We start from the raw sequence: 114,305 nt of genomic DNA on the forward strand, positions 1-114,305 counted from the left end.
GCAACACATATTCCATGCACATTTCAGCCTTTAAACAGCTCAGCGCAGGTCTTGCTGCATGGCACGGTGGAACCAATGACAGTTTTATGTCTGTAAAGAGGCATTAAATACATTGAGACCCAAACAGCCACAATTGTACTGCTTTCTAAACCCTTTGGAGAGAAATACAGAGCTTCTAGTGAGAAGAGTGTGTTCAAAGTTAGCAGTGATGTTTAAAGGCGCAAATTATTCATCAATGGACTCAAGCCATACTACAGTAAATTAGCTTTAAAAAAAAATATTGATGTGTAAATCACGCCACAGGGAACATCATATGGAAGTAGTCTTCAAATGAAGGGTATAGTAATACTGTAAGAATAATCAAAGGATTACTGCAAAAATGAGCAGTTAACTGTAAAATAAGTCTCTCCGCCCTGGCGGCGTGATTATACTTAAGCCCTGTAGTTAGATGTTTTGAATTTCCATATTCACACACACGTTCCGAGACAAAGGTAAAGGAAGAAGAGGAGGGTGACAGCATGGAGGTAGTAGCCAAAATGTCTGCCGCACCTTTTATTGAAGCGTATGAAAGGAGCTGAAGGAAACCCACACCCTGTTTTCATTAGCCTCATGTCAACCACAGAGAGAGAGAGAGAGAGAGAGAGAGAGAGAGAGAGAGAGAGAGAGAGAGAGAGAGAGAGAGAGAGAGAGAGAGAGAGAGAGAGAGAGAGAGAGAGAGAGAGAGAGAGAGAGAGAGAGAGAGAGAGAGAGAGAGAGAGGATGCATTTTCTTTCCTTTTTACCTATGCCTCATAATACTGCATGCATGGAACCAAAACTAGAAAGGACCTTTTTGTGTTTTGCTTTTTTTTTTCTTAAAAAAGAGGTTTTACTTAAAAAGGTTTTGGTAACACTTTGTTTATTATGGGGGAACACATATATTCACTATTAACTACAACTTTTGCCTCAAACTCTTAATTTACTGAATAGTTAGTAGGGTAGTTTTTGTAGCGTTCAAATTTTGGGATCGGGTAGGATTAAGGGATGTAGAAAAAGGTCATGCAGAATAAGGCATTAATATTTGCTTTATAAGTACCAAAAAACAGCCAATATCCTAGTAATATGCATGCAACTAGTTAATAGCGAGAATTGAACCCTAAAATAGTGTTACCAAGGTTTTAAAAGCTTGCAAATATATATATATATGAACCTACTTCTGGTTCAGATCCAAAATAAATAAATAAAATATTATACGGATTTTATAGGATTGCCAAATAGATGAAATGGATACAATTTTAGATTTAAATAAATAAATAATATTATTGCCAATTGCATAAATGTGAATGAAAAATTTTAACATAAAAAAAATTTAAATAATGAAAAAAAAAAAAGAACAATTATCTTATGCATCTCATCAGATCAAATTCGAGCACAAACTTTTTCCCGGGCCCTAATTAACAGTTAAGTCCTGATCTCCCCATTTCATCTGTTTTCACTCAACATATTTGCAAAACATCTCTAAATATGACTAAACAAAAGATAGTTTCTGAATTTGCGGTGCTTGTGAAAACAAAACCAGATGTTTCTGCGAGAAGGAGTGGAACGGAATAAAATTTACACATTTAAATAAAATATATATCATAGCACTTGAGTAGGTGTGCGTGTATATAAATATGGAAATGGAAGGATTGTGTCACTCGCTCAAGGCTGTTCCTTAAAGCTATTATATTATACAGTAAATTAACAACACAAATTCCTTCTTTGTAAATGCAGATGTTTTTCCACAAAATCATGGAGCATTAAGAATATAAAACTAAAAACACTAAAAAAGCAAATAAGCGTCACAAATTACAAATGACCATGTTCCTGGCAAGTGCCCTCATCAGTATGCAAACAGAATCAGCGGAGTAAAGATGAAGAGAATCGGAGCACAGGAAAAGTGCGTGTCGATCAAGCCGCTACGAGTAGCTGACTGACATTGTGTTTGTTAAAGCCCTGTGAGTGGTGAGAGCAAGCCTGGCTTATTACCATGTAGCATCCACGCTAAGTCTCGGCTTGGGGAAGTGCGCTCTAACAGGCACAAGACCCCCTCAGCCAAACATTTCGGCTTATACACATCACTGCCCCGAATGAGCATCAGCAAACCAATGACGCCTCTGCCTGCAAATTACATTCCTTAATGATCGTTTGACTGCGATTGTCACACGCATCACTCTGTGCTCATGCAAATGTGCACTCCTGACTGGCCAATGGCAGATGAAGTAATACTGCCCCATGCGTGATTAAAGATGATGGATCTCCCTGGATGATTACCACCACCACCACCACCAAAAAAAAAAAAAAAACAGAAAGACTGCCCACCGTAAATCTATTCGCCCTAAACGTCAGCCAACGTGACTCGCTCTCACTTATAAAAGGAGAATTAATGCAGGGAGATTAAGCTGAAGCAAATAACAGGGTAGCTTCTGTATATTACAATGGGCAGTCGGTGCCCCCCGAGAACTGAACGGAGGGCTAGAACAATACATCCCTCATCAGGAACGGCGCAGAATTACAAGCACATGGAATTACTACAGCAGCGCTCCAAACTCTGACACAGCAGTACCAACAGTAACCACCATTTAACCCAAATTACACGCATACTGCAAACCAACCACAGAGACAAGATAGTAAAACAACCACACGGCACGAGGGTTCATGCAATATTTTGGCAACTCGATGAGAAAGAGAGAGATGACATTCAAAAAAATATTTACCAGAATGTTTCCGTCCTCTGAACCGCCCTATTTGACTGTGTTTGAGAGAGTGTGTGCGAGCGTGCCTGTGTGTCTGGGGTTGAGCTAGCCTCTTCTTGGACCGGGGAAAAAGCAGACGGGGGATAAGACAGTGTGATGTGTGTATGAAGCCGTGGCCCCGAGACGCATGACCCACCGTGATGTTTCGGGAGCCAGTCAGTGACCTCCCGCTCTCTGTGTGATTAATTCCCTTCGCCCTGCGCTCGGCTGGCCCACAAAAAGGCGCACAAACCAAACTTGCTTCGATACAAACAATAAACAAACACATTCAAATGTGTACATGTGGACTGGATGTGCATTTATAGATGGGAGGGAAATTGAATTGAAAAATTCTAAAGGAAAACAAAGCAGCCAGTCAATCAAAATGGAGGTTTGCAGAAGGGAAGCCATAACCACAGCCATTACAAATAGTCTCTCTTTTTCCTCTCCGACCAGAGATTCTTCTCCCCTGCGCCGTGCTGATTCTCATTTTCTGACAGACTGAATTACTATTCATTCACTTTCTTTTCTGATTATGTGCTGGACAGAGAAATTTGGGGGGCTGCGAATGCAAATTTTTTTTCTTCCCCCCCTCTCGTCTAACACCATGACAGCAGTCTCTGCCGTCACAAGGGCAAAGTGGGGAGAGGAGCAATCTAGCATCCAGGGATATGAATTTCTGATCAGTGGCGGGTCAGCTGCTCCTACCGCAGGCTTACAGTAATCCCATTGGACAGCCGGCTCTGATGAAGACAGGGAGAGGGCCACACCACAATGGAGGTGGCTTACAGTCGCGAGAATCTCGCTGTAATTTAAAGTCACGCATTTTGAGCACTGCAGATCGCATCAGGAAGACCAACAAGGAGTGATTTAACCGCTGGAACCATTATGTAGATTATGCTAACCCGCTCTACACACACCCCTTTTTATACCGCTTCCATTGTTTATATTACCTCTCGGTCAAACGTGCGCGCCTGACACGCTGTTTAACAAACATTTTAACGCGCCCCCTCGGGCCCGCGCTGATTAATGAACTTGGATTTGAGTCCATTCACTAGGAACACTGGTATTCATTCATGTATAATGTGGGGAAGAGATGCAGGTTGGGTGGGGAATAATGAATTGTGAATCTTTTAATCAGTTTGGGTAAGGGTGTTCATGCATACATTGAGAAACACAGGTTTTGAGAGGGTTTTAGGGTGGAAATCCAGCCCTCTCTGGGAAGAGGCCACAAATAGCCCTGGGACTCGATGAGCAAACACGAGCGCAACAAAGTTGACCAAGACTATCAGCGACTGTTAGCCCGAGACAGACAGAGCACATTCTTATAAAGGTCATGAATCTGGGCTGTGTGGACACATGACCAAACGAACTTCGTAAATGTTATTGTACAGGATGACCCGTCCCGTGTGAGGTAAGGTGTGCCATAATCTGCCTTAGTGGACATAGAAGTCTGTGCCAAAACTGAATTACATTGTCCAATAGTCTTAGATAATTTAATTTAAACCTGGAAAAATGTCAAATGTTTAGCATTTTGAAGAATTTAAAACAAGGAAATAATTTTATATTATTCATTACTTCTAGGTCACTATTCAAGTAAGCAAATTTGACATTGACCAGGTCCATGTGACACTTGGGTCAGATGTTCTATTTAGGCACAACATGCTCTTTAGATCATCTCAAATCATGCTAGAGATCATTATCCACAGTTACACAAATGTATGTAGCTTGTCATGCTTGTACATTGTCATGTAGCTTGAGAGCTGCTGTCTTCAATATATTATATATATAATATCAATAGGAGAACAGAAAACGTGTTCTAAAATGATCTGATCTGTTCTCCTATTAATGAACTTTTTAATTTATATAAACTTGCAGGCATGGAAACTATGTTGTTTCATGGTTCTAAGGAGAGAGGACAGATTTCAGTAAAGCACTCATATTTTTTTGGAAAGATATTAATACTTTTATTCTGAAAGGACACATTCATTTGATTAAAAGTGACAGTAAAGACATTTATAATGTGGCAAAAGATTTCAATTTCAAATAAATGCTGTCCTTTTAAACTTTCTATTCATCAAAAATTCCTAAAATAAAAAGTATCATGGTTTCCACAAAAATATTAGGCAGCACAACTGTTTAACACTGATAATATTCATATTTTTCTTGAGCACCAAATTGTATTATATTGTATTTTAAATATAGTATTAATTAATAAATCAATTTAAGTTTGTAATTTCTTTGGTTATCATTTTAAAAAGAATGATTTCTGAAGGATCATGTGGCACTGAAGACTGGAGTAATGATGCTGAAAATTCAGCTTTGCATCACAGAAATAAATTACATTTTAAAATATATACATTGAAAACATCTATTATAAATTGTAATCATGTCACAATATTTCTTTTTTTTACTGTATTTATCATCAAATAAATGCAGCCTTGGTGAGCATAAGACTACTCTCAATTTAACCCCACTCTCAATTCAACCCCAAACTTGAGAGTATAGGGTATGTAATAACATTATATACAGGGCTTGAATTTCGGCGCGGGATTGCGGGTATTGCGCATATTTTTTATCATTCCCGCAGGTCTCCCATTTATAATGCGGGAAATTCCCGCAAACATTGATTCACTTTAGCATGTAGGTTGTATTAGTAAATGAATCCACACAGATTATAAAATCAAATCAGTCATTTTAAAACTGTCTGCGAGACGCAATTTCACAAACAGCGTGAGTGATTCAGCGGCGCTGCGTCTTATATCTCTCGTCTCTCAAAATGGGTTAACGTTACTGTGCGTTCACACCGCCGCCGACTTGAGCTTCCAAAGTTACCGGAAGTCATTCATTTTCAATGGAAGCTGGCTTCTCTCAGCTGCAAGGAGCGTCAAATTCCTCGGCGTCGCGTTTTGGGCGTTTTGAGCGTCAACATCTGAAAGTTGAGAGAAGCTCAACTTTATGGTAATGAGCTATGACGCGGTTCAGCGGCAAGCAGCGGCAAAACGCCAGCAACCAATCGGAATAGACGTCCTTCGCGCTGGCTGATTCCGGAGAAACATACGATGTAAACTTTCGTTCCTACCAAAACATTAGTTCCGAGAAAAAATTATTAATTGCAGAGTTTAACCATCATAGAGTGAAAGTGTATCATTTGCATGTGTTTTAAAGTCCTGTCAGCTTGACAGGGCATAAGAACGAGCAGAGAGAGAGAGAGTCCCGGCCGCGCGCGCGCTTACTCACCCGAGCGCTGTCTTGAATGCAGCTCTCTCTCTCCCTCGCGCATATTAATCAAAATCAATTGATACGATGGTGTCGAAAAAAAACTCTCCAGGGATGAAATGTTTTCTGTGCTGACAAATCTTGCGCGATATCCTAAATTGCCGAATGCATTGCTTGTTTTTTCTGTTTACATTTCATGGTGTGACACTTCTCTTCTCCCATAATCGAACACAGAATGCTGCTACGTCAGAGCGGCCAAAGCGTCAACAAGCTTCCTCGTACTTTTTGACAAGCGTCTTTGACTGGGCGGCCAGAGCTTCTTTGCAGCTCAAGTCGGCGGCGGTGTGAACGTACAGTTACACAAGGCAATCGTTAAGCGCGCAGCAGGCAGCGATACTCTCGCTTTTCGGGAGTCGGGATACACGGAATTGTCACTTGCATAATCGGGCCAGCATTGCATCACGAGTAACTAAAGTTTACCATTTGCACGTCTTTTTAAGTCTCACCAGTTTAATCATTCACGCGATTTTAAACTCTTCGGTAGCTACTTGCGCGCTGTCTGAGAGATGCTTTTTCTCTGCACACATACATAGAGTAAAACCGCCTCACACACAGCTCGCGGGTAACAAAAGTTATTTTTCGTGGATTACATCGCTTTAACAGTCAAAAACATAAGAAAATTATGTCAATTTCGGTCTTGAGTATCCTCTAAACACAGTCGGTTATGTCTTAAATAAGCATAAAGCGCACGTGACCGTATAATGAAAACAGGATCCGTGCACTAGCTCTTAAAGGGACAGCAGCCATATGTGTCTGTGATTAATTTGGTTTTCAAAACAACAAAACATAGCTTTCATTTTAAGGAATCAGGATTAATAGCCAATGTATTTAATTTAGTCAGGACTAAAATACTACCCAGTGTTATTTTACATTTGATTACTTTATTCAGTCTCTGTAGTATTTATGAATACTAGTTTTAGACCTAAGCAAAAACTTTTCTCTTTTTTTCTCTTTATTGGTATGTGCTACTTTTTTTCAATTTAATTCAAAGATTGAAATCAAGCTTCCTTGAGTTGTGTAAATTCTTTAGAACAAAATTACCCCATTGTAAAAATGCAATGAGTAATCATACATAGGCGAGATAAATGTAATTAAAAAAAAAAGTCTAAACTCCCCCCTCAAATTAAAAATCCCCCCCCCCCATAAGAATCACCTAAGGGGGGATTTCCCCCCCAATTTCCAAAATGAAATTCAGGCCCTGATATATATATATATATATATATATATATATATATATATATATATATATATATATATATATATAAATGGCTACAATGCAGTTTTAAACTTTGCTTTTCACTCGAAACTGACCAATTTGAGCAAACAATAAGAAAATATTTGAATGCCCCTGTCCAAAAAGTTAAATAACTCTGCTGGAGCACTATGGAATTGAAGCAAAATTACACCCATTAATACCCCATAGTTAAACCATCACACTGGCATTCAAAAACAATGAATCTTATCTGAAAATATTATCAGCAGTGAATTAATATTCATTTATCAGAACTAAAATACACCCATCTACTCTAACTCATGATGACACGGCGACAAAAGGCTGCTCCTCAACAGAATATGTGCTGACCCACAGAGTAAAAACACAAAACATGACAGCTTATCATTCCACCATAACTAAAAACCAGAGTCTTTGCCATTAAAAACTGCTTTTGTGGGAATTTTAATGACGGGGAAGTCATCCACAGAGAATGAATAATGAATGAAGCATTTGATTTTGGAGGCAGAGTCTGGGGTTCCTAGTATAAAGGATATTGTGGAGAGAGTGTGGCAGTTGAAAAGCATGAATACCCAGGCGGGGGCAGAGGGGGCAGCGGAATCAGCAGAGTTTGCTTGAGCGAATTAATTCACCTGAGTACTGTGAACGCGAGAAGCTCGGAATATTAACAGGGCTCTTATTGTAATTGCATGATTACGGTGCACCCGGACACCAAACAAAACCATTATTTTGGTATTTTTACACACATATTTGATTAAAGCCGGGTGACATGTTTATATATCTATGCACTTTTGGACACTTTCGAATCCACCGAGTTGATGGGACGAGATCGGAACGATGATGTCACTCCGACAGAGGGCAACGACCACCCAATCAGATGCTGCGATCCCCCCTGCAGCTCCTGCGAGCCTCTCCTCATAACCGGAGGAGCAGGTGATTTACAATATGGAAACGAATAGTTCTGGATCTTCATGATGCCTCTCGCAGAGGGGAACCAATTTTGAAGGAGGTTAAAGAAATGAGATTAAGGACCAGGCCCCATGCTGCACCGCCGTAAGATTGGGCCCGGGGATAGGCACATGCATTAGACTGATGAAAGTGAGGCCGCTGATCAGAGTTCTGAGATGAACACTTCTCAAAAAAAGAGGCTGATGGAAAAATAGAAAGAGAGAGAGTGAGAGAGAGAAAGAGATGACAACATCTGTGGGGTAATGAAAGCGCATTGTGTCGTGCTAGATTGTATGGAGGCGACTAATCAGATCTCAAAGGGTAGAAGGGTGCTGGTGTCATTCGCCCGGGTTCTTCTCGCTATTGTCGTGATGGACCGGCCTTCACTACGAGGCCTTCGCTAGATGATGAGTGTCTCACACATGAGGGGTTATGGGAAGTTCACGTGAACGAATGAAGTCCATTTCCGAGGTGTGCGATGAGAGAGCAACACAACCGGTGTTTTCAATTTACAGCTTGGGCCAAAGAAACGTACATCTACAGAAGAAAGACGAGGAAAAAAAAAGCCCCAAAAATGCTTCCCGCAGAGGTGGCCAGCACATACAGTGAAGAATGTGGTGGGATTTCTCCAGAATGTGCCAAGATGAATTGTGGGATCGGGATTGTGTTTTAAAAACATTAGTCAAATTATATGGCCAGGAACTTCAGCCGGTGAAACATCCGTACACATGTTGGGGCGCGGGGCCGTGAATTTGGAGATCTTGCTCGAGATGGGACTCGGAACTCAAATTACCTCAGGCGTCCATGCAGCGAAGTCTAAAATAACCAGCATCACCTCATTATGTGTGGGTGGGCAGAATTATGACTGGTGGCAAATTAAGTTGTTACATCTGCGCCGTGTTGAAATATGGAGTGCAAATAGATGCGGCGAGGCAAAGTCGCAGAAGCGCTTGACTTTATCAGGAGACATGCTGGGCACCAATCTCTCTCTGCCAGGCAGGTCATTTACCTCCAGAGCACACTCGGCAGTATTGAAGCAGTCAGGACTATCTGTCCCAGACACATGCCTGACAGAACACCGTGCTGAATGCACAAATGCATTTAAAATGCAGCTTGCATTTTTTCCCCAGACACACGCATGCACGTGGTTTCTAAAGGGGTGAAATTCAGCATGCATCTGAATATTGTATTAGCCTGACTGTGTTGCAGCTCAATGTCAATGAACAGACTATAAAAGAAAAACACCTGATGATGAGGCAAGCATAGTCTCACAGATTGAAAAAGAGGTGTAAAGGAAAGAAGAGTGGTAAAGCAAATCATTTAATAAAAAATCATATTGTCATGATACAACAGTCCTGATATCATAAGTCCTGATCTTGAATCCTCCAGCAGAATTCTCTACATTTTTCTATTTTCTTAGTGAGAAAAACAATTTTAACAGAACTGATATTCGAAAAACCTTTTTCAGAAAATAAAACAGGAAACAGGAAAGTAAAGTCAAATAGTCTAGAGAAGTCATAAAGTCTATAATAGTCAAAAAGTTTAGTAAAATATCTGATAATTTGACCTTTTTCTTACAACTTGCCAAAAATGTATTATATTTGTGGAAATTACATGTTACACTACCATTCAAAATTTGAGGGTTTTTTTTAATTAATAATAGTAGGATGCATTAAATTGGTTAAAAGTGAAAGTAAAGACTTTAAATTGTTTTAAAAAATAAATAAATTCTGTTTTTTAATATAAATGAAAGAATTCTAAACATGATTTGCAAAAAAATATTAAGCAGCACAACTGTAATCAACATTGATAATAACTAGGGATGCACAATATTATTGGCACGACATCAGAATCGGCCGATAAAGGCTTAAAATATAACAATCTGCTAGGCTATATGAAAAAATTATGCCGATATGCCTTGCCGATATGATAATGTGCAATAACTCAGGTGTGCAAGGAGTGCTTAGCGATAAGATGACGTCAGCAGTGTGGTCATTCTTGAAGAAATTTTTTGCATGTGTGGTAAGTGTGGTTATTATATTTACAGTTTTCTATTGCTGCCTTGAATTCGTGAATGCGAGCACAGAAGGACGCGTCCGTTGTGCGATACCCATCAACAGTTACTCTCTCACAGTCACTCACAGCCTCCTTCAGGCCCTAGTGCCCGGTCGGAAGAATGTTAGATTTATTTAGTGGAGGCGCTGTAATAAAAAAATCTGAAGTAGTATACACAAATAATTTGAAGTTACTTCCGTTTTTGAATAAATAAAGCAGTAATTGATGTCATAAATCACAATCATGACATAATTTTATCACAAATTAATAAACTGTATATAAAATGATCAAATGGATGATGAAAATGGCAAGTACATGCAAGGAGCTCTAAAATGACTGTAGAATTTTTCAACTGAAGACATGGCACCCACACTTCATGTGTTGACGACTCCATTGCTCTAGCTCATCTACAAATGTTAAATCCAACTTAAACTGCAACTATCTGGGAAGGAACAAATGTGACTGACTTTATTTTTGTAATTTTCAGAGCTTTTAATACTCTTATTATGAAAAGAACTTTATTAACATTTATTTATCTTTAACAAGTAATGTTTTGGTAAGGAGACCTCTGAAAACAAAATGAAAAAAACTGTTTTTGGTCAAATGAAATGAAAAATAATTAATTTATAACCCTTGCACAGGAGAGACGGAGTTTCCAAACAAAGGAAAAAAAAAATTATGTATATCGGTATCGGCCAAAATGAGTTGAAAAATATCGGCATATCGGATTTTGACAAAAATCGAATATCGCGCATCCCTAATAATAAACAAGAAATGTTTCTTGAGCACCAAATCAGCATTTGAGAATGATTTCTAAAGGATCATGTGACACTAAAGACTGGCTGCTAAAAATTCTGTTTTTTTCCATTACAGAAATAAATGTATTTTAATAAAATAAAGCATTGGTGAGCATTAGAGACTTTGTTCAATCAAAACCTTAAAACCCAAACATACCTTTTACAATACATAATGTACATTCAAGGCAAACATTATACTTTTTAATTGAGGGTTTCACCATGACTGAACTGAAACTTTTCTTGGAAATGACAGAAAACCTTTTTAGAACCATGTGAAACCAACATGAATAAAAAGAGCGCATTTCTGAGAACTTGGTGCTTAATGGTCAGTGACATAAGGGTCAACTATAAATCAAACAAACAAACCATAGGCTAACTGCTAAGTGCAGTAACCACATGAGTTAATGACACTATAAAGGCGATGAAAAGGAAATACAGAACACAATCTACGAGTTAGACCACGTCTCTGTTTGTTCCGGGAATCTCCTTGTTCACTAAGTAAATAATGAAGGGTGTATTATTCCGCATGGAATAATGCTAATAGAAATGTCCTCGTCAAATGTTGTCTATCAGAGATGTAATGAGAGTTGCATTATTCCAGCAGGGGTGGAAGCTAATGAACTTAAATTCATTTGCTATGACTATTCAAGGGAGAGAGGGGAAAGAAAAAAAAAAAACGCAAGGATGGCTATAATTTCAAGGTGTGCGGAACGATCGGCTATCCGTTTCCCTTATTTCCAGAAGACGCCTGTGGAGCAGTTTGCCACGGTGCCCCGCAGAGAGCAACACATCAGTCTAGACAGCAGGGAGTCATCATCATTTTCTTTTTGATTAACGACTCCACAACTAAATATGATAGAATACGATGGTAAGCACATTATTTAGAAATTAAATAACTCACAAAACTTTGGCTGCGTTTGAGTGTTGTCACTTAAGAGACAAGCATCAAGCAGAGAGTTTATTTTACAGTGTCAATTATTACTAGGAGTAAGTTCCAGATAACAATGGCCACATTTCATTTGCCACGCATTAAAATGAATTAGAAAAAGATAAACTCTAATTATTTTACTCATAAATTAGGCTTTGCTCCTTTACAAGTACAGAGAAAGCCATTGTGCCTGTGTAATTAATTTCTTATACTATTTGTGTGTACATTTCATAATTATTCAAATTTCCGAAAGGGCTGAAACACTTCCTTTGGTGGAGAGAGTGATTTTCTACACTTGACTTCCTGTTATAATCAAGGTCTTTCTAACCTGATAACTGAAGGTTACGCCTCGGTGAATAATTCAGTAAGGCACGAAAAACTCTGGCAGCATGGAGAGCACTAATCTTATATAGTCACAGTAAAGGATATTAGGGAACAATTGGCAAAAGTGACACATCTAATAGAGAAAGATTACTCTGCGCTACATCAATTTGATTTGAATTGAATACATTTCACGAGCATTTTCAGCTGTGCCGCACGGACAAAATGTAAGAATGCGAGGTGTCAGAGGAGGCCAGGAACAGTCGGCTATTCTCAGACTAAAGCCCACATTTATGAAACTACTCAAAGGGAGGGCGCTGCTCTGATGAGAGAAACTAGCATTTCAACCCTTTTTAAATGGCTTCACCACTTCCCTTTTCCAAAGCAATACTGCGGTTTAATCAGGATAGACGTTGAAAAAGGGTGGGAATCATTCAAGATGTGAATGCGTTCCTTGAATGTTGGGAGCCATAGGGTTTCAACACCTTCGCCTGCTTTTCAGCAAAAAAATTCAGTTGATCTAGAGGGGAATTATGGGTAAAATGTGCAGCTGAATAATGATGGGGCGCAATCTTTACCCTTAATCTCTCATTGAGTGGCAAGCCGTTCCCCAGCCTGACAGACACCATTAATTTTAAACTGTACTTACATTACCAAGTGTATGTGTGTGGTGGGTTTTTTCTCTCTCCTTTGCCTGAACCTTGATCCTGAAAAGGGTGCGATGTCAGCCTAGCCTGAATTCAAGCCCACCACAGCTAATAGACCACCATTCATTCATTCATTCATTTTAAATGGAGAGCAAGAGTTAATATAAAAAAATATTCCCTGATTGCACACAAAAAAGAACACGCTATCAACAGATGCTTTTTAAAATAACCCAGCATGGTACACTTAAGCTAAGAGTCTTCACGGCAGCTGCAATTCTGATCCACGTTTGCATACGTTATAAAATAAAAGATCAAGTGAGCTTTGTGGAGATACTTACTAGAAATTCCTCACAATGAGAACCATCACTACAGCGGCTCTATTTACAATGCGCCTCTAATGACACCTAGTGGCCAATTTTTGTCATTGAATTCATGGGAATCGGTAGATATCAATTAAGCACTGCCAACTATGTATTCAAGTTGTACAATTCATTTTTTCAAATTGTCATATGCAATGACTAGTCAAAATGTATTACTAGCAAAATACAAAAAAAATTAAGTTGCTACTAGAAAACTGGAATGATTCTAGATATGTAAATACCTCAAATGAATAAATAATAGTAAAACTGGAACCACAGATTCCCACAGGATTCATTTTTCCCCCAACAACTGAATAATTGGGAGAGTGACTTGTAGCTGCAAAATACTAGTAGGCCTATATTATAAATATTGAAAAGATCCATGTTACTAGTGGAATAAATATAAAAAAAAAGTTACATTTAAACTATTCTCTATTGGCTTTTTAATTCGAAATAAGCCTCTAGTAAGGAATAAGGAATACGTTTTAAAAGGGGTTGCTGTAGAAAAAAATATTATATCAGTTCAGACATGTTTGTTTACTAACGTAGAAAAAGTGTAAAGCAAACATAGTAAACACCACGACAGGATTCACAGCAAAAAGATAGAAAAAAACAGTAGGCTAGCTCACCTTCGCGGACTTTCCACAGTAAAGTCGAAGAAAGCTTCATTTTTGATAATCCCATCTTCTCATTACAAAATTTATCCGACTATCTTTTAGTTTGCATATCACAAACGTATCAAATGCTAATCAATAAACTTAACAGTTAACGGTTAAGGCCTCAGCATCAGCCTCCACTTCCGGCGCGAAATGTAATGGGATATGCCAGCGCAGATAATAAGAATAAAACATCTTTAATTTTTCATCAACTCCCAATTTTTAAATTATGTGTTTACCTTCTTTTTTTTTCTTTTTTTTATAAAATTAATTGCTTTAGTGATTATTTGGCCAAGCTGTCTGATAGACGTCTGATGCCCCTCTGAGGCCCCGCCCATAACTAACACCTGAGCAGCAAGAGGCAGTCTATGGCAAGAGGTCACCGTTTTTGTTTTTGTTTTTTTTTGTTTTTATTAAATGAAGGAAAAAAATAATGATAATTAATAAATACACTCAAACACTCAAAATATGAAAATGAATCATGCCAAAATGAAAATTTGCCTCATAACAGATTAAAACAGTTGGTGCACACACACAAAGAAAGCCAAAGCAGGGGTTTAAGTGCAGCACTGGAATAGAAGCAGTCTGGAAGTGTCATTATGCAAACAAATGATGTTTCTACACAAGAAAAGGGAGGAAAATTCCTCCTTTTCAGCTTGCCGGCAATGTGGATTACAATCACTTTGAGTATCCTCGCTGTCATGAATGTCAAGGTGTAGTGTGTGAGAGTTTCCTTCACCACAAAGGTGAAGAACAGATATGCTTATTCCATCCACTCCACGTTGCTCAGAGGAGGCTTACCGAGGCTTAATACCACACCGTCACACAAAGCTGAACGCCTCAGATGAGATGTGTGCCCTGAATACCAAGATAATGTTTTGTATACAAATAAGTGCATTCAGCCTTGTGCGCTTGTTCATTAAGGATCACTGGATGCTCAGCTTTCTCCCGTCAAGCTTGCCGTTTAACCCCACGCAAGCTGCCACTCTATTATGGAGTTGATTGGAGGGTTTGCATTGTTTATCTTAGCTTGCTCGGTCTCCATTTCCACTTCCTCCAAGCTCTCCCGCAGTATAATAGACAGCTGCTATTGACGGCATCATCTGCCCCCAGGCCTTGTGCACTTACACCTAGTGATATCAGATTGCTTTCTGGAAAACCATCCAAACAGGGCGCACTCCAAAACTTATTACGGTTTCCCATGAATGCTGAGGTATTGACAACACGGACTTCACCTGCACCAAACGCTGTTGTTTAGATGCAGAAAATAGCCTGATTTGATGTGTTTTCGAAAGAGCATTCGTTTCTTGCTCTTTCTCTGTCTGTCGCTCTTTCTGAGGCAATGAGGTGACAGAGATTCCACCGTTTCACCTGGCTCAGATGAGATGTTATGATCATCTGCTTTCTAGTCTCAGCTTCATCGTTTTGTTATAATTGTATAGGTTCCATGTATAGCTCACTGTGGCTTTTCACTCTCAGGGTTTGCTTCAGAAAACTGACAAAAGTTGCAAATTGGGACGTATAAGTAACATGTCCCAACTACCTCTTTTTTTTTCTTAATGCTTCATATTTATACAGCTGCCCTGTAGTGAAGGGTCCATTTACATTTTTCAGAATATATATTAGAATATATGTTTAGAATATACACTCACCTAAAGGATTATTAGGAACACCTGTTCAATTTCTCATTAATGCAATTATCTAATCAACCAATCACATGGCAGTTGCTTCAATGCATTTAGGGGTGTGGTCCTGGTCAAGACAATCTCCTGAACTCCAAACTGAATGTCAGAATGGGAAAGAAAGGTGATTTAAGCAATTTTGAGCGTGGTATGGTTGTTGGTGCCAGACGGGCCGGTCTGAGTATTTCACAATCTGCTCAGTTACTCGGATTTTCACGCACAACCATTTCTAGGGTTTACAAAGAATGGTGTGAAAAGGGAAAAACATCCAGTATGCGGCAGTCCTGTGGGCGAAAATGCCTTGTTGATGCTAGAGGTCAGAGGAGAATGGGCCGACTGATTCAAGCTGATAGAAGAGCAACTTTGACTGAAATAACCACTCGTTACAACCGAGGTATGCAGCAAAGCATTTGTGAAGCCACAATACGCACAACCTTGAGGCGGATGGGCTACAACAGCAGAAGACCCCACCGGGTACCACTCATCTCCACTACAAATAGGAAAAGAGGCGACAAATTGCACAAGCTCACCAAAATTGGACAGTTGAAGACTGGAAAAATGTTGCCTGGTCTGATGAGTCTCGATTTCTGTTGAGACATTCAGATGGTAGAGTCAGAATTTGGCATAAACAGAATGAGAACATGGATCCATCATGCCTTGTTACCACTGTGCAGGCTGGTGGTGGTGGTGTAATGGTGTGGGGGATGTTTTCTTGGCACACTTTAGGCCCCTTAGTGCCAATTGGGCATCGTTTAAATGCCACGGCCTACCTGAGCATTGTTTCTGACCATGTCCATCCCTTTATGACCACCATGTACCCATCCTCTGATGGCTACTTCCAGCAGGATAATGCACCATGTCACAAAGCTCGAATCATTTCAAATTGGTTTCTTGAACATGACAATGAGTTCACTGTACTAAAATGGCCCCCACAGTCACCAGATCTCAACCCAATAGAGCATCTTTGGGATGTGGTGGAACGGGAGCTTCGTGCCCTGGATGTGCATCCCACAAATCTCCATCAACTGCAAGATGCTATCCTATCAATATGGGCCAACATTTCTAAAGAATGCTTTCAGCACCTTGTTGAATCAATGCCACATAGAATTAAGGCAGTTCTGAAGGTGAAAGGGGGTCAAACACAGTATTAGTATAGTGTTCCAAATAATCCTTTAGGTGAGTGTATAGAGTGTATAGTATACTGATATTTCCCAAAAGTAGCTCTTTACAGCATGAGCTACATTTATCATGCAATATAGCCTATACAATTTCTAAAAAACAAAATTATTTTAAAATACAAATTAATCCATAAATAAAAAACAACTCAGCCCCAAAATGTATTTATTTATTGTTAAAGGACACATTTTAAAGCAAAAATTTACATTTCTTGAGTGTTGCATAGTATAATTTTTTTAATAAATTAAATCTCGACTTTTTAATAGTACAAAAACTGACAATAATTTGTTATTAATAAACATTGTCTACATTGACTAGTTTTCCAGCAGTAGACTGATAAGGAGAAACCAGGTCTGCCAACAATAAATCTTTCCAATATAATTATTTCAAATTGTGGTTTGACAATACATTTGGAATGTGTTTGTAAAGTTCTCTTTGGATCAGTTAAACATGTTGCGCTGGAGGAGGGGAAGGGTGTAACTCACACAATTTACACATATACAAACACACAGGGCCTGCGCTAGAGAGGAGGCTCATAGAGGAGGCTCAGGAGAGAGTCTGTTTGCCATGGGCTGTGGCGTTAGCAGGAGAGCCGGGCTGTCGGGGGGCTTGTAGGCCTCCTGGTTCTGTACTGAATTAGGAGATGGAATAGGGGTATCTGGGGATGCTGAAAAAAAAAAAACAGAAAAGCTATAAAACACACTTAAAGTAGCTTGGTATGTCATGAGCAAATTATTCAAATTCAAATATAAAAATAATATCAAGTAAAATAACACTGTTTCACTAATGTATGATGTCTGGTCACTGACACTGACTATATTTATGAAAGGATAAATAAAAGAAAAATGTTTACCCATCTGCTGTGAGAGTGCAGGTCCTGGTATGGAGCTAATGACTATAGTCTGTCCTGTTAATGGAGCCTGAGGGTGACCATTGTGATACAAGTGAGGTTGTTCTGTGCTTAAACCTGCAAAAATAAATGTAATTACTGAGTTACTATATAAAAAACAGTGTTCAAAAAGTAAGTAAGCCTACAAAACTCATATTTTGAGCGGTCAGCTCAAATTTGACAGAAAAATGTCAAGTTTAGCACATTCATCTGTGCCTGTTGCATCACATCCATATGTAAAGAAAAGAAGGTCTGGCTATATGGTGGCAGATATGCTACAGTACTTCTTTTAATCACAGATGGTGACAGAGATACCAAAGTTACATAGTGAACATTTGAAGTAATATCAGCCCTGTCCCAAATGGAACCCTAAGCCCACGCAATCTTCCTCCGTATCCACACTTTCGTGACATAATGTCGGGAAGAAGTCTGCTTTTGAGCTGACAACACAACTGTCTTATAAATGTTGTTTCTAAACACTCAAATCATGACAAAAAAAAATCATTTTTCAGGCCGGACCTGCCAATGCGCATGTGCAGTCATAAGCGCGCATCTCAGAACACTGACTGTTCTCCTAAAGGCAGCAGCAGTGACGCAATGACTTTTCTAATTAGCGATTGGCTCTTTTATTTTGAAGGCGGGACTTATTCTGCTATATGTCGCACTTTCATGAGTGCACCGTCTTTGTATGTCTAAAGTCTTTGGTAATATTACACCAGCATGACATTTTTTATTTCAATTCATATTTCAATTTCACTTTATGGTAACACTTTATTTTGATGATCCCCGTTCTGTTGACTAAAAGCAACTTGGCAACTTCATGTCAACTTACTTTAATTAGAGTATTAGTAGACTGTCTGCTTAATATCTGCTAACTCTTTATTGTGATGGTCCTCCTTCTATAAGTTAATAAGGACTCCTTAATAAGGACTATAAGTAACTTTGCAAGTATCTCAACTTATTTTAAAGGGGTCATATAATGGCACATGCACTTTTACAAGTTGATTGTACTGAAATGTGTGTTGGCAGTGCCTGTACACAACCATCATAAAATGATAAAAATCCATCCAGTGTTTTTTTTTTAATCTTCTTATATGTTTTCCCCTCTCTCAAATTAAGCCGTTCGACCATGTGACGTCACACGGTCGGACGCCCCTCCCACGATTGTTGATTGACAGCAGCATTTCAACACAACTGAAGCACTGTCTATGAGCAGAATGGCTTCTAAGCGATTGTGGTGTTCTGTTCTTGGATGTAATTACGAACATAGCAGTCATTTTGATGTTCCTAAATCCGAACCGCTGAAGACGCAGTGGCTGAGTTGGTTTTCGAAAGGAATATTCCCCACGATCAACGTCAATGCTCTCATGTGTGCGCGAATCATTTCACACACCAGACTGCTTTACAAAGGAGGGTCAGTAACGTTATAAAGCTGGTTTTGCTAAGAAGCTGCTCCTGAAAAAAGTATCGGTACCAACTATTCGTGTTCCTGTTGCACCTCCAGAAGAAGAAGTGAGTGTAACGTTTTATTAACCTTTATATTAATCTTTATATTAATCTTTGCAAATCGCTTGCTGCACGCTTCACGATGAATGCGGCTAAGGTTTACACTCAGGGTACATTACGGCATGTTTTCTATGTACGACGTTCTCAATAAAATTCATAATCCCACGTTTATAATGAACAACGCGTTATGGTTATTGTGTTATTATTACAAACGGTGTACGCACAGAACAGAGGGGTGGGGTGAGCAAAGCTCATTATCATTTAAAGACATATGCACTTAAACGGCGTGCTGAAAACAGAGCTGTTTTTGACCAGGTAAAATTAGTGTTTTCTTACAATACTAATGAGAATTTTTAATTAAAGTATATTACAAACTTTTAATTTAGACCCTAAAGAATCTTATTAGCTTGTACAAAAATGGCATTATATGACCCCTTTAACCCTAACTCTACCAGTCTACTAATACTCTAATGAGAGTTAGTAGACATGCAGGTAAAACGTTGCTTATAGTCAACAGAATGTGTTAAAGGGGCCATCAAAATAAAGTGAAATTATTTACTGTTGGAACTTCTTCCAAAAATTGTCTCACATCCAACAGCATTCACTGTCCCGCATCAATACAATACATTACAGTACTATAAACACCACTTGAAACAAATGACAATTCATAAATACATAAGTAAATAACTGGCTGCAATGCAACAAATTAATCCTTTCTATTTTTTCCTGAACCCTGAGGCCTACCTAGACCCCCAAAATGTAGGACGGGACTTGATTTTGTTCCTTTTGGAATTGGATTGTGGGATCGTTGTTGTTTGCCACTGCTGCGATCTCATGTGAGCGACAGGGCACATGAATTTTTTAAAAATAATGATGTGCATGAATAAACCATTTATAATGAATATTATCAAGTCACCAGAGAGTAGTCTGTCATTTACACGGGAAAGATTAAGATATTTTGATGACATTTTTTTTTTAGAAAATGAAACTTGAAGCAATATGCATGGATCTCAATAAGATCAATAACATTTAGAAAATAGCTATGGCGAATCCACATGATTTGACGTAGCATTCATGTCCGTAGCATAAATTATGTGCCAAAATGTTATACTTGATGTTAAGTGTTTGATCAAATCCATAATGCTAATTATGAGCAATAATAATAGTAATGTTTCCTTTACATGCTTTAGCTAGTCTAATGTCTTAATATGGTATACAGCACATACATTATTTTGCCTCATCATTTTACATTTTGCAGTGTAATATGCGGTATTATAAGAGAAACATCAAACACACTTGTTTCAGAATAAAGTACCTGCTTTCACCTAATTTAAAAAATGATCATGAAGCATTTTTCCGCTTCAAAAGCCCATGCAATTGAATGCTTCATCTCATACTCACCCCCAAGAAGCATCTCCTGCAGCAGGTTATCTATCTTGGCAAGACCAAAAAGCTTGATAAACTGTAGCTGCTCAATCATCTGCCAGGTGATGCTTTGCAGAGTAGGAAGCAGCAGCAAAAGCTCCCCGAATCGCCCACGCGAGTCATACTGCCGGTCATTAATGTAGTCTTCCAGACTCATTTGAACCTGACAGCGCATCGCCTTGATCTTAGAGGGGTCTCTTAAGCTTTTGGCGTCTAGAAGAAAAATAGTAACATGTATGGCTGTGTTTTAAGATAGATATTAAGTGTTAAATTAATATTCTGTTTTATTTGCATATACCTGGATCAAAGAACACAATGGCCTTTAGAGCTGCATATTCATTGTCATCAATTTGGATGTCCTGGAAGGGTAATACCAGTTCATCCAAGACTCGGTTAGATACGCGACCTATTTCCGGCTCAGGGCAGTTTCGATGGACAACACAGCCATTACCTGCAAGGAAAATAAGAAACAAAAGATCCGCTCGAGTTAGTGTGTGTGTGTGTGTGTGTGTGTGTGTGTGTGTGTGTGTGTGTGTGTGTGTGTGTGTGTGTGTGTGTGTGTGTGTGTGTGTGTGTGTGTGTGTGTGTGTGTGTGTGTGTGTGTGTGTGTGTGTGTGTGTGTGTGTGTGTGTGTGTGTGTGTGTGTGTGTGTGTGTCTACAATTATGTTGAAAGGTGAAAATGACTTTCTATTAGAAGTTACCTAGAAGCAAGATGTCTTTGTATGGCATTGACCTTTTGGCCACACCCAGCAGAAGGTGCTCGCCAGCATGAGCACGTAATAAACTAACCTGTAAAAAAAATTAGGCCTGGTTTAACAGTTTTCTGTAAACCAACTAAACCACAATGAAATGTAATGACAATATGCTATACTATAAGGAAATGCTAAAAAAAACACACACACACACACACACACACATACACTACTGTTCAAAAATGTTTGGTCAGTATGACTTGAGTTGAGCTTTTGAAAGGAGCCTCTTATGCTGAGCAAGGCTGCATTTATTTGATCAAAAATACAGTAAAAACTATTTCTATTTTAATATATTTTCATCAGCAATTACTCCAGTATTCAGTGTCACATGATCCGTCCGAAATCATTCTAATATGCTTAAGAAACATTTCTTATTATTATCAATGTTGAAAACAGCTGTGCTGCTTAAAGGGATAGTTCATGTTGAAATTAAATTTTGGTATGTTTTAGCTTACCTCAAGGGCATCCAAGATGTAGGTGTCTTTTTTTCCGCAGTAGTTTCAATTTTGATATTTTTAGGTCAAACCGTTTTTGTCTGTCAGTCATATAATGTAGGTCTATGGTCACTATCTCAAAGAGCATGCACAGAGTCCAAATTAAACAATTCCCCATCGTAAGTACACATTGATGGCCTAAGACACAAAACGAGCGGTTTGTGTGAGAAAACGAACAGTATTTATATCGTTTTTACCTCTTATAACACAGCCACGTCAAAGTGATCTGAGGGTGCGAGCGCATCCTGGTGTGTGACGTGTGCGCAGACTGGTGCATAGATATATACACTAGATGTCACCTTGTCTACGGCAGTTCATTTGAACGAATGTCTTTAAGGCGACATCTAGTGTATATGTCTATGCACCAGTCTGCGCACACGTCACACACCAGGATGCGCGCGCGCCCTCAGATCACTTGGACGTGGCTGTGTATAAGAGGTAAAAACTATATAAATACTGTTCGTTTTCTCACACAAACCGCTCGTTTCGTGTCTTAGGCCATCAATGTGTACTTACGATGGGGAATTGTTTAATTTGGACGATGGGGAATTGTTTTAATTTGGACTCTGTGCATGCTCTTTGAGACAGTGACCATAGACCTGCATTATATGACTGACAGACAAAAACGGTTTGACCTAAAAATATCAAAATTGAAACTACTGCGGAAAAAAAGACACCTACATCTTGGATGCCCTTGAGGTAAGCTAAAACATACCAAAATTTAATTTCAAAGTGAACTATCCCTTTAATATTGTTGTGGAAACTGTGATAGTTTTTTTCATTAGTATAGGAGATTCAAAAGAACAGCATTTATTTAAAATTTTAAAATTAAATTTTTAGGGTGAACTATCCATTTAAATAGAAATATTTTCGAATATTATAAATGTCTTTAATCATTATAGTATATATAAAAATGTATTTAGAATGGACTTGATTTTTAGAAACAAATAGTGTAATTATTATCTCTACCAGCAGAGGGCTAACTGGGCAATCCTAAAAACATTTGACAACTTGCCTACTACTTTAATGCATTAAAAACGGCTAAAATTAAGTACACTACCATACAGTAGACCTCAAAGCTAATATACATGAACTAAATGCCATTTTTATCCTTTAAGCTCATAGTTAAACATCGGAAGGTTCTGCATGTTCAATAAGAATAAACGCAATTCGGGGAAATCCGAAATTTAGAGCAACACAGACAGCATGCTAAATGGAGGCTAAACCAAGTCAGCCATGAGAATAGCAAATATTGAGCTTCGGTGAACGGCCCTGCAATTTAACCCAAGGGCCTCCCCAATTAGCACAGCCAGTGTTGCTTTCCAACGGCCATTACCTGGTCATCAAGTGGCAATTCGCCGAAGGCTGGGATGTACTTAGCCCACTCTACCAGAACAAGCAGCTGTTGCTTCATAGATTCACAGACGTCACTGATAGTGGCTGATTTTTTCTCTGAAACATCAGCAGGGTCCATTGGGCTGGCAGCGTTGATCTGCTGAGAGACAAAAGAAGAACTGAATTTACAGTGTCCTCTAAAAATGCTTTCGCACAGGCTGTTGCCTCTCTCGGAGTAAATTCACACAGGTACTCATGCAAATAATTAGAAATGTTGATGACACTGACTGACTGATGCTCAAAGAAAGCAACGCTCATGCAAATTACAGTTGTTATTTATCTCTCTTTGATATTATTAACTACTGAGCAGAGTAACTGTGATGAAACCTCTCTTCCTTCTTTAATCAGCCCTGTCGCTGGTTAATTTTTGTCTTTGGTGACTATTTATCTCTAGCAGAATGCATTAAACCCATACACCTTTGCTATAATTGACAATCATGCCAATGATTTATTGCTCAAAAGCAATAAATGTTACCGCCGCAGATACCGTAATATGCATGTTTTTCATTTTCCGTGTCTCTGCCCTTTTCTGCTGATATTCTTTCTCTTTCTTTTTGTGTGTGTGCGTGTGAGCGTTTCGATTAACCTTGATAGGACAGTTTACCTGCTGCGAGAGAGCTTCAGCATGAGCGAGGGCTGTGATTGGCGGCAGATCATGTGAGTCTTGCATGTTCCTCCTAGAGCTGATACGGTCCCGCTCATTCTGCACAGCTTAAAACAAGCACAAACAATTTTGCTGATTAGTGAGCTAATAACAGTTAGGAGTTATTACTGATTAGCCAAGATAATGGGTGTGTTTCTCACGCTTATTTGCAGAAAATCACACCGCCAAGAAATAACACACATGAACAGCCAAGAAATAAGGGGTTCACTGGCAGAATAAATCGTTCCTTCTAATGTATCTTAATGTCATTAAACATATAAAGAGTCAAAAATTACCTTTTCGCCACATAATGATGAAAGAATTGGGAAAATTTGCCAGCCATAAATATTTCCTACTGGCCATGTTACTGTATTTTGCATTACTTTACTTGCATTATATTTTTAAATCATTTTATAAATACTTTTCTCTATGCAAACATAATTATTTTGATGTTTTTTTGGATACTTTGTTTAAATTATATTGATTTCTACTGGCAATAGCAGCTGAAAATAAATATACTGTCCTTACAAAAAATGAAGAAATTCCTTCTCAGAAGAAATGAGAAATGATGGTGAGCAAATGAAAAAATAATGCATGACTGTCGTACAAAACCCTGCATAAGCTAGAGGTAAAACTTTAACTGACCACAGTCCTGAACAACGTGTACGCACGGAAAGTGAGGTGGAGAGCACATGATCGCCCATCATAAAAGTCTAAGCCAAGGTTATACATCCAATAAACTAAACATCCTTGTGTAATCAGGGCAAGTTTTATGGCATCATCTATTTTACTCACTTGAGTTCCCTCTTCCTTGTTACTCCATGAGATGTCTGTTCAAGACTGTGGGAAATGGGAGCATTTGTGGGAAAAATTGCATGCATATAAAATGTTTACCTTCTTTCTTCATTCCAGCTCGAAAGCATTTGTGAAGTCTGCAGAAACGGCACTGGTTCCGCTTATCTTTATCAACAACACATTGACGATTAAACCTGCCCAAAAGAAGAAGACTTTTTTTTCAGAAGAGCAAACACCATACTTTGTAAACACCTTGTTAACATTACAGCAATAAATTAGATGTATATATGATGTATATAAAAAATAGTCTTGGTGGTTCTGATTCCAATTTCACTGAACAATTCCAGTTCCTTAGTCATTCCTTAACGATTCTCTTTTCATTTCTGATATAGACATGACAGAAGTAACAACTTATGGTTCAGTGAATTGGTGTAATTCATTACACAGGTTCAGGACTGATTCGTGAGTCCATAGAACCAACTCATAAGGGGCACTCAGTTGTGAATCAGGTTATACTGTTATAATAGTATATACGCTTTATAATAGTAAAACAGTCGTTCCCATTAGTGCCCATTAACGCATTAACTAACAATATCTAAAAATAAGGTTACACTTTATTTTAAGGTGACATAGTTACATTGTTCTTATTAAATAAGTACTGAGTGTATTAATTAAATACATGTACTTACTATAGAGCAATGGTTAGTGTTAGGGTTTGATTTAGGGTTAGTTACATGTAATTATGCATAATTTACTGTTATTACTATAGTAAGTGCATGTAGCAAAGTGTAACTACGTCACCTTAAAATAAAGTGTTACCAAAAATAATCCAAACGTTTGTTACAGTAATTATTAACCTTTGTGAGTTCATAAAAATACAACTGTTCATTGTTAGTTCACGTTAGCTCAGGTTCATTAAAGAATATACAACATCTGATATTAATAATGCATTAGTAAAAATGCTGAAATTAACTGAGATTAACAAATGCTTCAGAAGTAGGCCTATTTTCATTGTTAGTAACTAATGTTAACAAATGGAACCTTATTGTAAAGTGTTACCATGGTAACCATTAACACAACAGAATGTCATTAAAAACTGTTTTCTTTAAAAATTATTTCATTTCTAAAGAATCAGCTCTCGATTCCCGTCTAATAAAGTTATTGTAAACGAAACTGCTTTAAAATGCTTAAACTCAAAAAACCTGACAACTAATTTAAATAAGTTTAAGTAGGCTACTAAAATTAGTCAAACTGAAATAAAAAAAATAATTATGTATAGTATATATATAGTAATGTAATATATACTATGTTATACTAAAATAACACTGAACACATTTTCTTTCCACCATAAAAATGATTTTCAATACACAATATTTATTTTACAGCGTACCTGCAGGAGTAGACATGACTCTTCCTGATGCTCCGGCGGAAGAAGCCTTTGCAGCCATCACAGCTAGACGCGCCATAATGTTTACCTGTGGCTTTGTCGCCACAGATTGCGCAGTTGGAGCTCACGCCATTTTCTCCTTGACTGATGCTGGGCTCTGTCGGCATGTTTTCTGTGAACAACAACACGGACAGTCAGGATTGAGATCACCACAAAACTGTTATTGCCACCTGAACACTTTGGTTTGAGTTGCAAAAACTGTTCATTCAGTCAAGTGAGGGCTCAATGATTCACTTGGTTGGCTTTTAGATATTTCATGTCTGTTGTACATCCAGAACACTAAACAGAGGAGATCTACTGCTGCTAAGCTTCTAGATGCTAAGCTAAGCATGCTAATTCAAGCTAGACTAACAAACACAGAGCCTAGTGAGTCTCATAAAGCTACAGCACAACACATCTATCAAATCTCAGCCTTTTTACTCGGTCTCTCGATCATAACTACTAATGAGGGGAATAAGGAAGAGTTCTGCATAAGTGAACAAAGGATGCTCATCCTAAAAGACCTTCTAATGCAACAGAGAGTGGCACCCTTCTGTTCATATAGACAAGGATGAGAAATCAATCATTCCTTTGTGCATCCAAAATCATAACATTTCAACAAAAGAAATTCAGCAGGGGACTTTAGCCTTTTATGCGCTGAGACTGATTGGAGCCTCCCGCTGTTGTAGGACAGACTTAATTAGGATTAGCCTCTGTTTTATAGCATAGACAGACACTCAATGGAGATTGACATCTCATAGATAAATGTTAATGTGGGTTGAAAGCAATCTCTTCTGATTTAGTTGATTCCCAAAGTGATTCCTTCTCATTTCAGAATAAAACATCATTTGAATGCAAAGGGCACGTGCGGTCTCGACTCGGAGAGAGGAAATTTCTTCCTGTCGGCTGTTTGAAGTATTTAGTTTCAGAGTAAGGTGTTGCAGAACTTAAAATTAAACAATGAGAAATGGGTTGGAAAACTATTTCACTGCATTCATGGCTAAAGAGACAGATGTCATCATTTACTCACCCTCGTGTTGGTCCAAACCTTGCTTTCTTCTGCAGAACACAAAAGAAGATACTTTGAAGAATATTGGTAGCCAAACATTTTGGTGACCATTGACTTCCATAATATGGATTTTTAAAAAAACATTTGAGACATTTTTCTAAATATATTCTTTTGTGTTTCACACAAGAAAGAGATTCATACAGTTTTGGAACGATATGAGAGTGAGTAAACGATGACAGAATTTTTATTTTTGGGTGAACTATCCATTTAAACACAGGATTGTTAAAAAAAAAGCTGAAAGAAGACCAGACATATATACAAATTAGCTGAATGCGGCAAACAATCCATCTCAAACTCTTTCCTACAATGTATTAAATGTATACTTTGCATGAAAACATCAACTCAAAATGTGAGTTTTGTTTCTTTGCGCAATTTAATATGGGAAATCAATTTAAATTTGTAAAACATTAGTTTATCTATTTAATCATTCATTCTTAAGTCAAGTTTCAGTTCCCAGCATGCTTTGCGTGGGAGTGGACTGGTTGAGGATGATTCAGTAGTGTTTTTTTTATTTTTATTTTATACAATCAGTTAATGTAGATTTTACCACATTAAACATTTTTTTTGTCAGTGCTTACACTAGTTAGCATTTATCTGCAACAGATTCAGTCAAGTTAGTATGACAGATCTATGTGTACTGATTGGTTTAATTTTAGGAAAATCTGAATTAAGTTAATTATTTGTCTAGCTGTCCATCAGAGAGTGTGTGTTTGCCTTTAAATAGTTTCTATTCCAGTTATTTTACGACCTTTCTCTATCTCTGTGTTTAGATGTACTGTAAAGAACTGTAAAGATAACTGGGAAATCTCTTCAGCAATTTTATTCCAGCATTAGGTTAATGGAGAACCGAACTGGATAAATCACATCAGATTGTGATGACGAAGTGGTTAAGATATGAACCATGGATAACCAAAAGGGCCTAAGTTAGAAGTGGCAACATTGAACCCTTGACAAAGAAATTTCCCATGATGACCCAGTCCCTTCAGTAAATGTTCTTTTATTTATTTTTTAATAAAAGTACAAAATAGGATCATTGGACAAACAACCTTTTACGCTTCAAAATGCCCCTCCTCTTTTAACTTCATTGTTGTTCCTGCTTTGAATTAAAAGGATAGTTCACCCAAAAATGAAAATTCTGTCATCATTTACTCACCCTCAAGTTGTTCCAAACCTGTACGAGTTTCTTTGTTCTACTGAACACAAAAGAAGATATTGTGAAGAATATGGGTAACCAAACAATTTATGGGCCAACAGGTTTGGAACAACTTAAGGCTGAGTAAATGATGACAGATTTTTTTTTATTTTTTTGGCCGAACTATTCCTTTAACATTGAAGTAGCAAAAAAATATCCTAAACTTACACTTAAATACAGTATATCCCGTTTTGTCTTTTTTTCCCAACCTATCAACCCATGGCGAACCCTGTCTCTAATCCTGAGACTCAGAACTCTTTTCTCAGGATTTGAGTGAAAGCCTCTGTTGAATTTTAAACTGAATGGAAAGACTTTCAAAATAGTTAACAAATAGTTATCTCCTTTAGGAGGTAAATGATTCTGCTGGGACAAATCATTCCTGACAGTTCAGACAGCTATTAAACCAGCCATGACATGGCGCCTGTCCCCTCCAGTCATACCAAGCCAAGTTAACACCCACCTCAGTTAGAATTGACATTAATTCAGTAACAACACTATTGCAAACAGAAAATTGGACCAGAATGATCATACTAGTCCAAGCAGCATCAACCCCATCTGCTTCAAAAGTACTTCAAAACGTATTTTTGGACAAAACGCACAGCACTCACCACCACAATAAAGCACCTCTGCATTCTCAAAGCCCAGTGTGCTATAGGTCGGGTCTAGGCCCTCGCAGTAATTGGCTACATCCATGTCCAACAAGGATTTAGGGAGAGGACTTGGTGAAAACTTCATCCCTTCCTTGCTCCAGTATCTCTCAGTCGTCCTGGGACAGTGTCTCTAGGAGAGAGCAGCCTTAGGTTGACCATCTCTTCAGAATGCTGATTTGTCGTCTTCTAAGACAAGGGAGGAGCCTTGGCCAAGACTCCTCACCTCCTTGCACAGAACTTATCTTCTCCCCTTATCCTATACTTATCAGAAGGATGAAGAGATAATAGTTTTCCCCATTTGTTCCAGAGTGAAACCAGAGGTTTTATTGGTGCAGCCCAAACAACAGGCCCTGTTCTCAGGCAAAATAACAGTCTTACAAAGTAATGCAACATCCCTTAACCAAAATATGGCAAAGACTGCAGGACAATAAATTTATAAATGCACATTATGAGAACTAGGAGCTTCCTTTTGTAAACGAGATGTTGTAAATCGATGGGGTTTTCTCAGCTTGGGATGAAGTTGCATAAATGTTATGCTTATTATAGGTTAATGCTTAATTAAATGTACACAATATTTAATAAACTAGATATCTCAGTTACAGCAGCTCTGTTGTAATTATATGATTATTATAGACGACTCAAATTCTGTTTTGCATGTTATTTAAACTATAAGAGAATCATTTGAATGCCATTTTTTCTTAAATGCATAGTTCACGCAAAAATGAAATTCTGTCATCATTTACTCACCCTCATGCCCTTCCAAGAACACAAAAGAATATATATTTTGGAGAGAAAAAAGTATTTATTTGTACAATGAAAGTCAATGGGGTCCAATGTTATTTTGAACCGCAGTGGTTATTTTGAACCGCATCTAATTTTGTGTTCTGCGGAAGAACGAAACGTATACAGGTTTGGAATGAAATGGCAGCCGATTAGGCAAACTGTCTGTCTACCTGACAAAAAAAAAAAAAAACTTTCTGACAAAATTAGAATAAAACATCACAAAAAAAGGACATCAGTGCAGCACGACAGCCCTATACAATGCATGTGCAAAGCCGTAAAGGAAACCAAACAAGTGTCTCTGGTCAAAATATAGTTTTAAAAACATTAAACTTCAATGAAATACTTTGCCATTTGGATCCCAAACAGTTTATTTAATTTTAGAATATCTATAAGTGTGAGAACGGTGTTTTTCTGTCGACTAAACTGCCTTACTTTACTAAAATCTACTATAGAGAGTCAAACAGAATAGCACCATTACTGTACAAACAGAGCCTACAACAAAAACAGAAAGACAACAAAATATGAAATAAATCAGACTTTAAATATTTGACATTAGATTCAGTAAGCACATGGATACTCTGAGGAAACACTGCACAGGTTACATTTTAACTTCAACAAACAATGTTTAAATGAGGAAGTGCTCAAATGTTCACGTGATAAGAGTTTTGCTATGAGGGCATCTATTTCATGCCCTCTATTTTCAATACATTACATTACACACTAACAAATCCAATGCAGAGAGGGGAATACTTTACTTAAAACCATACTGCAATGTACTCTACATTAGTTGATCTATGGTACAATTTCAAAAGAAAAATAAATTCAAGGTCAAACTAGAACTGTTTAGAAGTAGAATATCACCCCAGGACTGGGGAGAAACTCGCAGTATCCATGTAGTTGGCTACGTTCAGTTTTGTATTTAAAAAGCCTTCTTATAATAAATATAATACGTTTAATACACTTTTACGTATAATAATAGTAGTAAGGCATATTTGAATGAAAAATGCAAAGTAATTATTTATAAAGCAAAGATAGCCTAACTGAGAACGTAAATGTGCTTAGATTGGATGTAGCATATTTTAAACCTTTTTTTATAGACTAGCTATAAAAAATAAAATAGTAATAATTACGAAAAATAATTGTAAATATAACCACTGCTTATTTGTGCTCACAAATTAAAATCATTTACATTTTTGTTAACAAGAAAAAATAAAAAAGACGCGAACGTCGACGTCACAACCTGACGATATTTTCTTTTCCCATGTAACGTTAGGTTAGTAGTAAGGAACTCTTTAAATTCCTACATTCCCAGGTAAAATATAGAAACAAACGGTCTAACGAATATTTTTTTCTTTAAATGACCCACAATTCAATGACCGCAACTCAAAACTAGGCTATCAGGTCTTACCTTCTCCACGTCCAACTACGATTTGCATTAATCCACCAAAACCCAAACCAACATGGGTCAAACTTTTATGCTACTAAATATGATGTTTCGATGTTGGCAAATTCGAGTACATGAAGTGTTTAACATGTCATTGGATAATACGTTTGGTGGTGTTGGGGGAGCCTCTCATTAGATCGATTTACTAAACAAACTGAAAGTTGGGTGGAGATGTTAAACAGTAACTAGCCCCAATAAAACAGAAGACATGAATCGTGTTGCCTTTGCGTGGGTTCACGACGTCAAGAACACGGACATACAGTAACGTTAGGCTACGAAGCCTGTACACTAGTAAAAGAATTTGAATTTAGCCTTTAATGTTTAGCCTAATACGAATACATATCCTATGTAACAGAGATTTTTGTATTTTTCATCAAATACATTTAAAAACAACTTGCTTATAAACAATTTGGCTGAATAGCCGAAATCATTGTTTTACAGAATTATAATTTTACCTTTCAACTAGCCAACCTCCGAATGGGTCTTTGACGTTCTCCAAGTTTACCAGAAGAGGGCGCCAAATCTCTATTTTTCTGTTTTTCAATGAGAGGTCGAGCACCGGTTGGTCATTGTTTTATAGGCTATAATTGAACACAAGTCCACGTTTTTAAACTCATACATACACGACTTCTACATAAGTCTAAATCATCCCAAGAAATTAAACCAATTGACGCGGTATCACTCGCGAATTGTAGTAGCGGCTCAAGCTGGTTAAGTTATAGGCCTAAATAACTGGAAAAAATTCTTTGAGGTATTTTAAAGTGACAGTTCACCCAAAATTTTAAACTCTGTCATCATTTACTCTCCGTCAAGTTGTTCCAAGCCTGTATAAATTTATTTTTCCTCCTGAACACAAAAGAAGATATTTTGAATGTGGGTAACCAAACAGTTGATTGGATCCATTGACTTCCATTGTATTTTTTTTTTCTCCATACTATGGGCCCATCAACTGTTTGGTCACCCATATTTAAAAAAAAAATCTAAATATCTTATTTTGTGTTCTGCAGAAAAAAAATCCATACAGGTTTGGAACAACTTGAGGGAAAGTAAATGATGACAGAATTTCCATTTTGGGTGAACTATCCCTAGGCCTATTTAAAATTTAAATTGACATTTATGGTAATAGTAGCCTACTTTTTGTAAGCTTCCGTCTTTCTTTCCATTTATTTTTATCACAGCTACCACAGTTAATAATTAGTAGCCTATAGTAATTTCCTTTCTAGCCCTATTATGACACAATTGTGAAACATTTTAGTTGAAGTTTTTTTTTTTTAAAAATGTTACTAGTTTCACAACGTTCAGGGAACATAATGTTTCCAACATTATGCAACGAAAATAGAACAAAATAGAAAGTTCCCAAAATGTTACCAAAACCAAAAAAAAAAAAAAAACTTTTTTAAAACATTATTTTGTTTAACTGGACGTTTTGAACGTTTAGAGATCATTTATAAATCAACGTTTTCGTAACTTAATGAATGTTAGCTAAACGTTCTTAAAACTGTTTTTTTTTTTTTTTTTTTTTGTCAGCTGGGGTGCTCATTTCGGCTACCTTGATTGTCACCGTATTATAATTATTACACTCGTTTCCTGTAAGAACAGTTTCCCATTTTTTCACAACTGCAGACCCTGATTGATGGTCAATCCAGAGCTTTAGGTCCAGCACGCCTGACACACGTTCTTCCCTGTGAACGTTAACATGTCGAAACATGTCAGTCCCGTGATGGCCAGAAACACCTCATTTATCGCATGAAGATCTCGAGTGTTTTTCAGATATTGCAGCCGGAAAAGGTGGTATGGTACCAGGCAGGTGAGCAAGATAAGTACAAAGATGAGGTTTTTTATTTGGACCCAAAACTCCTGCTGGGAACGACTGGCCTGTCCGTACTTGCGTATCATAACGTGCAAGATGATCGCCTGGATGCAGGTCTGAAGACCCGACACACTGATAATAAAGATGGAAAGAATCATGTTCAGGACGTAGATGGCAGTGTTCTCTAGCATACTTTGAAATCTGAAGCATTGTGTTTCATCTCTGCTTTCAGGCGATTCGCGGCCGTATTGAAGCAGCACGAGAGGTAGCATGATGAGCAGAAGTAGGAACCACACTAAAGCGCTCGCGCCTAGTGCGTGTAGCCTCCTGTAAAACTCAGTCCGTTGCGTTTTCTTGTAGTATTGCAGGAAACGAAGGGTAAGAATGATGGTGTAGATGGTAAACACCATGTATATGTGGATATGCACCATGGCGCTGATCAGTTTACACATCCCCGGACCCAGGTCCCAGTGTAGATACGCGAAATAGTAGATTCTGAACGGCACGGTGAGCAGGAACAGAAAATGTGCGACCATCAGGTTCAGGAAGGCGATGGTGGTTAACGAGCGAATGTTGGCTTTTAACAAGCTGATCATGAGAAATAAGCCTGTGATGCCCACCAGAAGCACGACGGAGTAGATGATTATCAGGGTGATTCTGTAGGGCTTTGTGTGGTCTTGGGAGACTGAAGAGGTGGATGTCACTGCAAGGCTGCTGGTGCTGGTGCTGGTGCTGGTGATGTTATTCGTCGTCATGGTCCCTAGAAAGAAAACATACTGGAAGTCAAACTCAAAGAAGAGTGTGATAGTCATTTAACACGTGGAAAAGACATCTGAATGGTTTCTGGTTTAGTTAAAGTCACTTTTACATTGTAAAATGTTTCATTTTGATCACGTGTAGCCTATGTTCCACAAAAAGTTCCTTTGATGTTATGAGTTTTAAGTGATTTAACTCATAATTAATTATTCAAAGAGATAGAAAAATAATGCAACAATTCAACTTAAATGGATAGTTAACCCAAAACTGTCCTTCCAAAACTGTTTAACTTTCTCACTTCTGTTGAATAGGCCTTCATAAGATATTTTTAAGAATGCTGGTATCCAAAACACACACATTTCTCAAAATATCTTATTTTATGTTCACAGGGGGGAAACAGAAAGCCACATAGGCTTGGAAGGACACAGGGGTGATTTCTATTCGGTATTACCATAAGGTTCAATTTTAACCCCATTAGTTAACATGAACTAACGATTATAAAAAAATACTTCTGGCCTTTATGAAAAGTATGCATTAATCTTATCTAAAGGTATGCCTATTACTAATACAGTATTCAAACCACAGCTTCTGTTAATATTATTTAATTGACCTGCAGCTAACTTTAATTATATGAATCATTGTATTTTTAAGTAACGTCAACAAAGATTAAAAAATACTGTAACAAATGTATTGCTGTTAGTTGATGTAAGTTAACATGCATTAATGTTAACTAATAGGACCTTACTGTAAAATATTACAAATTACAGTGTTTTTGCAGTGTTCTGTAGAAACAGGTCAATAAAAAGCTTATGTACGTCAACATATTTTGTTAACCCTCATTGCATTCCTTTAAACTTTAATTTTGAATACTTTGTGTAAATTTGAGCTCATTTGAATGTGCCATGCCACAATGTAGCTATACATTTTTGGTGGTTCTTTTTCCTTCAGAAAGACAAGTGAAAGCTAGACATTTCAACTATATTTTACTACACAGTGCATTTAAAATGTTAAAATTAGTTAACATAATAAAAATTAACAGCTTAATGAGAGATCGAAGCGAGATACGTACCCTCAGAACAAATAGACATAAGTCGGAGATGCAGATCAGATGAGGAAGTAAGGTAATGTGTTTGTTGCTTCTGCTGCTCGTTCAGTAACCACTATTTTAACACATTCGCTGACGAGGAGGCCGGACTTCTGGGTGTTTTATGATTCACACAGTTGCACATTTGACTCTTCAGTTTAGGCGGCCAACCTCAAAAACAATTAAAGTCACATTGCCAACCAACCACTCTGTTGTCGGTTTCAGATTCCAGTTATGATGAAATACTGCAAGATCACAGCCATCTAGCATTTCTTTTCTTTATATTCTGAATGTATTGTAATAGTGCTTCTTAAAATGATCTCTTATCAGAAATTGCAGGTATCAAATCTTAATATCACTCCATTCCTGTGTCTACACTTCAGCTGAAAAGGGAGGTTTGTGGTTTTTGGTTTTCCCCAGCATGTTTGTCACAGCTGCAGGTGGGTGGGTTGCTGGGCGAGGTGGAGTGGGGGGTTAGGGTGGTGCTTAAGTATAAAGTTATTATATGATATTGTTTTTTCAAAAAAAAAAATGTAACAAAATATAACAATATATATGTAAGAGAACATATGTAAGTAAATCAATTTCTGTATGTGTCATAATGTTACATTAATGTAATGCATATAATGGCAGTTATGTTTAAACTACACCACTGATCAAAAGTTTGGGGTCAGTAAGATTATTATTATTTTTTATTTTTTTTTACATCTCTTATGCTCAACAAGGTTGCATTTATAATACAGAAAAAAAAGAAAAGAAAAAAAAGAAAGAAAAAAAATTATATATATATATATATATATATATATATATATATATATATATATATATATATATATATATATATATATATATATATATAGTGCTATGCATAAGTTTAGACACCCATGCTAAAGTTGACTAAAAAGAGGAATAAAAATAAAAAAATCATCTTTTGGAAATTGAACTTAATGCCTTAATTTAAAAAATTAGGAAAAATCCAACCTTTAAGGACACCAATTTTCTTTGTGAATGAATAATGTATCGTAAATAAATAAATGTTCTTCCTTAAAATACAGGGTGCATAAGTTTGGACACCCCTATGTTAAATTCCCATAGAGGCAGGCAGATTTTTATTTTTAAAGGCCAGTTACTTCATGGATCCAGGATACTATGCATCCTGATAAAGTTCCCTTGGCCTTTGGAATTAAAATAGCCCCACATCATCACATAGCCTTCACCATACCTAGAGTTTGGCATGGTTTTATTTCAGTTAGCCTAATAGCTGGTTTGATTTGCATTGAGAGATGATTTTATGGAAAGTACTCCATGCCGATCTCTAGGTATGGTGAAGGCTATGTGATGATGTGGGGCTATTTTAATTCCAAAGGCCAATGGAACTTTATCAGGATGCATAGTATCCTGGATCCATGAAGTAACTGGCCTTTAAAATAAAAATCTGCCTGCCTCTATGGGAATTTAACATAGGGGTGTCCAAACTAATGCACCCTGTATTTTAAGGAAGAACATTTATTTATTTACGATACATTATTCATTCACAAAGAAAATTGGTGTCCTTAAAGGTTGAATTTTTCCTAATTTTTTAAATTAAGGCATTAAGTTCAATTTCCAAAAGATTAATTTTTATTCCTCTTTTTAGTCAACTTTAGCATGGGTGTCTAAACGTATGCATAGCACTGTATATATATATATATATGTATATATATATATATATATATATATATATATATATATATATATATATATATATATATATATGCTTTCTATTTGTAATATTTAAAAAAATGTAATTCGTTCCTGAGATGGCAAAACTGAATTTTCAGCACATGGTGTCACATTAAACTTAAAAAAATAATTGTAATATACTGATTTGGTGCTACATTTCTTATTATTATCAATGTTGAAAACTGTTGTGCTGCTTAATATTTGTGTGGGAAACCTTAATACAATTTACAGCATGTATTTGAAATACAAATATTTTTCTATTGATTTCTATTAAATTGAAATCAATTTCATCTGTCTTTTACCCTAAAATTCTTACTGACCCCAACATTTTGAAAAGTAATGTATATTTTCTATGTATTTTATTTGAACTTGGTGCTGACAAGGATCAAGGTCAGTGTATTTGTGGATTTTATTTAAAACATAGCATGACACTTAATATAAAGGTTTGTTGTAAATAAATAATTTTTGCACATTTACACAAAAATATTAAAAATACAGTATTATAACTCCACATTTACCATAACGCCATCTGAGAATTAGATCCCAGTTAAAATCAGCTGTCATATCAGTACAGTAACATTCCTTAACTTTGGCATAAATCATACAGTACATAATCAAGTACTTTCCCTTTAACCTGTGCCTGTCTTGAGGTGTTTTCCCCCCTAAAGTTTCATAACTAAAACACCTATAAATTAAATAAATGTATTAATGACAGATCACTTTTCTTATTAGTTATACCAAACAGAGTCTTCCTCTTACAGTTTAAACAGTGCAGAGTCATATATGTCTTAAGTAATATTGATATTAAGAAATTCACAGAAACAGGAAGACCCAATGCTGAACATCCGTCATATGACTATATAGTCGGATGTTTGTTTGTTTTTTGCACCTTGTAAACATTAGGAGGGAGGTCCAGGTGTAAGGTCATCATCACCTAAAGTGCATCTTTCGTTTCTGTCCGATGATGATTCTCTTGGAGGTTAAAATGTGCGTCATGACACTCAGCAACATGAGGAAGATGGTCATGGACATTACGATGACATAGTGACTAATACTGCAAAACAGAAGAAATATTGCATCATATTTGTGCATTTACACACATGCAATGACAGACGCAAACCAAAAGTGAGCTTCTGTTTTACATACTTAACAAGATGCAAGCTAAAACAATACAGTTAACCCACCTAGTTCCTATGTCAAGCCAGCTTCCATAATCTTTTACTAAGAAAAAGAAGTGCTGGAGAAAAAGAATAGAAATATTAAAATAAAATGGTTAATATAAAGAAGTATTTTATGCAATAATAAAATATTCAATTTATTCTCTATGCTAAGCTTACCAGTGCCATCAAGTCTGAGATGACGAGCACAACGAGGAAAAGGCTAGAAAACAAATGCAAATTTTATGTGAACCTAAAATAATGTTCTAAAACTTTGTATAAATACAAATATATATTTTGCTCTGCCAGTGCAGGAACATATGGAGCCCTGCACAATATACATCATGGCTCATTTTAGTAAACCGTGGCCATGCTGAACTAATTTGTTCCCTCGTTTTGATTCAACTAAAACAAGGGAACAAATTACTGTAGTACAACATGGCCACGAAGATGTTCATGTTTTTCTTTCTTCAGTCGAAAAGACATTTTTGAGGAAAACCTTCTAGGATTTTTCTCCATATAGTGGACTTCAATGGGGTACAACGGTTTGAAGGTCCAAATTGCAGTTTCAATGCAGCTTCAAAGGGCTCTACATGACCCCAGCCGAGGAATAAGGATCTAGCGAAACGATCTATACATTTTATTCTTTTAACGGCACCCTGGTGAGAAAAAAAAATATGCTAAGTATACTTGCAGCCAGACTAATTTAGTATACTTCAAGTGTGTTCATTTTTTTGCATGTCCAATGGGCTCCATAGTTCATTTGTTTATCAAATACACTTGATTCCAAAGCCCTGATGAACAAAAAAGCATCTCCAAATATAGCTCATGCTATAAGAAGTGGTCAATCTGCAGCAAATGTGCACAAACAGAGAAAGACCTGCTGGTTTCCTGCTGTATTAATTACTCTGCAGTGCAACGTACCTTCGCGATGAGAGCTGCGTTGACACTTGAATGCTTTCGAATGTGCACATCACAATTATGAATGGAATTAAAACCTGAAAGAGGATGAAACAGTGAAAAGATGCATAAATCATTGTTGTGCACTAATAAAAAAAAGTATCAATTTGAAACTGCAGGTTGAGCAAGTGCCAATACCTTCCACATTAACAGGCCGCCCATGATGAACGGGTTGAAGACGGTCAGAAAGCAGTACACTGAGGCTGGATCAAAACTGTGAGGGTAGATCAAGGCATAATTATATTCAAGTCTTATTTTATAACACTATTGTTCTTCAAGCAGCTTACCTGTTGATGGAGGCAATGTTACCGCAGCCGAAGAATGCAGTTATTATGAAAAACACCTGTTTAAACAGTTAAGGACTAAATATATCAGCAACCATAAGACACAAATCAAATAGTCTGTAGTTCAAAAGGATGCAAAAAAGTAAGATCTCCGAATGTCATCCAGTCTCAGCTGCCTGATTTTGGTAATGTCAATATTTTCAGCAAAATCAATGCTGGAGAGCTGAGAAAACAGGAAAAGGTACTATCAGTAAAGCTGTACTACTCATGTGTTACACAAGTTTATAGAGAACAGACATATTTATCCATGGAAGTGGTTAAGAAGACGAGATCAAGAAAACTATACACAGTGCAATAAGCTTCAACAAAATTCTTTAGGCTATTCCTCAGAAGCTGAAGGGAAGCCCCTAAAGAACCCCGTTAGAGGAAGGGACAGCATTACCTCAGTTCGATATGAACTTTCCAGAGTGGTCATGGCTTCCTGCTCAATGTTGATCCATGCAAACATGAGCCATGACAGCACCGGAGGAAAAAGGGCCTCATACCTTCACAGAACACAAGCCAAAGAGCTTTTAGAATAAGAGCGTTCAATTTAAAATTTTAACTTTCACTTTTTTTACTTTATTTTTAACGCCCCTTTTTTTACCGACCCCAAACTTGTGAACGGTAGTGTATTTAATTCTTAATGAATTTAAATGATTATTTATTAGAATACATTGTCTGGAGTTGAAACCGTCACAAACCAGTCAGCTGCTGAATTGAAAACTTTTGCAACTTAACTGCTTACTGCAAGCACTATGTGGTTTCCTTTCAAATGCCATTAAGACAGACAACCTCAATAGAAGAATATGACTAAATTTATCATGGGCTGAACTTCTGTTAAATTTAGTGCTGACACATACAAACTGCTGATGAGATAGCATTAGGTCCTTGGGTTTTACCCTGTGCTCAGAAGAAGGTAGACACACACCAAGGACATCAGGATACTCAGCAATCTCTGAAAGAGCCTGGTTGAACTCAACAATGGTATCAAAAATGAGGAAACTAAAAAAAAGAAAGCGTGAGAGAGTAGGGGATGAAGTGCAAACAGGATGGACGAAAAGAAGAAGTGCAATTCATTGGTTAAAGACTTATTTATAGTTGTCTATGCATATTAACAAGGGTAACATAAATAGTTATTCAAGGGTTACTTTCAAGTCGTTCCAAACCTGTATTCCTTCTTTTCTTCTACACATAATCATTGTATGGACAAAAAAAAAAACACTTTCTTGTAAATATTTTCTTTTGTGTCCCACAGAACAAAGAAAGTCATAGTGGTTTGAAAATGAGTAAATGAAGACAGAACTTTCATTTTTGGTTAAACTACCCCTCTACATCAGTAATAGAGCATCATGGGAATGGAGATGACAAACCTAGTGTGAACCAGCTTACGATCTGGTTGAAAAGCGGCAGGCCTTGCTTCACCTGCAGACTGGAGTGGGTGCTGGTCAGGGTATAAGCACACAGCACCACCTGCACCATCTGCAAATGCATGCAGATACGATTTAGATGGTTATAATATTTAGTGCTGATAATGAAAGAGCAAGCGACGAGATTGTGGAAGTAAAATGGTACAAACAAAATTAATCACAGAGATAATCAGCAACAGGAAATGCAGTGTAAACTATACCAGACACATTTTACACAATCAATTGCAGTTAACATCTGCGAAATAGGTTGAACTTCTTTCATAGCCATTGAGAACAATAATGTTACTGGGGATCTTTTGGTTTGATTTCCATGTGCTTTTAGCTTTTGAATGGCTTTTTTTTTTTACATTCTTATTAGCTTATTATTTCCTAATTGTATTTTGGCATATCTTGATAAGTCATAACTTCCTAGTGTATTTACTGTACAGCCCTAGTGTCCTCCCTGTCTTTTGTTCAGTGCCTAGTTCTTTTTGTGAGACACCTGCCTTAATTTCCTAGTTCTCATATCACGTCCTGCATTTCTCCAGCTTACCTGATCCTGCTCTTTACAGAACCTTACCCTGGATCACTATTTTTAAACACAGGGGATTGCGAATGAGGGAACTGCAGGGGGTCTGTGAGTTGAAGAAAAGCTGAAAAAAAAAGAAAACTCTAACTAAAAAATAATAACCGTATATTACGGTGTGTTCACACTTGTAGTTCGCTTTGCTTTGTTTGGTTCGGACCAACAACACACACAAAAAAAAACATTTAGTCCTGGTCTGCTTAGTGTTCACATTGGCATTTTTAACACCGAACCTAAAGTCATAGGGATACGTCCACAACCTGATTGGTCGGCTTTTGTATATTTCGCTTATAACTTACCGAACATACAAAACAATTCACTCGTTTTATGTGCGTAGCCTTGATGGTATTTTGACAAGCTGAGAACTCGTAAAGAGCTTATAAAATGTGTAAAGAAGTCAAAACAGTGGCAGGAAACCTTCTGTCACACACACAAACGAAGATCTGCTGCGAGGAGAAGCGGTTCTGAATGATGCCTATACCGAACTGTGATGAGCAACATCGGCTGCATCCGAAATCGCATATGTCCCTACTATATAGCAAACTAAAAACAGTATGTGACAAAAGAAGCATGTCCGAATTCACAGCACTCATTAAAGAGTAAGCAAAAAGTACCCGGATGACCTTCTTCTTCCGGCGAAATTCTGAAGTGTACGATGATCACAGGAGAAGATTTATGAATGGTAGTGAAGCGGCGCAACTGACACTGGTAGGTCACATGATAATGACTACATGGCAAATGTAGTATGTCCAGTTCACATTTATACAACACGTGCACATACTTTTTTAGCGGTTGTGAATTAACTTCACAATGTATTCAAAATAAGTACCTACACAAGAGGGTATGCGATTTCGGATGCAACCTATGATGAGAAAAAACAGGTATGCTTGAGCATTCTGTCCTTTTTAGGGTCGCATCTTGTGACATCATGTCCCTTTTTTGGTTCATTTCCATGTGTTCGTATTTCATTCAAACCGCAACAGAGTTCGTTTGGAAGCGGACTGAGACCCATCTTTTTAGCGGTCTCGGTCTGCTTGTTTGGTGCGCACAAGGGTTCGGATGACTGCGTTCAAACATATACAAATGAACCGCACAAACAGAGTAATCGCACCAGGGCTCGTTTTAATCAAACCAAACATGTCAAGTGTGAACACACCCTTAATATGACAAAGTTAGGGAATCCCTCATCTCAAAATTTTGACCTCAAAAGTCTGCACCAAAATTTCTATGGTGAAAATGTCCTTGAACAGTGAAAAAGGATGAAAAGAAAGGCAAAAATGACCTGGAAGATGAACAGCTGACGATCCCTTTGGATCAGAGGAGAGCATCTCCATGATGAACAGAGGTATGAGGACAAGTTGAAGAGGGTCAGCACTCCAGCACAAATTCTGCAGTACAACACATCGAATTTAGAAGATGAACCTTTCTGATGTAATTTAGTATCACCCATAAGGGAGTACAAATGTGTTTAACAGTTTATAAGAAGAAAGATGATTGTGATTGTGTATGACAGTACTGGGATCAGTAAGTGAACAAAGAGTGCTCACACATAGTTAACGTTGGGTTCCCGTCCCACCACAGGCAACAGTGGAAACACGGCCAGAAAGAGACAGCTAAACATCCAGCTCAGTGACCTGAACTACAGCAGCATAAAGAACAAAAACAAGACCTCAAAAACACACCTTTCAAATCTCATATCAGAGGAGGCCTTAAGGTCACGGTCACCTTACCTTTGCTTTTGTATAGAGGCCAGAAACCATAGGCCACAGTGCCAGGACCACCAGTCCCAAGGTTAACATGGCCCGATAGAAAAAACTCATGACCTAAAAAACACCAGCAGATGGGAAATGAGAAGTGTAATAGTTAACACCTCTAATTTACAAGAGTGCTAAACAGTTAAATAGCTAAAACACAGATAACAGTCTTCATCATGTCTAGCACAAAGTTAAGCAAGCACTTACTAGTAACTCTATTCCGAATGTAACCAGCAAAAAATAACCAAAGCATTTGCTGAGTGGTAATGAGGGGATCGATCGAATCAGACCAGAAAGAGTTTCAAATCTGTGATAGAGAGAAAACACACAAACTCTAAAAATCCAGTAGGGAAAAGAAATAGACCTGGAATAATATTTTACACATTTGAATGTGATTAATAAATGCAGATTTTCTAAATGGTCACATTCTTTTATGAAACATGTCCATTTTCCAATGGACATGGAGTGACCTTTTATTGTGGCCAGCCTAAGGCACACCTGTGCAATAATCATGCTGTCTAATCAGCATCTTGATATGCCACACCTGTGAGGTGGATGGATTATCTCGGCAAAGGAGAAGTGCTCACTAACACAGATTTAGACAGATTTGTGAACAATCTTTGAGAGAAATAGGCCTTTTGTGTACATAGAAAAGTCCTAGATCTTTGAGTTCAGCTCATGAAAAATGGGGGCAAAAACAAAACTTTTGCATTTATTATTTTGTTCAGTATATATGAACAATATTGGTACCTGTTACCTGTCAATAAAATGATTGCAGATACACACTACTCTCTAGGTCTGGGAGCTAATTTGCATTTATTTTGAGCTCTGTCACATTCCCTTTTGGCTAACAGACTCTCCTCTGTTCGACATTTGTTTAAAATGGGTGATTCCCCGGAGGTTGGAGATTCAGTACGCACCATGTAAACCTTTCTGGCTTGTTATCACAACTAACCTATGACACTCTCACACCGTACAGGCATCAAAGTATTATTTACTTATTATTATTTAATAGAATATCCATTTTTCGTACTGTAGATTATAGTTTTGTGATGGCTAAATTCACTTGTAGTGTTTAAAATGATCAATTTGAATGTTTTATGTTTTATTTCTTTAGACAAATTCTTTATTCTTTTTATTTTTAATTTATTTACATAAAATGTGTCTCACTTATCATAACATTTATTTCTAATTATTGGCCTGACAATTATTTGCCATAGTTTTAATGCTGGTAATAATAATTTGGGTCCTGAAGCAAAACCAGTTGAGAACCACTAATATGGTGAGTTCTAACAAAGCAGGCATAAGTAACTTACTCCCTCATGACGGAGTACCACACGGGCACAGGGAGCAAGCAGTAGATGTAGTAAGTCCAAGGACTCGACTGGACCAACAAGAACAGAGCCAGAAGAAGACCTAAACAGAGAAATGCTTGGCCTAGATTTATTTCTGTTACCTAGAACACCACAAAAAAACAAACAGGATGTGACTCACCTTCCAGCTTTGAACACACTATGTTACACCAATAAACCACTAACCTTCATATTAGTACAATGATAATGATCTGCAAGTTAAAATACAACAACTCTTGCTTACCATATGAGTGTTAGATGGTGGTTTGCGTAGGCTAGCATGGGTCTTCAGGATGAACAAAACCACATAAGAGGTCCAACCAATAAAACCCAGAACCACACTGCTGCCCAGGAAGAGCCGATCATATGTATGGTAATATGACAAGCCTTCCATGGCCTGGGCTATGAGATCTTCACAATAACGGATCTAGAGGAAAAAATGGAGAGAAAGATATAGCAAAATGAAAGAGATAATCCACGAGTCAGTTTGGACATGATGACAATCAACACTTACAGCTTCATTAAACTGGCCTCTCTGGATCAAATCTCTTGTCTGACGTACAAAATCCATCTGTTTAGAGTCAGTGAGAGACCTAGAAGCAAATAAAGAGAATCTCACAAATTGATCTGACCTTGCCGGCTGTATACCAGAAAACTGCTCAGCCAGTCAAATTCGAGGACTGAACATTGTTTTTGTTCAGTCGTAACATCCATGAAGGTTTAAATTTAACATGGCTATTTTCCCATCCTACTGTACCTTTACGTTTTTTTAATTGAATTTTATGTAAATTACTTCTGTTATGATTGGCTAGCAAGTTCACGTGAAAACTAATAATATAGTTCACGTTGTCGTTTATCAGAAATGGCAATCATATAAATGTCCTCATGATTTTGACATTAAAGGTTGTATCAGCGATTTCAGGCCCAAACATAAATGATCACATTCATCGACAGGGGTGAATGTTGTGAGGTTTTCGCGTGCAGCCGTCATAGGCAGCCGTGCACGAGCGCAAAACCTCACAACACCCACCCCTGTCGGTGATTGGTTGGAACACTATTTATTTTGGTTTTGAGTGGTGGTGAAACCAACTGTTTTTATGTGCAGATCTCAGAGCCTAGGCTGCCAACAGAGACACGTTTTTTTGACGGCATGCTTATGGGGCGGGCAGCTAGCGGATCGTTAGGAAATATTAGATGAATATTTTATTTATGTTTAGGCCTGAAATCGCTGATACAACCTTTAATACCATGACAATTACTGAATTACCTATTTTTGGGTATGACAAATCAAGCCTTTCAAATCAAGCCAAATGACAAAACAAGCCTAAAGCATTGCCTTTTACTCACTGGTAGGGTGTAAAGAGAAAGGATATTGTTGTTTTTTTCTTCTGTGCCATTTTCACCTGATTAAATAAACACAAGATAGCTGGTTATTTCAAATAATAAAGGGAAGAATAAACCAAAATGTCCTGTACTTTACCCTGAACTGCTCCAAGATCTGAATAGCATTTGCATACATGCTCTCAGCCTTAAAGTGCTGGCTGTTATTCAGGTAATTCAGTGGTAAGACACCCTATAAAGCAACAAATGCTTCAGAAGATAACAAAACCACTGCACGTATATCTGGGTAGAAGTGAGCTGCTTTATGATTTATACTGGAGATCTGAAAGCTCTGAAATCATGCTCACCACAGAGTTCAGAGGAAAGGGAACCCCTATAAGAGATGACATTAGTGGAGCAATATCAGCCTAGAAAACCATAAAAAGATCAGATTAGCAAAGTTTCAAACATGTATAGACATTTCAAAAGTAAATGAGACAGAAAAACTCACTTGATTGACATCCACTCTCTTGTATGTTTCTAGCCCCCATTCTGAAACAAAAGAAGGGTTAGAAGAAATATTGACAAAATCAATTCTGCTGTTTAATGATGCCTGAATCTCTATTAAATGATGTCTGAAAACTAATTTGCTTAGAAGAAGATGGAGACGGAGGGGGTGTTAGACAATCAAGGGCCATTAAACAAACCTTTTAAATAATTATCATCATATTTGTGAGAGCCTGGCTCCCGTTGTGCTGTCTGAACCCCAGCGCCCCATGCTACCAGTGGGGTCAGCGTCTCTGATGGGTGTCCCGCACCGTGAGATCCTATAAAACACATACTCGGATACTGTAGAGTTTTACCCAAAAATCTGACTTGAACTATATATAAATCAGGCAAAATATAAAATAGCATTGATGTTATTTCAATCTTTAAAATATGACTTTGATCATAGGGATAAAAGTAAGTTATTAATCTTTTCTAATAAAGTTTCCTGTCACAGATTTTAACTGTTAAACATGTTTTAAAGTTACAAAGACTAGGTCAGAGAGATGTTTTACCCCAATTTGTCATGCCATGGTCAGACGTAAAAACATAAGCGGTTTTTCCATCATGCCCATAAAAGTCGTCCATCACAGTGACAATTTCAGCGACACCAGCATCAACCAGGCCAATGTTCTCTAGATATTCCCTATAAGCACAGAAATCCCAAAGAAAATAGTACATGTGAGGCTTTAACAATGGTAGTAGCTCCACCTAATGGTAAAACTGATGTCCAGGTGATTTGATTATGTGCATTTTCATATATAGGCAACTTGTAAATTACAGTTTAAGGTATCTCAACACATTAAACTACAATACAGTTTGTCTTGCACTTTTTACAACAAACATGGTTTGAAAGTGGCTTCACATAAGATAATTAAATAAAAACGCACTTCAATCACATTGCAATATTTAATGTGGCGAAATGAATTTTTCTTACGTTGACATGGGCCGGTGAGCATGGCCATTGGTGTCTAACCCCAAAAGATGAAGGAAAAACACGTTCTGTTCTTCATGTAACTTATTCAGCAGAGTTTCATTGCTTTTGGCAACATTGAGAAAATCCTTAACAAAAAAGGAAACAAATAAGATAATTAACAATCATGTTCTCTTTTTCTTTATTACAAGTTTTCAGGGTCTTGTTGTATTATTATATAATGTTTTATATATGTATATATTAATGTTTATTGTATAATGTATATTAATATAATATGTGTATATATATATGTATATATATGTATATATATATATATATGTGTATATATGTATATATATATGTATATATGTATATATGTATATATATATGTGTATATATATATGTATATGTGTATATATATATGTATATGTGTATATATATGTGTATATATATATATGTCATGATTCTGCCTTGTCTCTGATTTTCCCTGGTCTTGAGGCAGGATCATGACAGGCCCATGTTTTGTGTGTAAGCACATGGACTTTTGTTTGGCTGTGTGCTTGTGTTGTCTCGTCATGTAACCCCGCCCCCTTGTTTTCTCATCTTGTTATCATTATTGTATCATCGCCGTCACCTGTTTCCCTCATTAGTTTCTCCCTATTTTATCCCCTGGTGTTTGCTGTCCTGTGCTCGTTCATTCTGTTATGTGGAAGCAGGAGAGAACCCAAACGCAGACAGTGTGCAGACATTAACACGGTTTTATTAAGACAAAAATGGGAAAACAAAACCCACGAGGGGGCAAAACAAGACAGGACCAACTATACTAGACTAACAAGACAAGACTAAGACTCAAACAAAAAACTGAACAATAAACTAACAGCTAAGACAGGATCAAACTCAGACAAGACTTTTCTCTGGACACAGTACTCACAGGTTGATATCACATAAGATATAACAATGAACGAGCACAGGACAGCAAACACCAGGGGATAAAATAGGGAGAAACTAATGAGGGAAACAGGTGACGGCGATGATACAATAATGATAACAAGATGAGAAAACAAGGGGGCGGGGTTACATGACGAGACAACGCAAGCACACAGCCAAACAAAAGGCCATGTGCTTACACACAAAACATGGGCCTGTCATGATCCTGCCTCAAGACCAGGGAAAATCAGAGACAAGGCAGAATCATGACAGAACCCCTCCCTTAAGGAGCGGCTTCCAGACGCTCCCTAAGGGAACACTAAACACGTGACATGACGGACTGAGACATGGACACAAACCAACAAAACATGACAAAAACCAACAACGGCAAACATGAATAAACAATAGCAGGGTTGGGGTGAAAAATCAAAAACAACAGACAAGGCAGAGGAGGTGGAGACAACACAGAGTTCATGGGGGGCAGTCCAGGGTGGATGGGTGGACTAGGGGTCTTGGGTGGACAGGACGATGGCTGAGGGCGAGGGGTCCGGGCAGACTTGGATGGGGACACACGAGGAACAGTCTTAGGGGAAACAGACCGGGGTGAAGTGATGACAGGGGTGTCCGGGGAAACAAACAGAGGTCGGGTGACAGCTGGGACAGGACTGGACACAGACATCCTCCTGTCTGCTGGGACAGGACTGGACACATCTGCTGGGACAGGACTGGACACATCTGCTGGGACAGGGCTGGACACATCTGCTGGGACAGGGCTGGACACATCTGCTGGGACAGGGCTGGACACATCTGCTGGGACAGGGCTGGACACATCTGCTGGGACAGGGCTGGACACATCTGCTGGGACAGGGCTGGACACAATAGCTGGGACAGGACTGGACACATCAGCTGGGACAGGGCTGGACACACCAGCTGGGACAGGCATCTCCAGAATCTTGGCTAGACTGGACAGATACTCAGACAAGGCTCTTGCAGCGATGACAATCGGCATCTCGTGGCTCGCTGAAACCGACCGCAAAACAGCCTTAGCAGCTGAATCAGCCGCTGCTCTCTCTGCAGCACTTACGACTGCAGACTCGGAAACAGCACTTGCAGTAGCGGGCTCTGGAACAGCGCCTGCAGTAGCGGGCTCTGGAACAGCGCCTGCAGTAGCGGGCTCTGGAACAGCGCCTGCAGTAGCGGGCTCTGGAACAGCGCCTGCAGTAGCGGGCTCTGGAACAACGACTGCAGACTCGGGAACAGCGCCTGCAGTAGCGGGCCCTGGAACAGCGCCTGCAGTAGCGGGCCCTGGAACAGCGCCTGCAGTAGCGGGCCCTGGAACAGCGCCTGCAGTAGCGGGCCCTGGAACAGCGCCTGCAGTAGCGGGCCCTGGAACAGCGCCTGCAGTAGCGGGCCCTGGAACAGCGCCTGCAGTAGCGGGCCCTGGAACAGCGCCTGCAGTAGCGGGCTCTGGAACAGCGCCTGCAGTAGCGGGCTCTGGAACAGCGCCTGCAGTAGCGGGCTCTGGAACAGCGCCTGCAGTAGCGGGCTCTGGAACAGCGCCTGCAGTAGCGGGCTCTGGAACAGCGCCTGCAGTAGCGGGCTCTGGAACAGCGCCTGCAGTAGCGGGCTCTGGAACAGCGCCTGCAGTAGCGGGCTCTGGAACAGCGCCTGCAGTAGCGGGCTCTGGAACAGCGCCTGCAGTAGCGGGCTCTGGAACAGCGCCTGCAGTAGCGGGCTCTGGAACAGCGCCTGCAGTAGCGGGCTCTGGAACAGCGCTTGCAGTAGCGGGCTCTGGAACAGCGCTTGCAGTAGCGGGCTCTGGAACAGCGCTTGCAGTAGCGGGCTCTGGAACAGCGCTTGCAGTAGCGGGCTCTGGAACAGCCTGAGATGAAGAACGAGAGGCTCCCTTTCTCCTCTTCTTTCTCCTTGGTCGCGGAGCAGATGCCATGGACAGACTTGTGACTGGTTGGGGAATTTCAACAGGAGCTGTGACTGGGGCATGGAGGACAGTCTCTGACAGGGCTGATTCAGTCGCGGAGGACTCCGATGGAGAATCCCAAGAAACCCGTCTCCCTCGTTTGCCACGGAGACTTTCAGGGATGACTGAAGCCTCAGGGGTGGAAGTGGAGCCAGCCTGATTCCCCTGGGTAACCACAGCCAGGACACGACCCTCCGGGATCACTGACAGCTTGGGTGATGGTGACGACAAGGTGGAATCCCGCAACTCCCTCTGCAACAAACAATTCACCATCTCACCAAACGGGCAGCAAACCAGCTTCTCCCGTTCTGCCAGGGGTGGAGGAGCGTTGAGACCTGCAATGAGGTAGCGGTTGAGGAGAATCTCAGGTAGGAACAACCTCCTCTCACTCGCGACCCGGGCGTACTCCTTCAGGGACCGCTCCCCCTGGGGAGGAATTGGCAGCTTGCCATTCCTAGCATCAGAAACAGTCCTCAGCCACCATTGTGCAAGGTCGTCAGGGTTATGCTCGACAAAAGAGGACCTACTGTCTGCTGGGTTCTTTGCTGGCTCGTTCATTCTGTTATGTGGAAGCAGGAGAGAACCCAAACGCAGACAGTGTGCAGACATTAACACGGTTTTATTAAGACAAAAATGGGAAAACAAAACCCACGAGGGGGCAAAACAAGACAGGACCAACTATACTAGACTAACAAGACAAGACTAAGACTCAAACAAAAAACTGAACAATAAACTAACAGCTAAGACAGGATCAAACTCAGACAAGACTTTTCTCTGGACACAGTACTCACAGGTTGATATCACATCAGGTATCACATAAGATATAACAATGAACGAGCACAGGACAGCAAACACCAGGGGATAAAATAGGGAGAAACTAATGAGGGAAACAGGTGACAGCGATGATACAATAATGATAACAAGATGAGAAAACAAGGGGGCGGGGTTACATGACGAGACAACGCAAGCACACAGCCAAACAAAAGGCCATGTGCTTACACACAAAACATGGGCCTGTCATGATCCTGCCTCAAGACCAGGGAAAATCAGAGACAAGGCAGAATCATGACAATATATATATATATATATATATATATATATATATATATATATATATATATATATATATATATATATATATCAGGGTTTCAGTTGTCCGGTAATTGCCGGACATTGACCGGAAAAAAAATGAAATGTCCGACAAAATTAAATCTCTCCGGTCAAATTGTCCGATTAAAATTGCCTAATAATCCCGCCCCCCTAACACAATCTGAATTTGAGAATAAGCCTAAAATGTATAAAGCAAAAATACACCGACCTTTGGCTATGTTATAAAGAAAAAGGCTCTACCGTTTGAAAGTTATTAAACATTATTACATGGCTTGGTTGAATTCCAATGTGGAATGCGGTCTGTTATTTCTTGATATCAGACCGCTGAAGCACTAGCGGCGCCAGGATTTTGATTGTAGGTTTGCCTCCAGAAAACTGGATAAGCCAAAAAATAAAAAATAAATATAAACGGGTTCCCCTTCATCTCCGTTTCAGCGCTTTTCTGGACACCGAGGACTAAAATTATAGGCCTATTATTTTTAGTTTATTAACAGCAACAACAGCTGTAAAGATGAAGTTGACGATCGCCATCTCCGTAGTGAACGCGCCTAGAGAGAAATGCACATCATGGATTAGGCTACATAATCAGAGAGTAGCCTATTTCTTTTCGTTTTAAATTGTTAAAAAGACATTTCAAGCTTTCTTAAGATATATTTCATGTCTGTGAGGCCTACGCGCTGAGTTTCGTTAAATTAGGATGAGATGCGCTCCCGTTCACAAGCAAGTGACCGCGCGGGCGCCGTCATGTAGGCCTATCGTCTGCTATATTAAAAATTATTATTATTATATTAAATGTAGGCAATTGGTTGATAAAAAAATTATTAAAAATTAAGATACAATTTATACAAAACGAAATTCACTTCAAAAAAACTTAATTAAGTGGTCAAAATCATGTCTGACCCGCTCCATTTCTCTCGATATTGCGCATACTACCTTACACGTGCGGTTCACTTTTCATAATCCACATAAATTAAAAAATAACATTATAATATTTTAACAAATATTAAACTAAATGAGCTTATTTAATGGCTACAACACCTATAGTAGACCTAGACTCTCTATTTGTACAAATTGCTGCACATTCATTTTATTCTGAATTTTGCACACATAGGCTAAGTTGAAAGGCATTTGTTTGTGCATGCATAGCAAAACATATCTGCAACATTTATCAAGTTCACTGATAATTATGCGTGCATTCATTAATTATTATCTTAATGAATAATGAAACAAGGACGAAGCATATAAACTGCGTTGTTTGTTATAATGGAATGGATCGCAAATAGATCCGAATGAAGAAACGTACATAACCATAGTAGAAAATGGGTCTCGAGTGTACCTGCAGAAGAGGGGGTTCTCGCTGCAGAATCGGATCAAGACGAAGCAGCGAAGTCGCCTTGCGGAGAACAAGGTTACGCGGCTTATGCGCATTGCAAGTTGTGGAGAGACACTGGGAAGTTCGCTTGAGTAAAAACAATAGGCTTCAGATATTTTATGTTGGGAAGGGGGATTGGTTTGTTAAAATATAAATGTGAAACCATAGTAAAAACAATTGACGTTGATTGACGCCAATCGGACGTTCATGTTTTTTTCCGTCTATTTGAAAGTTAGGCTAATAAACATGTTGCATTCTATATGGCCTGATTATGTCATTTTTTAAGTTACATAGCCTGCCTCCAGTTTTCCTCAACTTGACTAATTAAGAGGCGATATTTGACCGGCATATTATCAAAATGTCCGGAAAACGGAACCTCTGCCGGTCACTTTGACCGGCACCATTTTTTCTAGCGGAAACTCTGATATATATATATATATATATATGAAGCTTTGCCATGACTGGAATAAATTACATTTTTTAAATCTATTAAAATAGAAAAAAAAATTATTGTAATAATATTTCACAGTATGACTGTTTTTACTACTGTATTTATATCAAATAAATGCAGCCCCAAACTTTTGAACAGTAGTATGCTCAGACAATCAAATTAGAGGACTGAATATCATATAATGAATAATCAACATTTTTGTATATATATATATATATATATATATATATATATATATATATATATATATATATATATATATATATATATATATATATACACATCCAATATGTTTGTATGTATATCAGGGTTATTACAGTATCGTTAACTAAAACTACAACTATTAAAAACATTTCTGTTAACTGAAATAAAGCTGAAATTAAATAAAATATAAACATTAAATTAGATATTAAATAATTAAATTAGATTAAATAATTAAATAAGAAATGTTGCCTTGCCAATAAACTGAAATAAGTTTAAGTTGAGGAACCAAAATTATTAACTGGAAATAAATAAAAAACAAAAACTGAAATAAAAATAAATTAAACCTAAATAGCAATATTTTTTAAACGAATAATGACAAAAGCACATAACGAAACTACTAAACATTAAACTAAACCTAACATGAAAACTACAAATATAAAAATAAAAGATAATTCAAAATATTAATGAAACAAATTAAAAACTAAAATAACACTGTGAGTGTGTGAGTGTGTGTGGGGGGGGGGGGGATATATTGATGTATGTATGTACATATGTATGGATATATTATTATGATTAATATGAAGTCATAAAAAATGCACGCATAATAATTATTCAAAATTTAAATAAGATTTAGACATTTTATTTAAAATAGTTTAGATAAAGCATGTTTAAATAACTGTTTAAGATTTTCCGAACAGCAGATTCTTAAATGCTGGGTAATGCTCTAATAAGTATAAAAGACTTGAAATAAGAATTGTGCGGGGTTTCTTTAAGTTTAGTTTCAAGCAACTGCATAAAAGCACATTAAGTATCCTACCTTCACTTCATCAAATACCCATGTATCAAGTCTGGAAGCATCAGTGGAGGCGAAATCCTCCCGCTCTGGAGGGTAAGTATGAGTGTACACATGGTCTCCAGTGGCTCCTACAAAACACATGCCAGTAAAGCTACCAAATAAGGTCATTAAACTCCCATTTATCTACTCACAGGTGTGTGGTTATACCTTTAGCAAACATTGGTAATATGTCAGGGCTGCCCCAACACCAGGTATGTCTGCTCTCATTAAAAACAGAATCAAACTCCACTGGATTCTCCTTCCAGCCTTTAAACACAGATATGTGAGACACATTATTAAGTTTATACACATGCATGTTATACATAAGCACATGTATGACTGCTTACCCTTGGCAACAGCACTAACGTCCTCATAAAAGCCGGCTATTAGAGCCACGTGACCTGGACGTGATTCTGTAGGGACCCGAGTGTGTGACACTCCCCATGTGCCGCGCTCTTCAATCACAGTCCTTATGACAGGGAACAATAGGAAGCACAAGTTAAATCTATTCATACACCATAAAGAACACAATAAACACATAAAACAATTATATTTAAGAGGTATAAACTGTATTTATTGTAACACAGCTGTTGAATGAGATTTATATTTTCACTAACATATATATACAGCAGATATAAGTAATATTTTCTGAATCTTTCTATATGCAATAATGAAAGATGGTGAATATTTTGACGAATAAGCATTAAATCACTAAAAAAAGCGACTGAACTATTCTGGACCACATTGCTAAACAGGACAAAGATTAACCCATGGTCATCACCTTAGGTAAGGAGCCCTGCCTGTCCCATTGTTGTCTGGCTTAAAGAGACTGTCGGCTCTCAGACCATCTGCCACAAAAAGCACCAAGCGCTTGGCCGGAGGGGCCAGAGGGACACGTTGTGGTGTCATTCCATGGACAAGAGGGGATGTGAAGTAGATGTCAAATATTGAGAAAAAGAAGACTACATGGACAATGAGTCCCACAATGAAGAATGTCATCATCTTCATTTTGTTTGCTGTCAGACCTGTGGCACTGATTTAGAAAAAGGAAAGAAAGACAAGCGAAAAGTTGGACATTTGAAATACAGTCTGTTACTTTCATAGTCTTTAGAAGTTTGCCATAAAGATTGTACATATTAACATGACTGTACATTCAAAAGGACTAAATGATCCATAGCCATCTCAAATGTAGCCAAACATTTGCATTTTTTTTACAATCGTTTTAATAGTATGAATTGAACAGAAAATATTCTTACCTCTTTGCAAAATTCAGATTGAAACACAATCATAAAGTCGCTTTATCGAAGATGTACAAATATATATCAGCACATCAGCTACTGTCAATGAAAGGACCCGGCAGAGTAGAGCATGAGTGACCATGAATCTTAGACAACACAGCCTCTAAACAAACCGCGTCATAATCTTGCTTTAATGTGCTATTATGTGTGTGGCGAGCAACTTGGCTTTTGACCTGCTAAACCAAATAGTTTGTAAGCAGATTAACAGAGAACTTTTCTTTACTTCCTTGTATTGGTAACCTTTGAACTGGAAATCTGCGCAATGCATCTTGGGAAATGTAGTTTACGCCCTGTGAGAGTCTCTCTCTCTCTCTCTCTCTCTCTCTCTCTCTCTCTCTCTCTCTCTCTCTCTCTCTCTCTCTCTCTCTCTCTCTCTCTCTCTCTCAATTTCAATTCAATTCAAATGAGCTTTATTAGCATGACTGTGTAACACAATGTTGCCAAAGCATCAACATATTATATATAAATAATAAAACAAAACATATATGTATAGATCATGTCATATGTAGCATAGTAAATATAAATAAATAGATAAATAAACATAATCTATCCTAATAAATGAATAAGTACAGTGGGTCTCTCTAGAGAATTAGCTGACTCTGGCGTTGTGAATAGCTAACACATATTTAGCCGCTAGTGCAGCTGTCCTATCATCTATTCTTCTCCAAGTAAGAAGAACATTTTTTCAGTGTCGCTCAGTTCAAAGAACGATGGAACTCTCTCTCTCTCTCTCTCTCTCTCTCTCTCTCTCTCTCTCTCTCTCTCTCTCTCTCTCTCTCTCTCTCTCTCTCTCTCTCTCTCTCTCTCTCTCTCTTTAAGAAGGTGATTTCAGATGACAAATTATAGAAAATTTCGATACATTGAAATGATATCAGTTATTTTCTGACTATAAAATGAATTTAAATGCATTTTATTATACTGACATTTTTTATGGAAGCCATCTAAAAACAATAATGTCTCTTTATCTTTACAGGAACATAAAATTAAAAAGTCAAAAATGCTCTTTAAATTTTGATAAGCTATAGTACTGCTTCCAATAATTTTACTATAAAAAATGCACATTTTACAGTATTTGCCCCATAATTAGTAATTCGTAGTCTATCCAGCCGTGTTCTTTGAAAGTAAAATATGTAAAGGAAATATTGTTTCACTAAAGTATCTCAAAAATGAAAAGGCTGCAGCGTTCCGAATACCGTTTTATTTTTTAAGTTTAAATTTTAATACATCATCTTACACGCCTGCCTAATAGATAGATAGATAGATAGATAGATAGATAGATAGATAGATAGATAGACTTAGCAACAATAAAAAGTCGCGTTACGTTGAGACTTTTATTTTGATACCAATATAAAACTTTATTGAGGCTTATGCTAGCTGTCTTCACCAAACAGTCGCATTATGTTGAGACTTTTATTTTGACATCAATATAATTCCTTAGTTACGCGTATGCTAGCTAGCTTCACTCAGGTTTGAGAGTTGGTTTTTGTAAAGGGATACAGCAGAAGGTTTGTTAATGATCTCTAAATGCTGCGTTTAAATATTTAGATAAACTAAACACTTGATCTATTATCTAGTACTTTAAATATCCTAATTTGCTAGTGGTGTTTAACATACTTCGTTATAGTTCATCTTGACATAAAACCCGATTACTAGCTATGGCTGGCAGTAGCATAGCGATGAAAACATGGGAGCTGTCAAACAGCATGCAGGAAGTTCAGAGTATTGATGAAATATATAAGTATGATAAAAAACAACAACAAGAGATTCTGGCGGCCAAACCATGGACTAAAGAGTGAGTATACGTTACCACACCATAAAAATGTTCTCCTCCTCAAAACATTTTACGAAAGATTAATAACACAGGTTTCCATACTGCGTTTATTGTTTACAGCCATCATTATTTTAAATACTGCAAGATATCAGCTTTGGCACTGTTGAAGATGGTGATGCATGCCCGTTCTGGAGGAAACCTGGAGGTGATGGGACTCATGCTGGGGAAGGTGGATGGAGAGACCATGATCATCATGGACAGTTTTGCTCTACCCGTGGAAGGCACTGAAACTCGAGTCAATGCTCAGGCTGCAGCCTATGAATACATGGCTGCTTATATAGAGAATGCTAAACAGGTACACTGAACCAAACAGAGTCTCTAAAATTCATATTAGACAAATAGCTAATAAGAATAAGCCCATATTTTGTTTTCGAATATGATATCCACTGCTTTAAAGATACATTTTGTATGCTTACATCTGTTTTCAATTTCTGAGCGATATATGCTCCTCTAAACATATTATTTTACTAATTATTTGAGAGATTACATGGAATATTTGCCCTTTTAAAAATGTAAAAAAGATTATTTAAAAATAGTAAAACATCCTAAAACATAGGATCCCGTCAGAGGAACTTAAATATGCGCGCATTGTGTATATTGAATCATGAGATTTTCTGTGGTGCTATATAATATAATCGTCAAAAATATGTTATTTATTCTTTTATAATTTGTATGCATTCGGTTTTTATTCATTCAGAGACTATGTGGAATATTTGCACTTTTAAAAATGCATTTATTAAACCACAAGACCATTTAAAATGAATTCATGAAGGCAAAATAGGGATTTAAAAAGAATACAAATCTTTAAATAAATAGTTTACACTTTGTACATTCATAGATATATTATGTGTCAACTCCCCGTGAATGTCATGGCCAGCATATGATGAAATGTTATTAATTCTGAGGCTCGTCTATGGATTCATTTAGGTGGGGCGGTTGGAGAATGCCATTGGATGGTACCACAGTCATCCTGGATACGGCTGCTGGCTCTCAGGCATAGATGTCAGCACTCAGATGCTAAACCAGCAGTTTCAAGAGCCCTTTGTCGCAGTAGTGGTAAGTGCTATTGGAAATGTTCAACTTGTTGCTTATTTTGCATTAGGGCTGATTTTGCAAAGTCCTCTCTAAACCATTATACCATCAATCTCTAAAGACAGAAGGGGAAAAATAGCTCATCTACGAAGTATCAATTTAAATTCAGCAATATCAGTGATCCATATTTGACCCCCGAAATACGAAAGAGTTTGGTGACATTTGTAGTGGTGTCTGATTAATTGCTGTTGGCTTTGTAACTGAATACATTATACAGTTTACCCTTCATTGCCATTGCTTATTTTGTGCCGAGGGCAAATAGCGAGCTGGGCGCTCGTAACTTTCACTTGCTAAACTGGCAGCTCAGTGTTTTTATTTGTTATAATTGACTGAACTTTGGCTAATTACAGTCCTTGTAATTTTTCATCCTTCTCAGATTGATCCCACAAGGACTATATCCGCAGGGAAGGTCAATCTTGGAGCTTTCAGGACATATCCGAAGGTAATCAGTAAATTATTTGTTGTGACCGTGTAGTTTTTCATATTTATGTGTCTATTCATTTATATGAGTTGCATCACCACATATTTAAATGTTAACGGCAGGGTTACAAGCCTCCAGATGAGGGTCCATCTGAATACCAGACTATACCTCTTAACAAGATTGAGGATTTTGGAGTGCACTGCAAACAGTAAGCTTTTCTGTGCTTTTATTGTAATTGGAAATTGTTGTATATTTGCTGTACAGGAACTTCACAATAAACCGTCTTCTGCTTTTAGGTATTATGCTTTAGAAGTGGCTTATTTTAAGTCTTCCCTGGATCGCAAACTCCTCGAGCTGCTGTGGAATAAGTATTGGGTCAACACTTTGAGCTCCTCCAGTCTGCTGACAGTAAGCGCTCTCTTTTATTGGTGTAAAATTATTAAGTTAACGCTTTATTTTACAGTGTCCTTTTTACATGTTACATGTACATACTGTAGTAAATTCTGCATAATTATATGCAACTAAGGGTACATTTACACGACAACGATGTACTAAAAACGGAACGTTTTTTTTCGTCCCTCAAAATCTATGTTAAACTATTTACACAATTATTATCTTATCATCCAGGATGTTTTGTTCTAGAGGGTATGAGATTGATGATATGACAGGGGTTTGTTGACAACCTGTGCACATGATTAATATTTGTAGATGCTGCTTTTGTTTCCTTACCTATGTTTTGAAAGCCTGTCATAGTTGACTACGACATTCTGTCATGAACCTTGTTTAACACTTTCAATGAGCTGTAGACTATTTAAACAACAGCCTCAGAGCGCTGCGTTAGAGATAAATTGACTACTTGTCAAGAGCGTCTTGCTACGCCAAAGAAGTGTTGTCAGTGATTACGTTGTCACCACAGACCAAGACCTTAAGTCGTTGAGTCTGTCTTTATTGTGAACCCTCGTCTGGGCAGTGTACAACCTCACCTTCAGCAAACTTTTGAGACCTCATTCAAGGGGCTTCAGTAAACAATTCAAAAACCTTTTGAATTGACCATCAGTGAAAGGCATGTTGTGAAATCGTGCATTAACCTAGACTCTAGTCTAGAGCAAGCGAAATGGTGGTGTTAATGGCTCTTGTTCCTTCAGAATGCAGAGTACACCACTGGACAGGTTTTTGACTTGTCGGAGAAGCTCGAGCAGGCTGAAGCCCAGCTGGGACGAGGCAGTTTCATGCTGGGCTTAGACACACATGATAGGAAATCTGAGGACAAACTAGCAAAGGCAACACGTGACAGGTAATACAATCTCTATTGATTCAATATTAAGTGCTTCCCTTTTTATATAAAGTATCAGGTATGATAAATAATTGTGAAAAAACTCCCTACGTGTAGTGTGCTTGACTAACTGGGACTAGTCACAGCACATATTTTGGTTTGATTGCTTCTATTAGTCTCCTCATTTAAATGCTAAATGATTAATGTAAATGTGAAATGAATTGGGCAAGGCAAGTTTATTTATTTTCAAATGTGACACACTGATAATTCAAATGCTTTATAGGGGCATTATAAAAAAAACCATTTCGATATAATCCTGAAAAAAGTTTCATTCTAGGTCATTTTTTTAATCTTTTTAATTTTCTCAATTAAAGTACAGAATTTGAATGTGGTCTCAGACATTTGTATAAATACAAAAATCTGCTGTACAGAACTGTAAAAAAGTTTTGAAAAAAATAAATTAAATACTTTTGAGTTCTACAATTAATTTAAAATGGTTTTAAAAAAATTACTTTTAATTTCGGGCAGGGGTGGTCCATTAGTTTTGAAAATCCTTCCTTTTGAATCTTGATTTCACATTCATATTTTGTATGAGCTCATGAGTCTCTTGTTTGTGTAAAAAGTCCCCCTTTTTTTACTTGTACTATAGTGCCACTAGTGACCTAATACTTTTTTAGTGACCTAATTTAGAATTAAAAATTAATACCTAATTTTACTATGCATTTTAACACTATAACAACATTTTCTTTGCCCCTCAGCTGCAAAACGACCATTGAAGCAATTCATGGTTTGATGTCCCAGGTTATCAAAGATAAACTCTTCAATCAAGTGAACACATCTACCAACTGAACTTGGAAGGAACTGAAGTTAGATGACTTCACATTCTGTGTTTGCTTAATTGTGTGTTCGTTCGTTATGGTTCAGCTTTGAGCGATTCAAAGCAATTATCCTCGTAGGAATATTTGCATCATTTGTTTAAACAAAGAAATAAACGCTGTTCTGGTTTATTAGTTAATGGACATTGTGTTTTTGCTTCATCTTTTCTTAACTTAACTTACATAAATGTAATTTTTAGTATCTGTAAACGGCTCAATTTGTCTTAAAAATAAAGTCTTGTCTGAAATTCTAACTCGAGCAGCTCATCGTCAGAGCTGTCCTATAGATCAAGACAAATGAGTTTTCCTTAGCGCCGCATGTTACCAGACGTTTGAAATGTATTCTCCTCTGGGTTCGGTGTGTAACACGGTACCGCACCATTCCCATTTCCCACAGCTTGTGTCGGGATCTGTAATAGCAGTATTCCATTCACACACCCTAAAAACATTATATTTAACATGTTAACAGAAACCGCAGTGCTCCGCAAGAGGTCATTTTCATATTTGCCAGTCATAGCATTACATAATGGAATAACAAACTCAACGGCCCAAAGGTAAACACAGCTTGGCATGGCCACGGCGCATCTGTCAGGACGACCCTGTGCAGGTTGTCTCTGCGTTGTACACAATCCTTCAGGATTCTGAGTGTTACGCTGTGGCCTGTCACTGATGCATCACAGAAACAGGAGCTCGATACAGTGGAGTCTATTCAGCACTGCGTGTCTGCTCTTTATCGGGGCAGACACTCAACGCCTGTGTGGTTTCATGCACACAAACTTGTCTGCATTTTCTTAGAGACAACAGTGGTGACGTCATCCTCGTGCACGTTTTTGTACCTAATTTTAAAATGTACTGTTATGTTCCAGAAAAAGCAACAGTCTGTTCAATTATGCTCTGTGCAATTTTTGGATTTTCGCCTGAAAGTGTGTGTTTTTTTTGCTTGTCTTGTAATGATTACCAATTGTTTAGTCCATAGAGGATTAAATTAATTAAAATCGCAGCCATCAAAAATCTCCATTCGTAAGTTCTGTATTTCACCCATTGTAATTACAAATCATGCTAATAATCATCACCAGATTTTTAATACTTTAAGGAAAGGAGAGTTGAGAGAATAAATGAGATGAGGTACTGTATATAACCTAAGCCTAAGCATATTGTGTTTTCCATGAGCAACTGAACATCAGCCAAATCCATTAACTAATTTTACGGTATGTTTTCCATTAGAAAGTCTTCTTAAATTACTTGGAATTCCACTTCATTTGCTGAACCCAAAGAAAATGTTTTAAAATAATAAAAATTGAGAAATTATGATAAATATGTGATTAGGAGAATATATCCGAGCGATAAGCGCAAATACTCAGCATCACAAGGACAATGTTAAACTAGCCTTTGGGACCTATGACCTCAAGATATTTGGTAGCACTGATGTTTTCTTTGGACCTTATAATAATAATCTCAACAAGCATGGCAGTAAGGAGCTGAAACATGTTTAATGCCCTAGACGAGAGTCTGAAAAGGGGAGAACTCCCCCTCTACGTCCCTAAACCAACCAAAGCAACATTTCCTTTCTGCCAAGTACTCTGCATGCTAAATAGAGGTCACTCAGTCTCAGGAAGCACATTCCTTCACAGTATATAGCCTAACAATATACGGGTCACTGCAGTGCCTCTGTCCACCGGAGCCCACCGCACTGATATGCATTATAAGGGGCAGCAGTTTGAGCTTGGAATGAGAGAGAAGAGGGAAATATTCGGTCTACCAGCCGATGCTGATAAACATGGTTTCTGACATCATTTACTCACCCTCAAGTTGTTCCAAACCCGTATGAATTTCTTTCTTCTGCTAAACAAAAATGAAGATATTTAGAGGAATATGGGTAATACGGGCCCCATTGACTTCCATATACAAATATTGTGGAAGTCAATGGGGCCCTTCAACTGTTGGGTTACAGACATTCTTCAAAATATCTTCTTTTGTGTTCAGCAAAAGACAAATTCATACAGGTTTGGAGTAACTTGAGGGTGAGTAAATGACAGGATTTTCATTTTTGGGTGAACTATCCCTAGGGTCTTGTCTAATCTAACAAGCCTCATGGTTGGCCACAGGTTTTGGCTTCCCAAACAATTGTCTCTCTCCTTTTAATCCTCTACACATGTGTAGGGTAAATTTTTGTGTGTCATTTAATCCCTTCACTTTATAAAAATAATTTCTCAGCCGTGGCCTTTTTTTCTTTTTGGCTTCATTTTTGCCTTCTCAGGCAAATATCAACTATCTAAAGGGCACAGGCATGTTTTTATATGTTAATTTATAAGACTGACTCAGACGTTCATTTATGTTATTCCTTTAATGATAGAAGTTAATTCTAATTTAAATTAATTAAACAGGTTATTAATTACTATGTGAATGAATAAATGGCTTTTAACAACATCATAAAACATTCTTTCACACATATATCGAGAAACAGTACAAGCGGTTAACGTCGTGTTCTAAAGTCCACATTGAATTTGAAACAATGTAAACTTTACTCCATTTCGGTTGAGAATGTCATGCCACATTTTGAACAACTCTGGCTCGTGATCTTGCGCTCGCGTCGCTTCGCCATGGCAACATCAGCTCGCTTCCTAAACAAAGCCGAGACAAGAGGAAAAGAAAAGGACATTACAACAGCAGAAACACTTTGCGTTCATACCTGACGACAGTTAATGCACAACATTTATATTATACTTATATTAAGGTAAGAAGATGTAGTGCTTATTTTATAGCCCGCGTGTGCCTTTTCTGTTTACATACCAACAGCGGCCTACGTTGCTTGTCATTGTTTATTAGAAATAAGAATGCTCATTTAATGTGTATTGCAATATATTGTTAAATATACTGCGGTGTATTATAAAGATTGGCAAACTGCCATCTTTATCCCGTTCCCTGGAGTGTAGGCTAACCACAGAAAGTTATTGATTTTAAGAGGCTCTCCATGTCAACTCCCCATAGTCTGCTGCTCTGAGATCAAGTGTAAAACCGACCTGCTGTCATGTGTTGATGTATGTATTCCCTTTACTTCTGTCCTAATGTTCATCGTCTGTGTGGTTGACAATATAGAGAGTTCTTAAAAGACAATATAGAGAGAAGAATCAGTATACGGAATAAAATATAATTACTTTCCAAGTAGTCTTTTTGGTAAGGTTTTTTATATAATACAGCATGCAGATGTGCATGATGTGTCAAACTTACAGACAATGTAAGTTATATCTCAAGGGTATTGAGTTATTTTGTTTTTCCTTGGGAGAACAGATCTCCCTTTATGATTATGTGAGGTCACATGTCTATTTCACCTTTAGCCTCGATCTCACTTTTCAAAAATATGTCATTTTGACAAAGGTTTGCGGGTCAATTGACTATGCTGTCTCTAATGTACATATCATCAAAGAAATAATGGTCACCACATCAATTACTCCTTTCAAAAACCTATTTAAAATCAATATAGACACATATTTAGAGATTAGGGGCTGTATTAAAGAAACTTCTGATCTTAATTTCTCACTTAAAGGTAGGATAGGCGATTTGTTCCAGAATTGTTTTTTTTTTCTTATGCTGGTTGAAAGTCTCTTCACATCCTGATAACAATCACTAACTTAAGTGGTCTAAATATTTAAATGTGTATATATATATATATATATATATATATATATATATATATATCGTCTATGGAAGGCGTAGGACCATAAAATGTTCGTCCCATCATTGCATTCGGTGTCCTACCTGCCTGGCAACATGTATTTTCATACCTTCGCGCACCCTGCTAGTGCAGACACCGTGCAGACATCATATGTCATCAGCGCATTTCATGCTATGCAGAGTTAGACAGACGTCAGTCAGCGAGCACCACAACTGAAACAGCAACCACCTTTTACAGTTCCTCCTGAACCAAAACAATGAGCTTATGCTGAGTTCACACCATAACTACCATAGTTTGGAACTAATGGAAACCTGTGGCGTTATACTTGAGTGGTTTGTGATTTGAATTTACACTTCAATTGCAATTTGCAACAGTATCACGCCTAAATGAATCTGCAGCAGTCAGGTGGTACAGGTCAGAGTTCTTTAAAGTCCCCATGTAATCAAAATTGACCCTATTTACTTTGTTAGCGCATATTACTAGTCTTGTGGTGAACAATTAATCCGTGCAAGAAAATATTTTAAAAAAAAATTTTTTTACCATGGTAATCTTTAATCAAAATCTGAAAATGCCCCTCCCCTCTGCATTGGAGGACCTTCTCCGATGACGTTGGTTTGAGGAATTGGTTTGGGCAACGCGTAACCACTCCCCTCAAACCGCTAGTCTGCTATGAGCAGAGATGGAGAGGAGGAGCGCTAGAGTAAAACCCTGCCCTCTGTTCAATATTCCTTTTCACTGGGAAATACGTCACAACACTGGAGAAAAGTCGTTTGCAACTTCCGGTTCACGGGGACTTTAAGTTGTTTATGTTCATTATTATTGTAATGTTATGTGATTTGAGACATGAGGTAGTTTAACGCCTTCTCTCGTCTTGTGGCGCTTTGGAACCTCTGCTGTGTGCGCTCATGTGCTTTGAACAAGCAGCAACTTTCCGATCTCTCTCTTGAATCTAACACGGAAGTGACTTAAACTGCAATTCATCAACTGGCCACTAGAGACAGGCTCCAAAAGAGAATATAAAAAAATATGTTTATAGGCTGGTACATAAAGTGTTTTTGGTCTATATAGCTAATTTTACCCTTCATGACAACTGTGAGGGGGTGAATTTTTTTATAACTCATCCATTTAAATTATATTAAGCCTTACATTTCTGCATAATTAAAGGAACACTCCACCGTTTTTTGAAATAGGGCTTATTCACTTTCTTTCCTACATTTAGATAGGTGGGCAAATGCATTTTTGTCTCAGTGCATGCATTGTTTTAGTTTGACAGGGTCGGCGCTAGCTTAGCTTAGCATAATGAATGGAATCCTTTGTTGCCAGTTAGCATGTCCTGAGTAAAAGTGATATAAAAAAAAATACAAAACCCACCTAATTACTTCTTGTGGCCTGCGTATTCACAACAAGTACAAATAGTGATGCAGATTAACACTAGGCGATTTCCTAGGCAGATATTAACTTACCGGTATATATTAAGGACTATATTAGGGGGAAGCACAGGCGAAGCACTGCTACTTGGGCATGATATCTCTGCGCCCAAGTAGCAGTGCTTAGCCTGTGCTTCCCCCTAATATAGTCCCAAGTCAATATCTGCCTAGGAAATCGCCTAGTGTTAATCTGAATCGCTATTTGTACTTGTTGTGAATATGCAGGCCACAAGAAGTAATTAGGTGGGTTTTTTAAATTTTTTATATCACTTTTACTCAGGACATGCTAGCTGGCAACAAAGGATTCCATTCATTATGCTAAGCTAAGCTAGTGCCGACCCTGTCAAACTAAAACAATGCATGCACTGAGACAAAAATGCATTTGCCCACCTATCTAAATGTAGGAAAGAAGGTGAATAATCCCTATTTCAAAAAACGGTGGAGTGTTCCTTTTGGATTGCCGCTGTCGTCACTACTAGCCGTTTGTCTGTTAGCCGGCACGTCACCTCAGTTAATACACCTCTTTTCCCTTTTTTTGGTTATCCGGGAGTGACGTGCAGTGACACGCTGCCAAGATGGCGTCGGCCGACTCCGCCCCCTTTTGGGCTTCAAAACCACTCTTCAGAAACTATGGGTGATGTCACGGATACTATATGTCCATAGTTTTTTTTTTACGTCCATACAGTCTATTGTTTTGAAGGAGGCGTGGCTTTGGAGCGCAGTTTGAAGGAAGGGTGGGACCTCATGCTTTCAAAGCTAGCTTGCTATTGCTAGCCACTCCAAAAATTACTCTACCTTTAAGATTTGAAAATGTTCTATTTCCTAAGCAAAATTACCATGGTTACTAAATAGATAGGATAGCATTTCTGAGTTTACAACCCCAGTAATACAGCCCTAGTACTCTAAATTATATTTGATCATATGTTCTTGCATTGCTTATTGTGTTTTTGGCTCTCTCATAAATCTTCTTATTCCCTTGACATGCTGTGCGGCAAAAGAGAAATCTATCCAGTGATATTTTTACACACAGAGTCATTATGGTCCGCCTGACAGTGCATCTGATCGCAAAATCAAGCAATCACTCAAAAACCTGCAGAAGTGGATCTCTCCAGCAGTATCTGAAGAAACTGACCCATCTCAACTTTTCAAACAAAAGTATAGAGGACATTGTAAGTTTCAAGTTCAAATGTGTTCAAATTCTAGTTTCCATTCAATTAAATATTACACTACCATTCAAAAGTCTGGGGTCAGTAAGACTGGGGAAATGAATGACATCACAGGAATAAATTAGATTTGAACATATATTAAAATAGAAAACAGTTACATTTTACAATATTTCAGTTTTACTGTATGATAAATGCAGCCTTGGTGAGCTTCTATCAAAAACATCAAAAAATCTTATCAACACCAAACTTTTCAATGGCAATATTTTTAATGTTTATTGATTATTTTCCCTCTTTACATTTAGGATGATCTATCGATTTGCAGAAACCTCACAGTCCTTTACCTTTATGACAACCAAATATCACAAATCTGCAATTTGGGATTTGCCTCAAACCTTACACATTTATACATGCAAAATAACAATATCTCTTGCATAGAGAACCTCTCATCTCTGCATAATCTCTCCAAATTGTAAGTATATGAAAGTGCAAGCATAGTTATTATTTTTTATCACATTCCTGCTTGCATTGAAATGAAGTATGACATTAATATTTTGTTGTTGCCTACTAATGTTTCTATATTTGAGGTTCTTGGGAGGAAACAGCATCACTGTGGTGGAGGGATTAGAGGAGCTGAAAAGCCTGAAGGAGCTGCATGTGGAAGGTCAGAGACTACCCCGTGGAGAAAAGCTGGTCTTTGACCCGCAATCCATTTCTAGCCTCTCTGTGAGTAACTCGTTTTTTAACATTCACCTCAGTGAAGAAGAGCCTTAGGTTGTTCAATTATATCTTCAATCTAGTGCACTTATATTTGGATTGACATAGCACAGTGTCCTGAAGCATCTTGTGAGTTTGCTGTCAGAATCAGAAGAGAGGCGTACGACTCGAGGACCAAGATGTGTATCAAAGCAGTTCTGTGCAAAATTTGATGAGGGTAAAAGAGGTCTCTGTGGCTGCCTCCTTGTCTGACAAATCAACAGGGAGTATTTACCGCCCAAGCTATGGGAAAACAAACCGAAAAGTTGAGAATTTTGTTTATTTTGATAATTAATGAAATTGCAAGTGTAAGTGCACCCAATTTTTCCCCCGCAAAAAAAACTAAAAAAAACTAAATGCTCTCCTTTTACTAACAGTGTAATCTTCATTGATTCACCAGAAGTGGAACTGGTTTCAAATTTAAAGTGCATTACTAATTATATTTATATTATATTCTTTCAGGAAACCCTGTGCATTTTAAATATCTGCAAAAATAACATTGATGAGATATGGGACTTGGCCCCTCTCAGAAAACTGGCCCATCTTTTTGCTGCTGATAACCAGCTACAGGACTTACAGGTAAATATGATTTTCCAGAAATAAGATACTTATGAACAGTGGTTAATTTTATAAGCACAATAAAAGTTACATTTTGCAATTTTTGTTCTGTTTAAATACGACGAAGTTGTATGTTCATATGAAGTGTGAAATGATAGAAGGAGTGTAGTGCAAAAACCTAATCTTACAAATCCTTCCAGCAATCCCCCAACTTGCACAGGGTCAGAATTATTCAACAAATCAGCGGGCCGGTCTCCAGGGACAGCTTCTGCTGACAATTTAAACAAGCGCAAGTTTTCTTCCTTCCTTAGTGAACTGATTTTCCTCTGAAATACACTCAGTGCCCCGTATAACTTCAGCCTTGTATTAAAAAACCATTTGAGGCAAACATTTAGTGAAACTAAAGCTGAAAAGTAACCTCTTCTGGAAAAGGGATTTTCCAACCTATCAATATCACACATTCAGTGACTAAAAGACTGGTGAAGGAACACTTTCTGAACTCTGCCGTAGTGTAACGAGTAAAAAAAACCTTGTCAAGCACCTCGCTAACTTTGTCCAACAGCACAAAAGACAATTCTCTCAGCAACTGCCACCGATAATAGTGATCCATGTGTCAGAGGAAGCTTTCATGTTTAGCAGATATCTCCTTTAATTTATACAACCCCTTTGCCACTATTGATTCAGTGGCGACAGCACCCAAAGGATCAATTCCTGCCTTGCGCAGTTTGGTCCAATTCCAGAGGAAACATTATGGATTTTTAAAATAGATTATGACAGGCAGTCAGCCGAGTGACAAATGGGTACTGCAGAGGCTGTTAGTGGCGCACGGCCAGAGAGTGCAGATAGGGATCGAAGCGCTGGTCAAATACAGGTTCATAACTGGCCATCATTAACCCAGTGTGAGACTGGAAAGGGCCCAGTCAGGAGTGCATTCAGCACTCCCGCGCATGGGAGGGCAATTTGGCGCTGGGCAGTTCCCAGCCAAGCCCTCAGAGTGACAGACCTGACACGATCATTTATCAAAGCCTGAGAGCGCGCGGCTCGCTGGGGTCCCGCTAGAGCTGATTGCACGCGGACTGAAAAGTGGAAGCATTTTAGTTGAGACAGGAAGGCAATGAACAATCAGAGCGTGTCCAGAGAGTATTCATATTTCCAGCCTGGATTAATGTGTCCTTAGATAAACACACACTGCAGGCAACATGCTTGAGGACTACTGCCCAGGGGAACTTGTTAGTCCGAGTGACAGTATTTATTAAAACAAGCTGATGCTTTGTTTATACTTTTTGCCCCTCCAAATTTTTGGTTTAATTTGTTTTTTATGCTTGTGCCCTCTTTGTCGCCCTGATTATTTTTAACCATGCGGATCTTCTTTTAAATCTTCAAAATCTTTTCAGTGTTCAGGATTCTTCCAGGATGCAAAATCTCATTTGGAACATTTGGAAAAGATGCATTTTACTCTGTCTACCAATGATTTTAGTTTACACTGATTGAGAGTAAAATATAATGCCTTTATTTTACGCTTTCAGGAGTTAGAGACAGTGTTCAGCCAATGGTCTCAACTGCGGCTACTGGATCTGAGTAGAAATCCTGTGTGTCACAAACCTAAATACAGGGACAGACTAATAACTGTCTGCAAAATTCTAGGTGAGAATTAGCTAACTTGTAAAATGTAATTATTTAAAAATTTAAAAGAATCAGTGAATGGCTCAAATTGTTTGTCCTTTGTTATGTCATTTATTTATTTTTAATTCTTATCATTATTATTTTCATGTATTTAATTTATCACTTTTAATGACACCTCAATAATATTTATTAAGGATTAATTACAGCTATTTTAATAGATATTTTTATTGGTGGTGTGCTTTGCATTTTAAATAATTATTTGGTCAGTAAAATTATACAGAAACTGTATTTATTTCTTGATATTTAGAGGACCTCGATGGAAAACAAATAAATGAGCTGTCTAGGCAGTTTCTAATCAACTGGAAAGCCTCAAAAGATGCAAAGAAGAAACTAGAGGACGAAAAAGACATCAGAGGACAAATCACAAATCCACTTACAAGTATAAATATTTGCTGCTGTGTGTGTGTGTGTGTGTGTGTGTGTGTGTGTGTGTGTGTGTGTGTGTGTGTGTGTGTGTGTGTGTGTGTGTGTGTGTGTGTGTGTGTGTGCGTGTCATTATTTACATTAATGCATTATATATAGATTAAAATAAATGTTACATTATTTAAATATATGACTTTACACACTGTATATTATAATTTGTATTACAAAAAAACAGGGCCCTAACATGTCACTATTATCGCATTTGAATTTACAGAATTTCTTTGGTGCATGCATTGCAATAAAATTGTCATTATTGTTCTTTGATATTTACAGTAATTTATTTATTTATTTATTTATTTTGCTATAATGCATTTCTCCTAGTAATGGGCAAGGCATAATTTATTTACATTATTGTATATCATCAGCATGTGGTTGAGTAAACATCCATTATGTTAGTGTCTGTGACAATGTGTGACTAACCCGTGTTTTGCTTTAGCTGATATTCAAAGGGGCCCCCAACATCTCTTTGCCCATGACCGCAGTAGCTCTCTTCGAAAGCCGTCAGAATTTGGAAAGCCCGGCGTTACATTTCGGACAGACCAAGTTCAAGCAGACAGCAGAGGAAGAAGGTATGAACAACTGAAATTTCTGCATGCTATTCGTCTATTTAGTTATTTATTTAATTTTTTTAATCCAATACTTACGACTTATCTTCTATTAAAAAAGGGAAAGAAATTCTTAGATAAAAGCTATCGGTGTAAAGCTGCATGCAACTACTCATTTGTTGCCTTCAGACATGCTGGATAAATGCCTGCTGTTTGTCAAGTTGTATGACTCTTATTTTTCCCACCCATGCAAATAAACAGCTTTCTCCTTTAGAACTAGCCTGAGGTTAACCACAGTTCTGTGCTGTGTAATGTGACATCATCTTTTACTGCACAAATCGTACCCCTTTGATGTCTCACATTCTAAATATGTTAATCCTATTGGCTATCATATCAGTTGCTTTATCAGTGTGTGGCCTCTGAAATGCAGAAATGATTTGTTAATGTAGCTACAATAAATATGAACTGAATGTTTTTGTGCTTTTAAGAAAAGAAAAACGTAACAAGCAAGAGTATGAGTAAAAAGAATGATAATGCTGAATGACAGTTGTTTAAAGCCCTAATTTTCTATGTTATTATAGGGGTCCAGTAACAGAAGGATTTTAGTGATAATTTATATAAGCATATATTAGACAGTGTGTGCCAGAATGTTATTGTTCGTGGCTGTTTTTAATATTAACTATTTTCTATTTTGACTATTAACACAAAAAAATGAAACACAAAAAGCATAAAAGTCAACAAATATTGTTTAAATATTGTGTTAATAGTGTAATTCATGACATTTCATTTTATTTACTTAATTCATGAATGTTCTGGTGTGTTCACAGGTCAAGAGGGCTAAATATCCCAATGCGGAGTGGCAAACTCTGAAAATCTGAAACTGCTGATTTAAAACCCTTTATCAGTGTCCTTTTGGCTTTATAAAAGTCTTTGTCGTCTATGTGAGGACTTTTCCTAAATACTTTCAATACAGCGAGTCTTCAGCTCTGCAAAAATGTGAATTTCTGAGCAGGTTCACCATAATGCACTCTCGTGACAAGTCTTTTGCACTGCCTAGTTTGCATCTTCAGTTATATTTCTTATTTCTTAAATATTTGTGTATGTGTTTGATTGTTTGTTTGTAATAAATTTACTTTGCAAAATGTTTGAGTATTTTTAATATCATGTTTTGTACATCATTCTTTAGGATAAGGATATACATGTATTAGTAATGTTATTGTTCATTAAATATAGTTTAAAAAAAATCCTAGTTGAAATAGGTAATTTTAATAACAAAATCTAACGTGAGATTTTATTTTCCATTGGAAATTCTCTGTGAAATCACAGATATTGACTACATCTATAGTTTAATTTTCTATTTTTAAGGTTTGATAATGCTTTTAGTTAGGCTATTTACATTATCAAATATACTTTTTAGCATGTTGTGTTTTTTTTGTGTTTTTTTTATCAAATAATATATTTGATAAAATATGGAGTATTTTAACAAATGAATGCTCCAAATCTCACTGCATCGTGCTTTAAATTAAATTACTAATTAAATAGGTAGTCCTTTACATTCAGAGCTAATCATATTATCTTTTAGATTCATAGCTAACTTTTTTTTCTGACTGAGGATTTATTTCAGCTTACACATTATAGCAGATTTATCAACATCATGGACACTGCATGCGTTCTGGACTGGAACGGTAAATGAATATGAAATATAAAACTGATTTTATAATAATGTTTAGACATATAGGCCTATAGAATACGCGGCGAGTACAGTAATGCACGAATGTAATTTCTGCGTATTTGGGAAATTTGTATCTACACCAGGGTATAACCTCTGAAAGATGTAGAGTAATTAGACAGAGAAGCTTACTTAACCTCATTTGCTCTGCTTCATAATTATTGGCCTGCGGGCAATACTGTTACTTCATCCTTACGAAAACAATGTTTATTAAGAACAGTCTCAGATATACATGTTATGAATAATTCCATTCATTAATTCTCCCACATCTCCGTTTGCGGAAAACAGAATGATTAATTTGGAGTCTCACAAGAATTTCCTCAAGCATGCCAGTTGATTGCAGTGTTTAGAGTTTATTTATTGGCGTTGTCCCAGAAAATGAAGCTGATGTCTGCGGCTCAAAATTAGAATATCGACATGCCTTTTTAAATGTTAAAGTATAGGCAGTGAAATTGTCGTGAGCACCATGCCGATCGAATATGCAACGATCTATTTGCCATCTTGAAAATTACAATATTGTTGAATACATGGGTAAAACAAACAAAATAAATTAGAACCAAACAAAGCCAATAAAGAGGAAACGAGTAGCCTATTTATTTCCTAAATGAACAATATTTTATATAATTTTCTGAAGTTGTGGATTCAAAGTGGTTTACAAAGTAACCAAAAATGCTGCCTCTGGCGTCGGAAAATGGACTGTAGGCTACCCTCCTACCGACCGATGCGAGAACGGCTCCAGTTGCCAGAGTTTTTGTGGCTTTTGATTAATTACACCGGAGTGAAACACTTGTCAGCTCTTTGTGTTGCCCGATAAATTAGAGGCTCATGAGACTTTACGCAGTCATTCAGGTGAGGACGCTGCGTGCGCGCGGACATACAGCCTATCCGTAGACGATCTTTCACGCGCAGCACCACGACTGTACATATATTTTTACAACGAGAAAGGGACTAATATTTTACAACGGTACTTTTGCCGAGCTGTGGAGGTTTCCATGCCTTGATGTGCGTTTCTTAGGACAGCACTTGAAACGATAATACAGGTATGATTATAACATTTCAGTAAGTTCTCATGAAAATGCACCTTTACAAGTCTACTTAAAGAGTTGTATTAAAACTGCATGTTCTGATATGATTTAATGTAGCCTAAATCATAACTTAAGGCGTATATTAGGCTGTTTTATTGCTTTGACATTGAATGACTCATGGATATGAGATTTATTTGGGCTCACTTGAGGCAAATGTTCCCATAAAAGTTTTTAACGAGTGTATGAGCTTAAACGTGTTTTTGACGTAGTCTTCAATATTTGCCTATTTAAATGTGTGTTTTTAACGTAGCCCACTATTTTAACCAGGTTAAGGGGTGATTTCAATGGTTGGAAGACAGTCGATCCGTATGGATGGCATTGGTTCTGTGACAGTTATGGATAACAGTCCCGCATCAAGCCCCAGTCCCGACACGCTCTCAGCGGACAGCCGGCGCCCAGAGGCCCTGTCCCACTCCAGGGTGGTCCCGTCTAGTGGCCTCGGTGGCAGAGGGAGACCCGCAGCAGCCAACGCAGCGCGCGAGAGGAGTCGCGTGCAGACGCTCAGGCATGCGTTCCTCGAGCTGCAGAGAACATTACCGTCGGTGCCACCGGACACCAAACTGTCCAAACTCGACGTCTTGATATTGGCAACCACATACATAGCGCATTTAACGAGAACCTTACAAGAGGAAGGGATGGAAGAGGACAACACAAAACAAACTGAAGCTTTGAATTCACTTAAAGGCGATGGCTACTTACATCCAGTGAAAGTAAGTTTTGGTCAATTCTGCTGTTCAGTTATTGGCCTATTTTACCATGAAATAGAAATTTAAAGTAGAAAGTGTTCACATTAGTTTTGAATAGATTGAGGTTTATTATAACAGTTTTTAAAAAAGTGTTTGTATTCACCGTTTTTGTCTTTCAGAAATGGCCAATGCGTTCAAGATTGTATATCGGTGCCACTGGCCAGTTCCTGGGTAACTCGAATGAAAATCAAGGGGCATCTTCATCATCGTCTCAAACATAGCCTATTATTTGCACAAAAGGTTTTTGGAGGTAATGATTTAAAAATGAAGGTTAAAAAAATGTTGTTTTAGTCATTTTGTTGCATAAATTGTCCAGTTGCAGCCTGTAAAATTTTGCTTTACGCTACAAATGAACAGAAATATTTGAACTGATTATTATTATATTGCCATACAGACAGCTGAATAATTGTGCATATTAATATATCCTAATTATTTCAAATATGTAAATAAGATTGAAATATTAATCTTTTGTGTTTTTTAACTGTGGGTTTCTGACTTCTGTTGCTATTTGCAGTTCTGTACTTGTCTGAAATTCCGTGTGTTGGGTTATAATGAGCTGTCATGCTTGAGATGTCGGCTATGCACTTTCTGTTACAACATTTGCACTAAATGCATGTGTGAATAACTTAACATTCGTCATGTGAAGTGGTCTGTCAGAATCGCAACAATAGCATCACCATCCCCTTTCTTCTTTTCACGTGAATAGTATGTGGAATAATAAATAAAACAATTCTTAAACTAAAACTACACTGATCTCAAGTTTATTATCAATTTTCTTATCGATGTTTTTCGATCATTCACAATATGCAATATAATGTGTTCCAAGGTATTTGACATGCACTGAACATTTTAAATAGCCTATCAAAAGATTTAATTATTTTAAACTTTATTTACAGTTAGCCTATATCTCATGCGATGGCAGCATGCTGTGAAGTTTATCATGGAAACATTAAAAAAAACAAAAAAACTTTAAAGCTTAGTCATGACAAATTACTGAAAAGTTGTGGAAGCAATGAATAGTGTTAACTCTGTAAAGCCGTTTTACACCCTCTAAAGAGAAAGGTTATAGCCCCAATTGCACTAGGCCTATTGATCTAAATAAGTAGCCCATATTGCTGACTGGATCATTTTTATCTAAATTGTGGATATTGTTATTAAATAGGGTATAATATATAGTAATATATAATATATATTTTATCGCTTACTATAGCCTATATTGTGTGTGTGTGTGTGTGTGTGTGTGTGTGTGTGTGTGTGTGTGTGTGTGTGTGTGTGTGTGTGTGTGGGCTATTGTGTACTGTAGCCTATCTATTTTAGGTTTGAGTGGCTTCAATGAGCAAGCTTCTTTCATTAAATAAATAAAATTTCAAAAGATTTTTCATTAAACTTTACTGTTTTGGATTGATATCAATACAAACATATGAACATATGCCAGAGTTAAACAGTTTCTGCCGATTTTATTTCTTCACACTAGTCTAGCACATCAGCACGCATGTGCTGGTCCTACAAGGAAGTACTTAAAACGCGAAGTACGCATGCGTCACATCCTTTTCTTCCCGAGAGTGGACTGAGCTGGTCGCACGTTCTGCATGTTGCAGTATAACTTGAGGTAAATGCATTTCAATAGTTGTACTGATGCATTCTTAGTAAAAGTATTGTTGCAGCGATTTGTGGAACTGTTCATGAGGTTATAAGCTCGTTTAGAGATTTTTGCATCCTGGGTTGGCCACGTGGTTGGATCCCACACGTGTTACAAAAAGATTAAGTTACTATACGAATTTGCTACGTCGTTTCGTAGAAGCATCATTAGGCATTAATGACTGGAATTTGACGGATTTGAGCAACTGAGTCAGTCCCGAGCATTTTCATGGATCGCTAGGCACGACTCGCGCTATTTCTCGCATCCATAGACCGTAAAAAAGACTTAATGGTGATGAGTCAGCTCGTTCTGTTGCAAAACAGATCAGCCTAAATGTGTGCTTTTCCTATTAAGCTTTCATGTCTTAAATTGGACGAGTATTAAAAATTGACATTACAATACGTTATGACTTAATTGACTGTATATTTTTATTCATGAGCTATTGAGCAATGATGTGGAGATCTCAAATTACTTTGCTTTAGACTTAACGTTAGTTTGAAGGGTTTATCTTGAGCCCAACGTGAATACAGTAGTTTTGATTGGATGTATTACGTTTCTTTAGGGAACGTATGATCAATATTGTAATGGTGACATGATTTTGTCAAATCCTGTTGTAATCATGACCTATCTTAGAAAAGGTTTTAAGTATCCCATGAGGACTGTTATAAATCATTTTGGCAGGTGGGTGTCCCAGATCTGGTGATAAATTGCTCCTTTGCCATTTGATCTGCTGTCGGCAGGACTGCTCTGTCCGGCATAGGTCTGCTGTCCCTTGTGTGGTCTGGCTGGTTTGGGAATGGTCTTACATGACCTGGATTGGGTAATCAGGGCTTTGATTCACTTGGAGGTGCTGTGGTCTTGGTAAAGGTCCTGACCTTGAGTTGAACTAGCCTTGCCTAGGCCTTTGTGTTTGTGTGTGAGGGTCTACTCTCAAGCTGTGTTACAATGCCTTTTGACCTCTAGATCATCAGTCATCTTTTTGAGGTGGAATTGAGTTTTTCATTTTCCTTTTCCCTCAGTGCTGCTTATTTGAGGCACTAAATCAATAACTGAAATAACATGGGTAATTAGTTCATAACTTCCTGCTGCTTTTGTCATGTTTCTTTACTTAGAAGAATAAGAATCTATCCTTTTTTTCAATCACAGAAGAGGCAGATGAAGATGGCTGCAGCCAGTGGAAAGGATCAATGCAAAGGTAAGAAACTGAATTTGCTAAATTGATTTTTAAAGCTAAAAGATGTGGACAAGATTACTGTGATGTAAAGCGTGTCGGATTGGTTAAACCAAAAGCAATGACTTCGTGTTTTTGCAGTTTACTTTTCATGCCACATTGGGGTACAAAGTCACAAACTGACTATCTGAAGCAGCAGCAGAGCAATTGACTGTTTAGTATGCGAGTAAGGATATATAGCCACCTTCACTTATCCTCACTAGGTTCAAGGATTTCTTCTGGTAAAGGGTGATGAGAAGTGCAGATGGAAGAGAAACTTTATATTTATTTTAGATATACATTGTAAATGAGTTTTTAATGTTTTTCTTTTGTGTGAAATGAGTGTTTGAGGAATGCTTGTTGCCATGATGAGTCACGTTTTGCCGTTTACCCATCAGACCAAATTGGATTGCTGATATTGTGACTATCTGAAGCAACAGCAGAGTTGATTAGCCAGTAGCCTGTTTGAGATTTCACCAGCATTAAATTTGATCTTATTTATCCTCCCAGGTCCAAGGATTCCCCTAGGAAAGGGTGACCTGAGAAGTTCAGATCATATGAAGACTGGCAAGTTCATTTTCATAATTTTTTTTTTTGAGTGCAAAATGTGTATTTTTGAAAATTGCTTGTTACCATGATGATATCACATTTACGCCGTTTACCCATCAGACCAGACTGGGTTGTTGACACTGTGACTATCTGAAGCATGAAGCAACAGCAGAATTGACTACCCAGAACCCCATTTGAGAATACTACAGTATTGATTTTATTCTACCTCCCTTACCAGATCGAAGGACTGAATCTAGAAAATGGTGACATGAAAAATGCAGATGAATGAAGACTGGTTTCTTGTATACTGGTAAATTATATACAATTCATTCTATACTTGATAATGTTACTTTCCATGATGATATCACATTTTCGCCGTTTACCCATCAGACCAGACTGGGTTGTTGACACTGTGACTATCTGAAACCTGAAGCAACAGCAGAATTGAATTGACTACCCAGAACCTTATTTGAGAATACTACAGTATTGATTTTATTCTACCTCCCCCTACCAGATCGAAGGACAAACTAGAAAATGGAGACAGAAGTGCTGATGAATGAAGACTGGTCACTTGTATACTGGTAAATTATATACAATCAATTCTATATTTGATATTAATGTCATTTGCCATGATGAATTCACATATTCGCCGTTTACCCATCAGACCAGACTGGGGTGCTGAAACTGTGACTATCTGAGGACATGTCTTGACTTTAAATGGGCTAAAGCTTAGTTCCTGCTTGTAATACCTTGCTTCATTCCTCTATACAGGTTGCGTAGGTGTGCACAAAATTCAAGATCTGCTTGCGGGATTCTTCCAGTCTAAGGTCCCGCTGGTGCAAGGAGTCCAGGTCATGAAGAGCACAGGGAAACACCGCGTCGGGTGGAAAAACAAGCGCAGAGGCCCCTGCATTCCCAAGACAAACTCTCATTCCCAAACACTCAACACACACAGTAACAGGAGCTTGATCCTAACTTTAAACTAGCAATGAAGTGCTAAAATGTGAATGGGTTGTGATCAAATGCACATTGAAATAAATGATCATCAAACTTTCCTGATTTTGTGTTTCTTTACTGAATGTCATTTTAGAATGACTGACTGGGTTTAAAAGTTTTTGTATATTTTAGACTTTAGAAATAAATAAAATGAGAACTAACCATGTTTTAGGGTGACTGAACTCTCGCACAGCAGTACTGCAATGACTGCATCTTCCTCCAGAACTTGCTCTCTCAGACTGAGTTTAGCATGAGCCTGGGCCAGAGAAATCCTAACAGAACCAGTAAACAATTTCAGTTGTGTATGAAATGGTTACATTTTTAAATCTATTTGTGGTGTGACTGCTTGTTTTACAGAAGTAGTTTGGATTCTTTATGCTTTATCCCCCCCCCCCCCCCTTTTTTAACCAGTTGTTGGTGTACAGATGTCTTCCATATATCTCTAAATAAACTATCAAAGAATTTACACAACTCTGTTTGCTGACAATCTGTTGGAAATGGGGAAGTGCTTAATTTGCAATATAACTGCTCCATCTAGTGGTCTAAGGCTTTATAAAGAAGAGTTGCCGTTATGTAGCTTTCTTTTTAAATCGGTTCAAATGCTGCTGCAAACTGTTAATTTTGTAGTGCTTACAGCAGTTTGACAGAAGTGACGGAGGATCTCTGTGTTGAGTCTGAGCGAACTCTGCGACTGGCCATGTAATAGCCATGGATCATCCTTTCCGCCTCAGGGCTCATGTCCACCTTCAGCTCCCTTGCATGAGCCAAGAGCTATAAGATATTCAAGTGTGGAAAAACAGGCTATTTTCATGTAACTAAGTCTAACCTTATGTACATAAATCTTTAACATTTCAAACTAGAAAACCGAAAAAGAAACAGCAGTCCAAATGCAGTGTTATACTGTACACTACCGGCCAAAAGTTAAGAATTAATATTTTTTAAAAGAAACCTTTTATGTTCACCAAAGCTGAATGGCTGTGTGAGCGCTTTACAAGTTGAAATCTTGTACTTATGGTAATTACGATATGATGTGAATGCAACTTTATTACAATTTAAAGGAGTTCCGATCCCTTTTGACCGATAGTGTATTATTGACAGACCTCTTTGTAGTCTTGTGTGGTAAACTGCATGCATGCTGGGTAAAGGGGTTCTCCTGGGCACATGGCCTGTCTCAGGGTATGCACTGTCATGGACAGAAGTGGATGATTGCCGCTTGTTTCTCTACACTGGACTACGAGTCCAAATGCCCCTGCAAGTTGAAGGGGAACTGAGCCCATTTCCTGCATTTATAAAAAAAATCATAATCACTATAAAATAAGCAGATGCTGTAAAACCATGACTTCTTTAAATATTTACTGATGTAGTAATATAAAATAACACTAAGTCATTTTTTACACAATTTGGAGTAACCGAGGGTGCGGTTCAGCAACTGGTACAAATTAGCACAATGAGGAACTCTCCTAAAATAGATGGCATTGTCTCTGGTTCCTGTTCCCAAATACAGAAAAAGGCGGGGTCATCTGTGAAGCATTCCAGCATTCCTTCTAATCAGTCTTTTGGTATGTACAGCTTGCTTATAAAATTCCCACATTATCATCCCCATCTCATTTCCTGAGGAAAAGCTCCATTTGACTATAATAAGATTGGATATGAACCCACCACAGAACCCAGCACCACATTATCACATCTGGCTGTCCTCTTGGAGGGGGAAGCAGCATCAGCTAAGGCCCAAAAGTTACACTGGATGGGGAAGGAGAGCTGCTGGTCTATATCATCACCATACTTCTTGGCAGGAATGAAAACAGACACAGTTCTGCTTTCAAGAGCTGAAGGAAAAATAGGTATTTAGGTTTGCTGTGCTTTAATGCATGTACAGTTTTTCATATCTAGCTGTCATCTGCGATAGAAATAATGTTAAACAATTCATTGGCACCAGACTGAAGCATGTCCATCTTGTCTTTCTTGTAGCATGTGAGGTCTCCCAGCAGACAGACTCCTCCAGATGCCAGCAAAGCTGAACCTGCATGGATGTTGGCGGTACCTGCTCCGTGTTCATCTCTAGATAGAGATGCCAACAGCTCTCCTGTCAGCGCATGATGAATGCCTCGTGAGGCCAATGGCAGGCTATATCTCATCAACCTGCCAACGAATAAACACATACTATGCATCATATTTTGATGATCATTATCAAAATGGATATGTGCATTTGATAAAGCTGTACCTATCAATTATAAGACTGTCACTGGTGAGAGCAAGCACATCCAGGTGGTTGGGCGAGTCTGGATTATCTTCAGTTTGCACCAAGCTAAGAAGTAGCCCCAACTTTAATGTGTTGTAGAGTCCCGGTGGGATCACCGGGGAACCGAATGAGTTGGCTACAATGGCAGCGAACCTCCACGGGGAACAGGCCGAGGCTGCCTGCAGGTTCTGGAAGTTGTTGCTAACCAGACAGGAGCCTGTGAGCGGCAGTCAGGAGCAAATGACTTTGACATGCTGTGAATTTGCCTGGCTGTTTTTACACCATCAAAGTCAAAACAAGACCTTACATTTTGGGGTCCATGGTTGGATGCTGCAAGCCTCGACACTCCAAGTTACATTGGGCCACTGGTGCACATGAGCTGGAATCCCCACAACTCGGTACAGATGGCCGATTCTCATGGAGTTACATAGTTCATCTAATTACGTTAAGAGAAACAAAACAATCACAGTTGGGGGCTGGTCTTCACTTATTATTTTGAGCTCACCACCTACACGAATGCCAAAAGAAACACTGCAGGCTCTTTTAAACAATGATTCCACTATGACTTGTAGAAACTAATGAGTGTACCTTACATTTATTAACATGTATGTTCAGTAACTAGAGCCTGGCGTATTGAATTCCAGACTAATACTAGGTCAACACAATATGCTAATACCGTCCAGAGAATCTGTGGCCTCTCCAGTTGGCTAACTGAGAAATATTATTGAAGGAGACAGGAACACCCAATCTAATACTGAAAGACACTGTGAGAGGATGTGTTTCGGCAGTTTATGTATTTGAGAGCTCTGATTCAACCTTGTGAAAACCAGGTTAATCAGGCATGACAAGTAACAAACTACCTGGATTATTTCCTAATGGTTGGTTTAAAAGTGAAGTTTATTTGCAATAACATGAGAAAGTAAAAGGGGGTAATTTAGGAAACAAAAAGTGCATTTACCTCTTAGAAAAAGGGTGACAGACTGATATCTCAAGGAAGCAGCATCATGAACTCCCAAAATATCCACTGCTTTTACATGTATGAGCTCAACTAGCTGTTTATCTGTGAATTGAATTAATATATATATATATATCCAATTTTACACATTATAACATTTAGTCTATAAAATAACTGTTTTCTGTTGAACTTAAGTTAAAGTAACATTTAATAACATTATAAATATATTTACTTTCACATTTGATCAATGCATAATGTGTCGTTGCTGAATAAAAAATATATATATATTTTTAAATCATACTGATCACAAACCTGAATGGTAGTGTTTGCAACTATAAAGTTCACTGATTTTTCCCCATGTATCACGTTTATATTTTATATAATATTTCAATATTGTTTTTTTAATTGATGTAGTCTCACCCCCTAAAACACGAGATTTCACATCCTCTTTCAGCGCTGAAGAGCAGAGAAAGCAGGTAAAATCACTTCTAACCGTGGCAGACTCTGTGGCACCCGGTGCATGAACTCTGATATGATGAAACCCTTTAGACAAATTGACAAATTGTGTAGTAGAAAAATAACAAATAATACCCATAAAGTTAATTAGGTTACCTACCACTTGAGCAAGGACATGTCTCTTCTGAGCAAAGAAATCTGGCCCCTTGTGTGTATTTGGTGACACGTGTCATGGCAATTACGAGGCCCTCCAAAGCAAAAGGTCTCATTGGACCATATCCACGAGGAAACTCAGAGAGATCCAAACAATAGTCAGGAAAAGGCGGCAAGTGAGTTGGCTTTAAAACAACATTAACCTACAGAAAAAAGAAAAAAAAATACCTTATGTTTTTTATATTTTTATACACTGATGGCTCTATTATATGATTGTCTAGTGAATTTCAAGAATATCCAAGTCTGTACTCACACATACACTATCAGTCAAAAGTTTGGAATATTTTTTGTCTCTAATGCGCACCAAGCCTGCATTTGTTTGATCAAAAATACTGTAATTTTTTTTATATATATATTGTGACATTTTATTACAATTTAAAGAATTATTTATTCCTGTGATGGGAACACTGAATATTAGCAGCCATTACTCCAGTCTTCAGTGCCACATGATCCTTCAGAAATCATTCTATGCTGATTTGCAAAACATTTTTTAATATTATCAATGTTGAAAACAGTTGCTGCTTAATAGTTAAAAAACATTAAAAACTTTTGACCAGTAGTGAACACATAAACAAATATAAGTGAAATGTGAATTTAAGCTGTTCCTTACCTGGCTTTCTGTTTCTATGTGGTCAATAAGTGACAGAGTTTTTATAGACAGATAACAAACCTGAAAAATAACCACTGCATTTTCATTTGTTTGAAATATAGAGTAGTTTCTAAATGTAAATATCAATGTGGTTTGTTAAGCACAATACACAACACGACATTGTTTCTTTGTTCACCTACAGGAAACTGTAGCTGGGAGAAAATGCATGGCTATGCCACTTTGGATAAGCAAACGTGAGGTAACTGACTAAGAAGTTGGGTATTTTGTATATTTCATTTGTGCAACTCACTGACTGAAAGAGTGAAACAGCTCTGAGAGGGTCGTGTAGTATACAGTCTCCCAGTGGGGCGTCGAGCTCAAGCATATCTGAGGGACTTACATCAAAACTGAACCGATACACGGCCCCCATCTGCTGTGCACCTGAAAGACATTTAACGTTACCCCCCTTTCAACAGTTATGGATATAATAATAATAACATAAAATGTAATGATTAATCTAAAACGTCACATAAAAACGGATGTGGACACTGTATGTGTCACGTGCACGAGCTCCTGTCCACTGAGGGAAACTACTAGATGCATTTAAACCGCTAATAATGCTCCCAAACTTTATAAACAAACCTTTAAAGACATTACAGTCTTCAATGAGTTTACGCAGTCCACCACTTCTATCTAAATAAATTACTATTGCTTCTTTTAAAGAGAGTAGACTATCCATATCTCCGCTCGGCAGTTGGGCGAGATGCTAGACATCAATATTATATATGCAAATGAGATGTATCACACGTGACTCAAGAAACATACCCTCGAATAACTATTAAAATCTTCTTCTAATAATTCTTAAATAATAAATTTAAAGAGTGTGAAACGCACCACATCTATTTAAATGTATTATAATTACTTAATTTAATGTATTTCCCAATCCCAAATGTAGGCTACTGTGAATATAATACATGCAAATATATGCAAAAAATAGGCAACATGCGACAGCCAAGTGATTCAAGAAAACATGTTTACTTGTACAGTACATCATTTAAAGGTCATGTCATAGGTCAGTAGGCACTATGGTGTCTCATCTCATAGGCAGAGGGTGGCAAAATAGTGGTTTATAACAGGGTCATTGTGAGTTTTTAAGCGCTATTAACTCTAAGAAATCTAAGCTACAAATAGCGACAAATGTATAATTTACACTATACACTATGGCTGTTAATGACCCGTAACTTACAGGGTTTACCGAAATTCACTTCAAAACAGCTTAAAGGTCTGCCTATTTATCTAACTCACATATTACACAGTATAAAGGGAATATATATTAATATGTCAAGCAATAAATTAATTGCTTGTGTTGACATTATATGAAAAAAAAAAAAAATTCCCCTTAAGTAAATTTCTAATAAAAGACTAAACTACAAAATATTTATTTTCATATACTGCACAACATTATAAGCAATCAAGTGTAAGAGTTGGGGCAAAAACAAGGAATGTGTCAAAGTGGATGTTCTGTTTGCAAATATCACCAGCCCTTGAAAATATTCTCAGGAAAACAACATCATTACTTCAGCTCAATGTTAAACAAAATATAATGTTATTTCTGCATAAAAATAAAGTTTGAAACACCAAGTTTGAAAGGTTTATGCACTGCTTCTGTTAAGAAACAAAAGGGTCCACCCTCCGATCGGGACATCATGCTCAGCAAATGCTTCCCTTTCATCAGAGAGAGCGTTCACAGACTTTTAATGCAGCTCTCTGTGGATCGCCATAAGCAGCGCCACCCTTACAGGAAAGAATCTTCTGATGGCGGCGCGTAAGAAAATCCCAGGAAGGCATCATCAGCTTCCATGACACTAGCATTGATGATTGACTGCCCTGAAGAGAAGCACACCGAGTTTGGCACGGTTTCCTCTGTAAACTCGGGATCAAAGTTTGAGATGTCATACTGGGATTCCTGCAAGAAAACATTTGAGAGTTGACTGTTTTAATATACTAATGTATAAAAGTTTGAAACTTTAGCAAAATAATTATGTTGTTAAATCTCACCACACTAGGGTTGAATGGAGGAGGAAGCCTTTTCTGTTCAAGGTCATCCCAGTTAATGGATGAGAAAAATTCGTGTTCTTTGACTTCATTCTGTAACAAATAGCATACAAGGTCTTTTTCTGATATTCCAAGATATTTTGAATTCAACATTGCCAGACTGTTTGGTTGCTTTGTTGGCATTTTAACGCCATGCCAGCTTCCTTGGCTATTTTCATGGCGAGTAACAATATTATAAGATGTATAGAAATATTATAAAAGAGCAATTTAAATTTTGCTTTGGAAAAAAACTAAAATGGGGTTCAGGGTTAATTATTTATGTATTTATTTTTTTCAAAAGTGTTTCATTGCCTGATTGAATGCCATGTTTCAGGAAACTATACTGCAAAAACACTATTGAGATTCTACTAAAATGTTTGACACAATCATCCACCAGGGGGTGATATATAAGTACTAAATATCTCACAAAGTCATCTCTGAAGCCAAGCCTCCTGGTGTGGTCTTTCTCCAGCAGGGCCTGTAGGATGGACCAGGCAGCTGTGGATGCCCCAGGGCGCATGACAAGCTCCTTGTGAAGAATGTTGTCATACATCTCATGTGTGTCCCTGCTGTAGAACGGAGGCTGTTGGCATAAAGGTAAAACAATATTTAAACTTTACTACCTATGTATTTCAGACAACTAGCCAGATTTCTATTTGTACCTTACCAGGCCATAAAGCATTTCATAGAGCACAGATCCCAGACACCACCAGTCCACAGTGTTATCATAGGGTTGTTTCCTGAGTACCTCTGGAGCTAGATACTATCAAAACAACAAAAGAATGCAATTATTGCATTAAAATCGTTACGTTATTCTACCCTCCAAAAGCTTAATTTGCAGTTAATAGAGTGCAGCAGCCATGACGCCAGAACCCGGAAGACTAATTCGCTGGTTCCCTCAAGATTTTCCTGTGGGTTTTTAGATTTATTAGTAAAATAAGGTCTGTGGTAAACATAACTTGACAATATTTGGATGCTTTGCTCTACAACATAAATTACACACGGCCAAATCGAAAAGGCGAATTTTGAAGCTGTTATGTTTATTATAATGTATGTTTCTAATAAGTAACTACATAATAACGTTTGGGGTGCAAGTGAGTGTAATTTACGTTGTAGAGCAAAACATGTTTACCACAGACCTTATTTTACTCATAAATTGAAAAACCCATTAGGAAAATCTCGAGGGAACCACTGGTGAATTAGTATTCCGGGTTTCGACAGCACGACTACAGCACTATTTTCTCTGAGGAAAATGCAACAAGGGTTATCTAGGCAAGTGTGATGACCAAATATGTAACAATTTAATAAAAATAATCACAAGAAGTATTTTTTTCCATGCAACAACTAATTAAACCATATATTCACTGTAACATACATATCACAGTAACATGTTAAACACACTTTTCAAACAAAAAATTAAAGACACATGCTATACATTACCGATCAAAAGTCTTTGGTCTGTAAAAAAAATGTCCCATTTAAATCTTATTTTAAATGTGATTTATTCCTGTGAATTCCAAATTCCAAAGCTGAATTTTCAGTGTCACTGATCATGTGATGATGATTACATAATTTCTTATGAATTAATAATGTTGAAAACAGTTTTGCGGTTAAATATTTTTGTGGAAACCGTGATATATATTTATCAGGATTCTTTGATGAATAGGAAGTTCAGAAGAATAAAAAAAAAATACTGATCAATTAAATATGTCCTTGCTGAATAACAGTATTAATTTCCTAAAAAAAAAAAAAAACATCTCACTGACCCCAAATTTTTTAACAGTAGTGCAAGCATCATTCATCCATCGTATTTATATTATACAATACCTCAGGTGTCCCACAAAATGTGGTCGTTGTGTCTGCTTGGGAGATGCCCTCTTTACACAGTCCAAAGTCAGTCAAGACTATATGTCCCTTAACAAACAAAAGATGCAAACAGGAACATTTTCAGGAAGCATGTCACCACACAAAAGGCCTATTCTTCACAGAGCCAAAGAATCTAGTGTCTGACTGGAATATTTGGCAGGGCCTTGATACCTCACAATTTCATCAGATTTGACAGGAAATGCACAAATAAAACTTAAACTAATCTCTAGCATTCTTACAAATTAAAAATAAGTCTTCGATTTCATTGCTATGTTTTATTTGGCTGGCCAAAGCTATGCTTCGTACACCTCGTCTCGGAAAATCAAAAGAGTTTGTTATACTTCACAGTGAGGGTAGATTACTCTGTTTCCCCTGGAACTCTCACAACGTTGATCAGCTATGCTCTGGCAATGATAAAAGTGGGGAAAAAAGAGGGATACTTACTTGAGAGTCCAGCAGGATATTTTCTGGTTTCAAATCCCTGGGAACACAAGAACACTTAACGCGTTAGCATTTTGTCATATGTCTTCAGCCAGGAACAATTCAACTGAAAAATGTTACACAGAAAAACCATCAACAATGAATTATGGCTATTATAATATGACAAGACAAGCCATTTAATTCATATGAATAGCAATACCAACGTCATGATGGCCATTTCACACGTGAGTGTAATTTCAAATGACTACAGTCAAGTCAGTTCATCAATCACAATTTTTCAAGTACAATCCCAAGTGACATTATGGCAACAACGGGGAAAACCAGAGGTGTAGAATGTGTCTGTTAAACATTTCTCTGCTCCTGGGAATTCTCACACACTTTAACAGCTAAACATCATCTGAGAACCACCAAACCTATGTTTTTATAGCTTGAGTGATTCTTTAATAAAGCTGCATTTACCTGTAAACAATGTTAAGAGAGTGCAAGTAACCCAGAGCACTTGCCATCTCTGCGATGTAAAACCTCGCTCTGGGTTCAGGAAAGGTCCGCTCTTTTTGCAGGTGAAAGAAAAGCTGTAATGGAAAGAATCAAAAATTGCAATATTCACTTAGTAAATGCAGAAAATAGTCAGGCTACCTATTACATCATGGTTTGTCATGGCTATTTTGCAGCCTGCCTCACAATGATACTGATTGTTTATGTGATTATTCATTAGCTGACATTTAAAAATATGTTCATCAGACTTATAAAACCTAAAAAACAGGAAGTCAGACCAGTGGTTTAACTGAACATGTGAATAGGAACCATGCAAAATGCCAATAAAATTACCAATAATTTGCAACAGTCATGCATGGGCTTCATCTCACTTAGATGTCACATGGCAATCTCCTACATTTCCTTGTTAAAGTGATAGTTCACCAAAAGATTCTGTCATTATTTACTCACACTTATGTCATTCCAAACCTGTATGAGTTTTTTTCTTTTTCTTTAAATTTGTTGTTTGTACGGACAAAAACAGTTCTTCAAAATATATTTTGAGTTAGGCAGAGAGTTTGAAATGAAATAAGGATGAGTAAGTGATGACAATTTTTGGGTGAACTATCCCCTTTAAGACATACAATGACAAATGTCACTGTCATCAATAGCTCTATTTATAACATATTGGTTTATTCTGCCAAACAGTGGCTTTTGAGATGTGATAAGGCAGATGTCAGCCTTGAGTTTCACAACCACAAATAATACTCACTTCTCCACCATTGACAAAATCCAGGACAAAGTATAATTTGTCTGTTGTCTGAAAGGAATAGTGCAGTCCAACCAGAAAGGGGTGTTTAACATTCTTCAGCAACACATTACGCTCAGCCATAATGTGCTTTTGCTGGTGTGAAAAGAATATCAAAGGCATTCATTAATCAAATGTCAAAGATCATAAGAGAGAGAGGATTAATAAAGTTTTGGTTTTAAAACAAAGAAAATCATTACCTCTCTCCTGTTTAAAATGACCTTTTTTTGCAAGACTTTGATGGCGTAACACTTCCCATCCCGCTTCCTCTTTGCAAGGAGAACCTTTGTGTGGGAGAGGACACGGTGGGTTAGCAACGGTTTCACCTTCCAGTACGGCCACTCATGGACAAAAAACAAGCTCTAACTTCATAACTGAGATACTTTCACTTCCTAAATGGAGAGTCCGTGTTTTAGAAACAAACACTATGGCTAACCATACAGCAAACAAAACAGAGAATTTGTTAAGGCTCAGTGACATTCAGAGCTTTCAGGTACTGACACATAACATGCTACAAACAAGGAATTGACCCAGTTTCTCTCACTTATGTGGCAATCAATAATTGCACAACATATATTATATTTAAAAAGAAAATTTACCTTTCCAAAGCTTCCCTTTCCTATGACTTTAAGAAAGTCAAAGTCAGTAGGCTTTGCTCTATGGAAAGAAAAATGGAAATTAAGGCTAAAATAAAGGCATTTGCATCATTAATTTCTAGGGATGCACTAATATGAAAATTTTGGCCGATACGATAACTGATAATTCTTTATATTTGAAAGCCGATAACCGATATATTGCCCGATAAATCTAAATCCAAATTTTTATATAATTTTTGAGAGCCTGATTACAAAAACAAAAGTCTCACCATTAAAAGCCATGTCCCAAGCACACAATTATAATAATGTTCTAAATATAATTTTATGTAGCCTATATGACTGACTTGCTGTAAGTATATGTGTAAGTATGTTACACTTAACGGTATTTTTCCTTTTTGAAGTGATTCCAATCATATTTCAAGCAATTCAAAAATATCATGGCGAACAGTGCGTATCTTAAGTATCTCAGTTGAAGGAAATAATCCATTATTTATCTGCTTTAATATATCGAATCGATAACAACAACATTAAAAATGAACGTATGTCGGCTGATACTGACATGGTGGCGGACATATTGTGCATCCCTATTAATTTCCACCATTTTTTGCTACCCAATTTATAAATATTTATCACTATACAAAGTAATAAAGTCTATATAATTATTTTAAACAATTATAAAACACTTACTGTGGATTTGCAGATGGTCCAAGGTTAATGTTTCTAGAGGTAGAGTTACTCTGTAAGAGATATGACAAAAATACAACAACTAGGTATGACTCAATTCAAAGTTGTAGAGAAACATGTACTTTTATTTATTTATTTATTTTATTATGAATTTATTTGCATATGGACAGTACATAAATATAATCTTAAAAAAAAAAAAAAACTAAAAGTACATAATAAACATAGATTGTAGCGCAAGTTATTTTGCATACTAGGTCCCTAGAAAGGATTTAAAAAAGAAGGGAAAAAAGGCTATACATAATTCTATTTTTAACAAAACATTCATTTATAAATAACTGTAGCATGTCAAAAATGCTTAATATTTAACTACATAACAAAATGTCTGTGAACACAGCAAGTAAGCGAGACAGCTAGAAAAGTATAAAGACAGCTTACTCAACACATTATATATTAAAAACATAATAATAGTTCAAATACCAACCTTGTCATCTTCATCCTCTGAGGCATCAGAGAAGTTTTTAGATTTGTCCATCTGCAGAAAGTCTTTGACATCAGGACTGCGCATTTGAAATGAACATTCACATGTTAGAGGTCTGACTGAGGCGATACAAAGTCTCAGCTGTGAGGAGAAATATAAGCTAACATCAACAGCTCTCTGTAACAAGAACTGTAACCATGGAGAATTTGACCGAGAATCAAAAAGAAGCATCTTTTATTTGGCACAAGTTCACAAGATACAATCATATCAACTTTGTACTCAAAGTTCAGAGAGATATCAAGTTGTGGCTGATTTTGGCTTGTTTCCATCCAAAGACTATTCAAATTTTACAAAAAAGTAGATGCACTGACACTGGCTGATATATACTCACTGGTTGCAGATCTGTGGATGGGACACAATCTTCTGAATGAACTCATGTAACCCCGCTCTTCTGTGTTTTATAAACTCTAAGAATTACACAAAAAATATAGGCGCTTCATAAAAAATTCATTTAAAAAAAATTGTGCATAGCAGTAGTTCTCGTCTGGTTTTGCCTGATTTTACATTAATAAAGTAGTGAGCCAACACAATATAACAAATATTTATCATAAAAAAGGAAACAAAAATCCCAATTATTGTGAACTGCATAGGTTAAAAAATTCAAAATTATAACCATGAAACAGGCTGAATAGGATAATTTAGGATTTTAGTTTCAAAACGGCTCTTGAATTTTGGTTTCATGTTCTTGGTAGCCAATAATTCATTGCACTAAACACTTTGTGGTAGACACAAACCACAAACTCATTGCAAGTGAACCCATATTTATCCATGTAGTCTGAATCATTATTTTAATCTAGCATATTTTTGTTCATGGTTTTTGCGGATGTCTAGCAACCTGTTCATCTTAGCATCTGCTTATTTACCTAGCTTCCAGGAACTGACATGTGAATTTGCACCAAAATAAAGGAGAGCATGATTGCTGATGTCAAAAGCTGCGCATCCAAAAATGATAATGCAAGCTTTTGATATTATCATGCTGTCCACGACCCAATCAGATCTACGACCCATTTTTTGAGAACTTTTCATGACTAAAATCACCTCTGACAGGAAATAACTAATTTATCAGTAACTTATCAAAGCCAATGCAGTCCAATGTGAATACAAAGTGAACCCTCAGTGGAGCATGGGAAGCTACCGTAAAAATATGCACCAAATAATTGGACTGTTATTGTCCAGCGAGAAAGCAATTATCCAGAGAGAATGAGGGGGGAAGAGAAAGAAAAGCAGAGAAAGAATCCTACCATTGGTAAAGAAGCTTTTAGAACATGTGCACAAATTTTGCATGTGCTTCCAATGACCAGATGATTTCACTATGAAAAAGATCTTGACCACATACTGGCCGCATAATTGGTCGCACATGAGTTAAATACAATTGGTACTTGGGTGTGCATTCTCATTCTGTTATTTATGCACACAACTTTGCTGCCACATTGTCTGAGAGCATAACATGAGATTAAACAAGGACAAAGATTTTATAGGCTCGGGCAGAGCGGATTTAGCATGGCTGATTTTCTGTATGGAACACTGTTGGATAATCAAATTTGTCAAATACACATGATCTCTTTTAAGCTAAATGAAGCAAAGTCGTATGCGCACAAGATGACAGAATTTTCCTACGGGCTCTGTACAATATTCATTAATTCATGAGAAATCAAGGAAATGTGAAATACCTGGGTCAAAGTTGTCTCCAAATATTCTCTTAGCAGGAATCTTCAAATTCAGAGCAGGAAACAGTTTTTTCAACTGTGGAAAAACATAGGCTAATATTTTTAAAAAGCACTACCATTCAAATGCATGGTCAGTAACTTTTTTTTTTTTTTTTTTTTTACAAATTAATATATTGACAGAAAATGAAATAATATTTCACAATATTACTGTTTTACTGTATTTTTAAACAAATACTATAAACGAAGCCTTAGTGATTATAATAGACTTCTTTAAAAATCTGTAGTGTATGGTTTATACAGGACATTTCACAAAAAAGATACATTCCAAAAAATGTATTTACTTACAATGTTGTAGAGTTTATCAAACTCTGCATATCTCCGGAACACAAACCACTCATGCCTCCCAACACGGACCATTACTTTGTAAACCTAACGATACAAGGATGAAAACATTCACATAGGCGATGCTCTAATATTATATTTAAAAAAGAGTGAGACAGAGCGTGTATGAGAGCATCAGAGGTCCTGTGACTCACAGTATAGCGTTTATTCTTGTCTCTCTGTTCATTGTAGCAGGGAATGCTGACATTGGGGCAGCTAGGTTGCTCCTCCATCCTGAGGCCTCTCAGAATCTCACAAGCAACGGCTCACAGGTCCTCAGATCGCTCCCCTGCCTCTTGTGCACACTTGATTCGGATGGGAACTCTCCATTTTGGTCCTGCACAGAACATAAAAATAAGATGTTCTGCCACCGTCAAGTGCTCTTTTCAGCAGTGTCCATTAGTCCATTAATTTAGCTCCAGAGGGCCTTGCATGACAGGACAGGAAGGCCACTCAGAGTCACTAATCAAGTGTGGCATGAACACAGAGAGGAGCCTCAGTCTGGCCAGCCAAGCGATGAGTCTCCACCTCTCTTTTCCTCGCATTCTTTTATCCTCCCCTCTGCTTCTCTCCAACTGGGAGAGAGCAAACGGGGATATTCTTCTTTCATATGCCACATACTCCCTCTGTCAAGTGCAACACACCAGTGCTCACTGGGTGGGCGGCATTCCCCTTCCCCTTTGAGGTACTGTATATGAGGTATTTTTAGAAGATGCAAATTTAAAGGCCAGGCAGAGCCTCTGAAGAGCAGCTCAGGAGACAGTGAATGAGCGCTGAGAAATATTTCTGAGCACAGGAAGACTGACATTCCTCAGTTTATGATAATAAAAAAAATCAGCATTTTCAGCAACAGTTTTAGCTTGATGACAGGTTAAAAATAAATCAATAAAATTTAAATAACCAAATATATATATATATATATATATATATATATATAAAAATAAAGAGAGAAACTTTATATATAGTACTTTGTATATAGTAAGATAGCAAAAAACTTAAACAGAAAAAAATATATATAGTGTTTTAATAAGATATAAAAGCTTTTTATTATCATATTACAAAAACCTGAATTCAAATAATTAGCTATGTACCGAAATTCTGTGAGACACTTTAAATGCACCAGCTTCATCAAAATAGTGACCACCAAATCAAAGAAAAACAGACAATTTTCTAGAATAATAAACATCTTTACGCACATTATACTTATTTTTAAAATAAGCAGCAGAATAAGCACTCTTCATCACACTGCGTGACATGAAATACAAACTAAACGTGTCCAGATGAGATAACAGTCTGTAGCTTTTGCATAGTTTATCGTATCGCTGAGATCTGTATTTTCTACATTCATGTGTGCTTGGAGGAATGTCACAGGTTTATTTGCCTACGTGGCCATTGAACTATTCAAGGAATATGAGGGAGTTTAATGATGAATGCATATTAAAATGTGTCAGTTATATTGGAGCTCTAGTATTGTTTTAAATATGCAAATAAATGAACTGCCCAGTGCATCTGCACAGCCCTAATGATTTATCCGAAAGACTGAAAGAATAGCCTTATTGAAATGTCTGTTCCAGAGTCAGAGCCAAATAACCAAACAGAAACACTTCACCTTGAAAGTGAAACTAGAAACTGGGTTCTGTTATGCATGACATGAGAAGTGAAAGATCACTGTCAAAGGCTTATTTCAATTTAACTAAATAAAATCAGGACAAGTGATACAACAGCTTCAGGCTCATTATTATGCAATTTCAGGAAACTATAACCACTTAGTTAATGTCATCACTACACAGAAGGTGTCAAAAGGTTACTGTTATTAAACCTGACCTCATACTATAACACCTCAAACTGACAAACAGGTTTGAGCAGCGAAAAGAAAATGCAAATGAACAGACATACTGCTAGCAAACTAGCACAGACATGTCCCACATTAAAATCTAGATTCATGCCGTGCCAAAACGCATCAGTGCAGGTTTGCACAGCTTTCATCTCAGACTGAGTGTAATCCTACGTTATTAAAAATGTCATATCTAAACACACTGGAATCTATAAGTGGGATGTGTGTCAAAGAAACCAATAAAAAAAACTTAGGACAGTTTAACTTCCAATAAAGTTTGTAACGGAAGGCTTGGTGAATATTTCACTTGTTGGTCATATCATTTTTATTTCAATGGTCAACATTACTTCTCAAGAATACTGGATGACACAGACTAGCCCACACAGGATTCATAGATTCATTTCTCAATGAGAAACTATCCCATGAATAATTTCAAAACAAATCATCCATGTGCTATGTTGTTGAATTGTTTTTAAGAAATCAGTTCAATTTAATGAAATATTACAAAACAAGGGATTGAGCAATATATACTTTTTGACTGATACAAATACAGATTATTTTTGTCTAATAAGTAATAACCAATATGCAGAACTGATATTTATTCATAGTTTCAAATAACTAAACAATTATGACTACAATATAGTAGCTGGTACTGAATAACTTATTACTGATTAAGTAAAGAGTGATAATAAAACTGATTATCAGTCTCTATTTTTATTAGTAAGAATATAATAATAATATTCTATATAAAAAAAAAAAAATAGCATTGCTGCAGCACAACACATTCAAGTGACATAAATCGCTAAAAATAATGACCCTAGCCTGAATTCTTTAATTCATGATGGTCTTATGTTGTAAATAGGAAGATTTTTGTAACTAGATTTTCAGACGGCTAGAAACAATATTTTGTACTGAAATCAAGCTTCAAAACAAAACCCCGACTGGAAGACATTGGTTTCTGGCTGACATTTGTTTCCTTCCTTTTTTTTGTAGAGCACTGTATTTCTGGCATTTGGCTTGCCTGTTAAATAAATAAATAAACATTTTATTACGTAATGTACATTGTGTACTACCGCAGAGAAAAGACCTGTTACAGCCCAAACTGTACTACAACCACCGACGTACTTCTAGAGTCACTCACGAGCTTCATATTGTTCAAAGAGAGTCAAGACATAACTTGCCTTATTTTCTCACTTTTTCCATCCAACTGACTCCAGTGACGTGTCGGGAGGCAAAGGAAGTCCAACGATTCAAATACCAAACTCGGCGTGTCTGGGTACTAAATACTGACCCAGCTTAACGGAAAGAATTTGTAGTCTCCTACATTCATCATGTTACCAATGAACCGCCAGTGAAAGAAAGACACATTGACGTTTGTTTCGAAGTTCCGAAACAATCAGTCACGCGACTAAATGCGAACGAGGAACGAAGAATAATAATGTTGTAAAGGAGCATAAACAACAGCACCATCTAGCGGCAGAACTGTCACACATACACATTTTTATGTATACATACACATCGATCACATTTTTTTTTATATTATGTAGATTTTTACAAGGTGACTTGTTAGGAAAGGGATATTTTAAAATGACGGGGGCAGGTTTTAAATGTCATACATTCATAAAATGTATTAGTTATAACATTTTATTTTATTTACACTTGATATTTTTGTATCTTGTAAGATACAAAAATATCAAGTGTAAATAAAATGTGCATTTGTGAATGATTTTTGTTTTTATATTTGTTTTACTTTTGAAAATTTTGCTGAAAAGTCATATTACATTATATTATATTATATTATATTATATTATATTATAAATAATGGAATTTATCATAACTAAAATAGAAAAAAACATGTAACATGGCAAGGCGTTTAATAATGTTACATGCTAATTCCCTTATATGTTTGTTTATCGTAAACCTGTTTATAGTATTTTTAACAAACCAATATTTTTATGCCAAACAAAGCAGATATTTATTCAATTTTTTTATCCTCCAAAGGCAAAATAAAATAAAAAAATATCCGCAAGAGGGCAGCATGGGCTTATAATAAGAAAACTCGTATTCAATGAGATCAGTTTTATTTTGCAGTGCAATGTAATATAACATTATAATACTCAAACCCTGCCAATAAAGCGCTACAATATATCTTCAATTGGTTTATTTAAATATAAAAAGTTCTCAGCTGTAAACATACTAAGTAATAAGTAAAAGTAACTCTTGCTGCATGCAAATAAAAAAGGGCGTCAGCGAGTGTCACAGTCCAGTTGCTGTTCGACAACAAGAGCGCGCTACTCCGCCTACCTTTTTCCACCAATCAGCGGCGAGGCCGCGTGCGCGGATTCAAACCCGTTTCCGGAAGAAGGCTGGGCGCGAGATTCGGCGGGATGGACAAAAAATGAAACAGAAAGAGTGGAAAAAAACACACGCGCTGAGAACACAGTACAGGGTGACAGTACAGAGGGGTGTGTGTTCAAAGCGGACAAGACTAACACAGAGCTATATTTATGGATTTTCTTCCTTTAGCATTTTGAGATCGCACTAAGTTAGAAGTTTTCTATTTTTTACTTTTATTATTTAATAATAAGAATTTTGGAAGGACATTTTTCATGGTCTCATATTTATTGCATTAGGGCTCTCGGGGATGTGACTGTATGGATCTGAAGCTTTTTGCGGAAAATATACCCATGTGTGACAGTGGCATGTGTGGATAAAAGTCATCTGTGTGTTTTGATTTCAAGAAGAATTGCACCATTGGATGTTTTAAAGACATTTTCTTTTGAAAAGAACTGGATTTGAACACAGTTGACATGCCCAATATGAAGTCTCGCAGGTGAGATAATGGATCGTACTCAGTGCCTTGTAAACTAAATCAAATAAAAAAAGCGAAATCAATCTTAAATTAAATGAGAATAATAATTGTTATTTTATGGATTGTGTACAAATGTACAGATCGTTTGTTGATGCCCAGCTTAAAACATCGGGAGATCGTATATATCATGTATAGTAACGTTATAGTATAGTATATATATATGGAGTTTTTATGATATTTGTGTCACAACAGAAATCGCTATGGCAACATTGAAGCACAAAATAACAATAATTAAGCATTTAACTGCACAATATAATCTAAAACGTTATTAAATTATGATATTTAACATGAAATGACAGGTCCCTATATGACGCGTCACGTTGCACCTGCTGATCAACGAGGTTGATCATGAGTTAAATACTGACTCGTGTTTAAAAAACATATTTCTTATTGCTAGTTCTACCATAATGTTTCCTCATGTCAAATGTCATTTGTCAAACAGTTTCAAATGTTTAAGATAAGTTTATTGTGTTAGCCTGAATGCTAGCGGTTAGCCTGTCCTAGATCATTCTCTATTGAACTGAACAGTACAGCCGGAGTGAACTAGCATGCTAACCGGCTATTTTATAATTCCTGAAGTAATCTTAGTCTAAATATTAAACGAAACTGGCCACAAGTAAATAAAATGTACTTTAAATTGTAAACTTGTGAATTAAATTTAATTTACTTTAAATGTATTTCAAATTAATCTACAAGTAAGAGTGGTAACAAAACAGAAATGGGGGAAGGTGCAAGTGATCCATCTTTAGAGGATTATATGGTATTAGATGAAACAGTTGGGTACTGATGCCTTAATAGGGCATTACATAATAACTACAGATTACTAACATAATATTTATGTAGAAAAAAATCAAATTACTAAAGCAGAATATTTAATCAGTTGTATCTTACTCTTTGTAAACATTTGCATATGTTTGAAATATTTTTACACTTACATAAATCTGAAAAGGTATATTTAGGAGGAATTTGTTTTGTTACAGTAACTGGAAATTAACTTACAACAACTTATATTAAGTTGATTAGCTGTAAAAATTGATTTGTGTTAAGATACACAATAAATATGAAACTATATTAATGTGTATTATAATAATAATAAAGGAGTAAGAATATTCATCTTGTGCGTAATGCTTTTGCACACTCATTCACATCTAGTTTGGATTCTAAAACTATGTGAGTCAGATTTTCCAAACGATGATGTTTATGAAGAACGGTGACATAGCCTACAGCTTGCTGTGCCTAAACAAACATGACCATGATGTTATTTATGGATGAATGAAGATGTTAACGTGTCTATGTGTGTGTGTCCTGGTAAAACCTACATTATGTGGACAAAATGTCCCCACAAAGATGGCAATATCGAAATCCATGTACTTGTGGGGACATTATTTGGTCCCCATGAGGAAAACAGCTTATAAATCATACTTTTTTGAAAATGTACAAAAGCAGAACGTTTTCTGTGTTTGGTAGGTTTAAGAGGAGGGTTAGTGTAAGGGGAGAGAATATACAGTCTGTACTGTATAAAAATCATTATGTCTATGGAAAGTGTGTGTGAATTTCTGTGTCAGACATTAATGGACGATATCAGAATGTAATTTCAAAAAGAAGACCAGCTGAAGGCCTTAATCTGACTGAGTGGATTTGTCGTTTGTACAGATTTGGTCAGTTTGGTCTGCCTCCTGACTGAATGATGTAAGCAAATCACCTCTGAAGTAAAATGGGCTTGTTTATCACCTCACCCCTTCCTTGAGGGTGGAGATCATACTAAATCATGTTTCTTAAATGAAACACTTCTTTCATCTGATGGCTTGTAATACAGAGAGCCAATGTTTCAATGATAAACATGCAGACTGGCAGCAAGAAGGATTTTGGACTTCCATATTTGTACCACTTTAGTCAAAGTTGGACTTCAGCCTAAACACATTTCCTCACAACTTTAGACTTTGCAGCAAAGCATTCTGGTTGAATGAGCTGTTGCATATTTCTTTAATGATCAGACTTCCTTCCTTGATCTTCTAGAAAATCTTTTAGCTTCACAACAAATAAGGCTTGAGCTTTGTGTATGTTGATAGTGACCTATATCATTGGATAAATGGTTTTCCATTAAGTTTGTGCTCTGGTATCCCAGGGAGACTTAACTACCCAGTGCATGGTGTTGATTAAAAACTCTCTACCTCACTGCATTGGTGAAATGTTACCAGGCAACAAGACTATAGGCTGAAGTCTGGACTGTCACTTTGAGTTACTTGTGTGAAAATAACTTCTTTTTCTTTTTGAATGTATTTTAATGGGTGGATTTTAGAATAATGGAAAAAATATATATTCAAATAAAAACAAAAATCTTTACATTTATGTATGAATGCAAAAACCAATGCACTTGAATCAATTGAATACTTCTGGAATTCATTTTGTAGCTTGCTTTGCTTGCTTGCAGACTAATTATACTCAGGCATGTCCTGTTTAACAAGCTAGAAGCATTTCTAAACTGTTTGCATTTTGTTTTTACAGATGATTGATCAAGCTTGTCTGCTCAGTGGTTTGTGTCAGAATAGATATGTGTCTTTTAATAGTGTTTGACTGTGTGTTTCTGTTTATGTTTAATGGCTGCAGTGAAGATGAGGATGATGAACGTCATTCTACAGATCCTGACAGCAAGGACTCCAAGAATTCTAAAAAGACCCTGAGCAAAATTAAATGGTCCCGGGATGAGGTACTTAATACATGAATTCTAATTTGCAACCAATTCCACATGTGCTATTTTAAGTTCAAATCAGATCATACTTACTCCTTGGGTTTCAATGATGAAACGGGAAGGGGTGGGAATTGCTACAGTGCTCTTAATGCTTCTGTCACAGTGGGCTAGTTGTTTCTGAGATGGAAAACTTCATGATCTCTGTTTCACAAACAGGATGAGAAGCTAAAGAAGCTTGTTGAGCAGCACGGAGCCGATGCTTGGAAATTAATTGCCAATTATTTCCCAGTAAGTAACTCACTGAATCAGATGCTAAATCTTTGAAAGTGTTTTTAAAATTGTGTACCTGTGGCTGGAATGTTAAAAACTGGTCTAGTTGTAAAGTGAATTGCTTACTTTTTCACATATTTATTATTTTTCTATGGAAGAACTAGTGTCTTCTGAAATATTTTAAATTAAAATAAAATGTAAAACCATTAAAGGAACACTATGCAACTTTTTTTGTTAAAAAATGCATAAGTGAGTACATCATGAATCCATCTTCCAAAACTTCAGTACGCATATCATAAGTGTTTATATTCCGACTATTTTAGACTGAGCGGGACACCAACCACTGCGGAGTAGCCCAGTACCTGTGTAACTCGTCATGTATATATAATGTTCTTCTGCAAGATGCATGTAGTTTTGTTTATTAACTGCTAGAGTGCTAAAAGTCACATAGTGTAACTTTAAAACAAATCTATTTTACACAAATTAGGCAAAAGGTGAGTCACGTATCAAGTTCTAACTTTAGACTGAAAATACTGTTGCAAATGAAAAGACTAGATAGAATTACAGCAGAACTATTGTTCAATTTATGTTGCATTATTTGTGACAGGTCTTTGTGTTAGTAAAGATGTTATTATAGGTGTATGTGTACTAGCTGCAGGTGTTGATGTGGGATTTTGTTGCACTTTGGTAGACAAGGACAGATGGTCAATGTCAGCACCGTTGGCAAAAGGTGCTCAACCCGGAGCTGGTGAAAGGACCCTGGACAAAAGAGGAGGATCAGAGGGTAAGACGAGCTGGGTGTTCTGTGTCCTCAGAGCAAGACAGAGATGGATGGATAAATGGCGATAGATGTAGGATTAGGAGGGGTGTGATGATCTCTTAGTTTTGATTCTGAGTTTTAGAATGTAAAAGTCATTGTTCTCTTCTACCACCAATAGAACTGAAAGCTTTTGTTTTTGACAACATTTCAGAAGAACTGACGCTGTTATAAATGCGAGAGGTTTCTTTCTGCCCTGTTCATTACATAATGGTAATGCAAAACTGAAGTTGTACATTCACTACCGTTCAAAGGTTTGGGGTTAGTCCGATTTTTTTTAACTATTTTGAAAGTCTCTAATGCTCATAAAGGATGCATGTATTTGATCAAAAATACAGTAAAATCAGTAATATTGTGAAATGTTATTACAATTTAAAATAACATTTAAGTATATTTTAAAATGCAATTTATTCCTGTTATTCCAAAGCTGAATTTTAAGCATCATTACTCCAGTCTTCGGTGTCAAATGATCATTCAGAAATCATTCTAATATGATGATTTGCTGCTCATTGTTTTTTTTATCAGTGTTGAAACAGTTGTGCTGCTTAATGTTTTTATGGAAACTGATAAATTGCTTTCAGGATCCTTTGATGAATACAAAGTTCAAAAGAACAGCATTTATTTAGAAATAGAAATCTTTTGTCACATTATAAATGTTTACAGTCACTTTTGATCAATTTAACGCATCTTATTGAATAAAACATTAATTTCTTTAAAAAAAATCTGCCTGACGACAGACTTTTGAAAGGTACTGAATATCATGATGTAAATGTGCAATCTATAGTTTAGAATTTAGTTTAGCTCTTGAAAATAAAAATAGAGGGGATATCAGATTGTCCAATTTTACGTCAGCTCAGCGACCAGGGTTGACTGTTTTTATTTGGCCAAGATTGAATAATTTGGAGTTCATCCTTACAGATTTTGGCAAAATATTCATATGGATGGAGTTCCAAATAAAGAGGATATTTTATAACCCTAGTGCCATACTTTGTTTCTGACCTCTCCACAGGTGATTGAGTTAGTTCACAAGTATGGGCCCAAACGGTGGTCAGTGATTGCCAAGCACTTACAAGGCCGCATTGGCAAACAGTGCCGAGAGCGCTGGCACAATCACCTCAACCCAGAAGTGAAGAAATCCTCCTGGACCCAGGAAGAAGATCGAATTATCTATGAAGCACATAAACGTCTGGGCAACCGCTGGGCTGAGATCTCAAAGCTGCTGCCTGGAAGGTAAAAAGCTCTTATTTTTACTCTAAAGCTATACAGAATATTGAAGAATACCAGTGTTCTTGTGTAGGCCAGAGAATGACATTTACCTTACTGTACGTTTATAGGACAGACAACTCCATTAAGAATCATTGGAACTCCACCATGCGCAGGAAGGTGGAACATGAGGGTTACTTGCAGGAGGCCAGCAAGAGCTACAGAAGTGACCCTGGTCAGAAGAAACGTCCCAAATCCAGCCAAGCTGTGGAATATTCACATGGCCAAAATCAACTGATCATGAGCAGCCAATCACAGGTGATAACACTCACAAGAATGCTATGTTTGCATCAGTATCATAAAGTGTGTGGCATACTTATTTTTTCACTTTGTAGATGTTCTAGAATGTTTATCTAAACCATGCTACCAATGATTTTATAGATAATCATTTATATTTAGGGAATTTAGAGATGCACAATATATTTATTCCATATTGGTGGATGTATATGCTAGTGGTCAATATTAATTATCCTTGCTAGTTTTCCTTGGTAGTTTTTTACAATTAGATTACCTCTGGTGTCATCTAAAGCTCAATTAATGTTCATATTTTAAAACACTAATAGTTTGATAACATTGTTAAATGTAATCTTTGTTAAATTTCATGAAAATGAATATCCAATTTTATACTGAATATTATAATGTTGTGATGTCTTAAAGGGATAGTTCACCCAAAAATGAAAATTCTGTCAGTAATTACTCACCCTCATGTTGTTCCAACCCCGTAAGTCCTTCGTTCATCTTCGGAACACAAATTAAGATATTTTTGATTAAATCTGAGCGCTGTCTCACTCCTCCATAGACTTCTAAGGGACTGAAACTTGCTGGCCCAGAAAAGTTATTAAAGAGATCGTTAATATAGTCCAAGTGACTACAGTGGCTTAATCTTAAGTTTATCAAGTGACGAGAAAACTTTTTGTGCTAAAAACAAAACAAAAATAATGACTTTATTCCACTATTCATTTCCTTCTCTCTGGGCCTCGAGTGAGTTAACGTAGTGTTTTTGCGCAGCGCGTCACACACATGACCATCGCCGGCCAATTGTGAGCCTACGTGGTGACGTGCAACACAGACGCGCTGCGCAAAAACACTACGTTAACTCACTTGAGGCCCAGAGAGAAGGAAATGAATAGTGGAATAAAGTCGTTTTTTTAGCGCACAAAAAGTATTCTCGTCGCTTGATAAACTTAAGATTAAGCCACTGGAGTCACTTGGACTATATTAACGATCTCTTTAATAACTTTTCTGGGCCAGCAAGTTTCGGTCACCAAGCAGCCTATGGAGAAGTGATCCAGCGCTCAGATTTAATCAAAAATATCTTAATTTGTGTTCCGAAGATGAACGAAGGTCTTACGGGGTTGGAACAACATGAGGGTGAGTAATTACTGACAGAATTTTCATTTTTGGGTGAACTATCCCTTTAAGTCAGTTGATAATTAAAAATGCCTGATTTTACTTATTTAGACAAAATAGTACAGAATTTTTATTTGTCATCCATTTATCTGTAATCAGCCATGACATGAAAATAATTTTTGATTGGACAGAATTGATCTGTTTATCTCTTTTTATACCTAATATAATAATAAATATTAGATATGAAGTATTCAGTAAACATACAAGCTTTCATATTGTTTTTGATTGGCAGCCGCCCAGATATCCATATGGTTCACAAAGCGACCAGTGTATGGAAAACATAAGTGTCGAGATCTCTAGCTTTATAACGGTAAGTCCTATGGTGCAGTTCTCACGGCATGCTTCAGTCTCCTCTGTATCTCTGAACTTTCTGCTTTCTGAAGTCTGTTTGTCTTTTCTATAAATAAATAAAATCCGACTCATATGTTTGTTGGTAATTGTTTAATCTGCATGTGTGTGGTGTGGTGTTTTAAACTGATCCATATCTGAATTTCACCAATGCCGTGATACAAATTTTAATTGAAACGTATTGACATTAATCTAATCTAGTACATTGAATATAAACTACATCAGCGTCCTGGGTGGTTTTGCTTGGTGAAATTCAGGACCTCATAAAAGTCTCGTGAAATTGTCAGTAAACTTTGTCTCAGTCTCTCTTTCCGCCTCTTCCTCCTGATTCTTCTTCCTCACAGCCGTGCCATGATGACCCAGAGAAAGAGAAAAGAATTAAGGAGCTAGAGCTGTTGCTAATGTCAGCTGAGAGTGAAGTCAGAAGACGGTCGGGCCCTCGTGTAAGAAACACTTGTGTGTGCGCGTAGAATAGTGCGCTATTGGTCCCTCCATTCCCATCTTACTCCCCCATACCTTCATTTCTAGCAGTGCTTAGTAAATCTTGCCCGCCTTCACTGCCTCCCTGCCTCACACCCTCCTGTGTGGTTTTATTTACTAAAACTACAGAGAGTAACCGCTTTGATGAAGTTTTGCTTTTATTAAAAGCATGTTTTTAATATATAATTATTTTATTACGCTTATTTATTGTTTATATTATTTTCTGCATCTTTATAAAATCTTATCTTTAAAAAAACATATTAATATAATAAATTGGCACAGTTAATTTATTATTATATATTATTATTACATTTAATTAATTATTCACAGTTTCCCTGTCAATAGTCAGCAAACCTACTGTTATCATTACCATAATATCGTTACCTTAATATCTTGAATGTTTACCAGAGATTTTAGCTTATGGTCAAAAAGTAATAAACTCAGATATTATTAGTATAGGTTTATTGGCACAGATGTGTGTTTGATTTTGCAGTTTAACGCTCCCCTCCACATCACTGCAGTTTATCGTTTTCCTTTGGTCTTTTCTTATCATATACTCCCTTACTGAATTCAATGGTTTGGTCCAATACAGAATCCAGAGAGCTACTCCAGCTGGTCAGACAGCCTGCCGGATGATACTGTCACCACCACAGAGAGTGTGGATGACAGAGGGGTGGAGCTGTGCCGTTTAGAGGAGGGCCAGCCTGCTAGGATGCCTCTGCCTCTCTCTCCTAGCAAGTTCCTGGCTGCTGAGGCCAGTGCTGTGCTGTCCACACTAGAGACTATTCCAGAGTTTGCAGAGACCATGGAGCTCATTGACTCAGTAAGCAGAGAATTACATATATATATATATATATATATATATATATATATAATGAAAATGTATTATAATATAAAGAATACAAGTGAATTTTCATTATAATGTATGAAAACTATCATTTTGTCCGATAACAGATATGGTACTGTACCTATATCCCTAAGATATGATGGGTAAATTTATTGTTTTTGAAATTGTATTTAGTCTTGCTAGTGGCACATTATACACTTCACTCTTAAAGAATGTTAAAGGCAGTATTTACTTTGGTTAGGTATGAAGTTATATATGTTATAGGTTTCATGTATATATTTTTCACTGTATTTCTGACAAAAACTAAAAACTTTACTAATATCGGTATTGTTTACATATTATTTACTCAATATGCATTGTAAATTTAGTTCTTTAGTTTAGTAAAATGACATCAAAGATGCAGTTTTTATTCGCCACCTAATGAAAAGTAATGGAACAATTTGTGTGTGTTGATGCTACAGGACCCTTTGGCCTGGAGTGATGTGACCAGCTTTGATCTTTCTGAGAGAGGCTCCTCCCCAAAACACGCTAACCCCACTGAGGAGAGGTGCACAGAAAGCCTTGCCTACTCAATAAATGCTCCAACTGTCCCAGTGATGAGCAGGCAGTGTGCTGCAGTGAGCCAGGGCAAGTCTGTGGCTCTTTCCAATAGATTCATCTCTCAACCAGCTTCCATGATGAGGAAGAAGAGGAGAGAGAGAGAGGATCAGTCACCTGCAGATGAAAGGAACTGCTGTTCTTTTATAGACAACAGTGGGAACTCGCCAAAAAACACCCCTGTCAAAGGCTTGCCATTCTCCCCCTCTCAGGTATGGGTAAATGTATAACATTTCACAACTTTTTAAAGCACAGAAATTTGTGGATTCTTGAAGTTAAAACTTTTTTTCATTTAGTTTTTCAACGTGTCCGGTGGTGAGCCCTTGAGCCTCGACAATCCTGCTCTTACATCCACTCCAGTATGTGGACAGAAATGCCTCCTCAATACACCCCACCAGAGAGAAACCACACCAAAACACCAGAAGGAGAATGCAGGGTCAGGGCCTATTCTTCACATCTGCTGTTTGAGAATAACGAGCTGACAATTTCAGAATCAAGATATAACTAATAGTATTTTGTCTTCACAGTTTTAGGACCCCGAAACTCCATAAGAACATTATAATCCACACTCCAAGAACACCCACCCCTTTCAAAAATGCCTTGGCTGCCCAGGAGAAGATGCATGGCCCATTAAGAATGGTGGTATGTCCTAGGGCCAGATTTACTAAACTAGCAAATTAGAGTGAGCGTGCAATTTCTCTAATTTTTCACTGTGTGTCTTTAGTAAATCCTGACAGTAGTTTATTAACACCAAAAGAGGGTTTGCGTTGGCACAAGGCAAGCTGTTAGTAAATCTGTAAATTGCTGTCAAAAAATGCTACAGCAAGATACACATAAAAAAAGCCTATATGTACCGTTGTGATATTTTTCATGACAATTAAGCACATTTTACCCCAAAACTCTCATTACTGTGTCAGGGTGTTAAGTTTTTTTGTAATGATGACTTTCATTCATTTTATTATTACGAGATTCCTAATACTGTAATACACCTTTATTTTTGATCAAATCTGCATAAATTAAAGGCAGTTCAACAAATACTTGTATAAATACAATTTTACATAAATGTTTTTTTAATGTCCCATGTCCATGTCCCCTGAGGGGCTCTGTATATTTCAGTTAGTTGACACCAAGTTAAAGTTTTTCCATCTAATATTTATATTTGGTTTATAGGTTTATTTCAGTTGATGATTTTTAATAGTTTTATTATTATTTTATTATTATTATTAACAACCCTGATTAGAATTATGTATGAGATGCTTAATTGTCCTGAAAATGTCACATTGCAAAAAAATCTTAATGGTTCTAAAAACATATTATGACTTGACAGGTTTCATGAGATTCACCTATAAAGGCTCTTCATGTGTTTATTCAGTGCTTCAGTCGCTAATTTGTCTTTTGATATATTACATTGGTGTGTTCAGCCCCAGCCTCTGGCACTTCTTGAGGAGGACATCAGAGAGGTTCTGAAAGAGGAAACAGGGGCTGACATCTTCACACAAGTGCAGAACCAGCTTCAGTACAGATCTTACGAGGTACTGGCCACTTTCTTACATACCTGTTTTCATAGTCATGCAAATAGGTTTAGTTTAAATATTCAGAAGGTTTCGTCGTCATTTTTAAACTGTGTCATTTTGGGTTCAAAGCAGATGGAAGCTCCTGCAAGGAAAGTGAGAAAGTCTCTGGTATTGGACAACTGGGAAAAAGACTGTTTGAATGTACAGCTGTTTCCCCAACAGCAGATTAACAACAATGCCGTGGTAAGACCATTATCCTACTCTACTAACTAATGATCATTAGCGTTTTTCTGTTTTGAGTTTACAACTCAACTTTTTTGTTTTCCCTCTTCGCCCTTCTTTTTCCACATAGTCTCACAGTGACGGCCTGTTGAACAGATCCATGCTAATGATGCCATTGACAGAGAGAGAGGAGAACTGTTGCTCTCCTAGATCACTGAAGGATTCGCTTTCATTAGTATGTTCCCTTAGCCCACAGGGCAAGAGAGAAAACATGACCCAAAGGAGCCCACCTTACCAAACACCCACTCCGGTAATTTACTCATTTGTTCCCTGACCATCAAGAGAAAAGGATCTGATATGACATTAATCTCCTTATATTGAGTGTGTTGCAAGTTAACACATAATTAACCCTCATTAACTCAAATAATCCTCAGAAATGTTTATAATTCAATGAAATTTTAGTTATAAACATGAGACCTTTGGACTAATCAGTTTTTTCAGTATTATTTACATACTAGTATTGTATTTACTATTTTGGATTGCCATTTATATTTTAATTTTATATGTGCTTTTGTGTTTTTTCTGTTTTTTTATATAGCTTTAATTTAGCACTTCAACTTTCAGGTAGTTGCCAAGAAAATATTTCTTTTTACGTTTTTAAATTAATCATTTTTAATCTTAAGTTTCAGTTAACAACAAAAATCATAGTTTTAGTAAACAATAACAACACTGTGTCAAACTCAAATACCTATGTTCTTATTCTTCTTCATTATACACAAATTTGAGACCTTTGAACCTTGTGGACATGTTGTAGTAAATTTTTGTGCTTTTTCTATTTCTATATAGCTTTAATTTTTATTTTTTATTTTTTTTATTAGAACTTCAACTTACCTATTGTATTTCAGATAATTGCCAATGACTCTTAGGGCCCTATTTTAACAATCTGAAACGCAAGTATCAAATGCGAAACGCAAGTAACTTTGTGGGCGGGTCTTGGCGCTGTTGCTATTATACCGGCGGGATAAATGACTCTTGCGCCCGACGCAAATCTAAAATGGGTTGGTCTGAAGTAGCTTCATTATGTGGTTTGGGCGTAACGTGAAATAAACCAATCAGAGCGTCATCTCACATTCCCTTTAAGAGCAGGCACGCTTGTTCCATGGCGGATTGCTATTACAATGGCGGATTTGCCAGGCACACGCCAGGAGCGGTTCACTGCCGAGGAGACCGATGTTCTCGTCAGGGCCGTAAAACACAGAGAAGTGACATTGGGGATGGGAGAAACCCACCCAAATTAGCTTTGGTTAAACAGGCGTATGATAATTTGGGTAAATGTGTAAGCTAGATTTATGCCTAATTTTTCACATCTTCATGGTCACCACAATGATTTCCCTCGTGTGTTAATATTTTTCCTTGTAATAATGTAGCCTATGATTTGCAAAAATGAAAACTGCTGCTTCTGTGTAGATGAGAGAATCAAAGTTTATGCACGTTGTGCACACGCTACATTATGGCCAAGCATGCGCCCTCAAAATAGCATATGAATAACATGCGCAACGCGCCACTGACTTTAGACTAGGTTTTTCCTGGTTAGTGGCGGAATTGTTTTCTAAACCTGCGAAATAGCATCAGGGAACGTGTGCGCCGGAACACGCCTCCTCTTTTCGCTGAACCGCCCCGGGAGCGCAAGTTCATTCCCTAATTTACCGACGTGCGTCTGTGGAGGGAAAAGTCCGCTGTGCGCGGGTGCAAAATAGGAATGATACATGCGTCGGTGTACAAAGTCAATTGTGCTGGGTGCAAGATAGGGCCCTTAATATCTAATGTCATTAGTTTCTATACAGCTTTCATTTATTTTTATTTACTATTTCAGCTTAAAATGATTTTATTTCAGATAGTTGCCAAGAAAACATTTAATTTTTTATTTTTATTTTACATTATTTCAGCTAACGAAAAAATTGTTCAGTTTTCGTTAATAATAACACTGGGTCAATCTCAAATACCTATTTTCTTATCCAACAGGCCAACAGCAATTGGGAGGCAGTGGTTTTTGGGAAAACGGAGGATCAGCTGATCATGACGGAGCAGGCCAGGCGTTACTTAAACGCCAACCCCACCGCCTGCATTTCCAGAGCTCTCATCCTTTAAACATCACTTCTGCACTACAGCAAACCCTCCCTCTTTTCCTCTATCACACCGGCATTTAACCTCTCCGACAATCTGGTGTAGGAAACAGGAACACTCACTATGATGTTTGCTAAACACCTACTGATATAACAGTGTATCGCTTAGGATTAAAAAAACTTGTATGGAAATGTAGTCAAAATACAGATAGCCCTAGATTTGCAGTATTTAGCTAACGGCATTTTAACATAGTTACTTTTATCCATTTTTAGCCGTAAAAAGTGTGCTGATTTTAAGGGCTGCTTTTCAATGAACTTTTTTAAGAAGGATTAAATCGCATAAATGACATTTTCAGATAGTTTTTAAGCTCTTTTTAGAGGATTTTAGAGACTGGTGTTAAGGATAGGGGAGCACTGGCAGTGTTGCACTACTGTGGTTGTTTGTTAGGGTGAGGAGCAGAGACAGTGTTGAGGAGTAACTGGATAGCACTTGCAACGTAATCGTTTCCGCTCCAAACGTAACAAATGTTCCACCCCGCTTATTATTATTTTTACGAGTAGGACACTCACTGAATGTATTGTATAGTGTGAATTTGCTAAGTTAACGTCTACTGGAAGGTACCTCGATCATTTTGTTTTTTGTTTTCCGTTATTTTTTGCTGTAAAATGAAGGTTGTTGAAGTGAATTATACTTCGAACATCTGGAGAGGCGTAAAATCGACTTGTGTTTGCAACTGAAGTCTAAATCTAGCATCGTTGCTGCTTTTGAAATTGTTCTCCTCTTAGCCGAAATTATGTTTGGTACCAATATCTATGCGCACGTCGCATTATAAATAACACGTTCCAAGAACAGATACGTAGGTGAGATTTGTTCGTTTAGAGCTGTAGGTTCTATTTATTAAATCTTTACTAATTTATTTATTTCAAAGATATAAAGAAATGCTCTAATTATATTTCTGTTCTGTTAAAGATTTGACTACCTTCCATCTCATACTTCTGATTTCAATAACACTGCCACTAATTTCTTGGCCTGTACAGTAAATTTAACATCCTTTCAAAGGTTCCGTCCTCTTTACACCAATTGGTTTTCCGTAAAAGTAGCAGCATTCAACCTCCAAAGGTGGGGAAATTGCACTTTTAAATATTGTATAAATGTTGGTTTGTCATTAGTATCTTTACGTTTTGTTGTATGTGGGTATTTTTAGTGGTGGCTGAATGTATTTAAACATATCATTAACACTGACGGGTCAGGATAACATCCGAAGGGGAAATGATGTAAACGTAGTTCCTCCCATTTTCTCGCTCTCGAAAAATGTTCATAAGGTTTTGCTCGCTGCTACTGAGAGTTACAGCAGGAATGGATACAAGCACAATTGACTGAAGGAAGTGTTGGACAATTGCTTTGCTCTCATATGAGATGAAATGTTGAATGAAATGTCATGTTTTATTATTTTATACTGAGAAGAACCCATGTAAAATAGTTCCACGTTATTTATATTGATAAGTTTGTCTGAGCAAAAAACAGACCCCGATGTTAAAGGATTCGGCAGTATTAGCATTACGTATTGGGGTTTTAACACGTTTTTAATAATTTAATAAGACAGAATGATATTTTGTAAAAAGTTTACTTGTTGTTAATTGTAACCCAGATAATAAAATGCAAAAACTCACCATCTGTATTCAAAGAAACACTACACATTGTGTCCATCACCGTATCTACGTTACGGAGAGATTCATTTATTTTGGCTCACATAACATTGTAGATAACTGCTTAATGTGTTTTTTTCTTTGTTTGTCTTCATTTTACTGTCTAAATGTTTGTCTTTGTTATTTCCTTTTTTCTGTAGACTTGAGGGAAGCAAGTATATGTAGCAAACTGACATGCATGAAAACAAGCAGCACACTTTAACTGACATACTCATTTCTCATGCAATGTAATGTATTTGACATTTTCCGTAAAAAAAAAACAATTATTACCTGCTTGTCTGATATTACAACAAACTTGTTGAATAGCTATGTTGTCATTTACATACCAAAAAATAAAAAAATGCTCTTCAAATGTGCCACGTTTGTATTTTTCTTTGTAGGTTGTGGGTTATTTTCTGAATTGCACCCTGAAACTGATTCAAACAGTATTTAACTTTTTGATTGACAGTTCTTCCATCCTTCCCAGAACCTAGTTTTTCATCTAATAATCACCGTCATGTTCATGTCACCCTGTAAAAGACCTCAAGAGAGTCCTGTTCTCTTCTGAAGGCTGGGTGTTTACAGCAGTAATGGAAGTTAAGGTCTCTTTGAGTTGACAGCCATCCCCTGTCACCAGACCTGGGGGTGCCGCAATCTCCACCCTTTGGGGTCCGTGGACCCACACCCTCCCTGAACAACACAGCTCTCCACAGGTCAGCTTCTCTCTCTAAAGAGGCCCACTCGGCCATGAAATAATGTCTTTTGGCTCTATTGTTCTGCATGTCTGTTGGTTTTGCAGGCCCATTCACTCAATTTCCCCTGAATAGAGGGGGGCAAGACCCCACTGACATGCCTTCTGCTGTTGACGGCCATTACAAGCCTATAACACATGTGCTCTTAAATGTTTCTTTCAAATTTAGAGAACACTTTACTATTGTATTTTTCAAATGGTCAGTGTGCAGGTTGAGAGATGTCAAAAGCCCATTGGGGATAAATTGGCTGGCTGGTTTGGGCTTTTGTAAAGTGCACTGTGTTCTTGATGGCTACTGTAATGCACTGTGTTCTTGATGGCTACTGTAGCCATTTTGGCTCAACGCAAAACAAACACCTGTTGTACACCCTGACAGTGATGTGTAAATTTAGAAAGCACTTTAATCTTTAGCGTGAAATGCAAGCCTTGACCTTGATTGAGGTGATTATTCGTCTTCAAGTTGTAAAATTAGCCTACTCTGTTGGTCAGCTGATAAAATGCTGACTATTTGTGATGGCTTTATGTAGGCTAAGAAGATTTAGAACAATGGGAACACATTAAAGAATTTAATAAAGACTGATATTTATGTAGTGAATAGTCAATTTTGTCTATTTATACGTTGGTCTAAAAATTTTATTATAAATGTGTATTAATGTTTTTTTTTTATTATTATTATTATTATTATTAATGCACATCGAGGAAAATTACCCTTTTAATATCCTTATCCAGTAGCGCGAACAAATGAAAAGTCATGCTCAAATTCATTGGCTAACTGTAGGCTACTACTCAGTAGTGACGAATCTACAGAAGAAATCATATCTAACAGCCTATTCATTGCCTACTTGCTAGAGTGAATGGAAATTGTCAGTCTTACTCTTACTTATAGCCTATAATGAGCTTATCTTAAAAGAATAATGGCAACAACAAAAAACATCTTTGAGAAGACTTCGCCAATCGCCAGCTGCTTCGCAGAAACAAACAGTATGTTCCTATTTAAGAGCATGACTCTTATAAACTGGTTATTTTTAGTGAATCAAAAATCTAGCATAGTCAAATTGAATCGCGAACAAATAACTTTTGAGTCGGTTCTTTTAATGAATCGCTCAAAAAGCTTACGAGTTCGCGCCTTTTGCGAATCCTTCACTAAATGAACTCACTGAATCCGTCAGGTTACTGTACCTGACTGACTCATTGACTGAACTGCTTCTTATTATTATTTTCAGTTATGTCCGTCGTAAAATGAAGCATTTTTTGTGTACTTTAGTTTAAAGGGTTAGTTAAACCGAAAATGAAAACTCCGTCATCATTTTCTCACCCTCGTGGTGTTCAAAAACTTTCTTTAACCTGGAGAACACAAAATAAATTATTTGGAAGAATGTTGCTTACCAAACAATTTTAGTTAGCCTACCAATGACACACAAACAACAAAAAAAAAATTTGTGAGGTTTGTCAAACTTACATTAATAACAATTTCAACCACCCCAAATTACTATTATTGGTCACTATTTTTCTTGATTTCTATTTTACTGTAATTTTGAGCTTGATATATAGCCCATGAGGGAATACCACTATCATGCACACTTCCATAAATGCATGTGTGTGTGTGTGTGTGTGTGTGTGTGTGTGTGTGTGTGTGTGTGTGTGTTTTGAGGTGTCCCAGTGCAGCATGTGGTACAGAGCCATCCCTTGAAGCCCCTCCCTTGGGACTGTGTGCACATTGCCTGCCATTGTGTGCAGTAGACAGC

General features: G+C 37.2%; 9 protein-coding genes and 1 long non-coding RNA gene across 13 annotated transcripts; 5 read left to right on the top strand and 5 right to left on the bottom strand.

Annotated features, from left to right (window-relative positions):
• Positions 1-16,982: 16,982 nt before the first annotated feature.
• hnf4g (hepatocyte nuclear factor 4, gamma) lies at positions 16,983-31,429 on the bottom strand. Its single transcript, XM_081353108.1, has 10 exons — positions 31,260-31,429; positions 26,122-26,290; positions 24,831-24,925; positions 23,898-24,004; positions 23,235-23,390; positions 21,354-21,441; positions 20,950-21,102; positions 20,628-20,864; positions 17,685-17,798; positions 16,983-17,498 (listed from the first exon to the last, which is right to left on the bottom strand). Exons 1-10 carry the CDS (start codon positions 31,285-31,287, stop codon positions 17,365-17,367), a joined length of 1,281 nt encoding a protein of 426 aa, XP_081209234.1. The 5' UTR covers positions 31,288-31,429; the 3' UTR covers positions 16,983-17,364.
• On the bottom strand, positions 29,861-35,330 carry gpr141 (G protein-coupled receptor 141). Its single transcript, XM_081353107.1, has 2 exons — positions 34,931-35,330; positions 29,861-33,865 (listed from the first exon to the last, which is right to left on the bottom strand). The coding sequence occupies exons 1-2, from the start codon at positions 34,947-34,949 to the stop codon at positions 32,946-32,948; spliced, it is 939 nt and encodes a 312-aa protein (XP_081209233.1). The 5' UTR covers positions 34,950-35,330; the 3' UTR covers positions 29,861-32,945.
• Positions 35,331-37,053: 1,723 nt separating this feature from the next.
• Positions 37,054-55,411, bottom strand: pign (phosphatidylinositol glycan anchor biosynthesis, class N). Of its 3 annotated transcripts, XM_081353109.1 has the most exons (29): positions 55,121-55,411; positions 54,646-54,897; positions 54,212-54,333; positions 54,033-54,131; positions 53,847-53,953; positions 47,012-47,136; positions 46,590-46,720; positions 46,236-46,355; positions 46,040-46,080; positions 45,897-45,956; positions 45,689-45,781; positions 45,556-45,611; positions 44,723-44,801; positions 44,453-44,635; positions 44,173-44,312; positions 43,064-43,163; positions 42,833-42,925; positions 42,650-42,741; positions 42,385-42,490; positions 40,481-40,589; positions 40,010-40,112; positions 39,511-39,613; positions 39,205-39,291; positions 39,072-39,127; positions 38,923-38,998; positions 38,749-38,822; positions 38,005-38,047; positions 37,852-37,904; positions 37,054-37,721 (listed from the first exon to the last, which is right to left on the bottom strand). In XM_081353109.1, the coding sequence occupies exons 2-29, from the start codon at positions 54,870-54,872 to the stop codon at positions 37,598-37,600; spliced, it is 2,802 nt and encodes a 933-aa protein (XP_081209235.1). In that variant the 5' UTR covers positions 54,873-54,897; positions 55,121-55,411; the 3' UTR covers positions 37,054-37,597. The 3 variants fall into 3 exon arrangements, with proteins under 3 accessions (XP_081209235.1, XP_081209236.1, XP_081209237.1); XM_081353110.1 differs by lacking the exon at positions 45,689-45,781; XM_081353111.1 differs by lacking the exons at positions 54,212-54,333; positions 54,646-54,897; positions 55,121-55,411 and having other exon boundaries at positions 53,847-53,976; positions 54,033-54,077.
• A 1,133-nt stretch (positions 55,412-56,544) lies between these two features.
• cops5 (COP9 signalosome subunit 5) lies at positions 56,545-60,798 on the top strand. Its single transcript, XM_081353260.1, has 8 exons — positions 56,545-56,954; positions 57,054-57,288; positions 57,921-58,049; positions 58,462-58,527; positions 58,629-58,714; positions 58,803-58,914; positions 59,652-59,800; positions 60,538-60,798. The coding sequence occupies exons 1-8, from the start codon at positions 56,818-56,820 to the stop codon at positions 60,626-60,628; spliced, it is 1,005 nt and encodes a 334-aa protein (XP_081209386.1). The 5' UTR covers positions 56,545-56,817; the 3' UTR covers positions 60,629-60,798.
• Positions 60,799-63,212: 2,414 nt separating this feature from the next.
• ppp1r42 (protein phosphatase 1, regulatory subunit 42) lies at positions 63,213-71,752 on the top strand (the record flags this gene model as incomplete). Its single annotated transcript, XM_081352771.1, has 9 exons — positions 63,213-63,388; positions 66,785-66,923; positions 67,223-67,389; positions 67,505-67,643; positions 68,136-68,252; positions 69,758-69,875; positions 70,162-70,293; positions 70,774-70,906; positions 71,710-71,752. Exons 1-9 carry the CDS (start codon positions 63,357-63,359, stop codon positions 71,750-71,752), a joined length of 1,020 nt encoding a protein of 339 aa, XP_081208897.1. The 5' UTR covers positions 63,213-63,356.
• Positions 71,753-73,980: 2,228 nt separating this feature from the next.
• tcf24 (transcription factor 24) lies at positions 73,981-74,663 on the top strand (the record flags this gene model as incomplete). The annotated part of the gene is made up of 2 exons (XM_081353290.1): positions 73,981-74,406; positions 74,562-74,663. 2 exons carry the CDS (start codon positions 73,981-73,983, stop codon positions 74,661-74,663), a joined length of 528 nt encoding a protein of 175 aa, XP_081209416.1.
• Positions 74,664-75,987: 1,324 nt separating this feature from the next.
• Positions 75,988-78,894, top strand: LOC308682737. 2 transcript variants are annotated; one of them, XR_014029186.1, is made up of 6 exons: positions 75,988-76,051; positions 77,228-77,276; positions 77,802-77,858; positions 78,079-78,150; positions 78,355-78,421; positions 78,612-78,894. It is a non-coding gene; the product is annotated as an uncharacterized lncRNA (long non-coding RNA). The 2 variants fall into 2 exon arrangements; XR_014029187.1 differs by having other exon boundaries at positions 75,989-76,051; positions 77,961-78,150.
• Positions 78,596-84,075, bottom strand: mcmdc2 (minichromosome maintenance domain containing 2; the record flags this gene model as incomplete). The annotated part of the gene is made up of 14 exons (XM_081352628.1): positions 83,931-84,075; positions 83,599-83,729; positions 83,310-83,369; positions 82,647-82,842; positions 82,451-82,573; positions 82,034-82,135; positions 81,383-81,511; positions 81,058-81,292; positions 80,770-80,975; positions 80,496-80,662; positions 79,937-80,116; positions 79,471-79,607; positions 78,999-79,108; positions 78,596-78,747 (listed from the first exon to the last, which is right to left on the bottom strand). Exons 1-14 carry the CDS (start codon positions 84,025-84,027, stop codon positions 78,596-78,598), a joined length of 2,025 nt encoding a protein of 674 aa, XP_081208754.1. The 5' UTR covers positions 84,028-84,075.
• Positions 84,076-84,193: 118 nt separating this feature from the next.
• On the bottom strand, positions 84,194-96,147 carry sgk3 (serum/glucocorticoid regulated kinase family member 3). The gene is made up of 17 exons (XM_081353328.1): positions 95,853-96,147; positions 92,993-93,174; positions 92,802-92,885; positions 92,460-92,532; positions 91,121-91,196; positions 90,733-90,808; positions 90,255-90,304; positions 89,571-89,628; positions 89,172-89,255; positions 88,936-89,067; positions 88,149-88,261; positions 87,693-87,729; positions 87,210-87,296; positions 86,050-86,145; positions 85,810-85,965; positions 85,347-85,436; positions 84,194-85,254 (listed from the first exon to the last, which is right to left on the bottom strand). Exons 2-17 carry the CDS (start codon positions 93,068-93,070, stop codon positions 85,084-85,086), a joined length of 1,461 nt encoding a protein of 486 aa, XP_081209454.1. The 5' UTR covers positions 93,071-93,174; positions 95,853-96,147; the 3' UTR covers positions 84,194-85,083.
• A 948-nt stretch (positions 96,148-97,095) lies between these two features.
• Positions 97,096-112,185, top strand: mybl1 (v-myb avian myeloblastosis viral oncogene homolog-like 1). The gene is made up of 15 exons (XM_081352434.1): positions 97,096-97,504; positions 100,151-100,250; positions 100,449-100,520; positions 101,194-101,286; positions 102,329-102,549; positions 102,654-102,840; positions 104,225-104,302; positions 105,413-105,643; positions 106,129-106,476; positions 106,561-106,700; positions 106,792-106,906; positions 107,686-107,796; positions 107,908-108,021; positions 108,131-108,310; positions 110,023-112,185. The coding sequence occupies exons 1-15, from the start codon at positions 97,482-97,484 to the stop codon at positions 110,146-110,148; spliced, it is 2,139 nt and encodes a 712-aa protein (XP_081208560.1). The 5' UTR covers positions 97,096-97,481; the 3' UTR covers positions 110,149-112,185.
• Positions 112,186-114,305: the final 2,120 nt, after the last annotated feature.

This window comes from Scardinius erythrophthalmus (assembly GCF_964197995.2).
Source record: "Scardinius erythrophthalmus genome assembly, chromosome: 22".
Taxonomy (NCBI): Eukaryota; Metazoa; Chordata; class Actinopteri; order Cypriniformes; family Leuciscidae; genus Scardinius; species Scardinius erythrophthalmus.

Excerpts from the sequence above, each read along its gene's own strand:
- hnf4g (XM_081353108.1), bottom strand. The coding sequence starts at position 31,287 with ATGCAAATCGTAGTTGGACGTGGAGAAG. Across the intron at positions 23,391-23,897 it reads CTGAAGCTCTCTCGCAGCAG|ATCAACGCTGCCAGCCCAAT; the intron begins GTAAACTGTCCT and ends GTCTCTCAGCAG. Across the intron at positions 21,103-21,353 it reads CAAAGACATCTTGCTTCTAG|GTAATGGCTGTGTTGTCCAT; the intron begins GTAACTTCTAAT and ends TTTTCCTTGCAG.
- pign (XM_081353109.1), bottom strand. The coding sequence starts at position 54,872 with ATGAAGATGATGACATTCTTCATTGTGGGACTCATTGTCCATGTAGTC. Across the intron at positions 42,742-42,832 it reads GCCTCTATACAAAAGCAAAG|TTCAGGTCACTGAGCTGGAT; the intron begins GTAAGGTGACCG and ends ATGCTGCTGTAG. Across the intron at positions 37,722-37,851 it reads TGGCTTGACATAGGAACTAG|TATTAGTCACTATGTCATCG; the intron begins GTGGGTTAACTG and ends TCTGTTTTGCAG.
- sgk3 (XM_081353328.1), bottom strand. The coding sequence starts at position 93,070 with ATGGAGGAGCAACCTAGCTGCCCCAATGTCAGCATTCCCTGCTACAAT. Across the intron at positions 91,197-92,459 it reads TGGAGACAACTTTGACCCAG|AGTTTATAAAACACAGAAGA; the intron begins GTATTTCACATT and ends TGTAATTCTTAG. Across the intron at positions 87,730-88,148 it reads TCTCTTAACATTGTTTACAG|GGATTTGAAACCAGAAAATA; the intron begins GTAAATGCAGCT and ends TTGTGTTCCCAG.
- mybl1 (XM_081352434.1), top strand. The coding sequence starts at position 97,482 with ATGCCCAATATGAAGTCTCGCAG. Across the intron at positions 102,550-102,653 it reads TCAAAGCTGCTGCCTGGAAG|GACAGACAACTCCATTAAGA; the intron begins GTAAAAAGCTCT and ends GTACGTTTATAG. Across the intron at positions 106,701-106,791 it reads CACCAGAAGGAGAATGCAGG|TTTTAGGACCCCGAAACTCC; the intron begins GTCAGGGCCTAT and ends TTGTCTTCACAG.
- cops5 (XM_081353260.1), top strand. The coding sequence starts at position 56,818 with ATGGCTGGCAGTAGCATAGCGATGAAAACATGGGAGCTGTCAAACAGC. Across the intron at positions 57,289-57,920 it reads ATATAGAGAATGCTAAACAG|GTGGGGCGGTTGGAGAATGC; the intron begins GTACACTGAACC and ends GGATTCATTTAG. Across the intron at positions 58,915-59,651 it reads GCTCCTCCAGTCTGCTGACA|AATGCAGAGTACACCACTGG; the intron begins GTAAGCGCTCTC and ends TTGTTCCTTCAG.